Raw genomic sequence first — 129,155 nt, forward strand, 5'->3', positions numbered from 1 at the left:
AATTAGCCTACTAAATTGTGATTGACAAAATGCTTATTCCATGCCAGGGAGCCACGTCGTTGGCAGCCTTTGATTAACTATTTAAAGCGCACTTCTTTTTCAGTGTAAGCTATGATGATGCACTCAGCAACATGTACACATTCCTCCAGACAATAGTCTACAGCAGGGATAGGCAACTAGGCCACTGTTCTGCAGAGTTTAGCTCCAACCTAATAAAACACACCTGAACAAGGCAATCAATGTTTTCAGGATTACTAGATAGGTACAGGCAGGTAAGTTGTTATCAGGGCTGAAGCTAAACTCTGCAGGACAGTGGCCCTCCAGGACTGAAGTTGCCTATCCCTGGTCTACAGTATAGATGTTGACACCACTAAAGAAAGTCCAAAGGTGAATAAAAACAGAGAGCCAAGCATATAAATAGGTACAAAGAGTCAGTGAACAATGTTTAAGTGTTACATTTGCAGAGCTTTGCTTAATGCACCTACTGCATTAATTCAGCAGCTCAAATTTTTTCATGGCTTATATCCGGCCAGAAAATGTGTTCTTGTTTGTGCTCAAGAAGAATTTTCACTACAGTTTTAAAGATTTTAGAAAGCATTTAAATAGTTGTCACAGTTGTAAAACTGTTGACATGGACACAAGCACTGATGTTATTGCAAACGTCACATCAATCAGACTTTGATGCACAGAGTTCACAAGAAGATGCCTCTGAAATGATGTTATACCTTCGACCTTCAACATCTCATATGTTATATATCTGGTCAAAAAACAGGCAAAAGATATGTGTGCATCGATTATAGCAAAGTTACAGGGCAGTGGTGTTGCCAACAGTCTGGTGTTATCTGTTGTTGAAAGTATGGAGGAGTACGTTGATGAAGTTCATGCAAGTCTTAAAGAACAAGTGCTAAGTGCAGTGCCTCCAATACAGTTGAAGAGGTTTTCAGCAATAATTTAAATCCATTTAGTGACTTAAACACAACCTGTAAAATGACCAAGTATTTTAATGAAAAATGGGGTGCTGTCGAACCGGTGGAAATTCATTTAGGAGTGAGGTTTGATTCAAAGATAAAAAAAAAATCTGGAGTATATGAACAGGTAAATGACACTTACATATTATGTACCCCTGTTAAAAACTTTGGAGTTCATTTTAAAGAATGAAGTGTGTTGTCGAATGAATCTGCTGCTCTTGGAAACATCTCCCAAGACTTCTATGAAGGAAAATACTACAAACATCATCCACTGTATTAAAAATAAATAGAAAAATCATTGCAAATTCATGCAATGTTCAAATTCATAATGGCATTCATAATGTTTATATTTTACACTGTAATTTACCACCACGTTTAAATTAATCTCTGATTAATATCCATCTCACCTGTTTGTTTGATTCCCAAAATGCTAAGAAATATGGCAGATTCTCATCGGTATGGCTGTTGATGAAGTGCACACCATTGTTCTATGGTAAGTAATGGTATTCTTTATTTAAATCCTATTTGGTTTTAGTGGAAATGTGTGCATACTTAAACAAAACCCCTCTTGATTACTGTTGGCATTACATTTGTAGCTACTTGTAAACTTTGTCAGTTATTTATTGTGGGTATCCATTCAACTACAGCTGTATTACATAGAATGTCCTTTTTATTAATTATATTATATTATGAAATGTCAGTGGTTATGTCATTATTTTATAAAAAAATTACATGACAGATAAATTATAAAATGAAAACTGCATTGAAAAAATACATGTTGATAATGAAATACATTATACTCACAACAACAAATATAATAACAAATGTTCTGTGTGTCTGTGTTGCAGGGGGGAACGCCATGGCAGTGATGCTCCATTCAGAAAGTGGTGTGGTGAGCTCAGATCACTCCTGCCTATCTCCTTACCAGTGCTGGCCCTAACTGCTACAGCATCTTTGACAACACACAAGAAAATAATGAAGCACTTAGGACTACAGAAGTGCTTAGAAGTTGTCAGAAGCCCTGATCGGAGCAACATCAGACTTGCAGTTAAAAAAAGTGTCTTCTGATGCAACTAATACATTTTCTTGGCTTATCAACATGGTAAAGGGCCCACAGACTGCACGTACTGTCATTTACTGCAAATCTATATCTGACTGTTCAATGCTGTTCCATGATGTGTTCCTTGCCTCCCTTGGACAAAGATCAGTTCACCCACCTGGCACTAGCAATGTGTCATCTAACAGAGTTGTTGACATGTTTCATTCAATGACATCAGACAGTGTCAAAAACAACATAATTCAGACTCTCAGAGACCCTCAGTCTGTCCTCAGAGTGGTGATAGCAACGTCAGCTTTGGGCATGGGAGTTGATTTGAAAAATGTACAACACGTAGTTCAGTATGGGCCACCAAAAGACATCGAATCATACATGCAAGCATTTGGGAGAGCAGGAAGAGATGGCTCTATGTCCCAAAGCATGCTTGTGACAATTGTGCGAAAATGTGTCAGTGCAAGGAAAGTTGTGATGGTAATGCCAGTGACCTGGAACTTCATGCTGCAGAGCCAATTGCACACAAAGTGAGAACTGTCAGCAATCATCAAAGGGAATCTCTCCGTTGCGTTCTTTAAGCGCAACGGAGCAACTGTGACTAGAGTGCTGGAAAAGAGAGAGTTAAAAGTTTCTACTGCAATATCAAGTTTTTCTAAGCTATCCGGGAAGCTGAGATGATGAAACTGATTAGGAAGATTATTGATAAAGCAAACTTTAGTGGCAGAAGTGATCAGTCTAACATATTTATAACACTGAGTCGGCTTTGCAGCCTTAGCTAAATGTAATTTACATGAGACTAGATAATGATCTGAGATGTCATCGCTCTGTTGCAGAATTTCAACGGCATCAACATCTATTCCATGTGATAGTATTAGATCTAGAGTATGATTACGGCAATGAGTAGGTCCTGACACGTGTTGTCTAACTCCAATTGAGTTTATAATGTCTTTAAATGCCAATCCCAATGCATCTTTTTTATTATCTATGTGTATATTAAAATCACCAACAATTAGTACTTTATCTGCAGCCAATACTAATTCTGATAGAAAGTCCGCAAATTCTTTGATAAAATCTATATGGTGCCCTGGTGGCCTGTATACAGTAGCCAGCAGAATTCTCAATCGTGATTTATCGTTTACACTATATATTTTTACATTAAGCACCAACACTTCAAAAGAAGTGAAGTAGATTTCTTAGTGGTTTTGAAAATATTACTATAAATTACAGCAACACCTCCTCCTTTGCGTTTCAGACGAGGTTCATGTTTATAACCGTAATCTTGTGGGGTTGACTCATTTAAAGCAATGTAATCGTTTGGTTTTAGCCAGGTTTCTGTCAAACACAGCACATCTAGGTTAAAATCTGAAATCATATCATTAACTATTAGCGCTTTTGAAGTAAGAGATCGAATATTCAGCAACCCAAGCTTTATCATTTGCTCATCTGTATTATTTCTGTTTTTTATTTATTGAACATCAATTAAATTTTTAACCTTAGATGGGTTTGGACGTTTTTTGGATTTCCGAATTCGGGGAACAGCCACAGTCTCTATATGATGATATTTAGGTGAAAGAGTCTCTATGTGATGGGATTTATCTGACCTTGGTGACGTGAGGCCGCTAGCAGACGGTCGGTTAAGCCAGTCTGTCTGCTTCCTGACCTAAGGCCCAGATTGTCATGTTTTATCTCTAAGACTATGAGCCAAATTCTCATAGAGAGAATTTGAGAATTCTCATAAATTCTCAAATTCTCATAGAGAGAAGAGCAGCACCATCACAGGACGGATGAATACCATCTCTTTTCAACAGGTCAGGTTTGCCCAAAAACGAAAAAAAAACAAGCGAGTTACTAGCGTGTTGTGCTAACAATAACGGAAGCTAGCAATGTCAGGTTAATCTGAGATGTTGGGTAAGCTGTATTTAGTAGTATAAACAACTAGAAATGATAGTAAATGATGGTTCAAAACAGAAAGAAATACGAAGCTAATACGAGGCTTAGATTGAGCTTACAGCCTCAGAGCAAACAAACTCACAGCAGAAGCAGTCACAGCGAGGCAGACAGGAGCAAACGATCAGGGAGGGATCTATTGTCTCATCTCTTTTGTAACTTCTCAGTAATGATTTCATGTAGATTACGTGTTTAACTCCATTAATGATAATGGAATATTTAATCTAAATGTTTATATCAGAAGTAAAACAGTTTAAATCATTATTTTATTTATTTATAAACTGTTATTCAGAACATGCACTGTTTTTATGATTATGACTCATAATGCTGTTAGATAGGCTATATGCTTCAGTTTCACTAAACCTGTTGGCGCGGACATTTAAGAAGGGATGGATATTTGGCTTCAAGTGATAGGCTTTGTGAGTGAAATTCTATTTTTATTAGTTTTCTGTATATGTATGATTTTCTTTAGATTTTCTGTCTAAAAGTGACCAAAAAGACATTTAACTCCAGCTCACCATCGGTGTCGCCAAACTGCTCCGTCTCTAAAACATTTGTAATTGTACGGGTCAGAGTTTGCGTGCAGGTGCGCAAATTTTCTCGTCAAGTTTGTTTTTCATAAATCACAACTTACAGTGGAGAGAACAAGTATTTAATACACTGCCGATTTTGCAGGTTTTCCTACTTACAAAGTATGTAGAGGTCTGTAATTTTTATCATAGGTAATCCAGAAAATCACATTGTATTATTTTTAAATAATTAATTTGCATTTTATTGCAAGACATAAGTATTTGATCACCTACCAACCAGTAAGAATTCCGGCTCTCACAGACCTGCTAGTTTTTCTTTAAGAAGCCCTCCTGTTCTCCACTCATTACCTGTATTAACTGCAGCTGTTTGAACTCGTTACCCGTATAAAAGACACCTGTCCACACTCTCAATCAAACAGACTCCAACCTCTCCACAATGGCCAAGACCAGAGAGCGGTGTAAGGACACCAGGGATAAAATTGTAGACCTGCACAAGGCTGGGATGGGCTACAGGACAATAGGCAAGCAGCTGGGTGGTGTCATGTAATGTGGGGCCATGTAATGCGATATCTTGGCCAACAACCTCCTTCCCTCAGTAAGAGCATTGAAGATGGGTCGTGGCTGGGTCTTCCAGCATGACAACGACACGGAACACACAGCCAGGGCAACTAAGGAGTGGCTCCGTAAGAAGCATCTCAAGGTCCTGGAGGGGCCTAGCCAGTCTCCAGACCTGAACCCAATAGAAAATCTTTGGAGGGAGCTGAAAGTCCGTATTGCCCTGCTACAGCCCCGAAACCTGAAGGATCTGGAGAAGGTCTGTATGGAGGAGTGGGCCAAAATCCGTGCTGCAGTGTGTGCAAACCTGGTCAAGAACTTCAGGAAACGTATGATCTCTGTAATTGCAAACAAAGGTTTCTGTACCAAATATTAAGTGCTGCTTTTCTGATGTATGCAATACTTATGTCATGCAATAAAATGCAAATTAATTACTTAAAAAATATACAATGTGATTTTATGGATTTTTGTTTTAGATTCCGTCACTCACAGTTGAAGAGTACCTATGATAAAAATGACAGACTTCTACATGCTTTGTAAGTGGGAAAACCTGCAAAATCGGCAGTGTATCAAATACTTGTTCTCCCCACTGTATGCGTCTTTCAGGTCCTGTTTTGTGCGTACGCAATGGTTATAAATGAGGCCCCAGGCCTGAACTTTTTACTTTATGTGTGTGCAGCAGTCGTCCTTGAGGGGCTTCCGCCTTTAATATATAAACAAACACAAAAGTAAAGTCTTTAAATATACGCGGGTTCCCGCCTAGCTCCTTCCCACAACAACTAACCTCGTTACAACAAATTAAGTACAATTTATTTTTATAAATTTAGCTTCTTTTTTTGTCTTCTGGCCTATTTGTAAACATCATTTTCAGGACAGTACTAATCTTTTTTTTTTTTGCAAGGGATATGTAAACTATATAGTGTCGGTGTCTGAACGGTGTCGCAAGTTTTGAGGGAGCGTGCAATTGGCATGCTGACTGCAGGATGTCCACCAGAGCTGTTGCCTGTGAATTGAATGTTCATTTCTCTACCATAAGCCGTCTCCAAAGGCGTTTCAGAGAATTTGGCAGTACATCCAACCGGTCTCACAACAGCAACGTAACCACACCAGCCCAGGACCTCCACATCCAGCATCTTCACCTCCAAGATCGTCTGAGGCCAGCCACCCGGACAGCTGCTGTGCGTGTGGGTGAACGGTTTGCTGATGTCACCATTGTGGATCGAGTGGCCCATGGTGGCGGTGGGGTTATGGTATGGGCAGGCGTATGTTATGGACAACGAACACAGGTGCATTTTATTGATGGCATTTTGATTGCACAGAGATACCGTGACGAGATCCTGAGGCCCATTGTTGTGCCATTCATCCACGACCATCACCTCATGTTGCAGCATGATAATGCATGGCCCCATGTTGCAAGGATCTGTACACAATTCCTGGAAGCTGAAAACATCCCAGTTCTTGCATGGCCAGCATACTCACTGGGCATGTCACCCATTGAGCATGTTTGGGATGCTCTGGATCGGGGTATACGACAGTGTGTTCCAGGTCCTGCCAATATCCAGCAACTTCGCACAGCCATCGAAGAGGAGTGGACCAACATTCCACAGGCCACAATCAACAACCTGATCAACTCTATGCGAAGGAGATGTGTTGCACTGTGTATATATATACTTTGTTCAGAGTGTATATATATGTATGTATGTATGTATGTATGTATGTATGTATGTATGTATGTATGTATATATATATATATATATATATATATATATATATACACACACACACACATATATATATATATATATATATATATATATATATAGTACACTTTTTTTTATCAAGGACTTTTGTTGTTTATACTTCCATGTGTTTTGAAACTTATATTTGCAACTGTGCCTCATGCCATTATTGGTGCATAAATAACACAGCAGCATTAAATGGAACAAAGAACAAAAGGTTCTGTGGCAGAGATTTAATATTTTGATTGAGGATCTGGGAGATCACACATACAAAGAAAAAAAAACCAAGTACATATAAGGTTTCATATATAAAATAAAGTCCAAACTTTAAGTTCTTAAAATCCCTTCAATCAATAAGAATAGATGAAGGATATCCACTTAGATAAAGGATTTAAATTAACTTTCTAGCTCAGTAGAATTTGAGATGGTCTACAGATCCCTCAGGTGTTTCCTTTCTGTTTAAAGGTGAAGTATGTAATTTTTTTATGTTAAAATACATTCTCCTAATCCAGTTTATGGTTCATTGACTACTATTAGTATGCCATTCATAGGTTTATCTCCCCTAAAAATAAACATTGAGCCTCAAAACATTCAATTAAAACATTGAGAGCGGTCTGCTCAGATCCATCTTTCCAGCTCAACCTATTGTGAGAGTGGAGTGTCTACAGTATCAGGCGGAGCAAGAGGGTGTTTAGCCAGTGTGGGACCATGACTCGCACGTGACATGGAAAAAGAAGTGCAAGCAAATATGTGCTACATTTAGACGTTCAAAGATTAAACAGGTCATAAACACGTCAAAGCAAACAGGGTGCTGAGATATAAAACGCAACAATGGACGCTTCAGTACCATACAGGATTATCATGCACCCGTTCAAAAACACAAATGCACCAGTTTATGTTTACTTTCATGTGCCAATGTAGACCGCCACAAACAATCGTGGTGCGTCATGTCAAAAAATGCGCCTATTGCAGCTATGTTGGATGGGTTTATTATAAGCGTGACTAGGGATGGGAACCGAGAACCGATTCTTCTTCAGAACCGGTGCCCAGTGAATCGATTCCTTGGAACCGTTAGCATGCCTGCGTATCGATTCCGCGTATCGGTTCCGCTCGTTGCAAATGTGTCATGACGTCACACACGCGCTGCGTTGTTTTGATTCAGAACGCGGCAAACATGGCAGAGGCAGAAGTTCGACGCAGAAGTATAATGAGGCCTTTAACGGGACGCCATGTTGCTTTCCGACCAGCCATCGCGTGCCGTCTCACACACATTCACTCGCACTCACTGCACACACACACACTCGCGCTCACTCACTCACACACACGCGCGCGCGCACATATACACTCACTCACTAGCGCTCACACGCTATCTCGCGCTCACGCACACACTCTCGCTCACTCATAAGCGCACATACACACTCTCGCGCTCACACACGCACTCTCTCGCGCTCACTCACTCACACACACACAAACGCACACATGCTCACTCACACACTATCTCGCGCTCACTCACACACACACACGCGCGCACACACTCTCGCTCACTCACTCTCGCTCACTCACTCTCGCTCACTCACTAGCGCACACACGTTTTGTTTCAGGTTGAATCCAAATGAGCACTGTTAATATTCCAAAAGGCACAAGCTCTTCCTTGACTGTTTTCAGTCTGTGTTTTTCGTTTTTATGGCACATAAATGGCAGTTTGTTTGTTTTTTGTCTGGACCAATGAATGCGAAGGCACTAAGGCACTCTTCTAATCTTCATAATCTTTCAAGGCACACACTAGCGTGCCATGGCATACTGGTTGAGAAACACTGCGGCTATAGGTCCCTGGACTTTCCTTTGAGAAGTAGCTTACCTACTTTTAGGTTTGTTCTGAGGTTGCTACACATAATTTGTGTACATGTGCTCTGTGCTGTGTCTTCTGATCAGATATTAAAGCGAGTTAATACAAACAAACAAATTTGTTCTTATTCCCTCACCCAATGAGAATCGATAAGAGAATCGATAAGGAATCGGATCGATAAGCAATATCGATAATGGAATCGGAATCGTTAAATCCTTATCAATTCCCATCCCTAAGCGTGACGCTTGCGTTCGCTCTAAACAGTCTACTCGGTTGCTTACTTTTACCTGCTGAGACATACCTTCATAAGCACACATAAGAGATGTATTTGTGATGTTTGAGTTGGGGGATGCACGTCACATGAAAGGTGCATTTCCATTAGGTGCCACTATAGTGTCACAGAAACTACATACTTCACCTTTAAAATTTGTGAAACAAAAATGACATGGAGGATGATGTTCATTGATTAATGCTGTAGTTGAGCTGTGTCTCTTCAGTATGGCTCTGCTTTGAGACTCCTGTACAGGCAGCAGGTGAAAAACATGCCGAAAATCTGAAAGAATGTATGAGAGGAAAAGCATGATATTAATACAATTCCATATAATATCATACTGTACATACTGTCGTGGCAAAAAAATATATATATTATACTCATTATATACCATGTCAAATCGATGATTTATGGCCCTTCATTTATGACCCCTGTCACTCCCTGTAGATTGATGGGTCATTAGGATCCTGTCCCCCTGATTGACATGGCAGGATGTGACCATGCATTTATGGAACTGTCCCAATACTCATACTTGCAATCTTTGCACTACACCACTTAGTCTACTTACATGTCGTATTTCCATGTATTTTGCCAGTGTTCAAGCGGGTGTGAAGACCACAAGTGTGTGTAGGGCTTTTGATTACCCGATGGGACACACTACATACATTTGTAAAAATGCAAGTACTGAATTATTTTTACTGAGCTTTATTTACACATTTTGACTTTCAATACTTTGCATTTTAAAATAAATCTCCAAATGCCTGTTTACAAGTTCCTTTGTAACAAAAGATAATTTATTTATTGCAGTGCTTCTAATAATTGATGAGGTGCTTAACATCTGCAGGGAATAGATGTTGTTTTACAAGTTTCAGGCATCAAGCAAACATGCAATACTCATAAAACATAATCTTAGTGCTATCCTTGTGGGTCATCAATAATCTGAGGTCTCACCCAGAACACAAAACTTAGGGTTGAGCTTCCAGACTTAGCCTTATACCAAACAAAGAAGAGCATATGGATGTCATTGTCAAACTGTAAGTATATTTTCCCATTGTCATATTTTTGACCCAAATAAATAGATTTAAAACAAAAATTTCCTCTATTGCAGAGGTCTTCAACCGTTCTCCAGGGGACACACTGGCTATATCCCAAACCTTAGGCAGCTTGACTTGTTGTCTCGCTGTGTCCTATCAGGCAATGACTGTGCAGGCAGCGTATGCGCAGAAGTTCAAGTTCAAGTTTAAGTTCCGTTTATTTATAGAGCACATTTACTACCGACTGACAACCAACCAAAGTGCTGTACAAAAATGTCAATAAAATACACAATAAAACAAACAATGATCACTTAGGATCAATGAGTACCAAATCCAGTTACGGTACATATTAAAAGCTGAATCAAACAGATGAGTTTTCAGAGCAGATTTAAACTCAGGGCCCGCTACTTCAAACGCTCTATTTCCCCTATTTTCAAGCGGGTTCTGGGAATCTGAACAGCTATTCAGCTGATGGACATGGTCATTCTCCATGGCTGCATTGTCATGGGAACATCCCAGGTGAAAATAATGAGGAAATTACGTTGTCTTTCGTAGCTCCCTTCATCAAATGCATTCCAAACGGCTACATAATGGCACACTAGTGCCCTGCTCACTCCAAAGTCCCACTTCAAGGGCTCTGCGTCTGCCCTTCGAAGGGAGTAGGGCATAGGGATGCTCACGAGCAATAAGCACGTCCCAGCCGAGTGCGTCACTTATTGGGGTCCCCTGAAACATTTCCACTGTGGTCTGTGTTATTTGCAGCGCATTTCTGTATTTGGTTGTGTTGTGAACTTTTGCAGCGCGTTTCTGTATTTGGTTGTGTTGTGAATATATGGAGCACACGTGTGTTGTGAAACCGATGAAGATGTTTTCTTAATTTACGGGTATTTTTTTTCTATTTGTGTCACGATTTAGTCTGGTCTTGGTCACGTTTCATGTTCATGTCATGTTTCCATGTCTGTCATGTGATTCCCTGTTAGTCATGTCATCCTGCCATGTGTTCCCTTGTCTGATGTGTCATGTTGTCATTGGTTCATTGTTCACAGGTGTCCCTTGTCAGTAGTCTTGTGTGTATTTAAGCCCTCATGTTTGTCATGTGTCTTAGACAAGTTTTGTTCCACTGTAACTGCTGTTTTTAAGTTTATGTTCCTGTCTTTCATGTTCTGAGTTTTCATGCAACGCCATGTTTTTGTTTCATGTTTGTTTTTGTTGGTAAATAAACTATACTTGGGTTCTCTACAACTTGCATCAAGTGAATACTTTACAGAAAACTTGATCTACAATGAACCCAGTAGTTGCACAAAAACATACATGAAACAAAAACATGGCATGGCATGAAAACTTAGAACATGAAAGACAGGAACATAAACTTACAAGCAGCAGTTACAGTGGAACAAGACTTGACAAAGACACATGGCAAACATGAGGGCTTAAATACAAATGCACCGGCAGTGCAGGAAGCAGGAGTCCCTTCACGTCATGCCTGCCGAGCCGGAGTCCCTTCACATCATGCCTGCCGAGCCCGAGTCCCTTCACATCATGCCTGCCGAGCCCGAGTCCCTTCACGTCATGCCTGCCAAACCAGAGACCGCTCACATCATGCCTGCCGAGCCGGAAACCGTTCACGTCATGCCTGCTCTCTCCGCCAACCGTAGTCATGTGTATGTTGCTGTATTTAGTAATGCTGAATGGATTTGTGAACTGTACTAGGCATATGCAGTCAGGGTCAAGACGTTTTTTGGCATCTCCATGTGGTCCATACTGTGAAAAGATTTGTTCTGTAATGTTTTTTCGTGTGTGCTTTGGTGTGCATACATTTATGTATTATATGGACTCTTCATATCATTTGGTTATTAGGTGTCATTTTGGAGTTTCCAAGTGTCCTTTTTTGGAAAGGCACCTACATTTACCTTGAAAAAAGCTTGCAGAAAATACTGAATTGTGAGAATCTTCCTTCAATCTGATAGTTTACGTTGCTGGATATAGCAAATGACAAAATTAATTTGTTAAACAAGATAAATTATGTATGCTTAATTTCACAATAAGTATGTGATTAATCGCAAAAAAATTGACAGCCCTATATCTTACATAATATAGATCGTAAAATTTACATCCTTGTTTTTTTCGACATTTAAAATGTAATGAAAAGTTGCATATTTCTGTCTATATATTTCAGATTTCAACCTGTTTTATTTGATTTCACACATTTAATTCTGGTAATCTAGTTTACGGAAAGCCCAACTAGTAAAAAGAGCACATATTTATGTAAAAATGATACATTAATGTAAGTAAGAACAAATGACTTACTCTTCAGAAATGATATCCTCCGCTGGATCAAGCAGTGTCAGATTGCTTTCTTTTTCTGAGGGAAATTTCCTCAAGGCTTATTGTTCTGCATGTTTGCATGGATCACAGTGAAATTTACTGTATGAATAGCCCACACTTCGTGGGTAGTGCTGGGTATCGATTCAAATTTCAAGAATCGATTCGATTCCGATTCTCAAGATCTTGAATCGATTATCATTATTCGATTCGATTCGATCTGATCCGATCTTATATTTTTAAAATCAAAAGTTTTAACTGTTCATGAACAATCAAGTGTTTGTATTAAATAACATTCACAAACATACATTAATGTTGTAAAAATGTATTGTTCACTCAATGTATTGATGTTAGATAAGGCATTAATGTTAATGAATGGTGTCTTAATGTAGTGTTACCAACTAAACAGGAGATAAAACGTGTTTTATTTGACTTAATTGACTGTCCTTTTATTTAATCCAAAACTGCGTTCATATTTAAAAGGCCTTTTAAACTAGATACAACAAACCGCACACGATACCACTTTAGGGGCCGTTCACATATCGCGTTTTATGCGCGTGCAAATTCAGTGAGAAGCACTTCAATGCATCTCAACAGGTCATGTGACAAAAACAAGCCTGTTACGGCCTTTCCGTAACAACATGGAAAGCTCGGCCGAACAGCTGATCATAGCTGTACAGGGCGGCTTTTTATTTCTCATCTCAATGAATATATCTAGTAGTAAAGCTAATGCAAGGGCTAGAAATCAATTAATTATTTGATGATACTTCCTCGTCATCATGGAGAGCGCAGTTTGCACAAGTTCGCACCGCTTTCTCCTCTCAACAAGCGCGTGCTTTCCCTTTGCGTCTGCCGTTGCTATGCAACCATGAACAGAGGCGCGCCTGGAAAACGAATTTGCACGCGCGTCCCCTTGGAATTATAAGGTTCTATCTGCATTCTGACTGGTTTTGAGATATTGAGTTTTAAAGTTTTTGCATTCCATTCGACTGTGTAGAAAGAACCTTTTTATTTTCTAAATAAAAAGTTCCAAAATTTACACAACTTAAAAAACAACATCACATAATGTAAATAAGTTGTCACAGAATAAGAATATGTGAATAACTCAATTTTGACAAAAATGTCAGATAGAACCTTATAATTCCAAGGGGACGCGCGCAAAAAATGCGCTAAGTGAACGATTCATTCCTCCTTTCTTGTCAACAAGTGGATTCAGAGAAACCGCATTAGCAGCGCCGCCGGTCGCCGTGTCTCAGTGTGTTTATGGGGAAAATGTAGGCCTGTTATTAAATCGATCCTCTGAGTTACGGATCGATCTTTAGAAATTAATATGAAAATCGATTTAGAATTGGTGAATCGATTTTTTCAACACAGCACTATTCGTGGGTGTGCCCAAATTAAGCAGTTTCCACTGTTATCAGGAATAAAGTGATTGCGCACTGTAAAATGTGCCTTTGCTGACTCCAGAGGGTTCATAAATTGTCTTTTGTTACATAGGAACTTCTGAACAGACATTTCGAAGTTTCATTTAAAGTGCATGTATTGAAATACGTGTGACGTATTGAAATACGTCGTGCAAGTGTGATTATTGGGACAGGCACAGAAATTCACATCCAACCAATAAATGTTTGACACATCCTGCCATGTCAATCAGGGGTGACAGGACTTTGACTCTCTGTCAATCATGGTAAAAGTGGTGATACAAAAAAAAGTTTGTATTACGCATTCGGTTTTAGTATTTAAAGTACATGATACAATTTTAAGGGTGGCTAAAGTGCAAGTGTTCAGCTACAGTATGTACATGTGTCCTCTACACTTTGCAGTGCTTCAGCTGACCTGCACACAGGCTATGCCCACTCCCACCGCACCAATGATCTGCAAGTGATTCAGAATGAAGTTCCCCAGCTTTGAGATGCAGCCACCCTGAAAAAAAAAGAAAAAGATAAAAAATAGTAAATTATATTTCGAGTACCGTATTTTCCGGACTATAAGTCGCTCCATAGTATAAAGGCTGATTTATACTTCTGCGTCGGGTGTACGCCGTAGTGTACGTTGTAGGCTACGCACGTTAGGCGACGCCGTCATGAGCATTTATACTTCTGCGTTTATGTCTGCGTTGCTCTGCAGTTACATCGCCGAAACGCTAGTTGGCGGGGGCGGGTTTTAATGTTCCACTGTGTATAGATTCCTCGTGGCTGTTTTGATTTGGCTACTACAAGCAATGGCGACTGAAAGAGAGTGGATCATGTTGGAGCTGGAGCTTATAGAGTTGGAAAAACAGTCAATTTTAGTGAAATTTCTGAATTTACAGAACTTCTGAATTTAAAAATGGCGGGCGGTGCAGAAGAACACGCCGGAAACACGGAGGAGGAAACGCAATGGTACCAAGCCGACCAATCACAGATCTTGAGGTCCGTGTCGTCGCGACGTGTAGTTACATTTTTGAGGAGGTGGGTGTCAGGGTACAGCGTATGGTACACGTCTATGCGTATGCTACGCCGTACCTACTGCGCGCACCCTGTAACAGTTTACCCTGTTACAAGGGTGAAATTGTTCATCATGGCCTCAAGAGGGCAATAAAGAGAGGAGATGTATTTAATGTTGAGGTAGCATAGAGGAAGAGAGATGAAAGCATGGTGATGGGGGTTTAACCCTCTGAGGTCGGCAAACGCGCGGGCGCGTTTTGCTCGTTTTTTTTTACATAGCAGCAAAATAGACCTAAAATACTTTGTCGGTTTTGGTCATACAGACTTAAGAAATATGAAAAAATAAGCTGTTAAATGTCTACTTTTTTATGTGTCCACTTACAATCGAAATAAAACATTGTGCTTTTGTAAAATAAAGAAAGTAAACAGGGAGTGCTTTATGCCTCTCCGTCTCCGTGAACTTTTTTTCTGAAGCACGTCTCTAAATTTAAACAAATCTCAGCGAATACTATTCACTCAGACATGAGCTATATATCTCTATAATCATTTAAGTGTGTAGTTTTAAATTATCTAATTCAAAACTAAAACAAATATTCTCTGTTTATGTAATCTATATAAAAAGAGCGAGAGATCAGCCGTGCTCATTATCGTTCTGGCACCTCATTACTCTGCTAATGTGACACGCCCATCGAGAGCGCGCTGCTATTCAAACGCAGATCTGAAGCAACACATGCAATGCAAACCAGTCAACGCCCACAACAGCTGGAAAACGCACTGTAGTGAGGAATAATAATATCGTGATAATCCTGGAAATTTTACCTCAAACGTGCTGGAGTAGCCTAACAACGGATCCAGCTGCAGATCATCAGTAAGTGCTTTGTTCTAATCGCGATATGAAATGGTATCTGTAATCCGCAAAAGACTGTTTAAATTTGAATCACGTTTCTGTGTTTGAATGAATGAACGGCACATATGCATGCGTTTGTTTACTAGCCTAGGCCTACAGCTCGCGCATGTCTGTGTGTGTGAATGAAATATCTATTGCCTACTGAGATGAGTAAAAATCGACTGAATACGTTGAAATAAAATGTCTTTGTATAAGCAACATATTAAACTGCAAATTAACATTTATGCCCTAATATAGGCTATATTATAAAAGACGATATGTTACAGACGAAATATGAAAGACAACATTTCGTTTTGGATAGATTATAAAGTTTGTACTGCCACATCAAAACCTAATTTACAAGGTGCAAACAAAATCTTAAAAGGTCAATATAAGCCTTCTCTTTAAATTATTTTTGTGTTTTATTAGTGACAAATTTGGGGAGAGGATAGCCTACATAATCCAAAACTTTCTGAAAATACGAATGAGAATTAACTGCACAATTACTAGAAATGTTTACCTTGGATATTATACAATTTGCAAGCATACACAGTTTGTGGAAAAATACACTTTTTTTCAAGATGTTTCCAACTCTGAACCAATTCTGTAGTAATATATATATATATATATATATATATATGTGTGTGTGTGTGTGTGTGTGTGTGTGTGTGTGTGTGTGTGTGTGTGTGTGTGTGTGTGTGTGTATGTATGTATGTATGTATATATGTGTGTGTGTTGTCTTTGCATTCTTTGTTGTGGCTCAGTGACACCTAAGGCTCATTAGTATCTTCAGGTCTTCTTTGTCTTCAGGTGTGAATTAGGACATTATTCATGACCTTGTTGGATCATTCACGCCCCCCTGCATATTGCCTTTCCAAACAAAAAGTGTCTTACAAAATTTAAATCAATCTATTGTTTAATGTGAACGATTAGCCCGGATGATTTTCAGATCATTTTGAAGTAAATACTCTAGCCGACAAGATCCATTAGTCAAAAGTATTGTGGGAATATGTGAAGTTGGTCGTTTGTGGTCTTATATCAGAACATTTAAGTTTGAGTTTTTTGAATAACCACGCATAAATAATATTCTCTCAAAAATGCAAACATGTACATACATGTTGCTCACATATTATGATAGTCATGTTCGTGCTGAATAGCGTGTAATTACACCTTTGCCATTAATATGTTTATAAGCAACTGAAAAAAATACAAATATCAGGTCATGTCAAAACATCTCAAGGACCCCAAAAACACCTTAGACCCCAGAGGGTTAATGATGTTTTGCATGGAAGCTCAAGGAGGACTCTATAATGGGGCTTTAGGAGAAAACAAGAGGTGTAATGATATCTACTTCTACCTGTGTTGGATTATGTTCCCTGTGTTGGATTACGCCGGTGTAATTATTTGAAGTTGGTGCACATCTTCACTGCTCGCTGGGACATTTCAAAGACTGGGACTTTCGACGATTCAGATAAGAAGATTTGCATTACAGACTGTATTTCTTTCCTCATATTGCAGTTACATCTTCCATACCTCATTTTGCTTGTTTTTGTTTATTTGTGTTGCAGTGTTTAGATAGTACTGATACATTATGTTGGGTTGGAGTTTGATTGGTTTATTTTCAGTAATGAGCTTGGATTAGCAAAGTTGTTTTGGGTTTCCTCCGTATGTTTATTGTTATTGTTATTGGCATCCTTTATTTTCAATATATACACTATGTTTTCACTCCCTTATTGAGACTCTTAGTTTTTGAACACAACTATTGATATAAATGAATTCCCCTTTTTTATGTAACTTATCGTCTATGAGACGAAAAGGCGGGATAGTTACATAGTGGTGGCCCGTACGGGGACAATTTGTAGGTTGTTGTTTGGTAAATATAAAAATACAAAGAGTTTCTACTGCCATGGCTGACCTCTGTTCTGGTACAGAAGGTGAGTTTGAGTTTAATCCAGATTTCACCGCCGGACCATTCGTTGCTAGAAGAGAGCCTGCGAGAGAACTTATTACTACATTTAGTGGCCTCTATATAGATTCTGATGGTGAGCCAGAGGCAGAGAGTGATAACTGTGAAGCAGAGGATGATGATATCAACCTACCTCTTCCACCACCACCACCAGAAACTGAGATAATTGACCAAGACTTGGTGGAAGATCTTAGGAGAAGAGCTGTTTCTTTGGAAGAGCAGTTGACAAGGTGTATGCAGAAGGTGAGTGAGGGTGTTACCAGGGACCAATTAGAATGTGGATGCAGCGCAGTAGAGGATAAACTGTCCTATCGTGTTGAAAGAGCTTGTGAGAGGGTTAAGAAGGAGTTGGAGTTAGACATACAAGGCCTGGGGAAGACAATGGTTGATTGCCTTGCTAGACGTGATATCCAGATGGACAGGAAGATCAACGCTTGCATACCCTCAACATCTACTCCAGTAAATCTAAACCAAGGTTCACTTTCTGATCCTGCAGTCTCTCATATCTCCAATAAAACTTACAATGTGCAAAGAAGTCATTATCCATTCTCATCTACATCCATCTCACACCGTCCTCCTGTTGATATTGAGTTTCCACGGTTTGGTGAAGATGCGGCTGATGATCCCATGTCTTATGTTGAGAAATGTGAAGAATATTTAGCTCTACGACCTCTTTGTGAGGTAGAGTTGTTTGCTACTCTCTCTTCTGTGTTAAAAGGAACTGCAAAGGCCTGGTGGGCAGCTGAGAGGAGAAACGTGAGTTCCTGGAATCAGTTCAAAGAAGTTTTCCTGAAGTCGTTCTTAACTGAGGACTATGAGGCGGAAGCTGCAAGAGTGCTGAGAGAAAGGAAACAAGGAGTACAAGAGAGTATCCGGGACTTTGCTTTCCAGTATCGTGCTTTATGTCTCAGGTATAGGAGGGACATGCCTGAAAAAGAAGTCATCCAAGCTATCCTAAGGAACTGCAACCCAAGGCTAGCTAGTTTGCTTCGAGGAACAGTGAAGAGTGTGGGTGAGCTGGTAAGGATTGGAACCCAGATTGAAAGGGACTTTGAGGAATCAAAAAAATACTGGAGCAGCATAAATTCAGAATCCCAAAGGAAGACAGCATGTACAAAATCCATCAACCCGGTCGTCCATGGCAAGTACTAATACCATACAGTCGGAACCATTTATTACCCAGCCTAGTAAACAAGAGGTGAGGATGCTTACCCTGCCTATTCTTCTACGGGGCCGATATTTCCATGCCATGCTAGACACGGGAAGTACATTCTCTTTGATCCAAGAGTCCTGTTGGAGGCAGTTGGAGTATAAGCAGAAGTGGAAATCTAGTGGACGACAGACATTTTTACTAGCCAATGGACAAGTTCAGACTGCATTAGGACGTTCAGACTGGGAAGGTGAGGTGTTAGGACAAAAGTTCATAGTCACCTTATATGTGATGAAGGATTCTGATTTGACATTTCCTCTCATTTTGGGAATGGATTTTTTTATGTTTTCTGGGATCATTCTGGATTTCTCTAGATCTCAGTATATCCTGCCCAGTGCTTCAGATGAAAAAGATCAAGTCTATCCATTTGTTACCAAAGAATCATGCTGCCCACCTCACCTAAACTTTTACCTTGCTGTACCTCTTCCTCCAGACATCATAGAGACCAACCATTTAATCCATCAACTTGTGCAAGCAGCTGACACCACTGATAAGTATAAGGTTTCGTTGCAAGGGATCAAGAGAGAATGGCCAACAGTGTGCACCACTGCTATTGGGCACACTAAGATTGTGAGGCATTCCATCATCACCCACAATGAAGTTCCCATCAGGAAAAGGCCGTATCGGGTTTCAAGAGAAAGACAACATTATAAATCATGACGTTCAAGAGATGTTGGCTAAAGGTATTATTCGTCCATCGGTCTCTCCTTGGGCCTCTCCGGTAGTGCTGGTACCAAAGAAAGATGGAAGTAAAAGATTCTGTATTGACTACAGGGGTCTAAATGCAAAGACTTACCTGGACTGCTATCCAATGCCTCAAATCCTAGAGATCCTAGAATCACTGCATGGAGCCACAGTGTTCAGTACCTTGGATCTGAAAAGTGGATACTGGCAGCTGGATATGGAGTCAGTCAGTATTCCCAAGACCTCATTCGTTACATCCTCAGGCCTTTACGAATTTCTCCGTCTTCCTTTTGGTCTAAAAAATTCTGCTGCCTCTTTCCTAAGGTTGATGGAGTTGGTGTTGAAGGACTTAAAAGGGGAGTGTTGTTTCGTATATATAGACGACATCGTTGTTTATTCTAAGGGTGAAGAAGAACATCTAGAACACCTCACACAAGTTTTCAGCTGTCTTCAGAAAGCAGGTTTAACGCTTAACCTCAAGAAATGCAACCTGGTTCAGAGATCCCTTATATTTTTGGGACATGTGGTGTCAGCTGAAGGTGTGAAGACGGATCCAGAAAAGGTGAGAGCTGTAAGGGAGTTCCCAACCTCTCAGTCACTCAAAGAGGTACAGAGATTTCTTGGCCTAGCTGGATGGTATCAGCGATTTATTCCTGGTTTTGCTGAGAGAGCCGCACCTTTGCATGCCTTGAAACGAAAAGGCGCTACGTGGGTTTGGTCTGAAGAGTGCCAGAAATCTTTTGACGACATAAAGCAATCACTTACCAGAGCTCCAGTGTTGAGCCCTCCAGCATTCTACAAACCATTCAGAGTTCAGACCGATGCTAGCCAAGTGGGTCTGGGAGCCGTGTTGACCCAGGAGTATGAAGGCGAGGAACATGTCGTAGCATATGCGTCCAGATTACTACATGGTGCTGAAATAGCATATTCAGTGTCTGAAAAGGAGTGTCTTGCCGTAATCTGGGCTGTGGAAAAGTGGAGACCTTACCTTGAAGGGCAACGCTTTGAGGTTATCACCGACCATCCAGCTTTATCTTGGGTCTTTAACCATCCAAAACCTTCCTCCAGACTAACACGATGGACCATTCGGCTCCAGAGTTTTGACTTTGAGGTGAAGTATCGGAAGGGGCAATGTAATATCGTACCTGATACCTTGTCCAGAAGTGAAGATGTCTCCACCACTGAGGATGACCTAACTTCTCCAGCAATGCTTGTTGTATGCAGAGCCCCAAAAGTGTTGGATAATCATGCAAGTCTTCAGATCGATTGGAATGGGTTAGTTGAAGCACAACAGAAAGACCATGAAGTCAAAGAAATGATGGTCAAAGTTACACCTCAAATTGACCGTGACCTTTCAAAAATACATTACACCATTGAAAATGGATATTTATTCCGTAGTGTGCCAAGCCAGCAGCAGGGACAGAAGTTTCAGTTAGTCATTCCGACATGTTTCCGGGAGGAAATTTTGAAGTTTGCTCATGATAGTCCTTTGAGTGGACGTCTCGGAAGGTTGAAAACTCTCCTACGGCTGCTGGAAGTGGTGTACTGGCCAAGTATACGGAAAGATGTCTGGAAATACTGTAGAGACTGCCAAGTATGCCAACAATACAAACCCTCAATCACTAAATTGTCTGGACAGTTACAGTCAACCCCAGTGGTGGAGCCTGGGTACATGCTGGGTGTAGATTTTATGGGTCCATTTCCCAGAAGTACTAAACAACATGAATACCTCCTTGTGGTGGTAGACTACTGCTCCAAATGGGTGGAAATGTTCCCAATGCGGACAGCTAAAGCACCACAAGTGGCAAAAATCTTGGTTGAGGAGATATTTACTCGCTGGGGTACCCCTGCTTACCTTGTGTCCGATCGAGGCGCTCAATTTACATCTCGTCTCCTCACCTTAGTCTGTCAACAATGGGGAGTAGTTCAAAAGCTGACCACCGCCTACCACCCACAGACCAATCTGACAGAGCTGATCAACCATACTTTGAAAACAATGATGGCATCTTATGTGAAAGATCACCATCGACACTGGGACAGATGGTTGCCAGAATTCAGATTTGCCATAAACTCCGCTTGGCAAGAAAGTACGGGATTTACTCCAGCAGAGATTGCTCTTGGGCGTCTTCTCAAGGGTCCTCTTGAAAGAGCTATACCAACACCACCTCACCCTGACAGCCCTACCTATGAGCTATTGGAGAAACAACAAAAGCTGGTGGAAATCATGAGAGAGAATGTTGTAAAAGCTCAGCATAAACAGAAGCGGAACTACGATCGAAGGAGGAAGGTGGAGGATTTTCAAGAAGGAGATCTGGTCTGGGTTAGGGCTCACCCTTTGTCCAGGGCAGAGGAAGGTCATATGGTAAAATTGGCAGCAAGATGGAAGGGTCCAGCAAAAGTTTGTAAACGGTTGGGTCCTGTAAATTATTCAGTTTCATTTCTGGATGCCCCTCTGGTTCTTGACAAATTTCATGTACAAAATTTGAAACCCTTTTATGGTGTGGTAAACTCTTCCAGTGAAGGGGGAAGTATGTAACAGTTTACCCTGTTACAAGGGTGAAATTGTTCACCATGGCCTCAAGAGGGCAATAAAGAGAGGAGATGTATTTAATGTTGAGGTAGCATAGAGGAAGAGAGATGAAAGCATGGTGATGGGGGTTTAATGATGTTTTGCATGGAAGCTCAAGGAGGACTCTATAATGGGGCTTTAGGAGAAAACAAGAGGTGTAATGATATCTACTTCTACCTGTGTTGGATTATGTTACCTGTGTTGGATTACGCCGGTGGAATTATTTGAAGTTGGTGCACATCTTCACTGCTCGCTGGGACATTTCAAAGACTGGGACTTTCGACGATTCAGATAAGAAGATTTGCATTACAGACTGTATTTCTTTCCTCATATTGCAGTTACATCTTCCATACCTCATTTTGCTTGTTTTGGTTTATTTGTGTTGCAGTGTTTAGATAGTACTGTTACATTATGTTGGGTTGGAGTTTGATTGGTTTATTTGTTTGTTTTCAGTAATGAGCTTGGATTAGCAAAGTTGTTTTGGGTTTCCTCCGTATGTTTATTGTTATTGGCATTCTTTATTTTCAATATATACACTATGTTTTCACTCCCTTATTGAGACTCTTAGTTTTTTAACACAACTATTGATATAAATGAATTCCCCTTTTTTATGTAACTTATCGTCTATGAGACGAAAAGGCGGGATAGTTACAACCCGACGTAGAAGTATAAATTGGCCTTAAGTCGCATCAGTCAAAAAATGCGTCATGAAGAGGAAAAAAACGGCCGCCTAAGCAACACACGCCTGCCGCCTTAACTACGTCGTCAAAAAAATGTATATGAGCGATATCCGCCGTGTTACTCTGTCCTGTTTAGAGATTAGATTCTCTGCCCGAGCCAGATATTTCCCGCTATACTTGGACCGGGTCCTTGATCTAGAGACGTGCGGCGCGGGACTAGATTTGATGGCCGAGTGCGAGAGCGGGCGGTAATGCACTCACTCTGTGTGTGCGGGCTGCGGGAGAATAAAACGATTAAATAGAAATATATATTAATAAAACATATAAAAACTAATAATGTTAATGTTTTCTCTTGGTTCATCTCAGTCAGTATGAATTAATTTCTATATATAAGTCGCACTTGACTATAAGTCGCAGGACCAGCAAAACTATGAAAAAAAGTGTGACTTATAGTCCGGAAAATACGATAGTAAGACTAGTATTTTAAAGGGGTCATGACATGTTTTTTTATTTATTTTATCATCATGTTCCCTTAGGTGCAAATATAGTATTACTATATTTTTTTTTACAAAACAACTTTTAAAATGTAGTGATTTATGACCTTTTCCCACCCTGTTTCTCATCCTCTGATTCAAACAGTCTGTTTTGGGGGTGTTTCCCCTTTAAGAGTTCAGTGTTAACGGCCACTGTTATGATTGGCTAACGTCAGTGCCTATGCATCAATTATTAACGCCCCCAGCCAGAACATTTGCGGATTCGGCGTATTTAAAAAGTAGTTTAAAGTTTTAAACACATTACTTACAGTTTGCGTCGTCGTTGTTGAGCCCAGAATAGTCGGCACAGACTTATCTTTGAGCAACAGTTTTCTGGCAAAGCCAGCATCATTTTGGGATTTGTTCTCAAAACAGTCATCCTTCAAATGTATAGAACAAACGCTTAAACTAACACTGCCGTGACTGAGACGTCCGCAAAAAAATAAAGTGCATCCATTTTTCCCTGACGTCTGGATCTTTCGCAGCGTATTCAAAGATGTTGTTTGTCCACAGCCAGGAACAGCACATCTGCGTGGCATCGTCATTTCCCTGAACACAGACCCACTCGGCTCGCTGTCCGTCGACTGAACACTTGTGAGGCGCGCAGCGCCCGGGCGCGACAATGATACGAAATGAGCGTAGTTGTCTTGCGCTTAAAGCGTAGTTGTCATGTGCTGGAGGCGGTCATATGCAAACGCTGGTACGTCACTTCGTACCGTGACGTCACTTTTTACCATGGATCCAGAACGAGCTGTATTTAGAGCTTGATTAAATAAATGATTCGTTTATAATGGGGAGGACGTCTTAAGCTATGAAACTTGCGGGACGTTTTAATGGTACAAAGACCTCTTATATACCAAAAGATCAAGGCAAATTTAGTTTCTCATGTCATGACCTCTTTAATACAATAATCAGCACCTTTTTTTATAGATCAAATAGCTGAGAAAATATGAACATTTGAAGGTTGTGTCTTAATAAAGTTAACAATTTTAACATCAGAAATTAGCACTACGTTCAAATCTGGGAACAGTTATTTTTATGTGAGTGCAATAAATCCCTTCTTTGTTTAAATTTAGCTCAAAGAGAATTAATTATATTCATAGGGAATTTTGACAATCACCGTTTTACAGCTAGATCAGATTAATCGTCTAGCGCTTAATTGAACGGGCCATAACTATCAACTCTGCAGCGAATATTATTGAGGGCGCGGGCGCCCGTGCACGTCACGTACCGCCAGAATGGGCGTGGCTTATGTCTATATAAGCTGAGTCCAGATAGGGTGTTCTTTGATTTTCACTTCACATCGCTGTTCTCTGGAAAAGCCTGCGCCGGCGAAGAGCCTTTTCAGCGGGACGAGCCATCTGCCTTGCAGACAGAAGCCGGCCATCTTATATTTGCCGGCCAAGTATATTCGCCACCACCACCAGCTTCACAGCGCCGTCAGCCCAGGTAGTTTTAGCAGCGCTCGCGCTCTATAAGCCGCCACAGGCCGCCTCCCCCCTCACGACCACACAAATTCTTGCGCAAATTCGCCCGAGAGACTGGTTTATCTCAGTAGATCTGAAATATGCCTACATTCAGATTCAAATAACGCCCCGTCACAGGTCTTTCAGTACACCGTAGCTTTGGCACCTCGTACATTCACGAAGTGCATGGACGCGGCGCTCGCTCCCCTGAGACAACGGGGGATGCGAATATTGAACTATTCGGACGACTGGCTAATTCTAGAGCAGTCAGAGGCAGAGCTGATAGCCCACAAAGCTTTATTACTCAGCCACTTACAGGATTTGGGTCTCCAAATCAACTAGACCAAGAGCTCGCTGTCTCCCAGCCAGGAATTCTCCCCTTCGGAAAGGACCACAATGTCTTAGTCCGCACAGACAACATGGCAGTGGTATCTTACATAAACCGCCAGGGCGGTCTCAGATCACGTAGCCTCCACACACTGGCGGAACGTCTCCTTGTGTGGTCTCAGCACAATCTGCGCTCGCTAAGAGCAGCGCACGTGCCAGGCCAACAGAATGTGGGTCCGGACATGCTGTCCAGAGACAATGTTTCCCCAGCGAAATGGTCCCTGCACTCTCAGGTATTCCAGTTACTATGGGACACCTTTGGCAGAGCGGAAATCGATCTCTTCAGAGAACGCGCACTGCCCAACATTTTTCACGAAAGAAAGGGCCCATATATGGCCCAGCCGTCTGCTCTATGCGTTTCCCCCAATCGCACTGTTACCACAAGTGATCAAGCGAATCAGGGAGAGCGAATGCTCTGTGCTCCTCGTAGGTTCCCGGAGCCGATGCAGCTAGTGAGCACGACCCCATGGCCGATTCTGGCGAGGAGGGATCTCCTCTCCCAGGCCGGGGGTGCGATTTGGCACCCGCGCCCCAACTTATGGGCTCTGCACGTATGGACCATCAACGGGTACCCGCTGATCTCCCAGTGGGAGTGCTAGACACAATCACACAGGCTAGAGCGCCCTCTACTAGACGGCTCTACGCCTCCAAGTAGGGGTGTGCGATATTAAGATTTTTGATCGTGGACGATTAAAATGTCTCCACGATCTGCTTTTGAAGAAATATCGTAGGATCGTGCATTTTATCAGTTTGCATTTCTGGCGCCTCCGTCTCAACATACTGTACAGCGCGACGTATATCCACATGAAATGCAGAGGAACGGGACTCTGTAGTTCATAAAAAATAATTATTTGCATGTGCTTTAAAGCCCTGCCGGTTAAACAGGTCATTCGCTACTGATGTGCTGTTCTAACGGGCGCTTTTCTGAGTGCAAACACCCGACGCGCGCATGCACTAAAAGCCTGTCTAACAGCGTCTGGTTACTGGGCTAAGTTATCTTTCGAGTCTTATTGCGCTAATACTGTCAAATACACACAAGGTTTACATAAACAAAGTTGGTTATGTCTAAAGTTAAAGAACAATAGAAAAAATTAAGAAAAAATCTGCTTGTCAAATGCGTGTAGACTCGTTGCGCGCAGATCTTAAAGAGACAGTAGACCTAATAGTAAACATGCAGCCGCTTGTCCTTAAAGGGACAGTTACCCAAAAATAAAAATTCTGTCATTATTTACTCACTCTCTAATGTTGTTCCAAACCTGTATTAATTTCTTTCTTGTGCTGAACACAAAAGAAGATATTTTGAGGAGTGTGGCTAACCGGGCGGTTGCTGGTCCCCATTGACTACCATAGTAGGAAAAACTATTATGGAAGTCTCTGGGGTGCATCAACTGTTTGGTTACCCACATTCCTCCAAATAACTTTTATTTTCAACAGAAGAGGGAGACTTATTCGGGTTTAAAACGGCTTGAGAGAATTTACATTTTTGGGAGAACCATCCCTGTTAATAAAACAACAAAATACAAAGAGCATCTCACTCACTCTTGACTGAGAACTTTAATAGTAGCTTTAATAAGAAGCAATGTAAAATTTATACAGTGAAGTCTATGTTGTGTTTTATTTTCATATTTGTTCATTGAATTACTTTCTTCAATGCTGTTAAATACACCTGTAGCTGAAAAAAATAAAGCACTGTTTATTTAATTTGTATATTAAGTTGTGTATGTGTATCTTTGTTCTTAATTTTTAACAACAAAGAAAATGACAGATTTTTTATCTTCGCCACTTTGGCCTAAATGTCTGCCATTCTTTTTTATTTTATATTTTGTTACCTAAGGCTTTGTTTTTAAAATAGGGACATTAGTTTGGCTGTGATGCTCAGTCACTTGCAAAATAGTAAAACCAACATGAAAAGGAATCGTGATAAAATCGTGATATGATATTTTTGCCATATCGCCCACCCCTACCTCCAAGGCTGTAGCGTTGTGGAGATTCTCTCCTTCCTACAGGAGCTGTTCGATAAGGGCAGGTCCCCCTCCACGCTCAAAGTGTATGTTGCGGCCATAGCAGCGTTTACAGCTGTCATAGCAATGCTGTCATGGTTGTCATAGCAACCTATGCATGGCCAGCCACTGGGAAGGAACGATCTCATCATTCGATTCCTGAGAGGAGCTAGGAAATTAAATCCGACCCGGCCCCCTCTGGTTCCGACCTGGGACCTCTCCACGGTCCTGGACGCTGTGAAGGGCGGCCCCTTCGAACCACTTCAGTCTGTGGATTTGCGGTATCTTTCATTTAAGACTGCTCCCCTTGTGGCTCTCGCCTCAGTCAAGCGAGTGGGTGACCTGCATGCGCTCTCTGTGAGCGCCACGTGCATTGAGTTTGGGCCTAACGACTCTAAAGTCATTCTCAAACCGAGACACGGCTATGTCCCCAAAGTGCTCTCCACTCCGTTCAGAGCGCAAGTCATTTCCCTGTCAGCCCTCCCAGGATCTGATAGTGAGGACGACATAAATCTTCCCTACCCAGTCAGGGCGCTAAGAAAATACGTTGAAAGGTCTGCAGTTTTCAGGCAGTCAGAACAGCTCTTCGTTTCGTTCGGTGGCCGCACCAAAGGGCTTGCCACCTAGAAACAGAGCCTTTCCAGATGGATAGTCGACGCTATCGCTCTGGCTTATAAGTCTAAAGGCCTTCAGTTTATTTATTTATAGGCAGGACAAGTAGTTTGTATAGGCTTGGTCTGTAGAGAATTACAAACATGCGCACATATATTCAAACACAATAACTATAGAATTAATTCTTGATGCGCACGTGAGCGCCATCAGTGTTTATCACAGGTTCACGTTTAAAGTCTGTGTAGAGAGGACGGTGTCGTCTTAGCAGCCCCTAATTTAATAACAAATTATCCTTTCGACGGAAGTGAATCAATCAAAACTAACTTTAGCTGGAAAGTAACATTATTCAAGAACCGCTATAAAGCCAAAACAATCTGTTACCTTAAATTATACGTTTATCTCTGTAAAGCAGCTTTGAAACAATCTACATTGTTAAAAGCGCTATATAAATGAAAATGACTTGACTTCAGTGCCCTTTGGGCATTAGAGCCCATTCCACCAGATGCATGGCCTCTTCATGGGCCTGGTCCAGTGGGGTTTCACTCCAGGATATTTGTATGGCGGCAGGCTGGGCCTCTCCGTCTACATTTATAAGGTTTTACAACCTGGAAGTTCCTGCCCTACAAGCTAAGCTGTTTTCAGTCTAGTACGATAACATGACTGGAAAACGGTGTAAATCGTTTTATTACGCAGCTCAGTACTAGGCACATATTCTACATATATATGGCTATGTTATACTCTTAGGCCCTCCCCTCGTTGGCCTAAGATATTACCCACTATCATGTGTACCCCGGGCACATGCCCTTGGAGCCATGTGTGGACGACCCTAGCACGCACAGCGTTTTACATTGGGTTCCTGTAGCGTAAGACTACTTGCGCAACATGAGAGTGCTCTCGTAAGAGAACACTCTCGGTTACTCACGTAACCTCTGTTCTCTCCAGATGAGGGAACGAGTGTTGCGTAACCCTGCCGTGCTTATGCTACATTCTGGTTTCGCTTCAGTATGAAAAACCAAAGAACACCCTATCTGGACTCAGCTTATATAGACATAAGCCACGCCCATTCTGGTGGGATGTGACGTGCACGGGCGCCCGCGCCCTCATTGGTGCTTACATCACGTACAGTCCCCCGATAGGTTGCAGCAGCTGCCGCAGTGCGACCAGTCTTGCCTAGGTCTGCTCTGTGCAGCAATGCGTTTTAAATTCATGCAAAATTAAGGATAATTTTTGGCTTCAGTATTCTCGAGAAAAGGGATTTTCCCGTAGCGCAACACTCGTTCCCTCATCTAGAGAGAACAGAGGTTACGCGAGTAACCAAGAGTGTTTGTTCCATGGCAAATCGTTTTGGCTGAGGGCAAAGTGAAGTTTCATAACTTTATATATTTAGGCTATTTAACTTTGTAGCCTATTAGAGAGCTTACTTATGTTTGACTGAATTGTTTGCTTTATTTCTCATTGTAGCTTCTTATACCTTTTAGGCTACTTATACTTTTATACTGGATATTATTGATAATTAAAACTGACATTTAACAAAAAGAGACAGGGTTGTGTAATTTTATTTAATATACCGGTACTTTAAAATATATTTTAAAATTATTTTTTATATTTATTTCAACATTCTCTTCACTATATGTACAATAAAATAAAATGACACAACCCTGTCTCTGTTTGTTAAATGTCAATAAAAATCAATAATGTTTAATATTTTTTAAAATGAAAACAAAAAGAAGCAGGGTTGGGTTGTGTTTTATATTTCATGTTGTTATAAATATATGCAGTGAATATAATCAATGTTCAATGCCTGAACCACATTTGTGTGGCCATTAGGCTAATATGTTTTCAAGATTTTTTTAAAATGAAAAGAGGTAGAGTGGTGTTTTATAACATATTTAGTTTTATTGTTGACGAAAAGAGGCAGAGTTGTAGCATATTTCGTTTTATTCGGTTGCCTAAAATATACATAAAGAGATAAACCGAGTAGCCAAAACGTGCTGAGTGACGCGATCAAGAACACCACTGTTCCATTTGCAGAATAACTGGACTTGCGTCCTTGGTGGTTCGGACTTGCCAAGTTCGACTCAGGAGAACGAACTCCAAAGGACACAAGTCCAGTTATTCTGCAAATGGAACAGCGTCACTTGATCGCGTCACTCAGCGCACTCTGGCTACTCCGTTTATCTCTTTATGTATATTTTAGGCAACAATAAAACGAAATATGCTACAACTCTGCCTCTTTTCCAAAGTCCGAAGTTTGCGTACTTGGTATTGAGAAACGGCTAAAATCTTGCTAACACATTCTTCTAACCCTCAGCTGCATTCTCTAATCTCACTGGTTTCTCAGCTCTTCCTTGGCTCCTCAAATCATCTAAGTTAGTCTAATAAAACTATTTAGGAAATATTTGATATTTTTCCTAGATTGATATACGAGTGGTCGCTACACACTGTATGAATAACACAGAGAGTCTCTGAGTGGAATCTTTATTGGGGAAGTTAATTCTGCAATTGTATAATTAAACGTGTGAAATAGCCTATATTATCCAACAGAACCATAACCATAAGAAAACATTTCAGCTCTTGTTCAGTGCAAGAATGTCCTTTGCAGTGCACTAACCTCAACTTTATAGATGTTTGAGGGGTGGTCTCTTTCACCACAGAGCTGTATGACTGGGCTCTTACAGCAACTGTCAGGGACCGCCCGTCGCTGAGCATCACCAGAGCGGATCCAAACACTATCCGCCCAATCTGAGGAGTTGTTACTGCCACAGCACTTGAACTGACAAGAGGGAGAAGCAATCATTAGCCCAAAACTACTCAAGTAAATAACAAATGCATTTTAGCAAACAGATAGTTGTCCCACCTCCTGCTGTAGTTTGTCCACAGCCTTTGTCACATGGTCCTGCTCAGGCTGATGGTATTTCTGAACCATAGTCTCTCTCAGGTTCTCCTTCAATTCCTCATTCAGCTACAACATTCACAAAGTGTAACATTGAAAGACACAAATGCATAGCAAACAATGAATGAAATAACGAACAAGTAACTGACCTGCTGGTAATAAATGTAAGCCAAAACTCCAGCAAGGATTTCCAACAGGAAAACACACAGCAATAGGACAAAATACTGACAAAAGAAAAAGAGAGACAAGGGGTATTAGAGATTTGGTTTCAAGTACAACATTCTTGTGAGATCGCAATTTATGTAATGACATCCAGAATGTAAGACTGGAAAAACTGGTTGGAGAGATAGACTGGTCTATGAGAAAAAGGACCTTGCTGGAAATTAACATCTGACCTCCCCCATGCAGTCTCACTCCCTCTCAGAAACACCTAAAAACACACACAAGAATATGTGGTTTAATGTGAATGATTATCATTGAGTGTTATGTTTAGTGTCATTTGGAATGTCTCAGAGTGAGTGGTACAGATGTCTAATTTCCAGATAGGTAAATCAAAAGGAAATAAGGTTTTTAGAAGTTTAGATAAACTGGTTTAGAAATGAAGAAAGCCAAATGGTCTTCTCCATCCCCACTAGATAGAAGCCACCATTTGAGGAGTCAACTGGTCAAGGAAGATAAATAGGATTCGAAGGGGTTTGCTCGCTCTTTTTTTAAATGCTCCCTCTGTCTCTGAGGGCCATGTGCTATCCGTTATCTGAAGGCATGTCGGCTCAGCAAACACAGGGTTTGAGTTCACTCACGAGACTCCATGCGATTAAGGTGGCGTCGGCGGTGAGTGTCGAAGAATGTTGCTTGGAAGTGGTGGGACACGCTAGCGTTTTGTCCGCTTCCAGAATGAACAATGCAAAAGTGATTTTTCTGGATAATGTAGACAAGGCGAATGAGTTGGTAGAATGGGGAATTGTTATTGATGGCGAATTTATTTCAGTTCTCCCCTCGCTCAATTTTAGTGATGCATAGATATCAAAACCTTTCATTTATGGAGTCAGATGAAATAACGAGTAAATACATGTGAGAAATGTATTGCATTTAACCCAAAATACTTTGCCATGAGAAAAGACGGAGCACGTAAGAAACCTTCCCCGCTGATCGACTGCCCCCATTGGTTTGATTGAGCGCGGCTTACAAGAACAAATGATAAATGCCTATAAACTCTTTCTCCGCCATTGACAGAATTTTCTGGCAATCCATGTTTTCACTGTTATATGGTAGGGGAAGCTATTACGCATCTTCTGAAATAGTACAGAATCTCCAGATCCAAAATAAGCATAGGTCAGGTCATCTTCATTTATATAGCGCTTTTAACAATGTAGATTGTTTCAAAGCGGCTTTACAGTGATAAACGGATAATTTTAAGGTAACAGAGATTGTTTTGGCTTTATAGCGGTTCTTGAATAAAGATATTTTATTCAAAGAAAGGTCAACTGGTCAATAAAGGATACATATGTAAGCTAACACGATCATTAAACACTAAACAGCATATAAATCAAAACTGCTTAACGTTACTGAATGAAATGTCAAGGAATGTTAAAGCTTTGGGGGTGTTGATGAACTCAATCAACTCAATCTTTGTTTTGATCATTGTTCTGAATCTGATACGGAAATAGTCTTTGACGACAATGCAATTTTCTTCTTCTTTGAGCCACCCTCCAACACTGTAGCTGGTTCGTGTTGTGTACATGTCGAGAATACGCTTTTTTTCTGCGCTGCAAAATAAATTTATCTTCATAACACTTCCAAAGGATGAGGATGTGAAGAGTAAGTGGAGTGGTTAAAATTACCACAGCGATACAACAGCAGTATAACCGTTTGTCAACTGCTTCTGACGGCGAGATTGACGCAGGATTTTCAAAACACTTATCCATTAAAGATGGGACAGTAACCACTTTATTTGGACCAACTTGCTCCTCTAAATCACATCCTGTAAGTATGATTAACTACTATATTGATGAATACATTTTCTAATCTACCTGTTGTTCAAAATACATAGTTTTGTGTTTTATATGTGTCGTCTATACACATTTTCGATTCCCGACCCTATTTAAGACTCCTCTCTTCAAACTGGCATACTCATGACACACTATCACATTTCAATAATTCAAAGCCCTTAAAGCAGGGGTATCCAAAGTCTGGCCTGCGGCCCAATTCCGACCCGGGATTATTGTCCCAAACGGCCCCCAGCTTGTCTATGACATTTTCTTTTGTCATTTTAACCACGAACATCATGCAGCAGAGCAGCAGCAAAATATAAAATATTTGGGGGTGGGGGACAAAATGTCTATGGTGGTTGTAGGATTGGATTTATTTTATGATCTATATTAACATTTTGAAACATCAAAGCGATATCAACCTGTAGCCCAAGACTGGTTGCCCACTAAAGATAAGCAGGGTTGAGCTTGTCCAGTGCCTGGATGGAAGACGACCTAGGAAAACTAGGTTTCTGCTATAAGAGGTGTTAAGAGGTGTTAGTGAGGTCAGCAGGGGGTGCTCACCCTCTGATCTGTCGGGTCCTAACTCCCCAGTATAGTAATGGGGACACTATACAGTAAGCTATTATTAGTATCTAAAAGTGCTATATAAATTCATTTATTTTAATTAATTATAGAATACGTTTTGGATGAAAGGACTTGCAATGGAGGGACAGAAACTTTTTTTGGAAGTGTCATAAAAAATATCAGCATTTATGTTTCAAAGATGAACAATAATAATAATAATAATAATACATTTTATTTTTATGGCGCCTTTCTAGACACTCAAGGTCACCTCACAAAACATACTAGTACAATACATTTATAAATCCCAGAAATTGTATTAATTAAAATAATTGCAGAACATAAAATCAGGGTACATAACTAAAAACAAAGTTAAGAACGGATTGATCATGTGTGATATGCCATCTTAAAGAGATGAGTTTTCAGGCAGGATTTAAAAATAGAGAGTGAGTCAATATTACGGATTTCTGATGGAAGAGAGTTCCAGAGACGAGGGGCTGAGCGACTGAAGGCTCTAAACCCCATGGTGGTCAAACGGGCAGAAGGTACAGTAAGATATATAGAAGAAGAGGACCTAAGAGTCTGGTTCGGTGTGGTAATATGAAGTAGGTCGGTGAGGAACAAAGGTGCAAGATTATGGATAGCCTTAAAGGCCATAAGTAAGATCTTAAAATCAATGCGGTATTTAACCGGGAGCCAGTGCAGCTGCTGAAGCACAGGAGTAATGTGGTTAATGAAAGGAGTTCGGGTGATAATTCGGGCAGCAGAGTTCTGAACCAGTTGAAGTTTATGTAAAGTTTTGAAAGGAAGACCAACAAGAAGGGAATTGCAATAATCAATACGGGATGTGACCAGTGTATGAACGAGAATTGCTGTACTAGTGAGTGAGAGAGACGGTCTAAGGCGATTGATGTTACGTAAATGAAAGTATGCAGAACGAGTGACGTTATTAATGTGAGCTTGAAAAGAAAGTGTGCTATCTAGGATCACACCCAGACTCTTAACCTGAGGGGAAGGAGAAACTGCGGAATTATCAATAATAAGAGAAAAACTGTCAGATTTAGTTAGTGTGGATTTAGTGCCAATGAGGAGAACCTCAGTTTTGTCACTGTTTAGTTTCAAAAAATTGCAAGAGAACCAGGATTTGATTTCTATTAGGCAATCGGAAAGGGAACTGGGAGGGAGAGATGTGGTAGGTTTAGTGGACATGTAGAGCTGGGTGTCATCCGCATAGCAATGAAAACTAATGTTATATTTGCGAAAGATATGGCCAAGTGGCAGCAAATAGATGATAAACAGAAGGGGCCCCAGGACAGAGCCCTGGGGAACACCAGAGGTGACAGGAGATAATTCGGAATTGAAATGTTTAAGCTGGATAAACTGAGTGCGGCCAGAAAGATATGATTTAAACCACTCCAAGGGTGCATCAGTGAAACCAATAGAGACTAATCTGTCAATGAGGATGTTATGAGAAATGGTGTCAAAAGCTGCACTTAGATCAAGGAGAATAAGTATAGTGAATAGTCCAGAATCAGCTGCCATTAATAGATCATTGGTGATTTTCAACAGAGCTGTTTCTGTACTATGACAGGAACAAAAACCAGATTGAAATTGTTCATAAAGTTTATTGTCAGACATGTGTGCATTAACCTGATGTGTGATTGTTTTTTCAAAAATTTTGGAAAGGAAGGGTAAATTAGAAATTGGTCGAAAGTTATTGAAATTGTTGGGGTCTGCACCAGGTTTCTTGAGTATAGGAGTTATTGCAGCTGATTTTAAAGATGAAGGCATAATACCAGAGATGAGAGAGGAATGTATAATATTAGTAATTCTAAAAGAAAGAGAGGATAGACAGGCTTTTACTAAGATGGTAGGAAGAGGATCATGGGCACAAGTGGTTGGTTTCGATTTTCTAATAATGCCTGATACTTCAGCAGCAGAAGGAAGCGTAAAACTTGAAAATGAACAAGAAGGTGTTGTCAAAGAAGCTGAAAAAGACATACTGTGAGAGGTATGGGTATTCAGTTGCTGATGAATCTTTTGTACTTTGGAATTAAAAAATGACATTAAAGAATTACAATAAGCAGATGAATATAGATGAGACATAGTAGAGTCTGGTGCTCGTAGTATGTTGTTGACCATGGAGAACAGGGTTCTGGAGTTACCTTCCCCTGTGCTGATTATATCTGCATAATAGTTGGATTTGGCCGTAGAAATAGAATCTTTATAATGGAGAATATGTTTTTTGTACATTTCTTGGTGCACAACAAGTCCAGTTTTCCTATAAAGTCGTTCCAGACGACGGCCCTTTGCCTTGAGTGTGCGTAGTTCTAATGTAAACCATGGGGCAGAATGAGTGAAGAAAACAGTGCGGGTTTTTAAAGGAGCCAAAGAATTTAAAATATTGTGTAGGCCATCATTATAATGTGAAACCAGTTCATCAGGGTTAGCTAAGCAGTTTATACTGGGTAGGCAATCCATTTCAGTAAGGAGAGTGTTTAGATCAATGCCCTTAATATTTCTAAATGAAATGACACGTGGCAGTTTTATTTTAGACAGTGTTAAGTTAACTTTAAAAGAGATTAACATATGATCCGAAATGGCAAGGTCTGCCGCAGTACAACCATGAGGCGTAATACCAGAACAGCAAACCAAGTCCAACACATGTCCTTTAGAGTGAGTAGCAAAGTCAATATATTGCACTAGTCCAAAACTGTCCAAGCAAGATGTAAATTCTCTTGTGTATGCATTAGTGGTATTGTCCATGTGTATATTAAAATCCCCCAGTAGTATAACATTAGGGGAAAGTGAACAAATAAATGTAAGAAAAGCAGCAAATTCATTCATAAAGTCAGTATTAGGCTTAGGTGGGTGATAGACCGTTGCTACTATAGTTGGAGTAGGGCCATTCAGTTGAAGAGCGATGGATTCAAATGAACCGCAAGAAGGCACAGAAACAGGTGAGATTTTCCACTTCTCGCGATGTATTACGGCTAGACCTCCCCCTCTGCCTGAGTCACGTGGTTTACAGGTGTAAACAAACCCAGGGGGAGTAGATTCGTTGAGCTGTGAAAAGTCATTAAGTTGTTGCCATGTTTCAGTCAGACACATAAAATCAAACTTACGATCACTTAGCAGATCCTGGAGGAGAGGACCCTTGTTTGTTAGAGAACGGATGTTGAACAGTCCAAAGCTGACGTTGTTGTTGTCGTGCTGGACTTTGACGTTGTCCGAGCCGGCTAGGCTGGCGATGACACTGTGGTCAACTTTCCGTGTGAAGTTCTTAGGAGGATGACGAGTAGTGGACCAGATGGATTGTATTGCTTTGGAGTCGTCGATGTGATAGTTTCGTCGAGATCCGCGGTGGATATACTTCCGACGAGTATGACGATAGGTATGAGGAGCATAATCCAGACGATGCTGCGCCGATGGTGGATCAAACAAGTGATAGCTTATCTGCATAAGTTCAGCTGCAGTGTACTGGAGTATCACTTTCGTTGGCGCAAGGAGGAAAAACAGTGCCATCCAAAAGAGCACAGACCATACAAGCATCCCGTTGATCCACATTGTTGCCGGTGTTTAATGGAGGTAAGCCAAACAAGCAAAGTATACTCCAAATTGTAAGGCAATGTAGGTAAATCAGACTATAACGTCAAGTGTTAGTTAATACAGCGTGAGATTAGGCCAGAGTACATTAGTTAAAAGAACCAAAACAATAAAAACAATATAAAATAGTCCAGAGAGCAGCAGCAGCCAACCGTGCCAGCGTACACTCTCTCAAGTAGCGAGTCCACACAAACTACATGAGGGTAAGTAACTGATGACAGAATTTTAATTTTGGACTGTCACTTTAATTGCAGTGTTACCTTCTACAGACAAACCAAGGATGGATGTAAAATGAGGAAACAGTGTGCTAACCTCTTTTGGCCTGGGATGGACAAACTCAGTCCTGGAGGGCCTCTGTCCTGCAGAGTTTACAGGGCTCGAAAATAAGGACTTCCCGATGGCCCGGGGACAGAGTGAAAGACACTCAGGCCAGTTGAGCGCACATAGATGGAAAAGTTCGGTACTCACGCAATGTGCTCAGCAAACATTGTATCAAACTACTGTACATCGATATAAACAGTATTGTCTCACTCCATATTGTTTATTAAAAACATATAAATATCGTACAAACTCAATATGGTCCTAGTGTGAATATGTCCGTTCAAGCTGAGAAAGACGTGAAAGAGTATTCGTGCGCTGTGAGACGCGGCGTCCTGCTCTAGAACTCCGCTTTGTAGGCTACGACTCGATACTTTTTTGCTACTTTGTAATAACTTTCTGGAAATGAACGAGGGTTCAACGAGGGAAAAAAGGGAACCTTTTTTAGACCTGACTAAATGAAATTTAAGACTTTGGATGAAAATTTGGTTAAGACGTTTTAAGGCCTTAAATTTAAAGTTCAGAAAATTAAAGCTCAAAATTTAAGACCCTGCGGGAACCCTGGTTTTAAGAGCCGATTTAAAACTGGCTAATGAAGGAGCAGACCTCACAGCGAAGGGCAGACTGTTCCAAAGTTTAGGTGCTGCAGCAGAGAAGGCCCTTTGTGGTACTTATTTTTTTTTTTTAAACAGTAGCACCCTGACCAGAAAGTCTTAGAGTGCTAAAAAAAGGCACAATGCGGGGGAGAAAGTTCACCAAGAGATGAAAATTCATTCAGTTTCAGCCATGTTTCAGTCACAAATAGAAAGTCCAGTGAGTTTGTAATGAAAAAGTCATTTAAAATTAACGATTTATGAGATAATGACCTCGCATTTATCAAGGCCATCCTCAGTGTCGGCGACTCAACTTTTTCATCATTTGGACATTAAATCTTGATAGAACAGAGATTTAGCGGGTTTACTGACCGTAACTCTGCGTCCGACTTTGAAGAAAACCGACAGGATGAAATTACTGGAATGACATCGTTGAGCAAAGAAGTGAATTGTGCGTCCTTACAGAAATTGCGCTGAGATCCTTGGTGGGCATATCGAGGACGCCGCAGAATTTTCAAGTGAGCACAGTCATTATATATGTCCACAGGAAGACGATATGTCGCATTCAGTTTATGCAGATCCAGAGATGAGTAAAAGAGAGCCATACTTGTACAGATATGATATCCAAAAGAAGAAACAGGAGCGTAAAAAAAGTATGTTAAAACAGCTGTAACATACCAGAGCAGTGAGCAGAAAGGACAGCATCCTCTGTAGCACCAACATAACCAGGTCTATGTCCTAACACACGTCTGTGAAGCCGCTGTTGTAGTAGATGGCAGACAGGTAATTTGTGCGATACCCACAACTATCTGCTGATCCTCCAGCCGAAAGCAGTAGCATCCCAGTCCGCAGCGGGACTGTCCGAGCTCAGAGCTGAGTGCAGTCTCTTCCAAGGCAAAGCCGATGATAAAATGGATTAAGTGTAGGCAGGTAGTTCAAGTGATCCCCGCAATTAACAGCTGATCATCCAGCTGAGACGGCCGATCCAATATTGCACTCACAAGCCTATCTCTTCTGCGGCAGAGGCGATTTTAACGAGAAGTGTTGGCAGGTAGTTCAGGCAATCCCCACGATTAACAGCTGATCATCCAGCCGAGAGCAGTCGATCCCAACCCGCCGAAAACCATCCAACTCAAGTCAGCAAGTGCCAATCCTCATTCAGAGGGCAAGGTGGAATTTTAGCGGATGAAAGGCCGTTAGGTAGAACAGGCGCTCCCTTGAATCCAAATAGGATAGCTCCAAAATATAATATAGGTGCACGTTAGGGCTGCACAATTAATCGAATTTTAATCACGATCACGATTTTGGCTTCCCACGATCAAATTCGCGTGATCGAGCGATATTTAAAATGCGTAATTCCGTTCATAGAACGCTCTGTATTAAAGTGTTTTTTTTTTTCAAAGCCAATCTAGCGCTCTGTAAGCCGCTGTCTGATCACGTGCGTCCATGCACCAATCAGAGTTGTTCCCTGCACCGCGCAGCAGCTCAGTCAGTTTCCAGATGTAGATAGTCACAGACAGAAGACAGAGTAGCGTAAGGAAAATACCACAACAGATAGCAGTCGGTCGACTCATAAGGCTATAATCTATCTTAGCAAAGAAAAAATGTCTAACGTAGCAGAGGGAGCGGCCGAGGGGCTTGTCCCGAGAATCGGATCGTCATCCATTGTGTGGAAACATTTTGGGTTTCAGGCAAGTGACACAAAACAAGAACAGGTCATATGCAAAGAGTGCCATAAAATTGTTTTGGCACCACAAAGCAACACAACGAACCTCTTTAACCACTTAAAAAAAACACCATAAAGTTCAATACGATGAATGTATAAGGGCCAAGAAATGCGTTGCAAAGACTAATCATCCCACAACATCAACTCAGGCATCCATCGAAGCGAGCCTCTTTAGCGCATCACCATACCCATCCACCTCCCAAAGACAGTGAAATAACGAATGCAGTCGCATTTCATTTGGCTAAAGACAATGTGCTCAATAAACACGGTGACAAACGAAGGCTTCAAATTCTTGGTCAACACTCTGGATAAACGATACGTGATCCCCTCGCGTAATTATTTTTCAAAGGTGGCACTACCTGCGATGTACAGAAAACGCAGAGGGGAAACAGAGGGGAAAGCGTGATCTTGCCAATATAAAGTACTTTGCAACTACAACGGATCTGTGGTCAAGCAGGACAATGGATCCGTACATGAGTTTGACAGTTCATTACATCGATGAGGATTTTGCAATGCAGAGTCGATGCTTGCAAACATCTTTTTTCCCGCAAGATCACACGGGAGAGTCAATTGCCCAGGGCCTGAGGGAGGCGATGGCCTCGTGGAGCTTGCAGGAGGAGAGGCTTGTCTGCATTACAACAGACAACGGAGAGCTAATGTGGTGAAGGCAGCTTCTCTAAATAATTGGACTAGGCTTCAGTGCTTTGGCCACAGACTCCATCTAGCAATAGGTGAGTAAAAGTTATATTAAAAAATGATTAAAAGAATTGTATATTAAAAAAAAAAAAAAAAAAAAAAAAATTAATATATATATATATATATTAAAGAAAAATATTACATTAATTGTATATTAATTAAAAATATATATAATTAATTGAAATAATATGCTATTTGTGATTATTAATTGAAGTTGATCAGTACTTATTTTGCTAATGTGTGTGAATATGTTACTGATAATAACAATAGTAGCTTAATATAACAACTGTTATTTCTGCTAGTGTTAAGAAACCAAAACCAAACAGTTTTACTCATGTTGTCTGACATAAGATTTAACTAACTTTAATCTTGAACAATATGATTCGGGTTGTTTATCAAATCTTTGATTTAATTTTACATATGATTTGACTTGTTCATGTTCTTTTTTTAGAGAATGCAATGAGAGATCCTCGGATTGATCGAGCAGTGGGTCTCTGCAAAAAGCTGGTAAGCAGTTTCTCTTACAGCTGGCGACGTAAAAAGCAGCTAACGGAGGCACAAAGAGAACTGAAGCTTCCAGAGCATACACTGAAGACCGAGTGTCCCACAAGGTGGGGATCAAGGCAAGCAATGATTGCACGAGTCCTGGAGCAGCAGAGGGCGATTTCTCAGGTCTTGTCCGATGACAGAAAAGCCAGACACCTCATCCCCACCTGGCAGGACACCGATGTCCTCGAGGCCATAAACAAATCCCTCAGCCCTCTATTGGAATTTACTGATGATGCGCTTTCCAGTGAGAAGTATGTCAGCATTTCCTTTGTGAAGCCAGTCCTCCACCTTTTCAGATCCTCCATCTTGAAAGTGAACGATGATGAGACAGACCTAACCAGCACCATCAAGACAAAAATCCTGAACTATCTGGATGAAAAATACAATGACCCTCTGACACAAGAACTGCTTAATATGGCTTCTGCGCTAGATCCACGGTTCAAGCTCAGCTACGTCAGTGAGGACAATGTTGCACCAATTCATGCCAGACTGACTTCTAAAATGGCGAGGACTGCACCTGCAGCCATGGCTGTAAGTAAATGTATATAATTGCAGAATATATGATAAATTAATGCTTTTAAGTGGATTAAAATGATATGAAATCCAGTGGCGTAATGTACTCTCTGGAAATGAGTGTTGAATATGTTTAGATTATTAGGGCTATGTATTAATCATATCTTATTTACTACACTCTTCAAGGAGATGGGCCCAACTGATCCCCATAGTGAGACTGCTGAGGATGCACCCACTACAAAAAAGAAAAAGACCTTGGGGAGTTTCTTCGAGACTGCTGAGGGAGCAGCGGCAGCCACACAAAGACTCAGTCCTCTCCAAGAACAACAAGCTATATCTTCTGAGCTACAGTCGTACCTACAATCAGGTAACCTAGACAGTGAGGAGGACCCGCTAGACTGGTGGAGGGAACATCAGAGACTCTTCCCACGTCTCTCAAAACTGGCGAAGAAATACTTATGCATCCCGGCTACAAGTTCTCCCTCTGAGAGGGTGTTCAGCACAGGGGGGAATGTGGTGACCTGCCTTCGCTCATCCCTCAAGCCAGAAAATGTTGACAGGCTAGTGTTTCTTTCCAAAAACCTGTAAACTACAGAACTCTTTTCTGCATAGTTATTCTGCCTTGAAATGTTCTTATTTGGTTACATTCTGTTATGGAATATTTGTTTCTTATTGATTGTATATATTTTGAGTTTTATTCACATCCATTATGCAGGTGCAATGCAAGTTTATATTTTGCTTCCTAAAATATATTTACACAATGTAAAATGAAAAATAGTGCCCTGTTGAAGTTTTGCTACATTTTCTTTATTGTTTTAATTTATTTGTATTTATTCTTTAAAGGACAAGTTCGGTATTTTACACTTAAAGCCCTGTTTACAGATCGTATCTGATGAAATAGAACGGTTAAGATTAAACTTTGGACACATGCTCCTGTCCCGAGAATTTTAGGTTTATTTAGCTTTCCCCCCCCCACCCCCACAATGGTTGTCTATGTGCACTGGCAGATTCCTTCCTAAAACACATTAAACTTTCGTTTACAAAGACGTGAAACTCACCGAGTGGTCAGGGGTGTTCACTGATATGATCCCAAAAAAAATCGCTGAAAAAGATGCTTTCCAACAGGTTTTATCGTAGTGTTTGTCCACCTCCATTGACTTGTATTGAATGTGCTGTGTGAGGTACGATATTCCTCCGCCGCTTCTTCTTCTGCTTCTTCTGTGTATTCAATGAAATGCCAGCGGTTTGCTTGCAATTGGCAAAGGTGCATTATCGCCACCAACTGGTGTCTATTATTCAAGCTCTCAACGGAAGAATCTGGGTGTGACGCGTTTGGCAAAATAGGTCCACAAAAGCTAAATAAACCTAAAATTCTCGGGACAGGAGCATGTGTCCAAATTTTAATCTTAACCGTTCTATTTCATCAGATACGGTCTGTAAACAGGGCTTTAAGTGTAAAATACCGAACTTGTCCTTTAAGGAGATTCACTGAATTTTGGTGAATAAGAGGACCTATTTTATTTTGATGCACATATCTGTACATTAGCAGGAATGTTGCACAATATGGATGTGAAGGCAGTAAATGTAATTAGCTTGTGTGACAATAAAAAATTGTTTTGGTTAAAATCAACAAAATAATCGTGATAATTAATCGTGATCTCAATATTGATCAAAATAATCGTGATTATCATTTTGGCCCTTATCGTGCAGCCCTAGTGCACGTAAAACTGAACTGGTAGAGCAGTGGCAGTCAGACACGCCAGCGTACGCTCTAACTGGAAGTGAAAGTGTTGAAACCGGAGTCACATCAGCAATGATCACATAAGCAATGAGGATGTCAAGTCAAGTCATCTTCATTTATATAGTGCTTTTAACATTGTAGATTGTTTCAAAGCTGCTTTACAGAGATAAACGTATAATTTAAGGTAACAGATTGTTTTGGCTTTATAGCGGTTCTTGAATAATGTTATTTTCCAGCTAAAGTTAGTTTTGATTGCGACACCACACACTCTCTACACAGACTTTAAACGCGAACCTGTGAAAAACACTGATGGCGCTCACGTGCGCATCAATAATTAATTCTATAGTTATGTGCGTTGTCAGTTCAAATATAGACTAAAAACTAGGGCTGTAACGATACAGCAAACCCACGATTCGGTTCGTATCCCGATTTCTGACCCACGATTCGATACAAACCGCGATTCTTGCGAGGAGGGAGGATTTTAAAAGCCAAATAAATAAATAAATAAATAAATAGCTAAAGCTATAACTCTGTTTTCTTGTAACAAAATACTTTTGAAAACAAACAGAACTATAGGCTACAACATTGTGGAGATGATTCGAGCATGTTAAAAATTCTTCTGAGGTAACCGAGGCTTACTGTCTGTGCTGTAAACCACAAATAATATATTGCCTATTCCGCATGACCCGCATCTCAAGCGCAGGAATAACGAACGCTTGCCACAAAGTGAACGCGCCTATATAGAGAAATGCACACTTCCTACGAATTAGCCTAAGCAGCCATTTCTTTATGTTTTGAATTAACGTTTCAAGTAAAAGTAATCAAGTAAAAGTATTTCAAGCTTTCTATAAGTTTCGATTCGTTTATGAGGTGAGCTCCAGTTCACGCGCGCGCCGGTGCCACACACACACACACACACACACACACCGCGCGCTTTGCTCACTTGCTCTGGTGTTTGCTTGTATGTGTGTGTGTGTGTGTGTGTGTGCTCGCGCGCGCGTGTGTGCGTGTGGGGGAGAGGTGCGATTTTTTTAATAATAATCAAATGATAGGCTACCCAGCGATCTTCGAATATTATTTTTGCTTGAAATTCCCATACCTAATATGTAAAAGACCCCGTCACAGCCCTAGGATCTATTCTGGACGAGAAAGATAAGTCTGGGAAGGGGTGTGTCGATCGCGATCTGCCTTCTCACACCGCGACACAGGTTCGTGGATCTGAGTGTCGCGATTTCGGTTTAATATCATAAATCGTTACACACACACACACACACACAGCCCTACTAAAAACATCTCTTTGACCTAGCATACACATAACACATTTTAGACTTCTATAACTCAATGTTAGACTGCATAGATTAGGTCAGCCGGAACTGGGAACACTTCCCATAAATCCTGATGTACTTGTCATAAGAAGGACTTCACTAATATTAGTCTCTCTGTTTATCCCGAGGTTTACCTCAGTCAGCCGGATCCAGGCCGTATCCAGATCTGATGAAGGACCTGCGCCTGCACACGACGACAACGCAGTCCTGAAGTGTCAACTAGCCTCTCCCCTGTGAAGGCCTCCTTCCCTCCCCTTTACCTCTGTACAGCTAAAACGTTGTCGGGATAACTCCGGTTCATGTGGCTACGTGCGATAAATAATTATTTATTATACATTTTTAAGGCCAGACAAGTATTTTGTTGAGGGTTGGTTTGTAAAGAAGGACTACACGCCTGCACACATCTAACACACATACCTATAGACTAAACACATGATGCGTTTGCATTTTTGAGGTTTGAGCAGAGATTACCTTTTTTTTTTTTTTTTTTTTTACATTTTCCAGGCTTGCACCTTGGAATCCATTTCAGGGTTTGCGTTCTCGAGCCACCAGGCACTGTTTTGTGCGGATGAGCGGGCCGGATCTTTGCAACGGAAGTTAATCAATCAATCAAAACTAACTTTAGCTGGACAACAATTTTTTTCTAGAGCTGCTGTAAAGCCAAAACAATTGCTGTTACTGTAATTTCCTATAATCACTGTAAAGCTGATTTGAAACAATCTATATTGTTAAAAGCACTAAATGAAGGTGACTTGACTAATGTGATTTTAACCCATTTTTGCACACAATATATTTAGCATAGACATGGGCGTCAGTTTGGTTTGAAATGTGCTGGGGACAGAGACGCATTCGGAAGTGCATATTCAGAAGTGCTGGGTACAATGACGCATTCATTTTTTCTCTCTTTCGATTAGGTCATGTTTTGAAAGATGACGTCCTGTAGCTTACTAATGTAAGCTCTGCAAGCTACTATGCAGTGGCGGCGTTTCACAAAAACCTAGAGTATGGCATTCCGTCTGGCAGAGGCACCGCAATAGGGCAGGCGATTGCCTGGGCCCCCGCATTTTAAGGGGGCCCCCGAGGGCTGATCATTTAAACAATCAGAAATATTAATATAAAGACGCAGCAACATCTCTGCATCCCCCTCAGTGGGGTCCCTCGCTACGCTCGTTATGCTTTTACCTTTTTCAAACTGGTGCAGCGCTTACTCGCGGTAGGTAGAAAATGTATTTTCTTTTTTTGATTTGTTAAACATGAAAAAGGACTTATCCATCTGGCATGGCAGCTCGCTCTAACTTTAACCTAGATAAATGTTCGCTATTATATGGATATTAGGTGCATATCCAAAGTGTGTGTGCGGAGTGTGGAGCGCGCACTGCATGGCAGGCGTCGGCGCGAACACTTGCATTTTCCTATCAACAGAGGAAACAACTTTAAATACTCAATCTTTTTTGAGGTCCAAAAGGAATAACGCATCAGTTGCAAGTACTTTTATTTGGTTAACTCACAATTACAAGAAAACGTTGTGCTTTTGTAAAATAAAATAAAACAAACAGGGCAAGCTATAATTATCTCCATGGCGTGAACTGGAGCGCCTCTCAATAATGAACTGAAATACAGTGTATAGCCTCAAAAACATGATGAATATTTCTATATAAAGCTCGAAATATCCACTTTTAAACTAATTTTTTTTAATCGAAAGCAAGTACCGGCTGATTAGGCTGTAATCCATATGAAAGGTGCATTTCTATCTAAAGGCGCATCCACTTTACAGTGGAGATGTATATAGATGTGTTTGGAGCCGACACTGATTTAGAAATATATATTTTATTAATAAACAATAAAAATGCCTCATTATTTTTCAGACATATTATCATTAGCCTGCTTTTGCCGGTGCTTTGCGGCAAGATTTATGCATGCGCTTGAGCGTGGAATAGCCTAGGCTGTATTCCTCCACATACTCATTATTCAAGCAGAAATTAATATAAACGTGAGAAAAAAATTAAACGAGCTCCACAGAACATAAAATATACATTTTATTAATAATTTTATTTAGTTCGCATTTATGAGGAAAAAACAATGTTACGGACGTGACAGTTCTCGTGAATTTCGTTTTGTATTAATTGTATCTTAATTTTAATCAATGTTTCATTAACCAATTGCCTGGATTTAATAAATAATAAGTAAAGCAAATAATAGATATCTATCACGACGAACGCTTAAAATCATACTTTTAAACAGAACAATTAAAAACGAAAGAAAACTATGTAATCCGTATGAAATGTGCATTTCTCTCTGCCGCGTTCACTATAAGATCGCGAGTCAGCATCGTCAACTTCATCTTTGCAGCGACACAGAAAACACTTATTAATAAAAATGTCTCCTTGCTATATTTGACATATTCAGATTACTTTTGCCAGTTCTTTGTGGCAGCTTTTATGTGCTTTATTGGCAGCGCCACCCGCCTATATGTTACATGAACGGGTCACCACTGCATCAGCACCGATTTTTTTTTTTTTTTTAAATCCCCCCAAAAATCGTGATACGAACTGAATCGTGGGTCAAACATTGTGATACGAACCGAATCGTGGATTTGGTGTATCGTTACAGCCCTACTAGCAACCCTAAAAAGTGGTGGGTACAAAATGACTCATGACGAAATCGGCGCCTATGAGCATAGACTACATGGTTACATTCGCTAAGACTGATAACCAGTTTTACGACCCCAAAAGGAATTTCCAGAGAGTTGTGACTCTCACTTCATTCTTACTGAGAAGGAGAAATAAACCATGTCAATCCTATATATTCTATATATATATATATATAACCACTTGAGAAATGTATAATTTCCCATCTCATGATTTTCCTTTTATGTGGTTTGGCCTGTTTTCTTGTAAACTCTAATGGGTTAATGTTTCAAACTTTGCAAACTATGGTTAACCAAAATCATGTGGCATCTTTGGTCTCTATAAACTCCAAACTTTGTCCCCCATTTGTCAATTTACATTACATTTTGCTAACTTTGTGACGCATTAGTATTATAAGAATCTTGAAGATTCTTTTAAACACCCAATGAAATTACAAATTCAAATGCCTCCTAGAACACAATGGGTCGTAACATTTTCCCTCCAAAGGAAACAACTTCTTATTGGTTCACACACCCCCAGAGGGTGTGACATCTTCACGCTTTAAAAATCACTGATCATAAGATCAGCCCTGTCTTAGCCTCTTGCTCTTTTGCTTCTTGCGCTCCTACTCTCTTGGTCCTTCCTGAGCAGTCCTAATGTGAAGATGATGAACTAGAAGTCCCCCAATGAACCCCAAGCTTGTGCCAAGCAAGCTCCATTCACCAAAGAGACTCTTGACTCCCACTGGTTCTCTCTCATCAAGACCACATCAGCAAAGAGGAGCCTCAATAAATTGCATCAGGACAGTTTAATTCAAATGGGCGAGACATGCAAGTATCAAACTTAGTCTCATTATTTGATACATTAAGTATCCTTACCCCTTTTTAAGAAGGGCGTGTTAGAACGAAACTGATGGTTTGCTCAAGGCTGTTTCAAACAATGCTATAACTTCTTGCTTTCCTATATTCTGCTTCAGCTCTCTTTCCCTTGGTAAACTGTATGCATGTATGTATGTGTATGTTTGAGTAGTTTAAATGTTTAGTCTAGTTAATAAAGTCTTGTTCATATCACACGTAAAGTTGTCCGTGTCTCAAGCTCATATCTGGAGTCACTAATCTTATCGATTTTGACTACTTCCTCTTAGTAGTACTAAGAAAGAAAGACATTTCCCATGCCCCAGAAATGTAAATTTCTTAGAATTAATAACCAATATTGACGGTTCACAGGATGAACTGAATATTTGGTTGGATGTTAATGTAGCTACATCAAGTTAATCCAATTAACTGATCCAAATATCATAATCAATTATAACAAATTATGATTAATTATTAATATTTCATAGAGCTAATTTGCTACATCGCCATTCACCCAAAAAATACATATATATATTTTTGGCCATATCGTCCACAAAATGATGTCAAAATGCCTGCCTTGTCGAGTATCATCGTAAACATAGTCGGTAGTGTCTTAAGTGAACTCTTTTTTTTTTTTCAGTTGAATGTTTGTTCAGTTGTATTTATTTGTGCTATTGCTCGTAATTTGATTATTTGTTCTTATCTTATTACTGACTGTCTTTAACAATATTTAAAATTTAGGCTAGTAGTTTGTCATAACCTTATTTATTAAGGTTAAATGGATCAAAACCAACTAAAACAATAACTAGGCCCATTTTATTTTATTCATTTATTACTTTTTTTGTGACCGGGCAAGTAGAGAAAATCCTTAGCGTTGAGCCCTGGTTTAGCTCCAAACCTGATAAAACTCACCACACTGTAGCCTTCTAGTAATCCTGAAGAAATTGTTTAGCTGGTTCAGGTGTGTTTGATTAGGGTTGGAGCTAAAATCTGCAGGACAGCGGCCCTCCAGGACCGGGTTTGCCCATGCCTGCTCTAAACTGATCTGATGTGCAGTCATGTATTACCATTTATGTCGAGGAACATGCTGTATAAGAAAATGGAAACAACCCTCAACAGTTCTCTAGAGCATCGGTTCCCAACAGAGGGGTCGCGGCACACAAGGGGGCCTCAGTGAGCTCTGTGGGGGGTCGCGTCATATTTTGAAAAGTTTTGAGCAATGAGCATTAAATAAAAGTCCTTACGTTTTTTTTCTGTTCAAAATGGTAAAAATGTATATAATGAGCGAGTTCATCATGAATCCATTTTCCAATCCGTGTTTTTGACTTATCCTGAACCACTATGGTACACCTATAATAAGTGTTTACATTGGGACTATTTTACACTGGTTTGGATTGCTGCCGCTGTGGAGTAGCCCAGTACCTGCATGACTCGTCATAGACGTACACAGAGAGAAGTAGTTCCGGCTACAATGTTCTTCCAAAAGACGCATTATTCTGTTAATAAACGCAAGTTTATCGCTCGCTATAGCGCCAAAAATAAAGCCTCGCATGTTATTTGCAAGGCTTTATCAATGTAAGTATTGAGTTCCCAGAAATCCCAGCAGTCATTTAGTAATAGCCTATATTCTTTCTTTTTTTTACCTACACACCAGTGTGAATATTTTTGTTATTGCATTTCAAATAGGGCCAATTTATAGGCTACTCCAAGGCTTACGTTTTTAAATTACAAAGGGCCTACTGATGTTTTTGTTATTGTATTTTCAATACTATAGGCTATTATTTGTGCATAAACATATCTGGTTATAGTAAACATACCGTTTGTTTGAAAACAAAAATTTTTGTCATCCTTGGTGCAAGCTTACAAGAGCTAGCCTAGAAATCTAGACGCAGTAGGCGGGGGCGGGCTTAACATTTGATGACAGAGTTGTGACGGCTGCCACTTGAAAACAAAGAATGGCGGCTGCGGATGGAGAACAGCGGCCTTTCGAATCGGCTTTGGCCGCAACTCTGGAGGACTTGGAGTTAAGTTTTTCTTTAAGAAAAGAGCAAAGAACGGCACTTAAATCATTCTTAAAAAAGGAAGAAGTGTTCGGAGTTTTGCTGGACCGGATCTTTGCCGCTCTGACTACGTCACCTTCTTCATTGCTCTGATTGGTTGTAGCGCTATCCTATTGCGTGCAGAGGGATTTTGAGAGACAACCGTTTATCCCGCCCCTCGGATTAAGCCGCGTCTATGGAGAGTTGCCAGACTAAACATCTTGATGTAAGTCTGGCTTGCCAGGTTATACAAGAGCGATAATATCATTAAATGTGAAGGGGGGTCCTCAAATATTTTCTTGGGAGAAAGGGGGTCTCAGACAAAAAAGGTTGGGAACCACTGCTCTAGAGCAAGTAAACATTTATACATATTTCTCACCACTCTCAGAAGGCGTCGTTGCTCCTTGAAGGTGGCACAGCAGCCTAAAACCCCCGTTACCATGACGATCACCCCGGCCATGATGAGTATATAGGCAGAGACAGCATAAATCTTTGAGGACAGCAGACTGATGTAATCGCTCTTCTCAACTATCGTCCAGGTGCCCACAGCCATCACTGCACCTCCTGCCAGCTGGAAAAATATTTAAAAGAACATTCAAGATTCACTGTTGCTTGGATATGTGCAACAGTTCTGGTGTGGCTTTGTTTGAAACTATTTTCACGAAATAGAACAAAAACAGAGAGTATTGTGGCTAAAATGTTGTCACTTTATATCAACTTGTTTATTGGAATTTTGTACAAGATCACTATCACACATTTGCAAGTTTACTCATGTGATATTGCCTAACTATATAAGCTTGTTGCGATAGTCGGTGTTAAGGCTGATTTATACTTCTGCGTCGGACCTACGCCGGAGCCTCTACACTGCAGGCAAGGTGTTGGGTTTCATTGACGCACAATTACAGATGCAAAGGGAACATGTGAAACCCGAGGGAGGGGTTCTAGCAAACCAATCACAGCGCTTGCGTCCGCGTAGAATTGACGCGCTGTTACATTTTTGGAGAGGTGCACGTCAGGGTACGCCGAAGGGTACGCGCGCTACACACTGCCTACGGCGTAGCTACGGCGGGAGTTTAACGCAGAAGTATAAATTGGGCTTTAGCCGCAACACGGTTTTTTTTTTTGCACTTACTCTACTGACTATGTTTATTATTATTGTAATGTAACAAACAAATAAAAAAATCTGAACATTTTCTATCAATATCTAGGCCATATTTTAGTCCAGAATGAATTGTAAAAATGTTAAAGTTTGAAAATAAATAGCAGGTCTCCAGACTGCAACCAAAATGGTCGACATATGCAACCATTTTTTGAGAATGTGTGAGTTAAAATTTAACGTCACCGATTCTTGTGCGAGAATCGGTGTCTGCCTACCTGCACTTGCATTATGGATTTTTCTAATCTGTCATGCATTATCAACTACGCCAAATCGGCTATTCTCCCCTTGGCCTCTGTCCATCATGGCCTCCTAATCATCCCTATATATTGATTGGCTTCATCACTGTCTCCTCTCCACCAGTAAGCTGGTGTGTGGTGGGCGTTCTGGTGCAGTATGGCTGCCGTCGCATTATCCAGGTGGATGCTGCAAAGTGGTGGTGGTTGGGGAGATTCCCCCTTCCATGTAAAGCGCTTTGAGTACCAATAAAAGCGCTATATAAATGTAACAAATTATTATTATTATTATTTTTTTTTAGCCGTGTATGTTAACCAATGAGTGCATTCACACCGGGAGCAGGAGCGTCGCGTGAGCAGCAGTGAAGCGTGGTCCAGTGAAGCACAGAGTCTTTTGCTGCGCTGCTCACGCTCAATTAAAGTGAAAGCACACTTTTGATGGACAAAATAAATATGATTTCCCACAAAAAGTGCTCAAAATGCACAGAATAAGCATGTCTAGTGTGTTTTTAACAAGAACTGAACTATGTAAGAAAAGAAAAGAAAGAATTTAAAATATTTATAGAAGATTTACCCATTTAACCCTCTGGGGTCTAAGGTGTTTTTGGGGTCTGACATGCCCTGACATTTGTGCTTTTTTCATTTGCTTATAAACATATAAATGGCAAAGGTATAATTACACTTCACCATAATACACTCTACCATAATATGCGAGCAGCATACATGTACATGTTTATTTTTGAGAGAATGGTTATGCATGGTTATTCAAAAAACAAAAAAATGTAAGTGTTTAAAAAATGTAAAATTTTTGTGGCGAAATAACGCCACAAAACACATAGTAAATATGTGCCCACAATACTTTTGAGTAATGGATGTTATCGCCTGGAGTTTTTCCTTCAGAATGATCTGAAAATCATCCTGCCTAATCTTTCACATAAAACAATACATTGATTTAAATTTTGTAAAACAAAAATTTTGTTTGGGAAGGCAATATGCGCAGGGGCGTGGATGATCCAACACCATCATGAATAGTGAGTGGTTCACACCTGAGAAGACACTGACCCGCCTAATGACCCGCATAATGAACATTTCATTCAGGTGTGTCACACAAGAAAGAATGTGAGGACAAAATATATATAAAATCCAAATATAAATGAAAGTCAAAAGCACATTTTTAGTACATAGTCATACATGGAAACAAATCATGTTCAAATAGGCTATATGAGCCATTCTACAGAATTGGTTCAAAGTTAGATTTGGAAACTTTTCTTTAAAAAAAAAAAAAACATGTATACATTCAAATTGTATAATATCCAAGGTAAACATTTCTAGTAAGTGTGCAGTTAATTTTCATACTGTATTTTCAGAAAGTTTTGGAATACATCCTCTGCCCAAATGTGTCACTAATAAAAAACCATAATAAATAATTTAATGAGAAAGCTTATATTGACCTATAAAGATTATTTTACATCTACCTTATAAATATGTTTTTTGCTATTTTATTCAAAAGTGTTCACATGTAAATCAACAACAATTAAAATTTTAACAATATGTCAAGTGTAATCTTTCTTTCTTTTAAAGTATCATACATATTTTAAAGTTAAGGATTCATTAGTTTGATATAGCCTAACGTTACATTGGAAGAAAACACTATAACATCTTAGTTGATGAGTTTAGTTTTGACAAAACATACTACCGGTATATATTTAACATATGAGCAGAAACTGGCTAACGAAAGCTTATTTGATGTCTATTTTACAGTAAAAACTTTATAGTCTATCCAAAACTAGTCACAACTAGTAGCAAAAGCGCTCATATGTGCCGTTCATTCATGACACACAGAAATGCGATTCTAAAGATATTATAAAGATATATTGCTCATGCCTGGGTGAATAGTATTTGCTGAGTTTTGTTTAAGTTTAGAGACGTGCTTCAGAAAAAAAGTGTTCACGGAGAGGCAGAAAGCACACCCTGTTTATTTTCTTTATTTTACAAAAGCACAATGTTTTATTTCGATTGTAAGTGGACACATAAAAAAGTTGACATTTAACAGCTTATTTTTTCATATTTCTTAAGTCTGTATGACCAAAAATTACTAAATGAGTATTTTAAGTCTATTTTGCTGCTATGTAAAAAAAAAAACTAGCAAAACGCGCCGGCGCGTTTGCCGACCCCAGAGGGTTAAACTTGTTTTTAATTATTCAGTTTAGGTGAAAGTGTGGTGTATTATAAAAAAAACTATTCTGTTTTCTGATGTTCCACATGCGGCATTTACTGCCAGAGAGTGAAAGTGCATTTTCATTCATCACGTCTCCTTCACTCAATCCGCCATGTTTCTCATGCGTGGTTCCATCCGGATGATTAAAAATGCATTGTAAAGCTCTAAATAATTTGTAATAAGGAATTACCATGATAACAATACTGTGCATGTTCATTATTATGATATCTTATTACCATGTTAAACAATATGTTGAGTTTGTTTCTTTAATATGCAAGGAATAATTGACTACGGGCCCGGAGTAAATTATTCTGCAATTATTACGGTTATCACACCTCAAAACTTTGTTCAGGTGATGTATTCTAAGACATTTGTTAGGTTTTTGTCCTTAAAATTCTCTTGTGTGTAGGACTAATTCTACGCATCTAATCCCAAGCCTCCGTTACTAGCTCTAAAATTACATTTTGGAATTAGCAACAGAGACTTGAGCCATTGATTGCAGACTAATGCTGCTATTAATTAAGCGTAGAGTCATTTCTGGCAGGTCACGTTAGTCAAGCTCGCATCAGCTGACACTCAGCTGATCAACATCTACCTATAGGAATACGACGCTGTATACATATATAAACTTCAGTATTATCAGCAGCTATCGCGTTTCTCAGGAGATATAGTTGGGGGCCTTAACCCTCTGGGGTCTGAGGGTTTTTTTGAGTCCTGGAGGTGTTCTGACATGCTCTGACATTTGTGCTTACTGTATTTCTGTTACTTGTAACATTTTCATGGCTAAAGTCTCATTACACTGTATTCAGCACAAATTCTGCTACAATAATATGTCAGCAGCATGTATGTAAAAGTTTGTAACTTTAAATGAAACTCAATAAATCATCATCATCTAAACCTCTGTTCATTCTCAATAACAACTTCTGTAGACGCATGACAAAAGTCAAACTGGTTAGTAATAAGTGAAGCTGCTAATGTTGTTTGTGTAGTGGTTTTAACCCCCTTCTGCTGAGATCTTGAGAGATTTAAACATCTTTTATCTTAAGTTGATTTCATCTAAGGCTGTGGTTGGAAGTCAGTTGTAGTTCTTGTGTTTCTTTTTCCTTCAGTGATTCTGCTTGTTAACAGCAGGTGTTAATCAGTAATGCTCACTAATCACTTAATTCATCACTTAATTTCTTGACTGCATTTCTTTAACTCAACAGAAATCATTTCAGAGTACCAATCCCATTGAAAGGTAAGCAAAAATGAATTGAAACTAAATTAAAATTGATATACAGTATAGTAAATATAAATGGATATTACATAGTTAAAATGTTGTGAAGGACTTTTTTGTTTAATGTTTGTGCACTAGCTTAAATGTTTGAAAACCACTGCATTAGATGACAGTAACAGATACCAACCCAAAACAGGAAATTGAAGGTGAAGAGCAAGTATTTCAAGCAGATGGTCCCACATGTTTCCTGCTTATCTTCTTTTAACCCCATCTGAAAGAAGAAAAAAAAAACAGTCATAAACTAAAAGCAACTGAGCATCTTTGTTGGGCTAAATACGCGCAGGAGCGTAGAATAGGGACTACGTGTCCCTACCAATATCCGGTGACACTGATATGTCCCTAGCAATAATTTCGATCAAAACTTAATATATTTATATATAACCACTGTTGTCCGGTTGTGTCTTGTGGTTTTTATGTATTAGGCTTACCAGGAAACATCTTATTTAGATTAAATTCTCTTACAAGAGCGTTTTGAGAAAAATGCGCAATTCATGGTACACAAACGGTTAATATATTCCGGCTGCTTAAAGAGGCTATATGCGTTTTTCTGAAATTTAAACTTGCGACTGACACCTGTGGCCAAAAAACAGAACTGCTCTTCCTTTCTGCTCGCTCGTACGTGCACACTTCACAAGTCATCTGCTGCAAGGAGGTCAGGTCAACATTATGTTTACAGAGGTAAGAACAGTCAAATACATATATTGTTTGAGATAAGTGTTCTGAGTGATCTGAAACGTTTAACATGAACGCGCTTGACGTCACATCCGCAGACAGCGCGGGAATAATCCGACCCGACAGAAAATAGGAAAAATAGGATACAGGCTTATAGGTGCACCCACTGTGAGCAGACAAGGTGTCAGTATGCTCATCAGGAGATGTTTGAGTCATAAATGGTAAAATAAAAAGGCTATTGTTTCGTTTATTTTGGGGAAAAAGTTCCATATAGCCCCTTTAACACACATCGCTAAACTGATTGGCTTTGTTTTTTCTTTCTAACTTTTGAGAGGCTCTTGTGCGAAGCGGCAATGCTCCTCCGAAGAAAACCTAGGGAGAAATCAACAGTTCTGTGCACAAAAATGCGGGGCAAATCAGTTTTTACTACTGTATTACAATCGCGGGATAAGTGGCAAACAATCGTTAGTTTTGTGTGTATCAGAGAGAGAGAGAGAGAGAGAGAGAGAGAGAGAGAGAGAGAGAGAGAGAGAGAGAGAGAGGAGTCCCCTCTCGTTCACTTCCTCACAAAGCACAATGTCCTGAGCAAAAGTCAGATTGGATTTTTACAAAATTTTAGAACATCAGATCATATCTTCACCCTACATACCCTGATCGATAAATACATCAACCAAAACAAAACTAAAATATTCGCTTGCTTTGTAGATTTCCAGAAGGCCTTTGATTCGATTTGGCAAGAAGGCCTTCTTTCTAAACTTCTAAAATCGGGTATAGGGGGCAAAACATACAACTTTACAAAAACAATGTACTCAAACAATCAATGTGCAATTAAAATTGGCAATAAACAAACTGAGTTCTTCACTCAAGGGCGAGGTGTGAGACAGGGCTGCCCACTATCACAGACCCTCTTCAATATTGGCGAAACTCCTAGGAGTCAGCAGCTCCTGGCCTCACACTGCATGACAAGAATAAAATGCAACAATTAAAACGTAACAAGCTTTTTTTTTGTACATATTTAAAACCAAAAATAAAAGTTTCAGGACAAAAACACTCATTAAACTTATTACACAACTCTTTCACCATTACGCAACGGTTTAAAGAGGTCATGACATGAGAAACCAAATTTGCCTTGATCTTTTGGTATATAAGATGTCTTTGTACCATTAAAACGTCCTGCAAACGCCCCATTATAAACGAATCATTTATTTAAATCAAGCTCTAAATACAGCTCGTTCTGGATCCATGGTAAGAAGTGACGTCACGGTACGAAGTGACGTACCAGCGTTTGCATATAGACCGCCTCCAGCACAAGACAACTACGCTTTAAGCGCAAGACAACTACGCTCATCTCGTATCAGTCGCGCCCGCGCGCTTGCGCGCCTCACAAGTGTTCAGTCGGCGGACAGCGAGTGGGTCTGTGTACAGGGAAATTACGATGCCACGCAGATGTGCTGTTCCTGGCTGTGGACAAACAACATATTTGAATACGCTGCGAAAGATCCAGTCGTCAGGGAAAAATGGATGCACTTTATTTTTTGCGGTCTCAGTCACGGCAGTGTTAGTTTAAGCGTTTGTTCTATACATTTGAAGGATGACTGTTTTGAGAACAAATCCCAAAATGATGCTGGCTTTGCCAGAAAACTGTTGCTCAAAGATAAGTCCGTGCCAACTATTCTGGGCTCAACAACGACGACGCAAACTGTAAGTAATGTATTTAAAACTTTAAACTACTTTTTAAATACGCCGAATCTGCAAATGTTCTGGCTGGGGGCGTTAATAATTGATGCATAGGCACTGACGTTAGCCAATCATAACAGTGGGTGTTAACACTGAACTCTTAAAGGGGAAACACCCCCAAAACAGACTGTTTGAATCAGAGGATGAGAAACAGGGTGGGAAAAGGTCATAAATCACTACATTTTAAAAGTTTTTTGTAAAAAAAACTATAGTAATACTATAATTGCACCTAAGGGAACATAATAATAAAATAAAAAAAAACATGCCATGACCCCTTTAAGTCTGAGGCATTGCATAAAAGCATGAAACACAGTCTCTTTTAGTGTTGTCACGGTACCAAAATTTCAGTATTCGGTACCAATACCAGTGAAAATCCACGGTTCTCGGTACCGAAACTTAATTTAGATTAAATTTACACATATTAAAGTGTATATACTGTTACGGAGATGGAAACTGTACTATTAAAAACACTTTACAAAAAGATTCCATTTGTTAGATAACATTAGATAAAATGACCTAACAATAAACAATAGTATATACTGTAGCATTTATTCTCCTTGGGGTAATTTAAAAATGTATTATAATCTCTGATTCTCTTATAATCTCTAATATCTCTAATATACCGTCTATGCTTAATAGAAGTGACCGTAACAACATGAAAAGCTCGGCCGAACAGCTGATCATAGCTGTACAGGGCGGCTTTTTATTTCTCATCTCCATGAATATATCTAGTAGTAAAGCTAATGCAAGGGCTAAAAATCAATTAATTATTTGATGATACTTCCTCATCATCATGGAGAGTGCAGTTTGCACCGCTTTCTCCTTTCCACAAGCGCGTGCTCTCCCGTTGCGTCTGTCGTTGCTATGCAACCAACAAATTTTGCAAAAAACACGCTATGTGAACGATTCATTCCTCCTTTCTTGTCAACATGTCTCAGTCAGTGTGTTTATGAAGAGGACGCAACTGTGCACCTTTATGACAGCGCGTCAAGAACCGGATTAACTCGATACTTCGGTACTTAAGAAAAGCTGGTACCGTAAACGTAAAAAAAATGTTTTACCGACTTCATACCGAAGTACCAGGTCTTTTGACAACACTAGTCTCTTTTTGAGGACAAAAAGGACAACCAGAGTTATTCTTAGAATCCAAAATTGAAACAAAAGAATTCACCGCAATTTCCCCATGCAGGATTCTCCACTGCAAGTCCCGTTCTTTTTGATAATGGTGGCTTGAAAAAAAACCCCTCTCCATTCAGGTCTTATCTCATCACCTACTTTTAAAACAAAACGCCAAGGGGTATCGACTCTCTTATCAAGTGTCTTTCTGTTGAGAATGAGCACACACATTCTACACAACTCTTTCCACGCATGAAAAAAATAAAAAAATCAACAGATAAAAACTTATTTTGTTGAAAGAAACACCCTGAATACTCTTCAACATTTGGTTGAATTAAACACGGAAAAGGATCTTCACTGTCAGCGACATAATTCCCTAAAAATAAATCCTCTAACATCATTGTTTCTTCATCCGTAAAACATTATTTTAACTTAATCACAAATCGAGTCACTGAACGAACAGATCTGATTCCCAATTTTACAGTAACAGCTTCTACATTCTTAAAATGAGGTCCAGTTAAGCCCAGTAATGATTTTAAAACAAAATTTCCTGAGTTTTGTAAAGTCTTATGGAATCCTGGTAAACAATTGGACGCAGACAGATCCAGTCTTGCATTACAAAATTCCAATGAAGCTTGTCCCAAAAAAAGTCAACAAAGACCGCTTGAATCTCAGCCATCAATTTCACTGGAGGATCAATACAAACCAATTTGTGCCATAAGAGTGAAGCGACCAAATTATTTACTATAAGTATTCCTCCCCTATAAGACAAGTTGGGTAGAATCCACTTCCATTTGTTTAGACGACCTTTCACTTTTTGTAATAAACCATCCCAATTTTTTTGTAAGACATTATCATCTCCTAAAAAAACTCCAAGATATTTAAAACCCCACCTATTCCAACACAGACCTTCAGGAAGAATTGGTTTCCTTTCATTCCAATCCCCTAATAAAAACGCCTTTCTTTTTTTCCAATTTACTTTTGCCGAAGACCATATTCCAAAGTCTTCTATCAATCTAGATAAAACATGTATGTCGCTTTGTTTATTAATCATTATTATAAGGTCATCGGCATAAGCTGATATGCAAAAATTAACATCACAAAGTGGTACCCTAAAACCATCTAAATTCTTCCTGATTGTTTGTAGAAGTGGTTCGATAACAAGAGAATATAACATTCCTGATAATCAACCACCTTGTCTAATACCTCTACTGACCTCGAATGGAGCACATAAGCCACCATTAAACTTAATAATACTCTCACTATAAAGAATTTATAATTTTTGAAAACTTCTCATTAAAACCAAGCCTCTAAAACATCCCATAAATAAGAATGCTCAACCCGGTCGAAAGCTTTCTCTTGGTCTACAGACAACAAACCACATTTGATATTAAATAATTTGGAAACTTGTATAATATCTCTAATTAAGGAAATATTGTCAAAGATTGACCTGTTTGGTATGCAATAAAATTGATCTAGATGGATCACCTGTCCTATTATTTTAGCCAATCTATTAGCTAAAGTTTTAGAAAGTAATTTATAATCACTGCACAGAAGTGATACCGGTCTCCAGTTCTTAATCTCAGTGAGATCTCCTTTTTTCAGAAGAAGAGTAACCACTGCCCTCCGGCAGCTCAACGACAGCCCACCCTTCAGCAAGCTGTCATTGAACACCTCTAGCAGGTCAACTCCCAACTCCGACCAGAAAGCTTTCAGAAAATCCACTGGAAGCCCATCTACTCCCAGAGCTTTCCCAGACTCCATATCTTGGAGTGCCTTATAAAGTTCTCCCAGAGTTAGGCCACATTCCAGTTCCTCATTGGACTCTTCTGAGATCTTGGGTAGATCCTCTAGGAAAGGGGATTTTTCCCCTCTTTTCAAGTTCACTTTTGTACAGGGATTGATAAAACCGCCTTGTTACCTCATGCATCTGTCAAGTCAAGTCAAGTCATCTTCATTTATATAGCGCTTTTAACAATGTAGATTGTTTCAAAGCTGCTTTACAGAGATAAACGTATAATTTAAGGTAACAGATTGTTTTGGCTTTTGGCTTGAATAATGTTATTTTCCAGCTAAAGTTAGTTTTGATTGATTCACTTCCGTCGAAAGGATAATGTGCTATTAAATTAGGGGCCGCTAAGACGACACGTTCTCTCTAAACACTTTAAACGCAAACCTGTGAGAAATTAATTCTATAGTTATGTGCGTTTGAATATATGTGCGCATGTTTGTAATTCTCTACAAACCAAGCCTAAACAAACTAGCCTACTTGTCCTGCCTATAAATTTGATACAGAATTTTATTTTATCACTACGGGGTAGATACGCAAATTTTCCACAATGCTTTATCTGTAGAGTGGTAAAGGGATCCTCCATAGGGAGAGGCTAGTTGGCATTTCAGCACTAAGTTGACATCGGGTCCAGGCGAAGGTCCTTCGTCAGATCTGGATACGGCCTGGATCCGGCAGGCTGCGAGAAAACCTCGGGATAAACAGAGACACTAAAATTAGCGTAGATGCCATTCTTCTTATGATGTAACGAGTACATCAGGATTTAAGGGAAGTGTTCCCAGTTCCGGCTGACCTAATCTATGCAGCCTAACATTGAGTTATAGAAGTCTATAATGCATTATGTGAATGCTAGGTTAAAGAGATGTGTCTTTAATCTAGCTTTGACCTGACAGAGTGTGTCTGCTTCCCGGACAATGGTAGGAAGACTGTTCCAAAGTTTTGGTGCTAAATAGGAAAAGGATCTACCGCCAGCAGTCGATTTTGATATTCTAGGTATTATTAACTGGCCAGAATTTTGAGATCGCAATAGACGTGAAGGACTATAATGCGTTAAGAGCTCGCTCAAGTACTGCGGAGCTAAACTATTTAGTGCTTTGTAAGTAATCAGCAATATTTTAAAATGTATACGATGTTTAATAGGCAGCCAATGCAGTGTTGACAGAACCGGGCTAATATGGTCATACTTCCTGGTTCTGGTAAGAACTCGAGCTGCTGCGTTTTGAACTAGCTGTAGTTTGTTTGTTGAGCGTGCAAGGCAACCACCCACTAGAGCATTACAATAATCTAGCCTTAAGGTCATGAACGCATGAACTAATTGTTCCGCATTTGTCAATGAGAGCATATGGCGTAATTTAGATATATTTTTAAGATGGAAAAATGCGATTTTACAGATACTAGACACGTGACTTTCAAATGAAAGATTGGTGTCAAAGAGCACACCCAGGTTTCTTAACCGACGACGAAGACTTAAAGGAACACTCCGACTTTTTGGGACTTTAGCCTATTCACCTTATCCCCCAGAGTTAGATAAGTCCATACATACTTTTTTCATCTCCGTGCGTGCTATAAGTCTGTTTGTAACCCACCGCTAGCCTAGCTTAGCACAAAGACTGGATGTAAATGGTTGCAGCTAGCATACTAATCCAAATAAGTGACAAAATAACGCAAACATTTTCCTATTTACATGTTGTGATTTGTATAGTCACAGAGTGTACAAAAAACAAAGTCACATGAGACACAGACATATTTTAACCGTATAAATACTGGGAACTATATTCTCTGAAGGCGAAGCACTGCTACTTGGGCGGAGTGATAACCGCAGCACCTGAGACATCACGTTGGTTTTGTTGACAGAAGAAACAACGGCGCGTCTCAGGTGCTGCGGTTATCACTCCGTTAACGCAATGCTCTTACCACTGAGCTACAGGAAAGACATTGGCAGTGTATAAGTCAGAATAAAAATCAACAGCAATTCTTCTCATTTGATAAGAGTCATAGGTAACAACACCTTCATAATTTTTTAAACCCACCATCAAATGTCTTTGATTAGTCTTTGTCTTTGATTAGATTAAAAAAAAATTAATTGATCTTCAACAAATAAAAAATAGATATAATACAAATGAGCAAATGATAAAGCTTGGGTTGCTGAATATTCGATCTCTTACTTCAAAAGCGCTAATAGTTAATGATATGATTACAGATTATAACCTAGATGTGCTGTGTTTAACAGAAACCTGGCTAAAACCAAACGATTACATTGCTTTAAATGAGTCAACCCCACAAGATTACGGTTATAAACATGAACCTCGTCTGAAACGCAAAGGAGGAGGTGTTGCTGTAATTTATAGTAATATTTTCAAAACCACTAAGAAATCTAGTTGTAAATATAATTCTTTTGAAGTGTTGGTGCTTAATGTAAAAATATATAGTGTAAACGATAAATCACGTTTGAAAATTCTGCTGGCTACTGTATACAGGCCACCAGGGCACCATACAGACTTTATCAAAGAATTTGCGGACTTTCTATCAGAATTAGTATTGGCTGCAGATAAAGTACTAATTGTTGGTGACTTTAATATACACATAGATAATGAAAAAGATGCATTGGGATTGGCATTTAAAGACATTATAAACTCAATTGGAGTTAGACAACACGTGTCAGGACCGACTCATTGTCGTAATCATACTCTAGATCTAATACTATCACATGGAATAGATGTTGATGCCGTTGAAATACTGCAACAGAGTGATGACATCTCAGATCACTATCTAGTCTCGTGTAAATTACATTTAGCCAAGGCTGCAAAGCCGACTCCGTGTTATAAATATGTTAGACCGATTACTTCTGCTACTAAAGATTGCTTTATCAATAATCTTCCTAATCAGTTTCATCATCTCAGCATCCCGGATAGCTTAGAAGAACTTGATATTGCAACAGAAACTTTTAACTCTCTCTTTTCCAGCACTTTAGACACAGTTGCTCCGCTGCGCTTAAAGAAGATTAAAGAACATAGTCCAACGCCGTGGCACAACGAGCACACTCAGGCCCTTAAGAGAGCAGCCAGAAAAATGGAGCGCAACTGGAAGAAAACAAAACTAGAGGTGTTTCGGATTTCATGGAAGGAGAGCTCGATTGCTTACAGAGAGGCTTTAAAAGCTGCTAGATCTGCTTATTTTTCAACCCTATTAGAAGAAAATAAACATAATCCTAGGTATTTATTTGAAACAGTGGCTAAACTAACGAAAAAGAAAGCTTCAAGCCCAGAAGTTTCCAAGCAGCACAGCAGTAATGACTTTATGAACTTCTTCACTTATAAGATCGATAATATCAGGGACAAAATTATAACTATGCAACCGTCTAATACAGTATCGCATCAGGAAGTGCATTGTAGTCTCCCTGAGGGAAAATTTGATTCATTCATTGCTATAGACGTATATAGACCGCCAGGGCCTTACGCTGATTTCCTAAAAGAGTTTGCAGATTTTCTCTCAGATCTATTGGTCAATGCCGATAAGGCAATAATTGTTGGAGATTTCAACATACACGTTGATAACACAAATGATGCGTTAGGAGCTGCGCTTATAGATTTATTAAACTCCTTTGGGGTCAAGCAAAACGTTAGTGGTCCCACTCATCGTCTTAATCATACTCTAGATTTAATTATATCATATGGAACCGATCCAACCGATATAGATATTATACCGCAAAGTGATGATGTCTCTGATCATTACATGGTAACTTGCATACTACGTACTAGGGCTGAACGATATTCGATTTTAACATCGACATCGCGATGTGCGAGTGAGCGATAGTCACATCGCCGGAACATGCGATGTGAAGGGTAGTAGCACAGTAGCGCCAGCGGGAGATATTACATGCGCTTCATGAGGCACACGCGCGCGGTCTCTTGCTCTCTCTCCCGCTCTGCCGTGGACGCGCTGCGCGGTTTGGAGCACAGTATCTGTCTCGCGGGCGCGCTCGCTCTAGATTCCGGAGATTAACTAATTCGCGGGCATCAGTGAGCCGCTATCAATATGCGGGAGACTCCCGGAACTTGGGATGTCTGTATCTATAATAATATCGGCATTATAATTATTGATTTTTCATTAGGCTATTGTTTTGGTGCTCGCGCGGTGGGAGCGGCGACGCTGACAGGTGTTATGGTGTAAAGCTGCTGTTTAAATGTGTTCGGCTTTTCTGTTTACAGAAACATGTTCTCTAATCTGTTTAGAAGATTTAATACAAAATATATTAAAGTTTTATATCATTTTGTTTATTTCATATGATTATGATGACCAACACCAACACTGTTTTACTTTGGCACTTTGGCTAAGAAAAGTTGACTTAAAAGATTGTGAACCAAAATTTATAAAAAATATATTTATTTAAGTTATATTGTTGTAAACCAATCAGGGGGTTGGTGTAAAGCTGCTGTTTTATTTAAAAATGTGTTCTGCTGTTGTGTTTACAGAAATGTTCTAATTTTGGAATAAAAAATTAAGTGACCTTTTTGTCACTTGTAATGAAGCTTGCTTATGCTTATTAGTTAAATTATTAATATCATGGAATGGTAATTATTGTCTTTAGCCTGGAGTTATGGCTCTCAATATCGCAATATATATCGTTGGGGGAAAAAATATCGCAATGTAATTTTTTTCCAATATCGTGCAGCCCTACTACGTACGGCTGAAATGTGTCATGTTGCGCCACGTTATCGACCAGGCAGAACAATCCTTCCAACCACTGTAGATAGATTCTTGAATAGCTTACCTGATCTATCTCCGCTCCTCAGTGAACCCAAACAAACAGAGGAACTAGAGGAAATGACTAGCAGTATGAGCACCATTTTCTCTAGTACATTAGAAACTGTTGCACCAATTAGATTAAAAAAGGTTAGAGAGAAAACTAAAGCACCATGGTACAACAGTGCTACGCATGTTATCAAGAGAGAAACTCGTAACTTAGAGCGCAAATGGAAACAAACTAATTTAGAGGTCTTTAGAATCGCGTGGAAAGACAGTATGTCACGTTATAAAAAGGCTCTAAAAGCAGCCAGGTCTGAGCATCTACGCAAACTAATAGAAAATAACCAAAACAATCCAAGGTTTTTATTTAACACCGTGGCTAGATTAACAAATAAACAGACATCACCTGAACAAAATATTCCGTTACATTTTAATAGTAATGATTTCATGAATTTCTTCACTGAGAAAATAGAAAGCATCAGAAACACAATTGTAAATGTACAATCTTTGACAGCGTCTTATGATTCAGCCTCAATTATCGCCCCTCAAGAACAACTACAGCGCTTTACAACTATAGGACAGGAAGAGCTAAATAAACTTATCACTGCATCTAAACCAACAACATGTTTATTAGATCCAATACCCACTAAACTACTGAAAGAAGTGTTACCTGTAGTGGAAGAGCCTCTTCTCAATATTATTAACTCGTCTCTATCTTTAGGACATGTTCCAAAAACATTCAAGCTGGCAGTTATAAAACCTCTTATTAAGAAACCACAATTAGATCCAAATAACCTAGCAAATTACAGACCCATTTCAAATCTTCCATTTATGTCTAAAATACTAGAAAAAGTTGTGTCCGCTCAATTGTGCTCTTTCTTGCAAGAAAACGATATCTATGAAAAGTTTCAGTCAGGATTCAGGCCACATCATAGCACAGAAACTGCGCTGGTTAAAATTACAAATGATTTACTTTTAGCTTCTGACCAAGGCTGTATCTCAATACTAGTTTTACTCGATCTTAGTGCTGCGTTTGACACTATAGATCATAAAATACTCTTAGATCGACTTCAAAATTACACTGGTGTTCAGGGACAGGCATTAAGCTGGTTTAGATCGTACCTATCAGACCGTTACCATTTTGTCCATTTAAATGGGGAAAAATCAAAGATAACGTCAGTAAATTATGGAGTGCCGCAGGGATCTGTATTAGGCCCCCTGCTATTCTCAATTTATATGCTGCCACTTGGTAATATTATAAGAAAACATGGAATAAGTTTCCACAGTTATGCTGATGACACTCAATTATATATTTCATCTAGACCAGATGATAACACTAAATTATCTAAAATGACAGAGTGTGTTAAAGATATAAAATATTGGATGACGTGTAATTTTCTTCTATTAAATTCAGATAAAACGGAGGTATTACTGATTGGTCCAAAAAACTGCCCACAAAACCTCTTACAATACAACCTTAATCTTGATGGACGTCCTGTTACTTTATCCTCTACAGTAAAAGACCTGGGTGTTATACTAGACCGCAACTTGTCTTTTGAAAATCATATTTCAAATGTCACAAGAACAGCCTTTTTCCACCTTAGAAACATTGCTAAGCTACGTAATATGCTATCAGTTTCTGATGCAGAAAAGTTAGTTCATGCATTCATGACCTCGAGACTAGATTACTGTAATGCTTTATTAGCTGGTTGTCCTGCATCCTCAGTAAACAAGCTACAGTTAGTCCAAAATGCAGCTGCTAGAGTTCTTACTAGGTCAAGAAAATATGATCATATAACACCAATTTTATCATCTCTACACTGGTTACCTATTAAGTTCCGTATCAATTACAAAGTATTGTTACTGACCTATAAAGCCCTAAATGGTTTAGCTCCTGTGTATTTAAGAGATCTTCTATCGCCATATATTCCATCGCGCTCTTTAAGATCCCTAAATTCGAGGCTTCTGGTCGTACCTAGGATATCTAAGTCCACTAAAGGAGGGAGGGCGTTTTCACATCTAGCTCCTAAACTCTGGAATAGCCTTCCTGATATTGTCCGAGGTTCAGACTCGCTCTCCCAGTTTAAAACTAGATTAAAGACGCATCTCTTTAGCCAAGCATTCACATGATGCATCTCATACCTTTTATACTACAGTTAAATCAGATCAAATGCATTCATATTAAGAACAGCAGCTACGCTAATTATTTCCCATCTGCCTTTTTTGTTGTTATCTCGGGACGCCTGTCCCGAGATAACTCAAATAGAGTTCGTCAGCTCCAGTTATGTATCCAGCCTCTCATGGAGACTTCAGATGCCCCAACGCCTGTGATGAGACGACTCGACGCCTGTGAAGAGACGACCCAACGCCGGCGATATGTTATGCCCTAAATTTCATGATTAACTAACTGTATTTTTGTATGTATATTTTTGAAATGCATTTTCTGTAAAGCTGCTTTGAAACAATGTGTATTGTGAAAAGCGCTATACAAATAAACTTGAATTGAATTGAATTGAATTGAATATAGGAGAGGAAGAATTTTGCAAACTCGTCAAATCATCTAAATCCACAACGTGCATGTTAGACCCTATACCGACTAAGCTGCTGAAAGAGATGCTTCCAGATGTCATAGATCCTCTTCTTAATATCATTAATTCATCTTTGTCTCTAGGATACGTACCAAAAACCTTTAAGCTAGCTATGATTAAACCGCTTGTTAAAAAACAGCAACTTGATCCTACAAAACTAGTAAATTACAGGCCAATCTCTAATCTGCCATTTCTGTCAAAGATATTAGAAAAAGCAGTATCCTCACAACTGTGTTCCTTTCTTGAAAGGAATGATATCTGCGAGGATTTTCAGTCCGGATTTAGACCGCACCATAGTACCGAGACAGCTCTCGTTAGAGTCACAAATGATTTGCTCTTATCATCCGATCGTGGTTGTATCTCTCTATTAGTATTACTGGATCTTAGTGCTGCATTTGACACCATTGACCACAACATCCTTTTAAATAGACTCGAACATTATGTTGGCATTAGTGGAATTGCACTAGCATGGTTTAAATCATACTTATCTGACCGTTATCAGTTTGTAGCAGTAAATGAAGAGATGTCTTATCAATCACAAGTTCAGTATGGCGTACCACAAGGCTCAGTACTAGGACCGCTGCTGTTCACTCTGTATATGCTACCATTAGGAGATATCATTAGGAAACATGGAATTAGCTTTCACTGTTATGCCGACGATACTCAGCTGTATATTTCTTCAAAACCTAACGAAACCTACCAATTCACAAAATTAACGGAATGCATAGCTGATATAAAAAATTGGATGACTAGTAATTTCCTACTACTAAATTCAGAAAAAACAGAGATTCTAATTATTGGACAAAAAACTTCCACACGTAATAACCTAGAGTACTGTCTAACACTTGATGGCTGCTCTGTTAAGTCTTCGTCGTCGGTTAGGAACCTGGGTGTGCTCTTTGATACCAATCTTTCATTTGAAAGTCATGTGTCTAGTATCTGTAAAACCGCTTTCTTCCATCTTAAAAATATATCTAAATTACGTCATATGCTCTCAATGAATAATGCAGAACAATTAGTTCATGCGTTTATGACCTCAAGGCTAGATTATTGTAATGCTCTACTGGGTGGCTGCCCTGCACGCTTAATAAACAAACTACAGCTAGTTCAAAACGCAGCAGCTCGAGTTCTTACTAGAACCAGGAAGTATGACCATATTAGCCCCATTCTGTCAACACTGCATTGGCTGCCTATTAAACATCGTATAAATTTTAAAATATTGCTGATCACTTACAAAGCACTAAATGGTTTAGCTCCGCAGTACTTGAGCGAGCTCTTAACTTATTATAGTCCTTCACGTCTACTGCGATCTCAAAATTCCGGCCAGTTAATAATACCTAGAATATCAAAATCGACTGCTGGCGGTAGATCCTTTTCCTACTTAGCACCAAAACTTTGGAACAGTCTTCCTACCATTGTCCGGGAAGCAGACACACTCTGTCAGTTCAAATCTAGACTAAAAACACATCTCTTCGGCCTAGCATACACATAACACATTATAGACTTATATAATTAGGCTGCATAGTTTAGAACAGCCGGGACCGGGAACACTTCCCGTAAATCCTGATGTACTTGGTACATCATAATAAGGATGGCGTCTACGCTAATATTAGTCTCTCTGTCTATCCCGAGGTTTACTGCTGTCCACCGGAACCAGGCCGTATCCAGATCTGATGAAGGACCAGCGCCAGGACACGACGACGACGCCGCTGACCTGAAGTGTCAACCAGTCTCTCCTCCTCTCCACTCCGACTTCAACCAACCGGAACTGGACAAATACTCTGATTCATTCTGAACTTCATACACTGTTCACTCATTGGCCGGAGGAGAACTGGCCCCCGACTGAGCCTGGGTTCTCCCAAGGTTTTTTTCTCCATTCTGTCACCTGATGGAGTTTTGGTTCCTTGCCGCTGTTGCCTTACCTTCTGGCTTGCTTAGTTGGGGACATTTAATATTCAACAATATTATAGATCTGCCTTAAAGGTGGATGATGATGAAATTGTTTTTTTGTATTATTTTCATGTTATCACTGTGAAGCTGCTTTGATACAATCTGTATTGTAAAAAGCGCTATATAAATAAAGATGACTTGACTTGACTTGACTAGTCTATCGTTCTAAATTGAAAAAGAATTTTGTCGGTCCATCAATGTCTTTAGTTTGGATAAAACGTGCTCTAACAAGGGCACATTTCACTTTATCATACAATAAAGAATTTAACTGAAGCTGTTTCTCTGAAACAGCAGTTTCCAAATGCAGTCCACTCCTTGCCATCATTTTCTCTTCAATATCAGAGATCTCATTTTCCAAGTCTTGTATCCTGGTCTTTAATGTCCTTTTTGAATATGAAGAATATTGCTGACAGAAGACTCTAATTTGCACTTTTCCAATGTCCCACCATTGTTTTATATCATCATAATTTCCTTTTTGCATTTGCCATGTTTCCCAACACAACTTAAAATGTGTACAAAAAACATTATCATGCAAAAGCTTATTATTAAAATACCAATAGACTTCTTTTACTTTCATTTAAAATAACAAAATCCATTGTTATCATTTTGTGATCTGAAAGGATATTTGGAATTCTATTAACATCACCCACTCTGTTTCTTGAATCACTTGTAATAATCTATCCAATCTGGCAGCATGAACTCTACCATCTGTAACTTTTACCCAAGTGTATTGTTTAAGCAATGAATTTTTTATTCTCCAAATATCTTCCAGATTTAAACTTTTAACTACATCGGATAAAACAAGTGCTGATTGATGGTAAGGTTCTTCAGCATTTCTATCTTGAAATTCAAAGTGAAATCAAAGTCTCCTGCCATTATAATTATACCTCCTGAGTTAAGAGCTTTTAAAACACGACCCAATTTCTCAAATAAAATAACTCTTTCTGTTCCATCATTAGGGACATATTAACAAAAAGAAAAAATGAAAATTATTTATTTCAGCTCTTACTAAAAGTAATCTTCCAGGTTCTATGGCATACGTAGAAAGGATTTTTGCTTTTAAAGTAGAGTTAAACATGATCGCAACTCCTGCTCTAACGTTACAGCCATGACTTATTCTCCCTTCCACCACAATCCCCATTCAGACTCATTACTTATTACTATGGGTTTCTTGAAGAAAACCTACTGCAATATTCAAATATTCTGAAACTAAATGTGAATGGTCTGAGAGATAAGAAAAAGCAGGCTTTAGAGAACCTATTCAAAGATACCCCATCAGATAGAAAGGGTAGAAAGAACAGCAGAAGAAAAGGAAAAATACACACAGATATATATACAAGCCATAGTGTTCATTTAGCTTTTCCTCGAGCCTTCATCCTCATTCCTTTTACCCTGTCTTATCATCGTTATAGGCTACTTCTTAAGTCTGTACTGTTTCTGCTGCGATAACACAGTATGGTTGTACGTTTTACGTACCCATACTACAGAAGCGACAAACTTTTCCTTATCAGGGAAAAAAAAAACTCTTATATCTACCCTTCTCCCTTTAGTCTCGTCCAAAAAAAAAGCATTTATCTGTTCTACAGAATACAAATCATCTTTAGCTTTATAGAGATCTGACAAATCCGACAAACTCTCGTCATCCTGACTCTGCGTCATGATATCAGAGACATCATGACATCATCATCACCCTCCTCGATGCTTTCACATTGCATACCACTGACATGTAGTGACATGATCAACTACAAGATGCTCTTCTACAACTGCTGCAGTACCATTTACACTACTACAACTCGGCTTTTCATTATCAACATGGTTTAAGTTACTCACAACACTCTCACTCACATCCAATCCATTGTCCTTACTCGTCTCAGCCACCGGAGCTTCGTCCAAGCCTGACTTTTCCCCTCCTGGTTTCTGGTTTAACTCCACATCTTTGCGCACCGATGATTAATCCGTCTCACCACTAATCTTTGCTTCTGCCAAAGTTTTTTTTGAGGGCACGAGAGTCTTTTATGTCCGAACTCTCCACATTCAAAACATCGCAAAATCTCCGTACTTGCGAATATCAGATACAAACTATCGCAATCTTTCACTCTAAACGATACATCCAATAATTTATTCGGAGAACTCAAAAACATGAACACTTTTCTCCTAAAAGACATCACATGTTTAAGCGCAGGATTTTTGCATCCTAAGGAAACCGTTTTAACCTCGCTCACCACTTTTCAGAATCTTGAAAGTTCTCTGACAATGACCTCATTTTCAATGAACGGAGGGACGTTTGAAATTATCACTTCAACAGCTGAGTGGTATTAACGAAAATTTATTTCACCCAGAAACCGTTCTCAATAACTTTATTGACCAATGTTTTGGTTCTTAGAAAAACAACTACAGCTTTATTCATTCTCGAAGCCGAGATGAGTGTCTTTCTGTTGAGAATGAGCACACACATACTATACAACTCGTTCCCCACACATGAAAAAAGATCAACAGATGAAAACTTATTTTGTTGAAAGAAACACACTGAATACTCAACATTTGGTTGAATTAACAAACACGGAAAAGGATCTTCACTGTCAGATTGATTGTGTATGCTTAAGTGCGTGTAACCCTACATTATAGGGACAAAATGTCACTACAAAGATGGCAATATCCAAAATACTTGTCCTTGTGGGGATTTTTGTTGTTGTGGAAAACAGCTGAAAATGAAAAAAAAATGCTGAAAGTTATAGGTAGGGTAGGGCTGCACTATTATGGCAAATGATTACATTAATGTTTCTCTAAAAATAATTGATATGAAGAAAGGGTTAGTTTCTCAACTGTTTGATATGTGATACAAAGCACTATTCAAATAGATACTTTGACGCATATGTGATGAATTTGTCTGGAGCTCTTTGTGTTTATCTGCTAATTAAAGAAAAACACACAGATCTTCACAACAATCACTGACACTCAGGCTATGTTTACACATGGACGGCTATTTTCATAAACGGACATTTCAGTGTGTGTTGTATCATGTAGAATCGTATATGCCTCCCTCAGCATAGATTTTTCTTACAAAGTCTGGAGATAAAAAGGTTCTATTCTGCCCATGATCTTCATTGCAGTTTGAATAAGACGTCCAAGCCTGGATTTCAACTGTACAGTCAAATTACTGTATGTGTATTCTGTATCCAATCACATTCTCTAATACAGCTTGATACAACAACATCATAATTTTACTACTGACCCCATAAAGTCTCAGCCTTCTCAGAAAATACAATCTTTGTTGTAACCGAGTGCACAAATTGTCAACATGGACATGCCATGTAAGCGAACAGTCAATATGAATACCCAGATATTTATATGAGCACACTTGTGATATTGAAACGTTGTTTCAATACAGGGCTATGGTCTCCAATTAACTTTGGATCGAATATCATCTCCTCAGTTTCTTTACATTCACAATTAGGTGGTGGGCATCACATCACTCTATAAACTGGTAAATTTCAGAGTGGTAAGATGAGATGTCTTGATCTTTATATAGTAAGCTAAGAAAAGCAGAATCATCACTAAATTTTACATTGTAGTTGTTATTGGTTTTGCTCACACATTCATTTGTATACAGTGTGAAGAGAACTGGGGAGCTCACACACCCATGCGGGACTCCTGTACTACTACAAAGATTGGGACTTGGGAGTCAGAGATCATCTTATTGACCTGTTGGGTTCTGTCCGTTAAAAAATAAAAGTACCATTTTATAATAAAAAGGATTTACATCCATCTGTTTCAAATTCTCAAGTAATAAATATGGTTGCAGAGTGTTAAAAGCTGAATAAAATCAATAAAAAAGACGACGTGCATATGCCTTTGAGTCCTCCATATGTTTAGAGACTAAATGGGTAGTACATCCTACTGCATCATTCGTACTCCTGCCCTATCTGTAAGCAAACTGTCATGGATCTAATTTTGAGGTTACTTCACAGGACGTGAAAATGATAACTGCGTCGGACTGAAACTAGCAAAAAACACTTTTTGCATTGCGCCGGGTGTAAGATAGGGCCCAATGTATTTCTCAAAACATTTAATTTAGGGATGTCAACGATTAATCGACGATCGATTAATTGTCGATAATACATTTAATCGATACAAATTATCGATCATCGATTAAGCAGGTCCATGCGCGTGCATGCTGCTCAACCACGAAACAAAGCGAGCGCGTTTTGTTTGGGACCATTTTACACCTTCATTATGACTAAGTTTGCGTGTTCATTCGCAGCCTTTTGTTTGAACTTGTCCCTAAGTTCTTCAGTTATACAGTTTGTTATTTGGATAAATTATAGGCTAACATATGGATATATGATAGTACTTATAAAGCACATATTAATGTCTTATTCTGTATGACCATATTCTACATTCCTAATCCTACCCAATTCCTATCCTACTTTACTAACTATTAATAAGCAGTAATTATGAGTTTATTTAGGCAACAGTCGTAGGCTAGTTAATAGTGAGAATTGGACCCTAATCTAAAGTGTGACCCTATGGTACTTTATGTTTAGATTCATTTTGAAAAAAATAAAAATAAAACTTAAGTTACATTTCACAGTTGTGTAACACTTACAACTAAAAGTAATGTGTAAAAAGTAAAGTAAAAAGTAACACACAACTGACTCACTCACTTGTCTGAACATGTTAAGAACGACATGTTTGTTCATTAACGTTACACCACACAGCACAAGCCAGGCTGAATTCGGAATTAAACACTTTTAAATTGCATAAAGACTAGTGTGTTATTCCGAATCCAGCCTCAGGAACAGTTGCAGAGAACTTTAAACATTTTTGAGCAACTTTCATTTGACAAAGTATTTTCGCATAATGAGCTTCGTGAATGTATATTAACACTTTTATTCGGATTATTTGCTGACCTTTATAATCACTCATCTCAGTCTTATTTCCTTAGGTAATTAAGTTTTATCTTCAGCACTGTATTAACTTAACTTTTATAGGCTATTCTACCGCAACACACTAACCGTCCGTAGCTCTGTAGAATGTATTCACAATTGTATTTATTAATCTCAGATTGTTCGAGATGATCAAACGAAATCTCAAATCCAGATTTAAAATGTGACTAAACAGAGAATGCATTTAGTGCACTATACGTACAGTAGACTTGAGAAAACCACAAAGATCTTAACGCAAACTGGCCTGTAATCACAGTTAAGTTAGTAATAGTAACGTACATTTACAGCTAAAACAAACACCGACGAACAATTTTCAATCAGTTTAGAGCTTAGCTGCTACCTTTATCAGCTGATGTCACACAGAGACTGCCAAACTGTGATAACTGTTCAAATTGTAAGAATCGGTCTTCATTCAAAGATAACTTATTACTCTTAATTCATGGGCTAGTTTGCTTATTTATAAACATCAACAAAAACATAACATAACACAGGACCCAAAAGAAAATGTTCAAACGAGCTTCACCCGAGTCACCGAGTGCAGGGTTGCCAGGTCCCATAAAAACATAAATTACGGTGCCCGGAAAGGGACATTCTCGGTTCACGTAGTTTTCTAGTCAAGTCAAGTCACCTTTATTTATAAAGCGCTTTTTTACTATACAGATAGTTTCAAAGCAGCTTTACTGAGATAACAGGAAAATATAATGCAACAAAGTTTGTTTCCAAACAAAAATAGCATCACAGTCAAGCTTAAGTAAATTCAGTGATGGCTCATTATTGTTGTAAAAAAGTTATTAATTTAGTTAATATAGCCGCTCTGGAGAAAACCGTGATTTAATCGTCCAGCTCAGTTCTCATATGGTGTTAATGCAGGCAGAACAATAATAGGCTATTGTTCAATATTAAATTAAATGTCCCCAAGTGGAACTGCCTAGGCTAGCCTACCTTTTTAAATATTTATTTTAGATCGTATAGGCTACTAGTTTTAGATCGGTAAAAGTTTTAATGTTTTTGTCTCTTCTGCTCATAAAGGATGCATTTATTTGATCCAAAATACAGAAAATAAAATAAAATAAAGAAGTTATAAAGTAGCTGGGGCACGTGTAGGTGACATAGGGTATGCAGAGAAGACATAAAGTAGGATAATGTTGTGCATGCTGTAGATTAAATTGAGTAAGCCCTTGTTCCTAAACGAACACATTTGAAACCAGTAAACATTTGTATAGGTGCAACATTTGCTATAAAAAATTAAAAAAAACGAAAACAGCAGAATATCACCATTAGGCTATACGGAGCTCTTGCTATAATACAACACCCCCACCTTGTGGGCTATTACCTTAATGACACGATCAAACCTGCATCGACACAGAAGGCACAATCCATACACAATGTACTGTACCCCAGGGCTGCTGGAAGTAATTTTGAACAGGGGATGCTGTGAAATGATAATTTATTTATTTTTGACAAAAAAAACTATGAGCCTATAGGCCTATTTAAAATACATTTTAAAAATAAATTCATTGAGATTCACTACTTTATTGTTATATACTTCAGTGCACACAGCCAGGGTCTGAAACACACAGATATCATCAGTTCTCAGATGAATATATGCGCTATTAATCAGAAGCAGAATCAGAATCAGAAATACTTTAATAATCCATGGGGGGAATTACTTTCGTTACAACTCCAGATATACATACATATTTACATAGAACATGTAATATTATAACAACATATAATATTAATTAAACTTCATAATAACACTATGATGACTTACAATCTCATAATTTAATATTGTTTTTAGTATTATTATTATTTTATATTAATATGCATAATCAGAAGTATTATGTATCTGTTTTATACTTTTCATAATCATTTGTAATCCTTGTGTTTTATGATTCATACTGTTCACATACTGTTCTGAATACATATGTGGGGGAGAGAGACTTTGGGAGACTTTGACACTCAAAGTCAATTATTAACACACTGTGTTAGAGTTAGAGACTGAAATGTATGTGTTCCCTTTCAAGGGAACTCGAGCTGCGTTTGAGACGCGGTGGGAACGCCCTGCGTGATTGCGTCGTGAAGCAAGTGTATAATCAGTCCAATAGAAATACGAGACGTCATAGGCTGGTGACGTCATCGACCAGGAAGCTATAAAGCACCCCTGAAAACAGACCACGACAGCTTCTGCGCCTTCAGCAAGCGATCTGTGTATTCTGTCCTTGTCATATTTATTGTTGTCTGTCAAGTTGCAATATATATATATATATATATATATATATATATATATATATATATATATATATATATATTATGGCAAAAGAGAGCAAGCAAGCGTTGTGTTGTTCCCTGCTCACGTTATTTCACGGGTTTTATCTAGTGCTGTTGCTAAGTTAAATATTTACTGGCTAGCCAACATTATGAGAGTGAGAATATAAGGAAAACTCTATATCTTCACTTAAACACACCCTCTCAGGAGAGGATGCTGGTGCTGTCTGTTCGCCGCTTCTCCAGTCGCGCCAAAATAACGCCAAGTTTTTAACCTTTTTATCTTTTACTATCCTCGCCACCGACCAGTGGACCATTTACAAAAAAAAAAAAAAAAACAGTTTACCTTCCGCACCACCGAACTGTGGACCTTACTGGATAGCTATCAGGTAGCTTTCGAGTCTAGCGGTGGCCTACCTGTTGCCGCTAGCAAAACACCTGCTCGGAGACTCCCTGGAATTGGTCATCGCTGCTCGTGCATCGCAGCATCGCTGCTGCTATGCAGCTAAAAAGAACCGTCTTCCACTCCGCTGCCGGCACCTCCACTATGTTGAGTTACTCCGTCAACCAGCTGATGAATCTCAACAGTTTCCTCACTCCACCGTGCATTGCAGTGCTTAAACAACTAGGACTTCTCCGCCGTCCGCGCTATTTTCATAGAAGTTCCCGAAGAAAGTTTGTCTGCTCACAGACAAGTCTCACCATCCCGGCTCTCTGGTCAGCAACGCGAAATGTCGCTCCACGCATACTTCATCAGAGTGCTGTCTCTTACCGGATGAGTAGTTTGGACGTCTCCATGGCAACACCTCTCAGTGAGCTGAATGCAAAACGTGGAGTGTTTGCAAAATGCAAAACGTGGAGTCCAGTTTGCTACGGCCAGTGCAAAGATTTGTTGCTTCATCAAGTAGCAAAATCAAACTCTTAAATGCACAGTCTATTACAAACAAATCCTGCCTCATTCATGACCATATCCTGGAAAAATCTCTGGATTATATGTGCATTACAGAGACCTGGCACCAACCAAATACCTTTTCTTCTTTAAATGAGAGCTGTCCCCAAGGATATAACTACCTCCAGAAAGCTTGCAGCACAGGGCGTGGTGGCTGTCTGTTAGTCATCCATCGCAGCAATCTGGAGTTATCTCTGCAACCATTACCTGAACTATCTTCATATGAATGCCTTGCATTTAAATGTAAGTCCCCTTCCCCTGTGCTGTTCCTTCTCATCTACCGACCACCAAAATCAAACCCATCATTTATCACTGAGATGTCAAATCTCCTCACAACTTTCTGCACGTCCTCCGCCGATGTTATAATTTTAGGTGATATGAACATCCATGTTGACACCCCCTCCTGCCGTTTTGGAGCTGAATTTCTTAAACTACTGGACTGCTTTAACTTAAAACAACTTGTTGGTGTCCCCACACACACCAGGGGGCATACCTTGGACCTGGTCATTACTAACTCTCCTCTCACCAACCTGCAGGTGTATGACCTAGGTGTGTCTGATCACAAGGTAATTTCTATGGATTTGCCTGTTTCAGAAACCTGAAAAACATATACCAAGAACTCTTGGCAGCAGACTTTCAGCATCTTTCCACACACTTATCATCAGCCGACGAAGCAGTGGACTACTACAACAACCATCTGAGCAGCCTCCTGGACCTCTATGCCCCTGTTAAAACAAGAACAGTCACCTTCACCCACTCAGCACCCTGGTTCACAGATGGGCTTCGTAAAATGAAGGCATCAGGGCGGGTCCTTGAGTGGCGTTTCAGAGCCTCTGGCACTGTCCACAAACAAATCTACTGGGAGCAACAACAAAAATATGCACAGTCCCTCAAAGAGGCAAGGTCACAGTTTTACTCTGATGCCATCAGAAACAGCCCAGGAAATTACAAGCAGCTTTTTCCCACTATAAACCACCTTCTCAAACCACAATCGCCCCCACTTACTGCCACTACAGAAGAGCAGTGCAATAAATTCAGGGATTTCTTCACGTCAAAAACTGCACATATTCGCTCTGCCCTTTCTGGTCCTCCCACCCAAACTGTTGCCCCAACATATACCGTCTCCCAACCCCTAAACTGCTTTCCTGAGGTTTCATCAGAAGAGGTGCAGAACATCATCAGGAAGATGAAATCCTCCACCTGTCCCCTGGACCCTCTCCCAACCTCCCTGGTAAAAACTCATATCACTGTCCTAAGTCCCCTGATCACTGCTGTTATAAATCATTCCCTCAAAACTGGTCACGTTCCCACTGTCTTAAAAAATGCCATTATCGCACCACTGCTCAAAAAACCCACTCTTGATCCAGAAGTCTTATCCAACTATAGGCCCATCTCAAATCTCCCCTTCATATCAAAAGTACTTGAGAAAGCAGTTGCCAGCCACCTTCAGGACCACCTCAAATATAATAACCTCTTTGAAAAATTCCAGTCAGGTTTCCACTCTGCTCACAGCACAGAGACTGCCCTCGTTAGAGTCACAAACGACCTCCTCATATCATCTGATGCTGGCTCTCCCTCCCTCCTCATCCTCCTGGACCTTTCTGCTTCATTTGATACTGTCGACCATGGCATTCTTTTAAACCGGCTCCACCTCACCACTGGACTAAATGACACTGCACTCAGTTGGTTCAGATCATACCTCACAAACCGGACAGAATACATCTCCCTGGGACACTCCAAATCAAATCCACACACAGTTACTTGCGGTGTCCCCCAGGGGTCAGTCCTTGGCCCCATCCTCTTCATTCTCTACCTCACCCCCCTTGGCCAAATCATCAGCCGTCACAAAATCTCATTCCACTGCTATGCCGATGACATACAGAGGGTACATGCCACAGCTGAAACCACACCCTCAAAGTCATCTCGATCAAAACTCACCACCTGTCTGGAGTAGATAAAGGTATGGATGGAGCACAACTTCCTCCAACTAAATAGCTCCAAAACCGAAGCCATCTTGGTTGGCACTCCTCACCAAATCAAATCATCATCCATAACCAGTATCACCTTTTCTGGCACCAACATTCCCCTCTCATCAACAGTCACTAATCTTGGTGTAAAAATTTACTCCCAACTCACTTTTGACCTGCAAGACCTCTTTCTACCACCTCCGTAACATCTCCAAACTCCGCCCCATTCTCACCCTCTCAAATGCCAAAAAACTGGTTCATGCCTTTGTCTCCTCCAGACTGGACTACTGCAACGCACTTCTCATTGGGATTCCTAGAAAGAGTCTGCAGAGGCTTCAGTACATCCAAAACTCTGCAGCTAGGATCCTGATGAGAGTGTGGAAACATGAGCACATTACCCCCATTCTTCACTCACTCCACTGGCTTCCCATCTCCACCAGGATTGAGTACAAGGTTTCCCTCCTCACACATCAATGCATCTATGGACAAGCTTTTGGTCCCTTTTAGATTATTTTATTTTAATTTTATTTTTTTTAAAGAACTGCTTATCTTTTTTGTTTTTAACCTGTAGCACTTCGAGATTTCTGATGAAATTTCTGATAAATATAATGTATTATTATTATTATTATTATTATCCTCGGCGGCCTCTGGGGTGCGACTCTCTGAAGAGGGTCACAATGCTGCCAGTTCGGTTTTCCTGTTGGTTCGCCCTTTCAGGACACTGATGAGTCAGTGTCCCCAAACGATCCTCCGAGGTTCCCTGCCGGTTCGTTGCTTCAGGGCACTGAAGTGACTGTTCAACCAAATCCAGAGGCCAGTCTCGAGAGACTGGTGCCCTTAGTAGAATTTCTGGCAGCGTGGAAACTACTGCCACATATTTCTCAGTGGGTCCTGCACACTATAGAAAAGGGTTTCAGGATTCAGTTTGGTTCTCGTCCGCCCAGATTTCTAGGGGTCCTCCCCACAGTGGTGGACCCCGAGCTGGCTCTGGTTATGGAGCAGGAAGTACTGACACCTGCGTCAATTAAACAGCCGGTTTCAGAATCTCATGTTCAAAGTATGCTTACGCTAATATGATTGTGTCACAGATTCAGCCCGAGCACTGGTCTGTCACAATAGACTTGAAGGACGCTTACTTATCTAACCATTCTCATCACAGGAGGTTCCTGAGGTTTGCTTTCGGGGGCGAAGCATACCAGTATCGGGTTCTTCTATTCGGCCTAGGTTTATCACCCCCGCACCTTTACAATATGTGTGGATGCAGCTCTGGCTCCTCTGAGACTCCAGGGCATTTGCATATTATACTATATCGATGATCCTAGCTCAATCTGAGCAGATGGCAGTTCGGCATCGAGATGTCGTTCTGTCTCATTTAAAGATGTTGGGGTTGCGACTCAACGCCAAGAAGAGTGGACCACTTTTCTATGTGTATTAAAAAGGATTCGCCTTAAAACTCAGGTAAAATAAACCAGTCACTCACTGTGGAACAGTTTCAGACTGTTGGGTCTCATGGCAGCTGCGTCCAACGTAATTACTTTTGGCCTTCTGTACATGAGACGCCTGCAGTGGACTCAGGACCAAGGGGTTTTCTCCGAGGGGAAATCCGTTTTCGCATGATCAAGGTCACGCGGCTTTGTCTACGTGCCTCGGTCATGTGGAAGAACCTTGGTTCCTCGCCCAGGCCCAGTGTTGGGGGCTTCTTGTCAACGCAAAATGCTATTGACGCATGCTTCCCTCACAAGTGGGGGGTGATCATGAGTGGTCGCTCGGCGAAGGGTCTTTGGTAGAACCATCTTCCTTTTGTCACATAATTGGCTAGAAGTGATGGCGGTATCCGAGAATCTCAATACTTCTTGCCAGACCCGAGAGGTCACCATGTGCTTGTCCTTCCGGACAACACACTGATGGTCTCGTATATCAGAGCAGATATCCTGTTGAGGCAGGGGCTGAGGCCCGGTGAATGGATACTTCACCCTGAGGTGGTGGAGCTTCTTTGGGAGAACTTCGGTCAAAACTTTGTAAAGCTGTTCAAATATTTGAGGATACTGATCTGAGTTAACTTTAGGAAAAAAGAAAAACCAAAGAAATGAATCTGATAAAATCCAAAAATATTTAAAAAGAAAGAAGAAAAAAAGAAACTGTTCTAAGTAAACTGAAAAACAAACAAAAATACTGAAACATTGGGGTTAACTTTGGAATTTGCTCTATACCTTCACACACACATATAGTTATTTTCGATACGAGACAAATTTGATAGAACCGAAATGGGAAATACGGTGTGAGATAGGAGATTTTACACTACACTACTATGATACACTACACTTACAAAACACAACCTCACAAACATTTAACACCCGCTTACTGATTTTCAACCCCAAGGGTCCTTTAACCTCCATGTTTATTTTAGTTTGTTATATAAGGGCCTGGAACTGAAGGAGTTAAGTCAGGGGTGCCCAATCCTGCTCCTGGCGATCTGTCCTGCACAGTTCATCTCCAACCCTAATCAAACACACCTGCCTTTAATTTTCAAGTGATCCTGACTAATCTGAAGACCTTAATTGGTTGCTTCAGGTGTGTTTGATTAGGGTTGGAGATGACCTGTGCAGGACAGTCGATCGCCAGGAGCAGGATTGGGCACCCCTGAGTTAAGTACTCCTTCTTCAACGAGTTCAGGCACGGGCTGAATAATTATTAATTTTTATTTTCTTAGATGATTGGGGTTCATTTGAAATGCATAGCCTACACAAAGACGTTAAATGACACACAGTATGCGGGAAATAACATGGGTTGAGGATCTTTGTTTTGTTTTTTGTTGTGTTTTTGTTCTCGTTTCTGTTTCTGTTTCTATTCTTCTGTCCTTTATGTTTATGTCTTAGTCTGCTTGTCCTTTCCTCACTATCGCTTCATTAGATGGCCACTGGTGGAGTGACAGTGTGAAACTGCCTGTCGTAGTTCCAGAGGAGGGACTGAAGACTTACAATCTCATCATTTAATATTGTTTTTAGTATGCAGTTTTTTCGTCAGCATATAAGAACTGAAACTCTTTGTCTATGGCAGGGAAAAATGACTGAGATGCAGGAATGGAGATCTTTGCTGGTCCATTGGCACTCTCTCTCCTATGCCCTATATATTATGTCTTAAAATAAATAAGAGATCTCTTGGCAAAATCACTGGTGTCTGTTTCCATGAAATTTATTTGTAACACTTTAGAATACTGTATCTTACTTACTGCATAACCAAGGGATTATTGAAGAACTAGTAGGTAATTCTTCATTAACTACTTCTTCATTACTGTTAACTACTAAAGAAGATGTGTTAACTAATCAGTATGTAATATAATTTTATGATTGTGTTAAGTAACAGTTAGTTAATCAATACCTAATGAATTCTGTCATACCTCCTGAAGAACTACTATTAATTATCTACTAATTAAGGTTCAAGAAATATAACTAAGAAGTAACTAATGAACAGTCATACAAAACTACATGGAGTTGTGACCTTCTTTGTTTACTAATGTTATTAATAGAAGTAGTATTATGAAAATACAATATTAACAAATACATTTAAATGTTAAAGAGGTTTTTGCCTGTGTGGTTTTGTGAGTGTGTTCTGTAAGAAATCAACTTCAGAAAGGAACCCCACTCAAGTGCCTTGCCATAACTAACCTCAGATTAGATTTGATATGTTATACAGTACTGTGTGTGTCTGTTTTCCTCAGCATAGAATGCCATTGAGTAAATTCATGTATTTGAGGCAACGACTGAGGGAAACTGAAAATATAGGGAACTTATTAGTAATTAATAAAGAATTATTAGATCATTCTTCAGGAATTACTTAAAACCTGAAACAGTATTCTAAAGTGAAAATATAGGGAACCCATTAGTAATTAATAAAGAATTACCACATACTTCTGACTCAAATAAAACTTACTGTAAAAAAAACACTATTAACGTAATTATCTAAACCTTTGTAAAATACACAACAATGACTCGTTTAGGCTACATGATATCTTACTTTATTTCCAATTATATTTCGTTTTAACATGTACAATACTGCCTTCATTTAAACTCGTTTAACAAACATTTTAAAATCAAAAGTTAAACCTTAAAACCAATTCAAGTAATCAACTGGTCTCGTTTCCACGGTAGTGGTGCTGGATCTCTTGCGGGAGCAGGGCTTGTGTTCGGCGGGGAAACTGCTTTAACTTCAGACCGCCGCCCTGCGTTTCACTCATAGCCGAAATATGCTGTGACTGACTCCATAAGCTGACCATAAACAAACAAACAAAGAACATATTTTAACATCTGATGTAAATAGATTTATATCTTTATGAATAAAATAAGACTCGTTAGCTAGGTAGGCTAACTGACATCCCGTCCTTGTATGTTGCCTTGCATAAAATAAAATTACTTTTTGCACAGTAATGATTTTATAGATTAAATAAAACGGACACAAACCTGTATTTCGCACCAAATCCCTCCAGAAGAGGATGCAAATGTCCGCGCTCTTGCATCACCAAATCACTGTCAAATGTAGGCTACCGCGATATTGCCAGAACTTGAATGGTGCAAAAGAAGTTTAAAATGTATAAGAATTAAGTATAATAATATGCTTTTTACTTTTTAAGTACTTTAAAAATGAATTACCTTTTACTAAGGTAATTTTGAAAATGGCCTAATTATAATTTTACTGGAGTAATATATTATTAGGGTACTTTTACTCAAGCACTTGATTTGTGTATACTCCACTCCACTGCTAAAAAAAATATTTTAGTGATTATTGTAGTGACTACTGTGTATGACTGTTCATTAGTAGTTACTTCATAGTTATTTTTCTTGAACCTTAATTAATAGATAATTAGTAGTAGTTTTTCAGGAGGTATGACAGAATTAATTAGTTATTGATTTACTAACTGATACTTAAAACAATCATACAATTCTATTTCATACTGATTAGTTAACACATCTTCCTTAGTAGTTAACAGTAGTGACTTAAGTGTTAATAAAGAATTACCTATTAGTTCTTCAGTAATTCCTTATTAGGTATGCAGTAATTAAGATACAGTATTCTAAAGTGTTACCAATTAATTAACAAGGGGAAGAAAGATGTTTAAATCTACAAGCTACACGCAACAATGCAATCGATTTGTAACCAGGGTGCCCTGGTTACAGGTGTCCAAATGTTGAGGTGCGCTCTGGGGTCGTGGAGATAAAGTCTCTCATGAGGGGATGAATGTCCAGGGAGTTTAGAATGTATGCATCAGCGAAAGGTGTGTGAGTCCTTTCTGGGTCATGGTGCTGCATGCCCATGTCTTCAAAAGACGCAAGGCGGAGAAAGTGTGCTCGGATGAGGCCACGGAGATGGGTAGGCACAGACATAACTCAATCAGTTTTTCTGTCTCTAAAAAACATGGCTCTTGTTTGTGGCTGGAGCTTTGTCAAAAATAATGTTACATCTTGGACTGTGACACACTTAGACCCTCTGTCTTTTGTGACATCAGCAAGCTGCTTGGCGATGCTTGGCCTTAGCATTTTGAGCTGGAGTTAAAGGCGGTCTGTGTCAAGCTCCTCCGGGAGCTGAAGGGCCTCCAGATTGACGCTCCTTCCCTCTGCTGCTTTGATAACAGCCCTCTCTCGCTTTGCGGCAAGCTTCATACTGGCCTGATCAAATCTTCTGTCCAGCTCTGCCGATATCACATCAATAGCCTCGAAAAAGCTACGTCGCCAATCCACTGTTTGTGCGCCGTGTGCCACTGCCTCTGGCTCTCAAGTTTGGCGAAGGCGAGCTGGGGTTTTGCTGAGAGGTGGTGGTGTCTGGCATTTTCAGGGAGGTTTGTGATGCGCAGGTTTCAACCTTGCGGATCAGCTAGTCCACAACTGCATCAACCCGGAGTGTGGCTATTTGTTCTCTCAGCAAGTCAAGTCAAGTCAAGTCACGTCATCTTCATTTATATAGCGCTTTTAACAATGTAGATTGTTTCAAAGCAGCTTTACAGAGATAAACGTATGATTTAAGGTAACAGAGATTGTTTTGGCTTTATAGCGGTTCTTGAATAATGTTATTTTCCAGCTAAAGTTAATTTTGATTGATTCACTTCCGTCGAAATGATCATTTGTTATTAAATTAGGGGCCGCTAAGACGACACCGTTCTCTCTAAACAGACTTTAAACACGAACCTGTGAGAAACGCTGATGGCGCTCACGTGCACATCAAGAATTAATTCTATTTATGTGCGTTTGAATATATGTGCGCAGGTTTGTAATTCACTACAAACCAAGCCTAATCTGTAGAGTGGTAAAGGGATCCTCCATAGGGAGAGGCTAGTTGGCACTTCAGCACTGCGTTGTCATCGGGTCCAGTCCTTGGTCAGATCTGGATACGGCTAGGATCCGGCAGGCTACAGGAAAATCTCAGGATTAACAAAGACACTAAAATTAGCGTAGATGCCATTCTTCTTATGATGTAACGAGTACATCCGAATTTAAGGGAAGTATCCCAGTTCCGGCTGACCTAATCTATTCAGCCTAACATTGAATTGATTGTATTATGTGAATGCTAAATAAGGATCTACCGCCAGCAGTCGATTTTGATATTCTAGATATTATTAACTGGCCAGAATTTTGAGATCGCAATAGACGTGAAGGACTATAATGCGTTAAGAGCTCGCTCAAGTACTGCGGAGCTAAACCATTTAGTGCTTTGTAAGTAATCAGCAATATTTTAAAATTTATACGATGTTTAGCGAAGCCAATGCAGTGTTGACAGAACCGGGCTGATATGGTCATACTTCCTGGTTCTGGGAAGAACTCGAGCTGCTGCGTTTTGAACTAGCTGTAATTTGTTTATTAAGCGTCCAGGGCAACCACCCAGTAGAGCATTACAATAATCTAGCCTTGAGGTTATGAATGCATTAACAAATTTTTCCGCATTTGTCAATGAGAGCATATGGCGTAATTTAGATATATTTTTAAGATGGAAAAATGCGGTTTTACAGATACTAGGCATGTGACTTTCAAATGAAAGATTGGTATCAAAGAGCACACCCAGGTTCCTAACCGACGACGAAGAGCTCTTAACGCATTATAGTCCTTCACGTCTACTGCGATCTCAAAATTCCGGCCAGTTAATAATACCTAGAATATCAAAATCGACTGCTGGCGGTAGATCCTTTTCCTATTTAGCACCAAAACTTTGGAACAGTCTTCCTAACATTGTCCGGGAAGCAGACACACTCTGCCAGTTCAAATCTAGACTAAAAACACATCTCTTCGGCCTAGCATACACATAACACATTATAGACTTCTATAATTCAATGTTAGGCTGCATAGTTTAGAACAGCAGGGACTGGGAACACTTCCCGTAAATCCTGATGTACTTGGTACATCATAAGAAGGATGGCGTCTACACTAATATTAGTCTCTCTGTCTATCCCGAGGTTTACCGCTGTCCACCGGAACCAGGCCGTATCCAGATCTGATGAAGGACCAGCGCCAGGACACGACGACGCCGCTGACCTGAAGTGTCAACCAGTCACTCCTCCTCTCCACTCCAACTTCAACCTAACCGGAACTGGACAAATACTCTGATTCATTCTGAACTTCTGACCTGTAATGCTCCTGAATCATAATCATACACTGTTCACTCATTGGCCAGAGGAGAACTGGCCCCCGACTGAGCCTGGGTTCTCCCAAGTTTTTTTTTCTCCATTCTGTCACCTGATGGAGTTTTGGTTCCTTGCCGCTGTTGCCTTACCTTCTGGCTTCCTTAGTTGGGGACATTTAATATTCAACAATATTATAGATCTTCCTCAAAGGTGGATGATGATGAAATTGTTTTTTGTATTATTTTCATGTTATCACTTTGAAGCTGCTTTGATACAATCTGTATTGTAAAAAGCGCTATATAAATAAAGGTGACTTGACTTGACTTCACTTAACAGAGCAGCCATCAAGTGTTAGACAGTATTCTAGGTTATTACGTGTGGAAGTTTTTTGTCCAATAATTAGAATCTCTGTTTTTTCTGAATTTAGTTGTAGGAAATTACTAGTCATCCAATTTTTTATATCAGCTATGCCTTCCGTTAATTTTGTGAATTGGTAGGTTTCGTTAGGTTTTGAAGAAATATACAGCTGAGTATCGTCGGCATAACAGTGAAAGCTAATTCCATGTTTCCTAATGATATCTCCTAATGGTAGCATGTACAGAGTGAACAGCAGCGGTCCTAGTACTGGGCCTTGTGGTACGCCATACTGTGATCGATAAGACATCTCTTCATAAGTATGATTTAAACCATGCTAGTGCAATTCCACTAATGCCAACATAATGTTCGAGTCTATTTAAAAGAATGTTGTCATCAGAGTGGTGTCAAATGCAGCACTAAGATCGAGTAAAATTAAAGGAGAGATACAAACACGATCGGATGATAAGAGCAAATAATTTTGTGACTCTAACGAGAGCTGTCTCGGTACTATGGTACGGTCTAAATCCGGACTGAAAATCCTTGCAGATATCATTTTTCAAGAAAGGAAAAAAGTTGTGAGGATACTGCTTTTTCTAGTATCTTTGACAGAAAAGGCAGATTCGAGATTGGCCTGTAATTGACTAATTTTGTATGATCAAGTTGCGTTTTTTTAACAAGTGGTTTAATCATAGCCAGCTTAAAGGTTTTTGGTACGTATCCTAGAGACAAAGACGAATTAATGTTATTAAGAAGAGGATCTATGACATCTGGAAGCATCTCTTTCAGTAGCTTAGTCGGTATAGGGTCTAACATACATGTTATCGATTTAGATTAATTAACGAGTTTGCAAAATTCTTCCTCTCCTATAGCAATAAATGAATCGAATTTTTCCTCAGGGAGACTACAATGCTCTCCCTGATGCGATACTGTAGTAGACGGTTGCATAGTTATTATTTTGTCCCTGATATTATCAATCTTAAGCCGCGTTTCCACCAAAATTACCCGGAACAATTTGTCCCAGGAACTTTTTTCCCAGGAACTTTTTTGCCCCAGACCGGTTGCTTTCTGCGTTTACACTGCGGTCTAAAGTACCGGGAAGATTATAAACTGCGCGCAACTGCTCCTCCCAGTCTGCGACGGACAGTAATCAGTTTTGAGCGCCACATTTATAATAAGTATGGAGGAGATTAAACTGTGCTGTAGTTGTGTGTGATGTATTGCGGACATTGACCGTGAGATGGCTGGGACGAACGCGCAGAAAATTTCCTGTTACACAAATAATAAAGCCTGAACCTCGTCGTTGGTCCAGCTGTGTTTTTTTTTTTTAAATTGAATTCCATATTTGCAGACAGACAACTCTTAATGCATGAAGCCACGAACCACAATATATATTTTTTTAAATGCGGTTAAAATAGAATGCTGCGTGGAGTCCTCCAGTCAAAATGCGGTGTGAACACAACCAGCATGTTCAGCGCACAAGTCCCACCCCCGAAAGTTCCTGAACTTTGAAAAAGTACTACCTCGCCAGCAGGGAGTTTCGGAGGGGGAAATATTTACCCGGAACTTCATTTAGACCCTGGTTCCTGCGGTGTAAACACACCGAGTACCACCCCAAAGTTCCTAGTTCCTGGGGAAAGTTCCCCGCGGTGGAAACGCGGCTTTATAAGTGAAAAAGTTCATAAAGTCATTACTGCTGTGTTGCTTGGAAACTTCTGCGTTTGAAGCTTTATTTTTTGTTAGTTTAGCCACTGTTTTAAATAAATACCTAGGATTATGTTTATTTTCTTCTAATAGGGTTGAAAAATAAGCAGATCTAGCAGCTTTTAAAGCCTCTCTGTATGCAATCGAGCTCTCCTTCCATGAAACGCAAACTACCTCTAGTTCTTCTAAGCTATCTGGGATGCTGAGATGATGAAACTGATTAGGAAGATTATTGATAAAGCAATCTTTAGTGGCAGAAGTGATAGGTCTAACGTATTTATAACACGGAGTCGGCTTTGCAGCCTTGGCTAAATGTAATTTACATGAGACTAGATAATGATCCTTTAAATGTAATGTAATCGTTTGGTTTTAGCCAGGTTTCTGTCAAACTCAGCACATCTAGGTTATAATCTGAAATCATCAAACTTTATCATTTGCTCATCTGTATTATATCTGTTTTTTATTTGTTGAACATCAATTAAATGTTTAACCTTAGATGGGTTTAGACGTTTTTTTGGATTTCCAAATTCGGGGAACAGACAGTCTCTATATGATGATATCTAGGCGAAAGAGGCTCTATGTGATGGGATTTATCTGACCTTGGTGACGCGAGGCAGCTGGCAGACAGTCGGTTAAGCCAGTCTGTCTACTTCCTGACCTAGGCCCCAATTTGTCATGTTTTATCTCTAAGACTATGAGCCAAATTACTAGAGAGAAGAGAAGCACCAACCCAGGAGGGATGAATACCATCTCTTTTCCAGTGTTGGGCAGTAGCGTCGCTACAAGTAGACAGTGACGCTACTAGTTTAACTACATTTCTCAGTAGCGTGGTGGTAGTGTCGCTGTTTTCTGAATTAAATAGCTTTTTTTTAATCTAGTGCGGTATCGTCCACACACTACATACAAGCTACATTTTCCCAAGCATTTCAAAAGTTCAAGCTCAAATCGGAAATACAAGTATCACTGATCCTGAACCAGTAAGTGACGATGACTTCTTCATGTTTTTTACGGCAGTTGGCAGCCATAGGACCATATTTCATTCCCCCGATGCGGAAAACACGGACAGAATCGCATCGGAATTGCACGGAATCCAGGCATAAAAACAGAATTTACTGTATAACGCGGAAATTCACGGAATTGTCATATCTTGGATGAAAAGTAGGTCAGTAAATTTTAATAAAATCACGGTATAGACTAGTGTATGTGAATATTCGCATATAGAGTATTTAAATATGAATCATGCATGTTCTGCGCGTTTACTAAACCGACGCTTTGCCAGTCACTTGGAAGGAACGATCTGGTCATACTCAAACCAAGGCACGGGTACGTTCCTAAATTCCTCAACACACCGTTTAGGGCACAGGTGATTTCCCTGTCGGCCCTGCCAGTCTCTAATGAGGAAAAGGACGCGAGCTTCCTTTGTCCGGTCAGGGCATTAAGGACTTATGTGTCTCGTTCGACTGTCTTCAGACAGACGGAGCAGCTCTTTGTTTAATTCAGCGGAAGTTCTAAGGGACTAGCTGCGTCGAAACAGAGTCTATTCAGATGGATAGTTGATGCTATAGCGCTGGCTTACACCTCTAAGGGCCTGCAGTGCCCGTTAGGTGTCAGAGCGCACTCCACAAGAGGCATGGCCTCGTCGTGGGCTTGGTCTAGTGGGATTGCCTTGTAAGATATCTGTATGGCGGCAGGCTGGGCCTTCCCGTCTACATTTATAAGGTTTTATAACCTAGAGGTTCCCGCCTGGCAGGCTAAGCTGCTTTTGGTCAAATAAATCAGTACTGTCTGCCTCGATGCTATCGGCTCAGAATACTGAAACTGCTTAAGCGCTGCTCGATAATCGATAAAATAACTCTATGGGTAGTGTGTAAGACCCATAATATTCATCAGTCCAGGCCGAGTTTTTCGCCCTGACTGTGTGGAACACTATTTTTATAGTTTGCTCCTTATAGGACGCTACTTATTACGGGAATGATGCTGTTCGAGCCCCTCTTCCCGGGTTCTCTGCGAGTCCCTGGTGATCATGCACTATATGAGCCCCAGGCACCTGCCCTTTGGACTTTGGTGTTGGATCTCAGCACGCACGGCGTTTTACACTGTGTTCCCCTAGCGTAAGATATTACGCAGTACGAGAGTACTCTCGTAAGAGAACGTACTCGGTTACTAACGTAACATCGGTTCTCTCTAGAGAGGGAACGAGTACTGCGTATCTTTGCCGTGCCTGCAACACGCTCTGGTTCGCCTCGGCGATGAAAATCAGAGTCTATCAGCCTGTCGAGCTATATTTATAGGCCCAAGCCACGCCTGTTTCGGCGGGACGTGACGTAGTGGGCGCGAAGCTCCCCCATTGGATCTGACGTCACGAGAGGCCTCTCTCTATAGGCTGCTGCAGTTGCCGCAGGGCAGCCAATAGCCGTCTTGCCTATGTCTGCATGCTGCCGCAACGCGTTTTACATTATTTCAAAATTAAGGATAATTTTTGGCTTCAATATCTCGTGGAAAAGAGTTTTCCCCTAGCGTAAGATATTACGCAGTACGAGAGTACTCTCCTAAGATAACCTATTTTTATATCTCTAATAAGATTTTTCTAGCCCAATTAGAACAGATATTTCTAATTATTATTTTGACTAGTCAAATTAGAATTATGACTCGTCAAAATACAATTGTAACTATCCAAAATATATTTATGGATAAACCATAGGCTATGTCAATCCGGCTTACACCCTAAATCTTTGAAAACATTGCAAAAATAGCCAAACACCACATGATGGCGCTACGCATTCACTGTTATGCACGCCATATCAGATGATCTCTACTACACAAAATCATTTATGAAAATAGTAGAAGCTAAAATTAATTTTAGTTTAATATGATTTCCGGTTACTATTTAGTCCCCCTCGATCATAGTTCACTGAGCATCTTAGTTGAGGCCATATGACTGTAAAAAAACGCCAACAATATTGGGACACACACAATCCTCGAGCACATGACGTCACGTGAACTTGGGAACTCTTGTGCCCTCCCTGCTCAACATTCACTTACTGCATTAGCCTACTACAGTCTCAGTCTGACAACACACACGACTGCAAAAGCGCAAAGCCACCTTGTGACGACAAATAAACAACCCAGACTTTCTGGAGTTTAGAGCACATTCATTTTTGTATTTTTCGAGGGAAAAACGGCCACAATGGAATTATAGTTCATACGGGCTGAAAAACAGTAGAGAGCAGGGTTATAGTTAATCTTCACACAGAGGTATGCTGCATTTCTTTTCTATAAATCTTGCAAAGTTTTCGCGCGACTGTGTTTTTTGTGTGCTAGAGATATTAACAAGCGCGATTAATCCTACAGAGGATGACTGGAATTAATACTTACAAAATTTATACATCCATTACAAGCCTCAGAAGTAGTTAAACTTGTTGACATACTACTACCTGTAATAATCGTGGATTTGAGCCGCAGATCCTCGCGCACAATTTCACCCATAAGTGAAAATACTACAGTTTTTTCCAAACTGTATGACTGTATTTCTTTTGTGAAACACGAAAATAGATGTTAGATCGAATTTAAAGATGAGTTACGGTATTTTCCCAATACAAAAGTGAATGGTGACTAAGACTGTAAAATATAATTTTGTTCCTTTTAAGTATTCATACAGGTTTGGAACGATATGAGAGTTAGTAATGCATGTTCATTTTTCATTTATTTATTTGAGTGAACCATCTTTTTTGGTTGCCATTATTAAACGATCAGTATAACTTTCAGGGCACAGTTCACTTCCACTCACGCAACTTTGCCCTCTCTCTTTCAATTCAGACAAAGGTCAGAATGATTGCTGAGTGATATGAGTGGACTCATTATGGATCTTGGCAACGAAGTGGATCTCTCCAACAACAATATCACTCCTCTCTGGAAAAGACGCTGCGAAAATGACAAGAAGTACAAGCCCAGACCTCACAGTTACCAAATAGATGGAGTTCATGTGACAGACTTTCCTGTGGATGATAAGTGCATGTTCACTCTCACCCAGCCGGCTGAGAAGATCAGCACCACTGTGTCAAACACTACAGTGCTGAAACACACTCTCAACAAACCCACTAGGAAGACTAGGGTGGTCCGGAGCATCAGTATTGGATATTTATCTAACACCAGGTTCTCTCTGTCAAACTTTGCTAAATCGGATGATAAGAATGCAGACTCTATTTCTTCACCTAAAACACATTTGTTGCCCACCAAGAATGGGAATGGAGGACTCAGTGTTTGGCATGACATAACAGAGCCCCTCAAACGTCTCTCCAGTCAGTTCACCCTCACCTCTCAAAGAGATCAAATTGTTTTTGGGGATGCATCTTCACCTCCAGACACAGTTTCACCAAAACCTATCACCTCAAACATATCACCTCAAAATTCCAGGCCTTCACACCAATCGCAGGATGTCCCTGGATCTCCCATCGGCTACTGCACCTCCCCGCTTCACAGTTCCACCTCCAGCATCCCCTCTATGTCCTCCAACCTTAGCCTTGCCTCTGACCCCCCAACACCCTGCAGCCCCTCCCTCACTGAAAGGCCGGGGGACGTCCTGTTGCAGCGGCAGAGTTCAGGGTCATCTCAGGGCTCGGAGGGCAAGCAGCCCCCTTCCCCAATAATACTGAGCACCCACAGTCCTGCAGCGCATAAGATGGGCACCCAGCAGATAATCCCCAGGGGTCTGGTCTCCGACACACGCTTCAGCAAGCCCTCTCAAAAGTTTATGGACACAGGTAAAAGTGCCTTCCGACCGAGAAGCATGTTTGAGACTTCTTCTTTCTCCACCAGTAAGGATGATGAGCTGGATGGAGATGAGAATGCAGGACTACTGACAAGAGGCCAGCGCTCCAAATCATATCGCCGGGCAATGGGTAGTGGTGTAGATGTAGAAGTTCTATCATTAGACCCAAAGGCCAAACGCCTGTCCCAGCCTGTGCTGAAAGGAGTCGCTGAAGAGAGACAGTCTAACCCGAGTCCATCCAAGAGCAAAGTGAGTTGAACACTAAATATCGTAAAAATTACACAAACAATTTTGTGATGCTCAACAATCTTTTGATGCACAACAGAACTATATTCTTTGGTTTTAGTCATTGTGATGGATGATTAAGGGAATTTGGCCTTTGTGTTCCCTCATATTTAAAAAAGTCATGGCTGGACAATTTCATGTTCCTAGTCACCCTGGTGTGCTAAAAAATGTAAATATTAATGGGAATATACTTCAGAGATATTTTACTCATAAAAAATTCTAGGGGTACCAATAATTGTGGCCAACATGTTTTGGAGAAAAACATTTATTTCATAATTTGATTTCCCCCACTTTTAATTATTTTACTTCAATGAAAGGTTCGATTTTTATAAATTTTTTGAATGAAAGATCAAAAGGATAAACAATGCAGATATATTTTTTATAGCCAGTTTTGATCATATTTAACAGGGGTGCTATTAATTCTGACCATGACTGTATATTTAGGACTGTGACCACTATATAACAAAGGTCATAATATTTATCAAAGAGGTCAAAGATTGCATGTGACAATAAGCTTCCATTACTTAATTTCATCCTTCAACATTTTCAGGCATTGTGAACAATGACAGCATACTGTGATAGTGGACCTAACAGTCCAATAAAGCCATCAGTTCATTCCTTTTATGAAGACAGAATGATGGGAAAGAGTCAGAGCAGGTGGCCACATGCTCCCATGTGAATTCAGCTTAATTCTGCATCTCATGCCCATTGCATGTTTATTAGCTTGTCCACGTAATTGCATTTGCAAACATTTTCTTTTTAAGTAAAGAGCAATGTTTGAATATTGGCTAGTTTTGTGAGTGTAGTATTCTAGGGGTGCCAATTATTGTGGTCAACATGTATTCGAGAAAAAGGTTTGTTTAATAATGTTTTATTAAAATTTTAAATGAAAGGTTAGATTTATGTGAATTGTCTAAATGAAAGATCAAAAGGATAAATAATGTCCAAATCTCAATTGTCAAGCACAACTAATCAATCACTTGTGCTTTTTGCAGAATGTGGAGCGGAAGAAAGGCCTCCCAACCCAGCGGACGTTTGACAGTGAGGGTAAGCATTGGAGCATCCTCCAGACCTTTCTGTGTACTACATAGAGCACACTCAACAGAGACTAGGTGAAGGTGAACTCTACTTCATTTGATATGCATGATGAAATATTTTTATCTATGATAGGTACTTTAATCAGTGCTCTACATTGCAACCATTTCACAAGTGTGAGTGACCTGATCAAAGTCAAGTCAAGTCACCTTTATTTATATAGCGCTTTTTACAATACAGATTGTATCAAAGCAGCTTCACAGTGATAACATGAAAATAATACAATAAAGTTTGTTTCTAGAAGAAAATTGCGTCATCGTTCACCTTAAAGGGATAGTTCACTTTAAAATTAAAATTCTGTCATCATTTACTCACCCTCAAGTTGTTTCAAACCTGTATTAATTTATTTCTTCTGCTGAACACAAAGAAAGATATTTTGAAGAATGTCGGTAACCAAACAGTAGTCTGTACCCATTGACTTCCATAGTATTTTTTTTTCCTACTATGGAAGTCAATGGGTACAGACTACTGTTTGGTTACTGACATTCTTCAAAATATCTTTCTTTGTGTTCAGCAGAAGAAATAAATTAATACAGGTTTGAAACAACTTGAGGGTGAGTAAATGATGATAGAATTTTAATTTTAAAGTGAACTATCCCTTTAAGTAAGAAAGATCAATAATATTGTTAAATATTAAATGTCTCCAACTAAGCAAGCCAAAAGCCAAGGAAACAGTGGCAAGGAACCAAAACTCTATCAGGTGACAGAATGGAGAAAAAAACCTTGGGAGAAACCAGACTCCGTCGGGGGCCAGTTCTCCTCTGGCCAATGAACGAACAGTGTATGTTTTAGGGCTGGACCCTAATATTCAAATATTCGTTCGGTGGGTTGGTATTCGATTAGAAAATTTGACATTCGAATATTCATTTTTTTTCTTCTTTTTTTTCTTCTTTTTTTTGCACACCTGGCATCCCCCTCAAACCGGTTCTCATCTATGTTCAGCCCCCTCTCTCCGAGGCTTCGAATATTCGATGTTCATTACTACCGAAGCTTCGCAGCTCAAAAAATGGTATTTAGACCATCCCTAGTATGTTTATGATTCAGACAGCATTACAGGTCAGAAGTCAGATTGGATCTGAAATTTCAGAATATTTATCCAGTTCCATTTGGTTGGAAGTCGGAGTCATTACGTCGGTATGGAGACGAGTTTGTTGAGGATCAGTGGCGATGGCTGTCGTGTCGATGAGGCCTTCATAGGGCTGATGAGGCTGGCACTTCAGGGATGCGTTGTGGATGGGTCCAGGCGCAGGTCCACCATCTGATCTGGATACAGCCCGGATCGGGCTGACTTCAGTAAACCTCGGAATAAACAGAAAGACTAACATTAGCATAGATGCCATTCTTCTTATGATGTAATGAGTACATCAGGTGTTATAGGAAGTGTCCCCGGTTCTGGCTGACCTAATCTATGCAGCCTAATAATCATTTAACTGATTTGAATAATAGAAATGTATATTGACAAGAGTGTGTCTACTTCCCAGACAATGTTAGGATGACTGTTCCAAAGTTTAGGTGCTAAATAGGAAAATGATCTACCGCCTACAGTTGATTTTGATATTCTAGGTATTATCAACTGGACAGAATTTAGAGATCGCGGTAGACGTGAAGGACTATAATGCGTTAAGAGCTCGCTCAAGTACTGCGGAGCTAAACCATTTAGTGCTTTGTAAGTAGTCAGCAATATTTTTAAATTTATACCATGTTAAATAGGGAGCCAATGCAGTGTTGACAGAACGGGGCTAATATGGTCATACTTTCTGGTTCTAGTGAGAACTCTAGCTGCTGCGTTTTGGACAAACTGGACTTTGTTTATGAAGTGTGCAGGGCAACCACCCAGTAGAGCATTACAATATTCTAGCCTTGAGTTAATGAACGCATTAACTAACTGTTCCGCATTTTTCATTGAAAGCATATGTCATAATTTAGATATATTTTTTAAGATGGAAGAATGCCGTTTTACAGATGCTAGAAACATGGCTTTCAAATGAAAGATTGGTATCAAAGAGCACACCCAGGTTCCTAACCGACGATGAAGACTTGACAGAGCAGCCATCAATTTTTAGACAGTATTCTGGGTTAATACGTGCAGAGGTTTTTTTCCCAATAATTAGAAACTCTGTTTTTTTTTAATTAAGTAGTAGGAAATTACTAGTCATCCAAATTTTTATATCAGCTATGCATTCCGTTAATTTTGTGAATTGGTGCGTTTCGTCAGGGCGCAAAGAAATATAGAGCTGAGTATCATCAGCATAACAGTGAAAACTAATTCCATGCTTCCTAATGATATCTCCCAAGGGTAGCATGTATAGGGTGAACAGCAGCGGTCCTAGTACTGAGCCTTGTGGTACTCCATACTGAACTTTTGATTGATATGACATCTCTTCATTTACTGCTACAAACTGATAATGGTCAGATAAGTATGATTTGAACCATAATAGTGCAATTCCACTAATGACAACATAATTTTCGAGTCTATTCAAAAGAATGTTGTGGTCGATGGTATCAAATGCAGCACTAAGATCGAGTAACAGAGAGATACAACCACGATCGGATGATGAGAGCAAATCATTTGTGACTCTAATGAGAGCTGTCTCAGTACTATGATAGTATCTAAATTCTGACTGGAAATCCTCGCAGATATAATTTCTTTCTAAAAAGGAACATAGTTGTGAGGATACTGCCTTTTCTATTCATTTTGATCTATTCCAATGTTTTCACTGACCAACTTAATTGTATTTTGTAAATATAAACAAGTTTTGATTTTGATGCCTGCTACACACTGCTACAAGTTGGGACAGAGACATGTTTACCACTTGTCACATCACCTTTCCTTTTAATTACACGACAGCTGCTCAACAGTCTGTGGTCATCGTTGCCTGATTCTCCTTTTCATTATGGGTCATCATCATACATTTTCAATAAGAGACAGATCTGGACTGCAGTCAGGCCCATCTCTTCTATGGTGCCGAGTGTCTAGAAACCACTCAGTATTAGCATGAGGCCTGGGCCTGGCATTGTCTTGCTTCTCAGGAAAGATGTCATCTTGATGGCAGTTTATGTCTCTGTATAATCCAAATATATGCCTCCATGTCAGTACCTTCACAGAAATGGAAGTTACCCATGCCGATTGCACTGATGCACCCCAATACCATGACAGATGTTTGCTTTTGCACCCGTCACTGATGAAAATCTGGATGGTCCTTTTCATCTTTGGGATTGAGAACTCGATGTCTGTTTTTTCCAAAAACAAGCTGAAACATGGACTTATCTGACCGCAGCACACATTTCCACTGTCTTTTAGACCTGGGGATGGGCAAAAGCGATCGTACTCGTTCGTGACAGCAACAATCGATCATGAAAACGGTGATCGCCCTGACTTTAAAAATATATTCTTCTTTTTTCTGATTGGTTATTGCCGCATTTGGGCCGGTTCCTGAGGTCTGATTGGTTACCGTTAAGAGAGCATGCCTTCCAGACCGGCGAAATAAAGTGAAACTGGATTTGAAAATGCGCACTGCAGTGATACCAGGAATTACTTTTATTATGAAATACAGTTAAGTGCAAGATGTGCAGCGCCAATCTATATTACATAACATTAAACTGAGAACACGATTGTAATAGAATTTAGTAAATTCTCTAAGCTTTAGTTTTTCAGCGCTGTTAAATGGGTCATATAATGGTACATGCACTTTTACAAGTTGATTGTACTGAAATGTGTGTTTGCAGTGCCTGTACACAACCATCATATAATGATAAAAATCCATCCAGTGGTTTGTAAAAAATCTCCTTATATGTTCTCCCCTGTCTCAAATCGAGCCGTCTGACGTCACACGGTCGGACGCCCCTCCCACGATTGTTATTTGACAGCAGCGTTTCAACACAGACCCACCCTGAGCGTCATCAGAGTCCGCCATTGTTGATACACTGGAGCAGAATGGCGTCTAAGCGATTGTGGTGTTCTGCTCTTGGGTGTAATAACGAACACAGCAGTCATTTTGATGTTCCTAAATCCGAACCGCTGAAGACGCAGTCAGTGGCTGAGTTTTGTTTTCGATGGGAATATTCCCCACGATCAACGTCAATGCTTTCATGTTTGCACGAATAATTTCTCACCAGACTGCTTTATAAACGCGGGTCAGTATGAAGCTGGTTTTGCTAAGAAGATGCTCCTGAAAAAATAATCGGTACCAACTATTCGTGTTCCTACTGCACCTCCAGAAGAAGTGAGTGTAAAGTTTTGTTCATCACTGACAAGCCTACATTTACCGAAAAAAAGTTTTTCATGACCATTAGCTGTAACATCAATCTGTCAATGAACTAACGTATACCGGTACATCAGTAAACACATAGCATTCGTATCTCACTGCCAGTACATAAAAAGATAGATCAAAGGGACATTACGTTAACCAACCATTCAGAAACTCCTGTTCGAGCCTTAATTGTCGAACTTCTTCAGAGCTTGTTCTGGGTCCGACTCCGGTTCAAATTGATACGCGGGACGAGCCTTTGCATCTGAAACCGCTGGTCGACAACTTGTCGCCTTCAGTCGCCGTTTCTGCCACACTATCCGGCGTATTATATCCTTTTTCTCTACTAGAGTGTGTGCTCGCCGCTGCGACTCACACTCTCATCCTAACGCTGGGTTCACACCGGACGCGGGAGCGGCGCGGAACGGAAAATCACGCGCGGCCCGGCGCGTGCCTGTTCACACCAGACGCGTATTCTTCGCCGAGGTCGACAAGCACTTCTGCTCAGTTGTTGTTTATTCAGAGCTATTTTTTACATCATGGTTAAGTAAATAACCTCATAAAATTAATACACCATGTTTCTGTAACCAAGAAGTTTGTACACTTCTTTTATTAATCCGTTGTCGAGACACACCTGCAGCCAGAGAGAGAATATGGTAGACAGTAGTAGCCTAGTAGGCTAGTGTAGATATACCGTTGAAATATACATCCTCGCTTCAAATTTATTAAATCTATTTTCCTCTTCCTGTTTCCCAGTGCGAGTAATTTGACATCATCCATTTTCACTTATCAACTCCTGCCTGCCTCTCTCTCTCTCTGTTTCCCTGTTTGTTTGTGTGTTCTCGCGGTATTTTAATTAGAAAATTGACGCAGATCACTCGCGGCTCGCGCAAAAATTAGACCAGACGCCGAAACTGGCGCTTCTGCGTGCGGTGTGAACCCGGCGTAAGAGCGTCTTTTTCAAGATTCCTCGTACCTTCTGTGGCTCGTGTCTAGCCCCACTCAGCGACCGCCATGTCATCTACGTTTCCTGCCTGGGTGAGGATCACGCAGCTCTCGCGCTCGCTGACGGCGGATGCCCTCACTGTGAGCAGATGCCCATGGTGACTCTGAGGACTCGCATGGCATCTTTTGCCGAGACTGCACCTCTGCCCGCTGCGGTGCCGCGCCGTAAAAAGTGCAGTGCTCAGCGGGCTCCAGAACCTCCTCCAGCCCGCGAAAGCTCGCCGGTTCGCCCGCCAGCTTCGCCGCCAGCTTCCCTCGAGTCTCTCACTGACGGACAGCGGCCGCCGTCCACCGCCGCTTCCGCCATGGATGACGAAGAAGGAGCCTGTGGAGGATGACAGCTGCTCGATCCTGGCGTCTGACGGTGAGGATTGGTCGAGTTCTGTGGATCTCACCTCCTCTGCTCGCCAGCCTTCCGGGAAAAGAGCCGGCATTGAAGCAGAGCGTAGAGAGCCTCGGCCTTGAGTGGTCGACGCCCGAGGTGCGTCAACCAGCTGGATGAATGTTTCCTGCAAGGGGACCGCGTTTCGCGCCTTTTCTTCCTGAGCTTCATGAAGAAGTCACAAAGTCCTTGAAAGCCCCCTTCTCAGCCAGAATGCGTACCCCTGTCTCAGCAGCATTCTCCGTGGTGGACGGTGCTAAGAACTGAGGATACCATTCTCTTCCTCCGGTGGAAGAAGCTGTAGCGGCCCATCTTTGCCCGCCCTCTGCTGGACGGCGTGGCAAGATGGCGCTACCATCAAAAGCCTGCCGCACGACTTCAGCCATGCAGGCTGACCTTCTCCGTAAACTGGATGAGGAAGGACCGGAAGCTATCAGCGTGCCGGATTTAAGGAGGACCTAGCTCTTCGCGCCACAAAATCCGCTGCACAGGCCATAGGGCGGAGCATCTCGAAGCTCTCAGCCGCAGCCCAAATGACCATTGTATAAGTGCTGCGCGAGCTCTCTCACAAACACGGACGCGCGCACCGCACACAGATATAAGATATTGTAAAATAAAAATTGACAGGCAAAATTTTGTTCTATTTTGTTTGCCTGTGTTTTTTTCTGTCAAAATGTCAGAAAGCAATTTGTATTATCCATCCGTGTTTTTAAAATTCGTTCAACGGACGGACGTTTAAATAGACTGACGTTTTACTGTTAACACAGCCCTCATTATATGTCAGATTCGTCTAACTTATACTTGATATTCTTTTTAGAATAAGTGATTCGTTTTGCTATTATTGGACTCCTGTCTATTCATTGTCAACTTTTTTCAATAAATACTTTTGTATTGGCTAACATTTTAAATGCGTGTAACGTTATTGTTTAAAATGTGCAATGTTCAAATGCAAAGACAGCACGTCTCAAATGGAAGCCTTTTTTTCTGTGGGATTTAGTATCATATTTGGATATTGTAATAATAAATTAAGTATTAAGTATATTTATTTTAATATATATATACATTTTTTTTAGATGAAACAGAAGATAGATTAATGTCTGTCCAAACTGGTCACAGTCATGTTAAATTGTATGTTAAATTGTATGTTAAATATGTGAAATGTGTAGTTCAGACTGTGCCATCAGGTGATCATTTATAGGAATGTTTTCACAGTCTTTCAAAGTTACTATGTGTTATGTTGTTTTAGAGGAAGAAGTTCTGTACCAGAATTACCAAGAGAAAGCACTGCACAATGATTCTGATGAGGACACTGAGCCCAAACAACCTCAGCCAGATGAAGGCATTGTGGTCCAATACAGACCCATCCGGACATCGTGGAGTCAGCTTAGTGTGGTGAGGAACATATGCACACCTTTCAAAATCTTTGAGTTTTGATGGACATTTACAGTTTTACACAAATGGATATTTGTTTATGATCTTTAACACACTCTGCTGTGGCAGCGTTGGGGAATTCTGGAATCTTAAGGAATGTCATACGGCTCTGTTTTGCTGGGTGTCCTAGCCTCAGTTTTTATTCAAGAGAGCAAGGGATTGAAAGCAGGTGTTTTTTATCCAAATGTAGGAGGGAAACAGAAGGAGAGTGGGCTGGGATAAGCTTGTCCATTGGGAAATGGTCTGGCAAGCCTCCAGTTCCTTGGCAAATACCAGATAATTCTTCCCCATGGAAAATTTTAAAAAATGTAGAGGGATAGAACAGTGTAATGACCAGTTATGGAATTACGTACTTAGGTTTGGAAGGCTTTAACACTATTTTACACTTCTGTTCCCCAGTGTTTTTGTTTACTAATATCTGGCAATGTTTAAGCAGGAATGCTCTAATGCTAAGGTTACTGTATCATTGTTATGAACCAACAACCACCATCAGAAAGAACAAGCAAGAGAATGCTAGAATGCTAGAAAGAGAGAAATAAAAATGGAGAGTGTAGGTCAAAATCTAATATCTACATCAAAGAATGTAGAGTGACACAGACAAAAGAAAGGACAATGTGTACAAAAGGAAGAAGAGAAATTGTATCAGTTCGAAATGGCTGGAGTATATGGGCTCTTATGAGAGATCTCTGGTTGTGTGGTGTACTGTTGGTTTTAGCAGGAGGGCATACAGCTTTAAAGCAGAGCAGTGTAGGTGTATCTACCTGTGAAAACACCATCACATGCACAAACACATATAAGTCCAGATAAGAAATTATATATATATTAATACTATTATTAGTAGAACTATAAACACTATCATGAGATTTTAGTTTCATTTAGTTGTGTTTAAATTTGAAGAAACTAATTATTTAGGCACACACTATTTAAATAATAAAAAATCGATCATCATTTACTCACCTTCATGTCGTTCCATACCCATTGGACATCTTCGAAACACAAATGAAGATATTTTATTGAAACCTGAGAGATTTCTGTCCCTTCACTGAAAGTCCACAGTACCAAAACTTTTATGCTTCAAAAAGCATTTATGAAATAAAAATGGTGCAAATAAACGCTTTGTTGCTTTGTTGTGAATAGAGCCATAGAGAGTCTGAGGGTGCTTTTTCTTCACACATTTTGGTGAAGACATTAGTCCATATGATAAAGATTTGTACTCACTGGCAAGTTGTTTCCAAGCTCGAAAAAATTGTCTGTGGATGCTAAGGCCGAAATGCATTCTATTGATGGGCAACAACAGCATTCTATAACCAAACTGACACATGCAAATGTTCAAGCACTCCCAACCGCATTCTCTGCAACCTGCACTGTTTGAACGGAACTGCGCTTAGAAACTGTTAGTCTGCCATGCTATGTAATGTGAGAGCCACATTGAACTGTATAATCGTGTTAATAAGTCCAGTGTTAATCATGAGTGGTTGGTTTTACACTCAGAGATGGAGAAATGAGTTGCACTTATTCAAAGATCCTGGAAAAGATCCATGGAAGCTGCCACGGCTGTGAGCTGCGAGGGTCAAACACATCCGTTACTCAGATATTATTTAAAATATCTGATGGATGAACTCACGCAGTTAAGAATAGAATATAGAGTTATGAGTTTGGCTGTTTGATCATACAGATTTGTAGCCTGGTCCTACCAGACTCTCGTACATTTCATTTTTACATGGAGACTGGCCACTCTCCATTGACAAGCGTTAACTTCCTTGTAGGCGGGTACTCTGTTGAAGTTTAAAACTATTGGATCTGCTTAGAGCCACTCTGGATGTTTAGAGTCACTCTGGAACGTTTGGTCGTGGGTCTTCTGAAGTATGTCAACTCAAACTAGCACACGACCTCCACGTCATCGTTCTCAACCACTCCCTCTGTTCGCTGGTTGGACCGGTAAAAAATTGATCGGAGAAAACCCAAGAATATACCGCAAGTATAAATTACCCTGAGCGCTTGTGGTGTATATACTGCTCTGTTGTTTTGACACGCTGCTTACTTTAAACTGTAGAAACGGCAAATGGTGCTACCATTGTCATTATGCCTCGTGGTCCAGTTGGAACCAAGTCGGGGAACCGGACCGCGGTCCGCTCTTTGAGGACCCCTGATGTAAACTCGGGTTTATGAAAACAATCTGTCCTAACCCGTTGAAGATGATGAACCTTACCCCTGATACTTATACATAAAGGACACTTTGAAGAATGCATTTATACTAATTCATTTTCATTTGTAAGTGAGATGCTTATCCTCAACTCTCTATTCCAGGTTAAAAAAAGTGGAAAGTGTGAGCTGTTAAATCAAGAAGAACGAAAGAGACAAGAGGTAAAGTTCCACATCAGCCTTCCTGACTTTCTCTTTTTCTCTCTTTTGGTTTTGCTCATATCAAAAAGTTTTGAAATACATTATAAATACTGCTTATTCTGTGCTGCCTGTCACTTGCCAATTTGAATGAACCATTAAAATCTGGCCTTGCATAGGTGTATCCCTGAACTTTTTCTCTCGGTTTTGCATAAAATTCCACAAATCATATTTTGCTTTAAAGACATTAGGCTGAAAAACGACAATCATAAAGGAACTTGGACTAAAAGAGAAATTACAATACTAATATTGTAATTACTAATACAATAGAAATGACTTATGGACCAGATCAATTATTATTCACACTACTGATCAAAAGTTTGGGGTCAGTACAATTTTATAAAAAAAAAAATTGTTATAAAAAATGTTCACTGAGCATTTGAGCAGAGAAGCTTAAGACAAGGACAATGCAACAGATCATTGCTCAAACTCTGTGCCTTTTAGATTTGTCTGATGTGTTTATTATTTTAATCAGTTCCTTTCAGCTCCGTGTCAACTTTCACCTGTTATTATCCTGCTTTTTGTCGGCTAGGAGAGATCCTCATAGATGAGCATGATATCTCTAGTAATTGAAACTAGACTGGTGAAATGCAAGGTCTAAAAACGGTTTCTCTCCCTTAGGCCATATTTGAGGTCATCTCATCAGAGCACAGTTATTTACACAGTCTGGAGATCCTCGTTCGCCTCTTCAAGAACTCAAATGAGCTCAGCGAAACTATTAACAAAACAGAACATCACCATCTCTTCTCCAACATCGTTGATGTCTGCGAGGCCAGCAAAAAGTAAGATCTGTCTCTTAGATACATTCAGATAAGTTTGCTGATAGACATCTCTTCTAGCTCTGACAGTGTTTTATATGGTGCTGATATAGGACCTTGGAGAAGAATACTGGAGAGAAATTTGGGCTGTGATGAAAATCTTATTTTATGATAATTTATTTCACTATTATAACATAAATTTCAATATTGTTGTTTTTGTTATTTTATCTTATCTTTGATATTAAAAATAAGAATAAAGATGCAAATTACAAATAATAGGACAAATACTATATAAGAAAGATAAAAAAAAAAAATATATAGTAGCAAGGGGCAATCATTGGGGTCAAAGCATGATAATACTTTATATTTATATTTATTATATTATATTATATACTTATATACTATATCTATATGCGATTCAAACAAAATCATACACGTTTACAGCAGCTTGCCCTGTCATGCTTTGGCAGATGTGTGTGCTGTTTAATACCTCTGACATGTATTTTCTCAGCGCATATCTTACATTTTATAGTTATATCCTTATCTGTAAATTTTAGAAAGTCCTGCGAGTATTTCCATTTAGCATATTCTGATAGCAAGCGAGTCTTAAAAGGATAGTTCACCCAAAAATGAAAATGATGTCATCATTTACTGTTTGGTTATCCATATTCTTTAAAATATATTCTTTTGTGTTCAGCAGAAGAAAGAAATTCATACATGTTTGAAACAACTTGAGAATGAGTAAATTATGACAGGATTCAAATTTTTTGGACTAACTAGCCCTTTAAACTTCAAATAAATATTTTTTAGCAAAAAGTGGCTTATTATAGTGCCACTATGTGAAAAACACGTTGTAGTCCAAATTATTCTATTCGTTGTAGTTCTTGGAAAGTGGATTCTGTTAAATAAACTACATTACATTGCAAAAAGTTTTGGGCCTTTACACTCACATGAACTTTAATTACATCCCATTCCTGATCCATAGGGTTTAATATGGAGTTGGCCCTTTGCAGCTATAACAGCTTCAACTCTTCTGGTTGAAGGTTTTCCACAAGGTTTAGGAGTGTGTTTATGGGAAGTTTTGACCATTCTTCTAGAAGTGCATTTATGAGGTCAGGCACTGATATTGGACAAGAGGGCTAGATATTGGCCTTTCAGTCTCTGCTCTAATTCAAAGGTGTTCTATCGGGTTGAGGTCAGGACTCTGTGCTGGCTAGTCAAGTTCCTCCACACCAAACTCGCTCATCCATGTCTTTATGGACATTGCTTTGTGCACTGGTGCACAGTCATATTGGAATAGAGCTTAGATTCTCTGCCCGAGCCCGAACTTGACCCGATATTTCCCGCCACTATCCTCGGGTCGGGCCCTTGATCAAGCACTTCACGTGTCACTGCTGTGCTCCATTGTGTAGCTCAAGTGCAACATGGAGCTTGAAGAAAAACAGAAGAATTAACTTTGAGCAAGTTTGGTGGAAAGCCGGAGGTATGGAACCATTTAAGTCGTGGGCAGTGACAACATATGTGTTGGTTTTGTCGAGTGCATTAAGTGCGTGCGCTGCTCGCCTATGACAGAAGCGGGCGAGTGTTCAGCGCAGCTGGCTGAACGAGAGAGAGCAGAGGAGGACCGCTTTGAAACCAGCAACTGTGGACGCTATTTTGTTTAAAAAATATTCTATATTAGAGTAGTAGGTTCAAAGTTCATTGTTGTTCATTTTCTGTGTTCATCATTGTTCACGTTTTTTACGTTTCTTCATTCGGATCCACTTGCGATCCATTCCATTCTGAATAAACAAACAACGCAGTTTACGTGCTTGTCCTTGTTGCATTATTCATTAAGATAATTCTAAACAGATTTCTGTAACTTTAGTTCAAACAACTCAGAATTGTAGTTGAGAACGTCAGTTATAACGGCCACGTATTAAAAAAATGGTTGGGTTTAAATTGGGTTCAGGCTCATAATTACAGTTAATGTGTCGGGCCGGGCTCGGACACAACGTGCACGGGCTCGAGTAGGGTCAGGCTTTTTTTATTTTGGCCCGATCTAAGCTCTATGTCGGAACAGGAAGGGGCCATCCCCAAACTGTTCCCACAAAGTTGGGAGCATGAAATTGTCCAAAATGTCTTGGTATGCGGAAACATTAAGAGTTTATTTCACTGGAACTAAGGGGCCAAGCCCAACCCCTGAGAAACAACCATAATCCCTCCTCCACCAAACTTTACACTTGGCACAATGCAGTCAGGCAAGTACCATTCTCCTGGTAACCACCAAACCCAGACTCGTCCATCGGATTGCCAGAGAGAGAAGCGTGATTCATCACTCCAGAGAACACGTCTCCACTGCTCTAGAGTCCAGTGGCGGCGTGCTTTACACCACTGCATCCGATGCTTTGCATTGCACGCTTTGCATTGCACTTCGTGATGTAAGACTTGGATGCAGCTTCTCGATCATGGAAACCCATTCCATGAAGCTCTCTACGCATTGTTCTTGAGCTAATCTGAAGGCCACACGGAGTTTGGAAGTCTGTAGCTATTGACTCGGCAGAAACTTGGCAACTTCTGCGCACTGTGCGCCTCAGCATGCGCTGACCCCACTCTGTGATTTTACGTGGCCTACCACTTCGTGGCCGAGTTGCTGTTGTTCCCAATTGCTTCAACTTTGTTATAGTACCACTAACAGTTGACCGTGGAATATTTAGTAGTGAGGAAATTTCCCGAATGGACTTATTGCACAGGTGGCAACCTATCACAGTAACACGCTTGAATTCACTGAGCTCCTGAGAGCAACCCATTCTTTCAAAAATGTTTGTAGAAGTAGTCTGCATGCCTAGGGGCATGATTTTATACAACTGTGGTCATGGAAGTGATTGGAACGTCTGGATTCAATGATTTGGAGGGGTGTCCTAATACTTTTGGCAATATAATCTCCCTTTGGAGTGGACTTTGAGCTTCGTAACCTTGCAGATCTTTTTTGTGCTCAAAAAGCAACATTACACTCTAACTAAAGATGAAAAAGTGAAAAAGCATAATAGGACGCCTTTAACGTTTGCATTACGAATAAAGTAACATAAGGAACATCACCGAGTGTAACTAAGTAAAAGTAAATTTTTTGTCATTAAATGTACGCAAATAATAGTGAAAGTACTCACTTTTAAATGTACTCTTAAAAGTACATATCTTCTGTAAGACTTCAGAAATTAGGAAATGTAAATTATTCAGTCTGGTTGAGGAGCAACCACACCCCGAGAAGACAAAAGACCTTGCTGGAAATTAACATTTAAACTCTTTCTTGTGAAGTTAGCTTCACCATTTGAGACAAAAAGTCTCACCTCAGAACACATCTCTTTCTCTCTTCCCCCTCTCCCTCTCTCATGCTGAGATCACCTGCAATTCACCCAGAATCTATATGGTTTAATGTGAATAATTATTAATATTACACATGTTTGTATCATTGTAAATGTCTCAGTGCGACTGGTACAAAGGTCTCATTCTCAAAGAGTAAAACAAAAGGTAATAAAGTTAAGAGTTTAGAGATAACTTGCACACAAAGGAGGGTGGGTCTTCCAGGCAAACGGTCTCCTGCTCTCAGAAGGTGTAAACTCAATTCAAATTCCCATTGTTAGCAAATGTTTCCATGTATCAACTTTTGCCCTCAGTAAGTCTGGGACAGTGATTAATGTAAATTCCCACTGTGAACTCATGTTTATACTTGAAAAGAGGTTTCTGCCTTGGTCTGTCTATATAAAGAAATGCAACAAGAGGCTCGGGCGTTTTGTAACTCAAATTAGCCCGTGATGCAGAGTTGATGCCGGCACTCCACATCATGTATTTAAAAATGTCGGGTTTAACCTACGTCTTTTACTCATTTGATGTTTTGTATCTATTATGTTTGAACTGATTATGAAATTGGCATGATACATTTACCTGACATAATAAATTGTAAACATGTGATTTTATTCTAACTGACATTATTCTAATGCATTATTTTCAGTAAAGAGTTAAAAAGAATAGTTAAACATTCGCTCACATTTAATGATGCACAGATATCATTAAAACCTTTTCATTTATGGAGTCAGATGAAATAACGAGTTAATACAAGAGAATATGTATTTCATTTAATCAAATTACTTTGCCACGAAGAAAGACAGTAATGCGCAAAGACCTTCCCCGCTGATCAATGCCTCCATTGGGTCGATTGAGTTGGGCTTACACTTCCAAAAAAATTACTTTAGGTAAATTTAGCAGAGAAACAGTGACAGCAGGGTTTTTCATGTGTATAAAAAAGGGAAAAAAAGAGAAAATTCATTCATACAATCATTCTTTCATTCATTCGTTCATTCATACAGTGAAGACTGAAGAATAACACATTTTAAGACTCTATTTCAAATATGCTTCGTTCCATAAACGTCACGGTGAAGAATAAGAATATTGAAGAATAATCAAATATCTATTCCGAAGCTGTAGGGGGAGCTCTATAGAGAAACCTGCGAGCAAAAAGCGAGAATACAGCGAAGAAATTCCAGAAACTGCATAGCCCTCCTTTAAATCTACCTACTCCCGAAATAAGGTAGCCTACATTTTAAATCTACCTACTCCCGAAATTGAAGTCGTTTCTTTTTATTTGTATCTTTCTTATACTGCACTTGTCCTGTTGTTTTCATCTTTGTTCTTGTTTTTTTAACAATGAAATAAAATCAAGTAAAATAAGATTTTGGTCATATGACTTTTTAATATTTGTATCACCTTGTACGGCATTAATTTAAATTATTTTAGTTTGGCCGTACTGCAGTATCTTGCAAAATAGAATTAATGTAGTATACATTGCAGTGTACAATCAGAAGTGGTATATTTGCAGCATTAAGTGTGGTGATGATAGGCAGGATGTTCTTGTGTCCTTGTGACCCATGTGGGTTCCAAATCATTCAAGTTGCCAGGACGTTGTGATGAGTGCTGTGTACCGGTCAAGCCACAATCCAGGCATTGTTTTGTGCCTTCAATCAGCAATAGTAGACAGTATCACTTTGAGAAAGAAAACATTCAAAGTATAATTAATTTGTCTTCCAGAGTTTGTGGATGACCCTTTCTAAAAATCCAAAAAAAATAAAATAAATGTCAATTTAAATGCCACTTAAATTGCCATGATTTCCTTATTATTAATGACAACAGACATTCAAAGATCAAAATAGTGACATTATTGCTTTTATGTGAATAAATAAAGGTATTTATTTGTTCTTCCTCTTTAAATGTATTAAGTATTTGCTGCATGCAGAGTGACCATTGAAAATGGGTAAAATACAACAATTTGCACATTTACCTGCATTGAGTTCCCCATATCTCAGGGAGTGAACCGTATAGGCTTTAAAAACGAAAATGTCAAAAGAAAAGTTTGTTTAGAACCCGAATCTTAAAGGATATTGAAATATCTGGTTACACTTTAGCTTAGGGTCCAATTCTCACTATCAACTAGTTGCTAATTAGCATGCATATTACTAGGAATGAGATTTACTAGGCTGAAATTCCTCTTAAAAAAAAAAAACAGCTGTATGCAAAAGGGACACACATTTGGCTTTTGACCATTGAAAATGTGTACAATATAACAATATACACACATTCACAGCCACATTGAGATCCCCATATCCATGGAAATGTCACCATACATTTTTTTTTAACCTGCTGAATATCCTTTTTGACTTGAAACTGTCACATTACGGATATTTTGTAACTAGATATCTAGATGGACATTCAGTTTTGAAAACCTCCATTTACCATAGAACTCTCATTGTATAATCAGTTACATACTGGACCATTCAGCCGACTCTCGTATGTTTGGAACCATTGTTTTCATGTAGACAGTCTCTCAGCCCTTCACCCATCTGGTCAGTGAGAAGGAAAAGAACTAAAATGACAAAATCTTGTGTGTGTGTGTGTGTGTGTGTGCACATATGTCAGTGTTGTCCATGCCTCATCCCAACACTTTTATGGCCCTGATCCCTGCTGCCTACACTCATGAACGAATGTTCTGATCTGTTAATGCCCTACGGACAGGACTTACCGCCGCTGACCTGTGGTGAGAAGCACAGTGCTGTATTTTCAGAACACAAGAAATGGTTTCACTTTCTATTCTCCATCTGTGAGGAGCAGTCCAGCTGGTGAGCCTCATTAACACATGCTCATCCCACACTAATAGAGTTCTGCAGGGATGACATCAAAACCCTGAGGACTAAATCGCCACTGTTTTCCTCGAGATTTTCTTGTTTTCATAATTGGGGTTTCCAATATGCGAGTGAGGTCTGTGGTAAACATAACTTGACGTTACTTTAATGTTTTGCTTTACAACGTAAACTGCTCACACACACTCGCACCCCAAACTTTCTTATCTGGTTACTTATACTTATAAATGATACAACATACATTTGTTTAAATAAACATAACAGGTTCAAAATTCACGTTTTCAATATGGATGTGTGTAATTTATGACTTGTGATATAATGTCTTATCTGAAAAGAACTATACCTATATGTCTTTAGAGGTAATACCAAATTAGATGTCCTGCACTTCTACACTGTACCAGCTTTATCCAATAAACACAGAGCTCGGATGTTGCTGATGTTTAATTGTCTTCACAAATATCCCTCAGAGCTGTTCACTGCTGTGGCCAGTGCACGTAAAACCTGTGATCAAAGTCCAACTGGCTATGTTCACACAGATGGATTAAATATTTACTAAATTCTTTAAACATTTACAGACATCTGGCAGTGAGCACTGTTCCAGTAAAACATAATGAACTTGTGGGATAATTGCAGTTAATGCATACTGTCTGAGGTTATTAAATCTGTGTTATGTCTGAGGGAGTGTTCACATTTGTAGCTCGGTTCTCTTGGTTAGTTTGGTTCGGATATTAAAAGAAAATTATACATTTAGTCTTGGTTCGCTTAGCGTTCACACTGTCATTTTTTTTAGACCAAACCTTTTATGATGCATATTTTGCGACAGAACTTACCGAACATCCAAAACAATGCTGTGTGCTACACTAAATACACTCATTCTATGTGTGTACTTATGATGGCATTTCTACCAGCTGACAACTCCTGAAGAACTTAAAATGTGTAAGAGTCAAAACAGTGGCAGGAATTCCTCTGATGTCCACACAAACAAAGAACTGCAGCAAGGAGACGTCATGTCCGACGCCTGTACTGACCAGTAATAGGCAATGTTGCTCCTATTATGAGAAAAAAAAGGTATGCTTGAGCATTCTGTCCTTTTTAGGGTTAAATCTTGTGACATTACGTCCTGTTTTTTGCGCGTTTAGATGTCTTTGGTCCTGTCTTTGTGTTCATATTTCAGTCGAACCGCACAAGAGTTTGTTTGGAAGTGGATCGATTCGAGACACACCTCTTCAGGGGCCTCGGTTCGCTTGTTTGGTGCGCACCACGGTTCGGATCGCAGCGTTCAGACTTATATAAAAAAATGAACCGCTCTAACAGAGCAAATGCTCCAGAGTTCATTATAATCAAACTCAAATGCGTAAACATACCATGAGAGAGAGGTTATGGCATTCTTAGTCAAAGAAAAATTAGTTTTGAGCTAAATGCCTTGGCAAAACTACATCTTGTATACATTCTCAGAGTTTTATTGAATAGCTATTTCATTTAGCTTTCAGCTGTCAGTTAGGGTATGTACTCTCAGATCCATTTAACATGTTTTCTTGTTAAATTACATTCTGCAGATTGTAATAGTCAGTAGTGTGAAGTATACTTCAGAAGTCCACGTTTCTAGAAGGGTTGCGGTACTGTCCGTGTGACATCATTTTCGTCCGCTTACGTTGGCGCACCCCATCCGTGTGCAGACCAATTTTTGTGTCCGAGCAGATGGTGTGTAAGAAGAGTCTACTAGGTGGCAATATACACAGTTGTGATATATTGTGCAGTAATCAAAGAGTGCAGAAAGAACAATACAAAATAGCATGCTGTTCCAAGAACAGTAAACAAAGCAACGTTTTCTTTTAGGTTCTTGTGCTAAACATACGATTTACATACGATCCGCTACTTTTCTTCTTCTATACTTCCGTGCGAATGTCCTGTAAATGACATGACTCAGTGCTGCCCTCTAAAGGCTGGTAGACTATAAAAAAAGCAATTGTACTCACATGTCGAACTCACCCATTCACGCTTGTCCACGGTTGAGTATACTTTGAAAGCTGTGTGGACACAACACAAGACAATTGTACAAGAGCCCACAGTATGCTAGTTACAGGGACAATCCCCCTAGAGCAAACTGAGGTTAAGTGCCTTGCTCAAGGGCACAATGTTTTCAATAAAGATTTTTTTTTTTTTGTGTTGTTGTTGGGATAGGGCAGTATAGATGATGACATGAAGCAGTGGGGAGGAGAGAAAGGGGAACAAGATCGGAAAAGGACCTCAAGTCGGGACTCAAACTTGAGTCACCTGAGTTGCAGTTTTTTTACAACAATGTTTTCTTCTCAAGGACTGGTTTGGCGAGATGTTTCACGATGAGACTCATTTAGCCCAAGCTGTCCTTCTGATTTGTAAACACTTGATAAATAAAAATAAATAAAAAGCGAGAAGTCTCTCTCAGTCAGAGACGATGTTGATTAAGTATAAATTAGGCCCAGAAAACCACAGACAGAAGTATTGTTTTGTGTTGTTAATGTTTTCCTCTATAAGCAAGACAAATATCATCAGTTTACTAGAGGCCATATCGTTTCAAATAAACAAACATATTTACACATTACAAACAAACATTGATAGAGAGCCAAAGACAAAGGACATCCAGAATAGTTAGTTCTTTGGTCCTTCTTTTTGTCTTCATGTACCTCTCTTTGCAATAATTAGTTGATGTGATATTATTGTCATTGATGATGTACTTCAATTTGGCTGAATATAGTGCACAAATGGGACTTTCCCTCTGGTCCTCCATGATTCCTGAACATGATTCGGGCTCATTTGAACTGACACTGGGCCTGCTGTAAATGACAGATAAACAGATGTACATGAACATGTACAGTTGCCTTGATTCTGCACCAGAACAGAAGTGCAAAGCATTCCTGAAATGGCCCGTGGCATATGTGTCCGTCTGGGTTGGCTTGTGTGATGGATTGCTCACATAAAAGCTCAGATTCCTTTGCTGTGGATAGAGAGACTTTTGTACTGTAAGTCAAAATATATTTCCAAACTCATCTGATGGATTTTCCCTGACACAGCAGCTGAACTTTGCTTTCAGTGACTGTTTTAACCCCCAGGACCAGAAATAGATGTTTGCTTTTTACCCTGAACTGACGGTTTAGTATGTTTTCAGTAAAACACTGTGTATGTTCGGTACACCTACCATTACAACTTTATCCTTTGCACAAATGTATTTTGAGTCCTGTTCATTTGGACTTCGCCGATAGGGCTCCAAACACCTGTAGATAGGTCCCGGGGTCACGGCCCCTGCGCTAACAATCTGACTGACATCACTTCCAGATTTAGCATTCAGGTTCTGTCTTTCTGTGGTCTATTGTGAGATTGTGAACTAGAGGTCACGGGTTCCAGCACAGATGGCTCTGAGCTGCATCCTCTGGATTACTGAAACATCGTGAATTCCCTATGACGGGTCATGAAGAGTGTGTCTGGTCAGGAAGAGCATGCGTGTATGATTTTCATGCTGCCATCCCTGGTTGGTCATTTGAAGGGCTTCGGGATGTTCTGTGCTCTGATGTGATCATAGGCTGGGGAAGGAGGTGTTAGAACAGTTTCCTGGCTTTGTGTTGCATGTGTATATGTGCGTGTTTGTGCATGCGGAATGACTAAAACGTTGCTCCCCACATTGGCTTTGACTCGTGTTGATGTTATGTGAGGCATGTCATGCATGTTAACACCCTAATGCAATTGTATTCTTTCCTTTATTCCTCCAGGTTTTTCAAGGAACTTGAAGATCGGCACCAGCAGAATATCGTAATCGATGACATAAGTGACATCGTTACAAGGCACGCTCAGGCAAACTTTGACCCCTATGTGACATACTGCTCGAATGAGGTGTACCAGCAGAGGACCCTGCAAAGGCTCCTGTGAGTACAACACATACACACATAACTCACCTCTGACTTTTACCCTTTAGCCCAGCAGATCTGAAGCTTTTTCTGGACAAATTTTTTCTGCCTCGAGTAAAAATAAAAATTATAATTCTGAAATAAAGTTTAAAAGACGAATAATTAAATTAAGTCACACTGCGAGAAATGAAAGCAAGTGGCAGTTGCAATATCACATTGTGAGCTATAAAGATGCAAGTATGTGAAATTAAATTGCATCTGTGAGATATGAAGTCACACTGAAAGATATAGTTGTGATTTAGAGAAACAAAGTCGCAATTGGCTGATCAAATCAAATTGAGATATAGTCACATTTAATCACAATTATAAGATAGATAGTAACGCAAGATATACTGTAGGTGTAACTTTGATAAATTCACAATTACAAGATATAAAGTCACATTGTGACAAAAGTTGTAGATATTGTCAGGATATGTTTAACAATATTTACATTGTTTCTTGCAATTGAAATATTGTCTCAAGAGACACAATTATGAAAAAAGAAATTCAAAATGCAATCACATCACACTCTTTTCACTAGTTTAACAGTCTGTTTATCCCTTCAGAAATAAAAGCTCATCCTTTAAGGAGGTACTGACACGGATCGAGGCCCACCCAGACTGCCGGAACCTTCCCATGATCTCCTTCCTCATCCTTCCCATGCAGAGAGTCACACGGCTGCCCCTGTTGATGGATGTGAGTGACATTATCCATTTTCTTCCCCTTCAGACCCAGCCTGACCTCTGCTAATATCTCTAACACTGACATAAACATTCATCTCTTTTGAAACTGCATTCTCAATCTTCTGACATGTATCTTATGCTTTGATAATATTATCTGCATCTCTGTGTCTGAGATTCCACTAATGTTATGTAGTTGGTTTGACCTCCAGGACTTTCCCTGTTACATAACACCAGGCACGGCGTGGGCCTAGGACCACCCACTTTTCAACAGGCCCACCCAAAACTTTTCTTCAAAATTAAAAAAAAATATATATATTTACATTTTGTCAAGAATTATAAAAAATTCAGTCATGGTCAGAATTAATGGCACCCCTGGTAAATATGATCAAAAATGTCTGTAAAAAATAAATCTGCATTGTTTATCATTTTGATGTTTCATTCAAAAAATTGCCAAAAATCTAACCTTTTATTGAAGTAAAAGAATTAAAAGTTGGGGGGGGGGGGGAAATCACATTATGAAATAAATGTTTTTCTCCAAAACACGTTGGCCACAATTATTGGCACCCTTTTATTAAATACTGTTTGCAATCTCATTTTGCCAAGATAACAGCTCTGAGTTTTCTCCTATAATGCCGGATGAGTTTGGAGAACACCTGACAAGAGATCAGAGACCATTCATACAAAATCTCTCCAGATCCTTCAGATTCCCAGATCTATGTTGGTGCTTCTTCTCTTCAGTTCACTCCACTCATCAGGTCAGGGAACTGGGACGGTCATGGCAGAAGCTTCATTTTGTGCTCCGTAACATAATTTTGTGTTGATTTTGATGCTTGTTTTGGATCGTTGTCCTTATGGAAGATCCAACCACGGCCCATTATAAGGTTTCTAGCAGAAGGCGTCAGGTTTTTATTTTTTATCTGTTGATATTTGATAGAATCCACAATGCCATGTATCTGAACAAGAAGTCCAGGACCTCCAGCAGAAAAATATGCCCACAACATTAAAGATCCAACGGTATATTAAATTGTACACATGGGGTACTTCTTATCCTTGCGTGTACCAATCCCATCTAGTGTGTTTGCTGCCAAAAAGCTCTTTTTTTTTAGATTCATCTGACCACAGAACCCTGTGCCGTGTGAAGTTCCAGTCATGTCTGACAACTGAGTTTGCTGGAGTTTGTTTTTGGATGAGCGAGGAGCATTTTTCTTGAAACCCTCCCAAACAACATGTGGGGATATAGGGGTTGTTTGATTTTTTTTAAAATAGGCTTTCTGACCCCAAGACTCAACTAATCTCTGCAATTCTCCTTCTGTGATCCTTGAAGAGCATTTGGCCTTTCATCCTCACCGTCCATTAAGGCAATATAGACAAATGTTCTCTTCCTGGCAGATTCGTAACATCTTTAGTTGATTGGAACTTCTTAATTATTGCCCTGATGGTCAAAATGGGGATTTTCAATTCTTTAGCTATTTTCTTACAACCACTTTCTATTTTGTGATGCTCAACAATCTTTTGATGCACATCAGAACTATATTCTTTGGTTTTACTCATTGTGATGGATGAATAAGGGAATTTGGACTTTGTGTTTCCTCATATTTAAACTCCTGTGAAACAAGAAGTCATGACTGGACAATTTCATGTTCCTAAGTCACCCTGGTGTGCTAAAAAAGTTAAATATTAATGGGAATATATTTCAGAGATATTTTACTGGTAAAAATTTTTATGGGTACCAATAATTGTGGCCAACGTGTTTTGGAGAAAAACATTTATTTCATAATGTGATTTCCCCCCACTTTTAATTATTTTACTTCAATGAAAGGTTAGATTTTTGGCAATTTTTTAATGAACGCTCAAAAGGATAAACAATGCAGATTTATTTTTTACAGCCAGTTGTGATCATATTTACCAGGGGTGCTATTCATTCTGACCATGACTGTATATATATATATATATAACATTTAATATATAAATCTATATAGAAGTAGGCTAATGAATTAAATACGTTTTTTTAAATGTATGAGTTTACACGTGAATAGGCCCTACATCTGTGTGTAGACCTATAACTAGGCTACTGTGTACAAATAGAATTGCAATGCTGACAAAACTTTTTATATTATTTTATAAAAATGCTGATAATAAAAATAGTGATTTGAAATAAAAAAAAGAGTGAATAAATATTGTGTTTGTGGTAAAGCTGTGGATCAGTTGCGCACTGCAAACGCAGAGTACGTCAAAGCACAATAGCGCATTCTGCTCCTGCAACGCATACACACCACAACACGCACTGCATACACACTGCACACGGAGTACTGTATGTGTGAAACGGGTGTTAATCTTCGTGGATGACCGTGAATTGGCGGTAGTGGAAACTGTCGGGGAGTGTTGTTGATCTGTATTGTTGAAAACTTAAAACAATTAAACAAGATTCCAAAGCACTCTTCTTTGGTCAGAACCCAGGAGAGCGATCGCGGATAGTTCCGTCCTATGCACCGAAACTTTTTACAATGCAACAAAATATCAAGCTATTAAAATCTGTATTATGTAAGCACAGATAATGTAACAGTATATTAGTCAGTCATTTTTATTAGGTAAAACAGTGATTTGATAACGTTTTTTAAATTGGTCTGGCCCATCCAAAACTGGAATCCCGGCGCCGTGCCTGCATAACACATCATATTAAACTAATTAAAGTCCCTTGCTACTTGTTTTTCTTTCTCTGCTCTTCATACCTTATCAAATTTCCACTTTCTTCCAGTTCTCTTCTTTTTCATTAAAAATGTAGCTTCCAGGGCCTCGCTGTTCAACTGTAACAATTCTGTTAAGATTCATTTTTGTGTGCTCGAGACTTTTCTGCAGTATTTTTGCATAAGGTGAATGGTTTGAGGTGGAGTTGTTTTATTATATTTAAAAGATGGTTTAAAAGGGTTGGTGTTGTTTTCTCTCTGTCGTCTTTTCCCTCTTCAGAGGATTGCGTATGTAAAATGAAGTGAGGGAGTCAGCTTCACTAAAGATGACCTAGAAACATCTCCATGGTCCCTATCCTCAAAGCTCATGTTTTCATTTATCACCATGCTTCCCTCCTTCCTGTAGACCTTTTCTCACTTTCTCACCCTCTCATCTTTCCATCCCTCTGTCTCTTTGTTTGTGGGTCCCCTGAGGTTGGCGGTGAGTTTAGGACAGTAGAGCTGGGCTGGCTGGCTCTGAGTATTAGAAAATTGGGTTTGATTTTCTTTCCTTCTTTCTCTTTTTCTTCCCACAGCTTAGAAACAAATAAAACTCTAGCTGGGAAATATCAGACAAGTGTGAGAGAAAGCACTCTTTTAAATATAAAGTGTTCTAAAAGCTTCAGGAACAATAAACCCAAAATTATATATACAGGAAACAAGTTCTGTTGCAAGTCTGTTTTATATTTATAGTATATATTTATAGTATAATGGTATAATGGTGTGCAAAAGCACCAACAGTTTAAAGATAATTTTGATTCAAATTTTTTTTGTCTTATAGACCATATGCCAGAAGACGCCCACAGATTCGATCCCTTACGAGGCATGTAAAAAAGCTCTACATGCTGTCAGCAAGGTAAGAAATGCCAGGAATTACCACTGTGGATTGTTCTAGTGTTGTCTGAGAGAACCTGAAAATCACCATCTTTTGTCTGTATGTGTGTATATGCAGCTTGTGAGGAAGTGTAATGAGGGCGCTCGTACAATGGAGAGAACGGAAATGATGTACACCATCAATTCCCAGTTGGAGTTTAAAATTAAGGTAAGAGAATAAAACAACCTGTGAAAGGAATTTTATAATAAAATTATATATATTATAAATATAATATATATAACACATGCATAACATTTCTACATAACATTTCAGTGTTACATATTTGCTAAATTAAAAATAATTAATAGAAAAATATATCAATATGCAAACAATTATTTGAACTTGAAAACAATAAATCTGTAAAAGATTTATACTTTAGATAGAAAAATCTTGTTTCTGTAATCCTGTAATATTATTTTTCAATAATAAAACATGAATAAAAGGGAACGGAAACGTAAAACGAGAGCTCCTGTGTATCTGCACTCAGGCTCTGTGTTCTCAGCGCTGTTCAAATAAAAGTCCGCTTTCAACACTTATCGGCCAAACAGGAAAAAAGTATGATACTTAATCTGATAATTTAAAAATGCCAGATATCTGCAGATATATATTGGCAATATATCATTATCCCACTAGCCCTAAGTATATCAGAATAATTTATTAATGAAAGTACCTATAAAAATGGAAGTTCTTAAAAATATTTTTCTGAATGTATAACTTTTGAGGTAATTTGTGCAATTTCTTCACTAAACAGTGTTGCAATAAAAAATGACTGTTTTCAAGAAAGTTTGAAACACATCTCTACAATCAAATACCGGTAGATGATCGACACCAAACTCCCACTTGGGTTGAGTCAAAGTTTTAATGTGTAATTCCATTTTGATTGCTAATCCAGTTACACACACCTATAACTATCTTGTCAAATGAACAACCAGTGAGTCTATATATGAGTCCTTATGAGTGTTAAAGTTCTTGGTTTATTTCAAGTTATACACAGCAAAAGTTCTATCATAGTAATGTTTTGCAGTTTGATTGAGTCAAGGACCGCTCTTGCTGATTTAGTGAGTGAATTGTTCTGTCAGTGAGATGAATCAAGTGATTACACTTATGCAGTCAGTGAGGACGAAAAAAGGTACCATATATGTGCACTACCATTTAAAAGTTTGAACTTATTACTTTTATTTAGCATGGATGCACTAAACTGACTCACAAAAGTGACAGTAAAGATATGCAGCACAACAGTTTTCAATGAAAATAATAAGAAATGTTTCTTGGGCAACAAATCTGCATATATATCGGTAATGTGGCAAAACAACTGCAAAGTGTCCAATATGTAAACAGCATGACTGCAAATTTTATAATGTTAAAGACATTTAACATTAATGTTAAATTACACTTAACACTGTAACACTTCTGCAGACTTTCTCACATCGAATTCAGTTCAGACTACAAGCTGAAACATAATGTCTTTTGCTTAGTGCTGTAGATTCGGTTATACACTGTTAGAGTTTTGTATTATGGTATTATGATTGCAGAAGAATGCGTTCAGAAAGCACGTGTGTACTATCTTTGTTCTTTTCCACAAACCTCTTTCATATGTTTACAGTAATGCCCATGTCACAGCTGAGGGCCTTTCCATATTGTGTAGAGTAGAGTATACAGTAGTTACACAAATCACAGTTACTTGGAGAGATGAATCCAACTGGTTAAAGAATGTGGAGTGAAATGATCTGGTTAGAGATGTGAACGCAACTATATGCTCTTTTTTTCTCTCACAGAAATTAGCAAGAGTTTAGACGTTGGTCTGCCTTTTAATCATTGGATTTATTATTGACTTGCCTTCACTTTCATGCTGTGCTCTGTGCCACAAGAAGCAAGCAGACCTGTGGGTATTTGCTGCTTTGTTTTTTTACTCATTACATTACATACATTTTGACCTCAAACACACATGCTGCTCCCTCGCTGTGCGTCTTCACGTCATGTGTTCATCGTGAATCATTTCCAAACACATTATGCATGTGCTTTTTGAACTGGCTTTGCACGTACACAGTGATGCATTAGACACACTCACTGATGTAACCGTGTTCACAACCTGCTGCTTTAGCAGTGTGGGAAAGTTCTGCTGCCACATTTGGTACAAGCAGATGTCTAAAGGGTTCAGCATAATCACGACTTTGCTGTGTCCAGCTGTGGAGGTCAGTAGATCTCACATCAGTCTGTTCCAGCTGAACTGAAATGACATGGTGTGACAGGGTGGTTTTAGATTGCAATGTAAATAGTGCTCAGTAAGTTAAAATATTCAGTTAAAAATTGTATAATAATGTCCAAGTGTAGGGACGACTAAATTAATCAGTTAAATGAATTAGCTTGTGTCCCCACCCAAATATATAACGTTCTTTGCAATCTCACAGTGAAACTTTGTCTCTTGTATTTCATGTTTGAAACTGTATCTTACAATTACCAGGCTTCCATAGGCAACAGTCAGTGGGTCTCATTCATTAATTGAGTAATGTGTGTACACAAGTGTTTTCACAAACAGAGAGAGAGAAAGAGAGAGAAGAGTGGTATAGCTTGAGCTGAAAGGTTCTTCTGTGAAAAACTGCACATATGCATTTGTACAAGTCATCTGGTTCTGTTTAAAGGAGATCAAAATGAACAGTTCTTGTTTTATGGAATTTTCAAAGCGCAAGTAACTTTGTGGGCGGATCCCGGCGCTGTTGCTATTTTCCCGGCGGGATAAATGACTATTGCGCCTTGCGCTAATCTAAAAGGGGTTGGTCTGAAGTAGCTTCATTATTCATAGGTGTGGTTTGGGCGTAACGTGAAATAAACCAATCAGAGCGTCCTCTCACATTCCCTTTAAGAGCAGGCGCACTTATTCCAACGCGGATTGCTATTATAACGGCGGATTTGCCGGCGCACGCCAGGAGCGGTTCACAGCCGAGGAGGCCGACGTTCTCGTCAGGGCCGTAAAACACAGAGAAGTGACATTGGGGATGATGGGAGAAACCCACCCAAATTAGCTTCGGTTAAACAGGTGTATAATTTGGGTAAATGTGTAGCCTAATCTAGATTTTTTTATTTTTTTAATCTAGATAGATCTTTTTTACATCTTCACGGACACAACAATGATTTCCCTCGTGTGTTAATATTTTTCCTTGTAATAATGTATGATTTGCACAAATGAAAACTGCTGCGTCTGTTTATATTAGAGAATCAAAGTGGATGCGCGTTAACACACTACATTATGGCCAAGCACGCGCCCTTAAAATACCATATCACTAACGAGCAACGCGCCACTGTCTTTAGACAGTTTTTTTCCTGGTCAGTGGCGCAATTGCTTTCTAAAACTGGAAAATAGCACCAGGGAAGTTTTGCGCCAGAACACGCCTCCTCTTTGCGCTGAACCGCCCCCGCGAGCGCAAGTTCATTCCCTAATTTACCGGCGTGCGTCTGTGGAGGGAAAAGTCCGCTGTGCGCGGGTGCAAAATAGGAATGATACATGCGTCGGTGTACAAAGTCAATTGCGCTGGGTGCAAGATAGGGCCCTCAGTATTTCTCAAAATGAATGAAAACAACGAAAAGCAAACTCATAATATTACACAAACCTGCAATAATTACATATATTAAATTACACATATACTCCATATACTTAATCTCACTTTATTAAAGTGAGTGATAGTTTATGATAGTTCACCCAAAAATGAAAATGCTGTCATCACTTACTCGCCCTCAAGTTGTTCCAAACCTTTTGAACACAAAAGAAGATATTTTAATGAATGTCAGTAATCAAACAGTTGATGTTAGCCATTGTCTTCCATAGTAGGATACTGTCTGGTTCCATGTCTGGTTACCAACATTCGTTCAAATATCTTCTTTTGTGTTCAACAGAAAAAAGCAACGGTGAGAAATAGGTGAGAAAAAGTAAAGCAAAAGTAATGTAACTTTTCATAAAAAGTAACGCAATTAGTTACTTTTTATAGGGAGTAACGTAATCGTAATGCATTTTGTAATGCACTTTTAAAAGTAACTTTCCTCAACACGGGTGTTAATATATGCCACAATAGATAAGAAAACACATGAATGCAACTTACATTTCATGCTGACTTTAAGAAGTGTTTATTGTGTTTGAACTTCCAGAGTAGACTTGGTATCCCTTGAGCATCTTTCTTCGCATTCTCTTAGGTGTCGTATGTCAGAGTGTCTTATATTTGCTGAGAGTGACGAAAGGACTCTGCAAAAGGTCACTTATGGTTGCTCATTTAGAATGCTTCAAATTCATTAGCATTAGAATGAGGTTAAAAGAACAACTTTCTGTGCATAGGCATATGTTTGCAATTAGGCATTTTGTTCTTTTTGTGAGTTCTCCTGTTAGTATTTTTATTAGTGAATGAGACCCAGTGTCTTTTCAAGTACTTGGGTACTTTGTCCTTGGAAGTGGCAGCAATGATTGATAATAAAAACTTTTATTTTATTTTAATTTTTTAGTTAAATTGGAAAAACAAATAGGAATGGATTTTGCACACTATTTTTGACTTGAAATCTCCTAGAAAGAGCATAACTGAAGCAATGGACCCGATCTCTGGGGTCTCGAGACAATCTTTTTTAAAAGCTGGCTGATGTATTATTTTATTGTTTAGCAGTCAAAATGCCACATCCCTCTCTAACTATTTTATTCACTGCTCTTAATATATGTAATTTGGAGAAAGATGAGGCCTTGTTTAATTTCTTCATGTCATCTGTCTTGCATTAAAAACATTAACGATTCTGTTTGGCTCACATTTTCTCCTTTCCCATATTCTCTCTGCAGCCATTCCCACTGGTGTCGTCCTCCCGCTGGATGGTGAAGCGTGGTGAGCTAACGGCTTTCGTAGAGGAAAATGGTATCTTTTCCAAGAGGACATCTCGCCAGCAGGTCTATTTCTTCCTCTTCAATGATGTCCTCATTGTCACACGAAAGAAAAGGTGAGCTGGATACCACAAATTATATCTCTCATACAGTGTCAAAATGTGCCTCTGTTTTTTTCCCTGCTGTTATTGTGCCCTGGAGGATACTATAGAAACCAGGAAATGATTTGGCTAAAGTGGGCGGATATGAAGGTACAACTTGTATGAATGGGTGGATCCTGTTGCAGAGATATGACAAAGTTAGCTTTACCACTTATTCCATAAGGAAATGACAGAACTCAAAAACTGTTGTTAGGAAATTAAGCAGTTGAGAGGGCAGAATTTTGTATTAAAATAAACAGGTAATGAAAAGTGTCACTCAACGTCAAAGCATCTGCACTACCCTCCAGACGGTGTCATCTTTCATGTGTAATATACAACAATTTGGAGTGGGATTTTACCGTTGGCCAGTGCTCAACATCAAAATTAGAATATGATTATAAATAACATATTGCTGTCCTATCAGGTACAAGGTGCAGTGGTACAAGTGCAATATTGTGCTGCTGTCTTCATTGACTTGGCCAAAGCTTTCGACTCTGTCAATAACCGCATCCTTATTGGCAGACTCAAAGGCCTGGGTCTCTCAAATGAGTGCCTTGCCTGGTTTTCTAATTATTTCTCTGATAGATTTCAGTGTATTAAGTCTCAGGGCCTGCTGTCCGGGCCTCTGGCTGTCTCTGTGGGGGTGCCCCAGGGTTCGATCCTCGGGCCGACGTTATTTTCTGTTTACATTAATGACGTCGCTCTTGCTGCAGGCAACTATCTTATCCATCTCTAAGCATACGACACCATTCTATACACATCAGGCCCTACATTGGAAAATGTGTTAGAAACCCTCCAAAAGAGCTTTGAAGACCTACAATTTGCCTTACGTGGCCTCCAACTGTCTTTAAACTTTGGTGAAACAGAATGCATGATCTTCAACCAGTCACACTCTGCAGCTTCTTGCCCACTGATCATCCCACCCTGAATGGGCCCAAGCTGGAATATGTGGAGAAATACAAATACTTAGGGGTCTGGCTTGACCCCTCGTTCTCCTTCCAGACCCACATAAACCATCTCCTGTCCAAGATCAAGTCTAGGATTGGTTTTCTATTCTGAAATAAGGCCTCATTTTCTTTGCCTGCAAAAAATGCCCTTCTGAAAATGACCATCATCCCAATGCTTGACTTCAGTGATGTTGTCTGACATATCACAAAAGCAGAACTGCTTCAAATTCTCTCCTGAAGAAATCGGATGTTGTTTACCACAGTGCCATTCATTTTGTATTCAACGCCCCATACAACACCCACCACTGCATCCTCTACTCACTAGTTGGGTGGCCTTCGTTACACACCCGGCGCCTAAACCACTGGTATCATTTAATCTACAAGTCCTTACTAGGCAAAACACCATCTTACCTAAGCTCTTTAATATCTATAGCAGTACCTACACTCAACCTGCGCTCGAGTAGATATATCTCTCTAGTCGCTACAAAAGCCCGCACCTCATTTGGCCGCCTCTCTTTCCAATTTTCTGCTGCAAATGATTGGAACAATTTGCAAACATCTCTTAAACTCGAATCCACCATTCCTATCACTACTTTTAAAGCATTACTTTCAAAATGACTGACAGTCCGCTGCACATGTTGACATTCTCTGCCCTTTAATGCCCTAAGCACATTCAACAAAGCCTTAACGCATCTTGCACATATCCAACTGAATAGCTGTCTTTGAAACAATTTGCACATTACCATGTTAGTCATGTTGCTTCATGTTATCTATCCTCCCGCTATTCCGCTTGTACTGCCACTTTACATTTTAAATAATTTACTTTTCTAATTTTTATTTTTTATTTTTGCACTCAATGTCCAGTACCTTTTAATTGAATCTGAATATCTTTATATATGTGACTGTATACTTGAATGTTTGTACACTGTGTTTAATTTCATGTCGCCTTGCACATTTCGCATTATCTTGGCCAGGTCGCGGTTACAAATGAGAACTTCTCAATCGATTAACCTGGTTAAATAAAAGGAAAAAAAAAGGTAAAAAAGTGATAAAAATAAGGCTAAACCTTTGAGTCTTCATTTCATTTGACTGAAGTAAGACTTTGTGACCACTGCAGATGACACGTGCAACTCACAGTGCTCCAGATTTAGCTTTTATGAAAATCAGTTTGTGTTTTTTGTGTGCATTCCAGAATGTGATGCTGTTCCCCTTGATTCTGATTCCTGTTTAAATACATTTATTCTGCCACTGTGACTCATTTCAAACTTTTTGGTAATTGTCCTAGACAAACATTGTGTTTTGTGCTAACAAACATTATCTTCATCATGTAACACTGTTGACGGTGATGTCCAGTAGGACAAGAACTCATATTAACATGATAAGATGATAACTTATCGCTTGAATGATTTTGAGCCTGGTTAGGACTCTCTGTTTTATGGTCAGTTTTTCTTCTAAAATTGTTTAGCTTGAAATGACTCATTTAGAACATTTCACCTTTGAGGCTTTCAAAATAAACATTTGTTTTGTAGCAATGGATTGGTTAAAAATAGTGTGTTTGTGTCATGTCTTATTGGCCCGTTGGTACAGTCTCTGCACAGTGGCAGTTTGTCAGTTTTTGTTCTGGTCAATTCTTGGGAACATTCTGCACACTATGACAAGGGGGCGGCCTCCAGGAAAATGAGATGGTTTTCATTTCTACTCCAGCGAGTACAGCCCCCAAAATCTGTGTCTGGGATTCAACTGAAGAAAAAAAAAAAAAGGAAAACGAAAAGCTTTTTTTTTTTCAATCATTGTGTGATGTTTATTCTGGTACGCGGTCTGTACAATATGTGAGAGGAGCCTGAGTCACACTACTCGCTCAAATCTGAAGCAAAACAAACCCGTGCACGCCATCACGCTCTCTTTTCATTTCCTCTCTCTTTTCTCTCTGTTCCAGTTTTCACTCATTTTCTCTGGTTATGTAACTGCATGCAGCTGGCTATTTTTCTGTTATCTCCTTTCTTCCTTTATGAATCTATTTATGGGCTGAAGTGTTTGTTTCATTTTGCATATCCTTTTTGCATAATAATAATATTTTGTAGTTTTGTGGACAATAGAAAAAGAAACCATGTTCAGTACACTGTTGTTAGGCATGTTTATCAAAGTGTGAGTGTACAAGTTTAACAAAAAGGTTCAGTATTATACGGCGACATAATTAATCTCTCGAATTTGTAATTACCAATATTACCGGTAATAGTATTTTAGATATTATTAGATACTACCATATCTCTTCATACCAGCACAGAGGCCTTTAAATGAAAGTGTGTGAATGTTTTGTCCTGGGGCTGGAACATCTCTTGGCTGCTGGAGAGGATGTCTTTACGGCAGAAGGAACATCAGATTGCTCAACTGATTCCCTGCTGGATGCTGTAATATGCAATTATAATGCGATATCTCAGGAGGAGTTTAATTGTCCAGCACTCAGTTTGCTGATGGGAAAGCTGGTTAAAAGTTGACTAGTGCCAGTCCAGGTGCCCCTTGTTGTCAGAACTGAGAGAGGTAGATGTGGTTGATGTCTCGGACAGATGGCCAGGCCTGGGCAAAAGGGATCATTGTACATTTGTGTGTCAAGTCAAGTCACCTTTATTTATATAGCGCTTTTTACAATACAGATTGTATTAAAGCAGCTTCACAGTGATAACATGAAAATAATACACTAAAGTTTGTTTCTAGAAGAAAAAAATGATGCACATCAGCACACACTGATGAATGTGTGGACACCCTTGCTCTCTAGTTGTGGGCGAAATCTTATTTAACGATAACAAATACAGTAAATTAAAAATACAAATGACAAATGAGTGCTTTAATTTTTTCAAGTACAGTAGGTCTATTTAACTTATAGATTTAAGGTAAGAAATACTACAGATATTGAATAATCAAATGTGAAATAAAACAATGCACTGAATGAATTAAATATACACTGATTCTTATTCAGTCAATACCAGTGAGTGATTTTTTTCTTTTGTTGTTGGATTAGCATTAAGGATATAGACAGGAGCAAGCTATCAAACTGTTTTCGTTCACTTAGAAGTGGACCGTGTTTAAGTGAATACTTGCCAAGACGGGCACTTTAACGGTATTCTGTGTACCTGGTTGTTCAAGCACGATAAGCCAAGAAAGAGAACTGAATTTGGGATTGTATGTTGTCTGAGAGAGGCAGCTTTCTGTATGCGTGCTTCAGGTGTGTGTCAGTCAGGACGAGTCAGGACTTAATAACCCTTTATAAAATGGTCCTTGATTATTATTGGCTGAGCCATGTTCAAAGCTGTTGTAAAATACTTATACCGCTACTCCTGTGACCTGTGTGTTGCATGGCAACTTTAACATTGCTGCTTAATATTGCTGAAGAACTACATTGCTTAGCAGAATTTTTTTATTTATCAATAAATTATAGCATTTTTGATGCTGTGCTTTTATTTATTGAAATCTTGCTAGGATATGTAGTAACCATTTTATAAA

The 129,155-nt window shown here is 39.6% G+C and overlaps 2 protein-coding genes across 3 annotated transcripts in view; one reads left to right on the forward strand and one right to left on the reverse strand.

Annotated features, from left to right (window-relative positions):
- Nucleotides 1–7,008: 7,008 nt before the first annotated feature.
- Nucleotides 7,009–74,753, reverse strand: cd151l (CD151 antigen, like). Of its 2 annotated transcripts, XM_079620035.1 has the most exons (8): nt 74,485–74,753; nt 54,728–54,811; nt 50,094–50,285; nt 30,725–30,799; nt 30,540–30,644; nt 30,294–30,455; nt 14,100–14,186; nt 7,009–9,189 (listed from the first exon to the last, which is right to left on the reverse strand). In XM_079620035.1, exons 2-8 carry the CDS (start codon nt 54,809–54,811, stop codon nt 9,130–9,132), a joined length of 765 nt encoding a protein of 254 aa, XP_079476161.1. In that variant the 5' UTR covers nt 74,485–74,753; the 3' UTR covers nt 7,009–9,129. The 2 variants fall into 2 exon arrangements, with proteins under 2 accessions (XP_079476161.1, XP_079476162.1); XM_079620036.1 differs by lacking the exon at nt 14,100–14,186 and having other exon boundaries at nt 74,485–74,683.
- A 17,220-nt stretch (nt 74,754–91,973) lies between these two features.
- The window catches only part of LOC307003444 (rho guanine nucleotide exchange factor 26-like), a 49,746-nt gene continuing 12,564 nt past the window's right edge, over nt 91,974–129,155 (forward strand). Inside the window, exons 1-11 of the mRNA XM_079621833.1 lie at nt 91,974–92,244; nt 92,806–94,006; nt 95,038–95,089; nt 102,018–102,163; nt 104,510–104,566; nt 105,224–105,384; nt 115,271–115,423; nt 116,011–116,140; nt 119,632–119,706; nt 119,803–119,892; nt 124,532–124,686. Coding sequence (XP_079477959.1) covers nt 92,834–94,006; nt 95,038–95,089; nt 102,018–102,163; nt 104,510–104,566; nt 105,224–105,384; nt 115,271–115,423; nt 116,011–116,140; nt 119,632–119,706; nt 119,803–119,892; nt 124,532–124,686 — 2,192 coding nt within the window. The 5' untranslated portion in view covers nt 91,974–92,244; nt 92,806–92,833. The remainder of the gene's footprint in view (nt 92,245–92,805; nt 94,007–95,037; nt 95,090–102,017; nt 102,164–104,509; nt 104,567–105,223; nt 105,385–115,270; nt 115,424–116,010; nt 116,141–119,631; nt 119,707–119,802; nt 119,893–124,531; nt 124,687–129,155) is intronic.

The sequence above is a fragment of the Phoxinus phoxinus genome, assembly GCF_949152265.1.
Source record: "Phoxinus phoxinus genome assembly, chromosome: 8".
In the NCBI taxonomy this organism is placed as follows: domain Eukaryota; kingdom Metazoa; phylum Chordata; class Actinopteri; order Cypriniformes; family Leuciscidae; genus Phoxinus; species Phoxinus phoxinus.

Coding starts and splice junctions, on each gene's coding strand:
- cd151l (XM_079620035.1), bottom strand. CDS start 54,811: ATGGGGTTAAAAGAAGATAAGCAGGAAACATGTGGGACCATCTGCTTG. Junction 50,286..54,727: donor CCTTCAATTTCCTGTTTTGG/GTTGGTATCTGT, acceptor ATATTTTTCCAG/CTGGCAGGAGGTGCAGTGAT. Junction 30,645..30,724: donor CTTACATTTATTACCAGCAG/GTCAGTTACTTG, acceptor TGAATGTTGTAG/CTGAATGAGGAATTGAAGGA.